This window comes from Heterodontus francisci, chromosome 4 (genome assembly GCF_036365525.1).
Source record: "Heterodontus francisci isolate sHetFra1 chromosome 4, sHetFra1.hap1, whole genome shotgun sequence".
Classification (NCBI taxonomy): Eukaryota; Metazoa; Chordata; class Chondrichthyes; order Heterodontiformes; family Heterodontidae; genus Heterodontus; species Heterodontus francisci.
The window spans coordinates 124628243-124772421 of NC_090374.1; the positions used below are offsets into that span (position 1 = coordinate 124628243).

Below are 144179 nucleotides of genomic sequence, written 5' to 3' on the forward strand. Positions count from 1 at the left end.
TTTCAGTGACTTTTTGACAAGGACACCCAGGTCCCTTTGTACATCTGCACTTTCTAATCTCTTACCATTTAAGAAATACTCTGCACATGCAGTCCTCCTACCAAAGTGGATAACCTCACATTTTTCCACATTATATTCCATCTGCCACATTTTTGCCCACTCACTAAGTCTTTCCAAATCCCCTTGAAGCCGCTTTGCATCTTCCTCACACCACACATTCCCACCTAGTTTTGTGTCATCTGTAAACTTGGAAATACTACATTTGGTCCCCACATCTAAATCATTGATATATATTGTGAATAGCTGGGGCCCAAGTACCAATCCCTGCAGTACCCCACTAGTCACAGCCTGCCAATGCGAGAATGACCCATTTATTCCTACTCTCTGCTTTCTGCCTGTTGACCAATCCTTAATCCATGCCAGAATATTACTTCCTATCCCATGTGCTTTAATTTTGCTAACCAACCTCCTGTGGGGGACTTTATTAAAAGTCTTCTGAAATCTAAGTATACCACGCCCACCGACTCCCCTTTATTAATTCTGTTAGTAACATCCTCAAAAAACTCCAACAGGTTTGTCAAATGTGATTTCCCATTCGTAAATCCATGTTGACTATACCCAATCAGATCATTATTATCCGAGTGTCCATTTATCACATCCTTTAGAATAGATTCTAGCATTTTCCCAATGACTGATGTAAACCTAACAGGTCTGTAATTCCCTGTTTTCTCTCTCACTCCCTTTTTAAATAGTGGGGTGATATATCTACACCATCATTAATATCACCTGTTTCCATCTCCATAACATCACCAGACTCAGTCCCTGCCTTAGCTCATCAGCTGCTGAAACCCTCATCCATGCTGTTGTTATCTCTAATCTTGACTATTCCAACACACTCCTTGCCGGCCTTCCATGTTCTATCTTCTGCAAACTTGAGCTCATCCAAAGCTCTGCTGCCTATGTCCTAACTCACACCAAGTCCTGTTCACCCATCACCCCTCTGCTCGCTGACCTACATTGGCTCCTAGTTAACAAAGATCTCAATTTTAAAATTCTCAACCTTGTTTTCAAAACCCTCCATGGCTTTGTTATCTCCACCAGCCCCAAAATCCTCTGAGATATCTGTGCTCTTTTTATTCTGGCCTCTTGAGCATCCCTGATTTTTATTGCTCCACTGTTGTTGACACCGCCTTCAGCTTCCAAGGCCCTTAGCTCTGGAATTCTCTTGCTAAACCTCTCCACTTCTCTTTCTTCCTTGAAACACCTTAGAACCTCCCTCTTTGATCAAACTTTTGGTCATCTGCCCCAACATTGTTTTATGTCCTCTGCCCTATCACACACCTTCCCTTTTGTTATTCTTCCCCCTTTTCACTTGTTCAAAGCCTATTACATTTCTAAGCTTTGCCAGTTCTGATGAAAGGTCACATACCTGAAACATTATCTTTATTTCTCTCCCCAAAGATGATGCCAGACCCACTGAGTATTTCCAGCACCTTATGTTTTTATTATCGTTTTATGTGGTTCGGTGTCAAAATTTTGCTTTATCATGCTATGAGGCGTTTTATGATGTTAAAGGCGCTATTGTTATAACCGAGGCTGGAGGAGTGCACTGTTTCTTCTCATTCCACTTCTCCACAGGTCACAACATATATTTAAAATCTTCCCACTTACCAATACAGTCAATCATATACTCTATTTTTCACAGAACAAACACACCAACTAGGTTACTTTAATAAACAACAAAATTATCAGTTTATTATAAAACAAGTCTTAAACAGTAATGAAGTAAAGTATAAACACACAGATTGAAATTTTAAAGTTCCCTTTTTACCTTAGCCCCTCACACCTACATACACTGGTTAACTGGAAAAATAAAAGGGGTTTTTGTTCAGAGTTCTGTTGCAGACAAAAAAAAACACTTGGGCTGAATACTTGCTCATTTTTGAAGAAAACAGCAGATGGGATATATGCTGTTCCAAAATGAGCATACAGTCTAGCCTCCGAGTACATGTAGACGGGTCACTGGGATCTTTTAGAACAGTTCTTTTCAGACAGCGTTGGGAATTAATTTACAGGCTTTTCTTCAAAGACGGGAGACGAGATGAGTTGAAACAGTGGATTTCTCAGGGTCTTTAAGAGAAGTGCTGGAAAGTTGAGCTAAGTTGTGGTCTTCTCTGCTTCCTTGGGAATTCTCTCCTTTTGCAGGCTTTTCCAAAGAAATGGAACAGGCTGGGCTGAGCTGGTGTTCCATCCTGTCAAGGTGCGCCGGACTGTCACTTCTCTGCACACATCTTCCCCCAGTTACTAGGGGTTCTATCCTATTTTTAACTTGAATCATGTGATAACCAGTAAACATTGTTGCCAAACCAGTTCTTTCAGTGTCCTCTTGATGACCCTCTTGGAAAAAAAACTGGTCCAACATTTATTCAGTTTGACTATGAATTCTTAAAAAAATATTTTAAAAACAGAATCACTTATATAACACTGTATAAATACAACTAAAACCTGCTGAGTATTACCAGCATTTGTTTTTATTTCAGAATTCCAGCATCCACAGTATTTTGCTTTTATATAAATACAATTGTACTACTTCAGCGTCGAGTATGATTTGCAAATTTAACCGTAACACGACACTTCAGTATAAACCTTCAAAACCTGGTCAGGTTTGCACTTTTGCAATGCATAGATTTGCATGAATGGATCAGTCTTTATTACTTTTACGAAATTCAATTTCCTTGTGTTCAATTAAGAAAGCTGTTTTGCAAGAGAATTTGACAGACGACATCGCCACTTTAATAATGAGGCTATCACACAATGATTAAAGTATCTTTAAAAAAATATTTAAAATGCAGTCGACTACGAACTTGCGCTGTAAACTTAACCACCAAAAGGTTCAAAGCATAACAAAAGAAATTGGGAGCGCTTCAAATTGTCGCGCTTGCGTACAACCCGAAGAAAAAAAGTTGGAGCCTTGTTACAGTGGAGCCTCTGGTACATGCGTAATGCCAGTGTCGAACATGCTCTCTGCTGCTGAACAGAGAGAATTACTGGGAGCAATTTATGGCAGGAAGTCGGTATTACGCGACATTGCCGACTTTGGCTTGATGCGGAATCCGAATGTTAGCTCACTATCTGGCAAGGGTGAAAGGAAGGGGAGGGAGTGAATGAGCTTTCGCGTCGTCGCTGCTGCAGTATGTGTTTGTGCGCGCGGGGGAACATACAGGCTTCAATTTTTTTGTATTTAAAAAAAGGTAAAGGAAATGATTTCTTTCCCCCCTTGCAATTGTACGCAGTCTGTCGTGTTTTTACAAATCGAGCGACACTGAGTGATGTAACGGGGAGCAGAATAAAAGAAGAATGAGGAAACACAAGTGGGTATAAAGTGAGTGAACAGACAGAGAGAGAGAGGCTCCGGATCCTTTGTTCGAGCGCGAGCGAGCGATGGTTGGAATCCGAGCCCCGACGCTCAAGATTCTATAATGCTGCTCGTGCAGACAGATTGTGCGGCATCGCTAACCTGCATTATGGCTGCTACATTGCGGCTGTGATTTTTATACGTTTCCTTTTTTTGATACATTAAGCGCCCAGTGATTTTAGTGGGTACAGAGCTGCGTTTTAAATATTAAAATGAGCAGACTCTGAAGGTTTTGTTTTGTTTCTGTCTTTTTTGCCTTTCCATCCACCACCCCCCCCCCCCCCCCCACCATGCATGCAGGTTCACTGTGTCATTGAAGGGAGAAGGTTCTTGTCGACGGAAAGCAAAATCTATATTTTGCAAAAACCGAGAGGAACAGTGAAATAAATATACTTGAAAGATTTTTTTAAAATAATTTTGCTTGGTGATAGAATGGAATGTTAGGCTAAGTCAGCTGGATTCGAGTTTGTTTATTGTGCAGTGCAGTTATGATGGGATGCAAATACTGCATTTAGCACGCAAATTCAGGTTTAAATATTTTGCATTTTTCACGTAATTGGTCGAAATATTTATAAGATTTTAGAAATAGCATTTCATAGCGCTTAACTGCAAATTACTAATACATTTAGAGTATGATGTCAGTGTGGAAGACGTGGTGCATCGAGGAGGTAGCATCTGCACTGTTTCTACCGTCACACAAACCGACCCAAAACTGAATAAACTCTCGCATAACATGTACACATATAGTCATTGTGGAATAATTTAAAGATTCAAATCAATAATAGTCATCTATACGTGGACTGTAGGTGACTAGAGCAGGCCTTTTTACCTTTCAGACTTTTTTAATGTTAGGTAATTTGTGATCTGATATCAGAATTTATTTCATGTGTACAGCATAGCAATAAATTATGTTTTAGGAATTATTTTTATTTAAACCTCTCCTCTTGTAAATTGTTGTACTGGGAAGAAATAGAATTGTTGACTGGACAATGAGGCGATCAGGGAGCCTCAAAAATGCTGTCATTGATGCAACATTGCCCACTTGCATAACCATATCAAACAGCCCTTAATAAGGTTTTACATGTTCCAATTTCATGCTTAATATGAATCCTTGTAAATGCATTTTGAAATGTCATTAATCCAACATATAGGTAACATTGAAATTCTATTTATTTTTCCAATTTCCTCCCTTCTGAAGGTACTAGCGCACTCAAGAATATGGTTTCATGGGCATCGGCCACTCTGCGTTCCTTCACTTAATCATTCTTCATTTTTGAGGCTAGGTAAGGAACATCACAGTTAAGCTTGACCCATTTCACACCTGACATATACTTGACTATTTTCCAATAATTGCGATTCGCAGTGGGAATTGATCAGTTAACTCACATAGAGAATCAAGTCTAGGATCATCTTAGTCATGACATTGGATGGGGCTTTTACCTATTAAAGAAAGAATGTTCACCTTATAACTGTTTACATCCTCAGGGTGTCCCAAAATGCTTCACAACCAATAAAGTACTTTTGAAATGTAGTCAGTATTGTAATGTGGGGAAACACAGCAATCAATTTGCATGCAGCAAGGCCCCACAGAAAACAATGTGATTAATGACCAGATAACTTTTATTTATGTTGGTCAAAGGATAAATGTTGTCCAGAACATCAGGAGAACTCACCTGCTCGTCTTTGAATAGTCCAATGGGATTATTTACATCCACCTGAGGGGGTTGACATGGCCTCAGTTTGACGTCTCATTTGAAAGAATCACCAATGACAATGCACTGGTGAATCAGCCTAGATTATTTGTTTAAATCTGTGGAGTGGAAGTGATAGTACTGTTACTGAGCCAAGGCTGACACTAGGCAATCAGTGGTGCATGTTCAAGAATTCTGTTCTATTTCTATATTTAAGAAAGGCTCTGATTTATTTGGCATTTATTTTTGGACTGTATAAGTTACTTACTTAAAAACTATTGATTCTAGTCTAACCAGCTTCTAGTATAGTCTGTTGATGTTTCCTTATAATTGTATTCTGGCTTGAGTTGGTGAAGGTTATTACTTCGTCTTATATTTATAATAGAGCACTATTCACGCCTGAAAGGCTAATTGGACTGATTTGCCATGTGGTGGTAACAAATGAATACTGAGGAGAAGGGAAGAACAAGTCAATGGAATTAGGGAAGGGGCGAAAATAACAAGCAATATTTTGAGAGTTTTTAAAGCAGGAATGGAGGCGATCAGGTGGAAAGCAAGTCTGAGGGCAGGAGAACAGCAGATGAATGAGCAGCCAACAATGGTAGAATGTAGAAGATGGCAAACAAGGAGTTGGACCAAAGTTGGAGAAGAATGTGAGCAGGCTGAAATAGATGTGGATGGGGTGAGATTATGGAGACAATTGAAGGCAAGGGCCAGGATTTTATAATTGACATGAATCGTCACAGGGAACATTTGGGTTGATAGAATTGTGAGGCTGTGAATGGGTAAAGATATGAGTAATGCTTTTCTTGATCAGTTGCAATTTATGGAGGGTGGAAGTGGGGAGACCAGCTTAGGAAACAAGAGAGAGAAACAAAGCATCAGGTGACAAAGACATTGAATCGCGTCTCAGCAGCAGTGGTAGGTTGACAGTAGAGGCTAGTTCTAACTTAAATCTTCCCATGTTTAGTTCAAGATAAAGAAATAAGCTCTATTTGACCAGCCCGCTAAGAATGGCTGAGTTTATTACCCTTTGTGATTCACATCCTTTACAAATTCCAGAATATTTGTTATATAATAATTATTTCTGGCCAGTGTGTGGATTTCAGTGTCATTCAGCTAACGCCCAAAAGCGTAATCCACTCATTTGAATGTTGCTACGGTCAGCTGCTTTCTACAGACCTGCAGACAGTGGAGAATCTAGAACTAGGGGTCACAGTTTAAAAATAAGGGGTCGTCCATTTAAGACAGAGATGAGGAGAATTTTTTTTCTCTCGGGGTTGTGAGTCTGGAATTCTGTTCCTCAGAAGGCGTTGGAAGCAGAGTCTTTGAATATTTTTAAGGCAGAGCTAGATAGATCCTTGATAAGCAAGGGGGTGGAAGGTTATCGGGGGTAGGTGGAAATGTGGAGTAATCAGTTCAGCCATGAACTTATTGAATGGTGGAGCAGGCTCGAAGGGCCCAGTGGCCGACTCCCGCTCCTAATTCGTATGTTGCAATATTTTGGAGTGGGTTCTGTCCATCTTCTATATCAGCAGTGACAACTTTGGATAGTTCCGGTCTCGAACAGGTACTATTAGAGTCTTCAATTGTTCGGAGTCCACAGATTTTGTCTAAATTGAGCATTTAAAGCACGCTGCCTTTATTTAATGGTTCTTCATTGTTTGTCTGTGCCTGCCTCTCTGCATCAGGCTTCATGATCAAACTCCAGAGTTGGGTGATAAAGCTTTATTCAGTCTGAGAAAAGCTCCACGGATGACTCCATTTCTTTCCACAGAGCAATTGCAGTTTGCTCAGCTTGGCTGACACCTTGGTGCTGCTGTCATTGTAATTTTGGGAGTACAAGCCCTGTCCTGGTGGCAACACCTTCGCCTCTGAGGCTGACAGTTCAGTGCAGTACTGAGGGAGTGCAGTACTGTTGGAGGTATCATCTTTCAGATGAGACGTTAACTAAATTAGGTTACATCCACCTAATAGGGCAGACGTTAAGGGTCCCATGGTACTGTTAGAGGAAGAGCCGGGGCATTCTCCCTGGTTTCCTGGCCAATACTTAGCCCTAAACCAACATCACTATAGCAGCTTATCTGGTCATTACCTCATTGCTATGTGCAAATTGGCTGCTACGTTTCCTACATTACAACAATAACGATACTTCAAAAGCAATTAATTGGCTGTAAAATGCTTTGGGACATGAGATTGTGAAAGGCCCTCTATAAGTGTAACTTTCTTTATTCCTGCCACTTTGGATTTGACAATGACTCACAATCATCCTGGTTGGACTTGGTAGTGCATGGTGGAAGATCAGACTTGATATACTCACTGTTTCATTTGTCATTGCACTTGGCTCAGGTTGACTCAGAATTGGTGTAACTTCCCAAAAACTTAAGCCAAATAAGGGAAAGCTTTTTAAAAATTTAAACGACAATATTTCAGAGACACTTCATTTTTTTCTCTTGTGGGTCGTATGGAAATTTCAAAGTATTTCTTTGTACTCTTAATGGACACAAACTAAGTTGTGTATTTCAGGTAGACAGTCTCATATTCCTCGCTAACGTTCTGAAGACCGTGGTGAAAAGGGACTTTGTGTTTGTTACTTTAAGAATCTAGCTTTGGGGTTGATGGGAAGATTATTATCTAGATGTGTTTGGTTCTTGGGAACTCCTGCCAAGTGTGGAAGAGCTACAACTTTCTGATTATATTTTCAAATTTCAACTGAAGAGCACTTGAATATTAAGCATGATCACCAACAAGTACACAATGTGTGGACACTTTTGTAAAACAACAGTGAAGTCTATCGAAGCAAGTATGACTATTCTGTTTGCATTAACTGCTGTTGTAGAATAGAATAGAATCATTCCAACATAGAAGAAGGCCATTCGATCCATTGTATCTGCACTGGCCCTCTGAAGGAACAATTCACGTACTTCCACACCCCTGCCCTCTACCCACATCCGTGCCCATTTCTCCTTTTCAGATATTTAGAATATTTAGAAAATGTTGTTATGGTCAGGCAAGGAAGGGTTGAAGGGCTTCCCTCTTTTCCCTCCTTGTTTGACCACAACAGGTTTAATTTTCTTTTTAAAGTGGATGTTCTGGCCAATTTAATAGGTGTTTGATTGGTTCTTGTTATGATCATAGCAAGTAAGTAATCGGACAGGTTTTCTTAAGTTTAACAAAGAACAGGGTTAGCTTTATTGTACTTGAACCGATATTGAAGTAAAGTAATAAACTATGCTCCAACTTACGCACGCACACAAAATATGTTAGAGTGGGGAAGGATAGATTGGTTGAATTAGAGTCCAGAGAAATAAAGGGTATAGTCTGTGGAGGTTGGTGATTCGTCTGGCTTTAACTGAATTTGGTGGTCCTGAGGCTTTTAGTTTGAAGAGACAGATGACTATCTATCTAGGGGCGGCACAGCGGCGCAGTGGTTAGCACCGCAGCCTCACAGCACCAGTGACCCGGGTTCAGTTCTGGATACTGCCTGTGCGGAGTTTGCAAGTTCTCCCTGTGACCGCGTGGGTTTCCTCCCACAGCCAAAGACTTGCAGGTTGATAGGTAAATTGGCCATTGTAAATTGCCCCCTAGTGTAGGTAGGTGGTAGGAGAATTGAGGGAAGGTGGGGATGTGGTAGGAAATATGGGATTAATATAGGATTAGTATAAATGGGTGGTTAATGGTCGGCACAGACTCGGTGGGCCGAAGGGCCTGTTTCAGTGCTGTATCTCTTTATGACTCTATGACTGATTTGGTGGGTCTCTTGCAGACAGCGATGCGGATGTTTTCCTCCAAAGGGGTTTCTGAATGTAGCTGGAGTATGCAGAGGTGGTCAGTCAACAGGCAGACTGATTCTCCTTTCCAGCTTGCAAGAATAGAGAGCGAGACCCCCACTTCGGTCTGCACATGTCAGAGTCCAGATGCTTTTCAACCTGCTGCAGAGAAACACTAGCTTAAAGGCTGTCACATGACAGTCACTCAGTGATTCAAGCATAGTAGTTAGTAGTGTATTTCTTGCTGAGCAGACATTTCATTTCCCTTACAGGCCTTACAATGTAGAATAATGTGTTGCAAATTAGGTGGCCATCTTAAGCTGCTAGCAAAATCATCTTTTATCTGTTCCTTCAAATACTTAAAAAAAAATATAAATTCAGATCTCCAGTCTGTGGATTAAAGAAAATTATCATTCAGCAAAGCATGTTGGCGTGACAATGTAGAAAAATTTACTGCATTGAAGGAGGCCACTCTGCCCATTGTGTCTGTGCCTACTGAAAAACGAACCACCCAATCTAATTTCATTTTCCAGCACTTGTTCCGTATCCCTGAAGGTTACGGGACTTCAGCTGCATATCCAGACACCTTTTAAATGAGTTGAGGGTTTCTTCCTCTACTACCCTTTTAGGCTGAGAGTTCTAGACCTCTACCACCCTCTGTGTGCAAAAGATTTTCCTCATCTCCCCTGTAATCCTTCTACCAATCACTTTAAATCTATGACTCTGAGTTACTGACCTCTCTGCCAAGGGAAATAGGTCCTTTCCATCCACTCTATCCAGGCCCCTCAAACTTGTACAGCTCAATCAAATCTCTCCTCAGCTTCCTCTGTTCCAAGGAAAACAACCCAAGCCTATCCAATCTTTCCTCAGAGCTCCAATTTTCCAGCCCTGGTAACATCCTTGTAAATCTCCTGTAGTGTAATTACATTCTTCCTGTAATGAGGAGACCAGAATTGCACACAGTACTCAAGTTGTTGCCTAACTAGTGTTTTATATAGTTCCAGTATAACCTCCCTGCTCTTATATTCTATGCCTCGGCTAATAAAGGAAAGTATTCCAAATGCCTTAACCACCCTATCAACCTGTCTCGCTACCTTCAAGGATCTGTGGACATGCACTCCAAGGTCCTTCACTTCCTCTACACCTCTCAGTATCCTTCCATTTGTTGTGTATTCCTTTGCCTTGACTGGCCTTGCCAAATGGATCACCTCACACCTCTCTGGCTTGAATTCTATTTGCCACTTTTCTGCCCACCTGGTTATCTTCCTGCTAGCTACAGCTTTCCTCCTCTCTATCAACCACACAGCCAATTTTTGTAACATACCTAATTTTATGGTTTTTTTTTTGTCTCTTTCTTTCTTTCCTTTCCACTTCCCTCTCCACCCAAAAGGGAGGATGGGCTGATCGCCTGATCTATTACTTGAGACATTCTAATTTTGGTCTCCGAGGTGGAAATCCCACAGGATTACCATACTATTGTGCTTCACTGTATCATCTGGTCACAAAATGTTGAAACTGAAGTTTACTCATTGTATCCCATTGCACAACATTCAGTGTATTGTCAAATAGTGGGTACATTGAGGAAAAAAAGTTTATGTCCAGGGATCTCAGTTGCTTTTTATATACACATTCCATGTTGACTATTACTGGAAAATTCTGTAATGACTAGTTGAAAAATTAACATTTTTCTTTGATATCTGAAGGTCATATAAATAATGTAATTTAATACTGCAAGCGTGCTTATAGAAATCATAGAAAGCCTACGGCACAGAAAGAGGCCACTTTTCCCATTGTGTCTGTGCTGGCTGAAAAACGAGCCACCCAGTTGAATCCCACCTTCCAGTATTTGGTCTGTAGCCCTGCAGGTTATGGCACTTGAGGTGCATGTCCAGACACCTTTTAAATGAGTTGAGGGCTTTTGCCTCTACTACCCTTTCAGGCAGTGAGTTCCAGACCCCTACCACCCTCTGGGTGAAAAAGTTTTCCTCATCTCCCCTCTAATCTTTCTACCAATCACTTTAAATGTATGCCTCCTAGTCACTGACCTCTCTGCTAAGGTAAATAGGCCCTTCCCATCCAGTCTATTCAGGCCCCTCACAATTTTGTACATTTCAATCAGATCTCCCCTCAGCCTTCTCTGTTCCAAGGAGAACAACCGCAGCCTATCCGATCTTTCCTCATAGCTGCATTTTTCCAGTTTTGGCAATATCCTCGTAAATATGTAACCCCTCTCGTGCAATTACATTCTTTCTATAATGAAGTGAGCAGAACTGCACACAGTACTCAAGTTGTGGCCTAACCAGTGATTTATACAGTTCCAGCATAACCTCCCTGCTCTTATATCCTATACCTCGGCTAATAAAGGCAAGGATTCTATAAGCCTTGTTAAAAACCTTATCGACTTGTCCTGCTACCTTCAGGGATCTGTGGACATTCATCTAAGGTCTTTCAATTCCTCTACACCTCTCTGTATTCTCCATTACTCGTATATTCCTTTGCCTTGTTTGACCTCCCCAAATGCATCACCTCTCAATTCTCCGGGTTGAATTCCATTTGCCACTTTTCTGCCCCCCTGACCAGTCCATCAAATCTTCTTGCAGTCTATAGCTATCCTCCTCGCTATCAACCACACAGCCAATCTTAGTGTCGTCTGCGAACTTCTTGATCATGTCCCCTACATTTACATCCAAATCGTTAATATACACCACAAAAGCAGGGGACCCAGTACTGAGCCCTGCGGAACGCCACTGGAAAGAGCCCTCCAGTCACAAAAACTCCTGTCAACAATTACCCTTTGTTTCCTGCCACTGAGCCAATTTTGTATCCACCTTGTTATATTTCCTTGAATCCCATGGGCTTTCATTTTTTGAACCATTCTGCCGTGAGGGACCTTGTCAAAAGCCTTGCTAAAATCCATGTAGACCGCATCAACTGCACTACCCTCATCAATCTTCCTTGTTACTTCAAAAAATTTGATCAAGTTGGTCAGACAGTCTGAACAAATCCATGCTGACTATTCTTGATTAATCCGTGCCCTTCTAAGTTTATCCTGTCTCTCAGAATTGATTCCAGTAATTTGCCCACTACTGAGGTTAGACTGACTGGCCTGTAATTATTTGGTCTATCCCTTGCTCCCTTTTTAGACAAAGGTACAACGTTAGCAGTCCTCCAATCCTCCAGCACCACACTTGTATCCAGTGAGGACTGGAACATAATGGTCAGACCTTCCGCTATTTCCTCCCTGGCTTCCTTTAACAGTCTGGGGTGTATTTCATCCGGCCCTGGTGATTTATCAACTTTCAATCCCATTAATACTTCCTCCCACCCTATGTTTATCACATCCAATACTTCACACCCCCTTCCTTAACGACAATATCTGCATCGTCCCCCTCTTCTGTGAAGACAGACGCAAAGTATTCATTAAGAAGAATACCAACATCTTCCGCCCCTACACATACGTTACCTTTTTGTTTTTTTTTCTGGGCCGTACTCTCTCCTTGGTTATCCTCTTACTCTTAATGTTCCGATAAAGCATCTTTGGGTTCACCTTGATTTTGCTTGCCAATATTCTTTCATATCCTCTCTTAGCTTTCTTAATTTCATTTTTGATTTCACCCCTCCACTTTCTGTACTCCTCTCGGCTTTCTGCATTGCCTTACATTCTCTGCATTAGTGCTCTAGGTGTGGAATCTCACTCGATGGAAGGGAAGATTGGTCACAGATGTTAACTTCCCAATTTCCCACTCATTAAATTAATAACTGGAAAATTGGGTGGGCTGAACCATGCACCACATTGTCCAATCTGCAATTCTGTCGAGCGAGGTTCTATGCTGCAAACACTGTCAGAATTTACTCCAGTATTTATGGTTTGCACCTGTGCATGCAGGTTACCTAATTTGTTGGCTGTCATTACCAGTTGAAGTGGGCCCTTGTGAAAGATTTAAAAATAAAAGTTTAATTTGTTGAGTGAAAATGCAATGAGGCAAAGTTTTTGTATCCTGTGCACGTGAACAAAACGAGCAGAAGCTATTTATTTGACCAGCGCTTTCGTAACCAGTTTTAGTGGGTTCCATCGCACATACATTTTGAAAATCTGACTTTAGATTAGCAAATAAAAGGATGCAAGAGTCTTTTTTAAAATTTTGGATCTACAGTTGGCCACTTTTAGTTAAAATGGAATCGGAGGTTAGGTGCTACAGTATCTTTTACATAATATTTTACTTTCCTCACTGGAGTTATAGTACGGGATTTGTTTCTCTCTGCTAACCACAATGGTTCCAAAGCAATTGATAGTTTTACAAATAATTACGTAGCATTTTACAGCATAGAGACAGGCCATTCAGACCAATGGGTCTTTGCCAGTGTTTACGCTCCATGCAAACCTTCTCCTACCTTACTTCACCTCAACCTATCAACATATACTTCTATTCCTTTCTTCCTGCTTTACTTACCAAGCTTCACAGAATCACAGAATAATACAGTGCAGAAGAGGCCCTTCGGCCCATCGAGTCTGCACCGATGCATTAAAGCCACCTGACCTGTCTATCTAGCACTTGGGCCAGCACTTGGCCCATAGCCTTGAGTGTTATGACGTGCCAAGTGCTCATCCAGGTACTTTTTAAAGGATGTGAGGCAACCCGTCTCTACCACCCTCACAGGCAGTGCATTCCAGACCGTCTCCACCCTCTGGGTAAAAAAGTTCTTCCTCAAATCCCCCTTAAACCTGCTGCCTCTCACCTTAAACTTGTGTTCCCTCGTAACTGACCCTTCAACTAAGGGGAACAGCTGCTCCCTATCCATCCTGTCCATGCCCCTCATAATCTTGTACACCTCGATCAGGTCACCCCTCAGTCTTCTCTGCTCCAGTGAGCCTTTAAATGTATCCAGTTCCTTATGTTGCAAGCCCACAACAAAACTGTCCACACGTTGACACAAAATGGCAGAGTGGCTGTAAAGATGGCTGCTGTAGGTAATGGAGAAGTCAAACTGGTGTGCTTGGAATAGTGTTCTGAGAATTGGGTTAAGTCATACAGCCAGAAGGATTTTGCATTCTATTAAATGATCTCATCTGGCTGAGATTTGTTTCATGGTATGAATTATATGATGAGATGTGCTACGACATTTTATGCAAGCTTGAGTAGGTTATTGAATGGCTGTTTCTTGAACAACATTATTTATAGATGCTTTAAAACACTGAGTAGAGGGATGCTCTGGCTATTTCATGGGTAAGTAAGGTCTTAATGTGCAGGTTACAAAAGTTGAGTGGATTACAGGGATCTTGTAAATGGAATAAATATATTTCATTGATCATTATTGCAAATTATTTTGTTGAAGCTGCTGTTGAGCTATTTCGGTTGTATGTTTTGTATTTAAGATAGATTAGTTCGTTCAGTACTTTGAAAGAATTTTTCCTTTTGGTTGTGGAAGAATGTGTTCAGGATTAGCTGCAGTGGGGTAAGTCTGGTATTGACTTTGCTCATGCACTGTAGTGTATAAATATGAGTGTGTGTTCAGAGCCAATGAGACTAGTGTAATGGGTATGCAGGCTGTGCCAGACATAAATACAAATTGAAGACCTCCAGGCATGGAAAATAAAACATTTCAGAAATAACTGGATTGTGTATTGTAATATGTGTTTTGTGTAATTTAGGTTAGATGGATGCAAAATTCCACCAGCAGGGTGAATTTACTTCTCAGTTAATACTTTACTTTTGACTTTTTTGGCCCCTTTTGGTTCTTCCACCCAATACCTGCCTCAGTTAGCAGATAGACAACGTGGAGCCAGCTGCCAAAAGCAGCGCAAGTTCATGCCTTTTCCTTTTGCTCTCTGTGGAGGAAATAACTTGATGCTCCCAGATTCAGATTAGACGTTCCCATGTGGATGATCCCAGGTGTAAACCTGCATCCTGCTTTTTTTAATATTACAGGTAGTGTAACAATGGTGCAGCTGGAAGCAACTGTCAGAAAAAGATATGTCTTGTTAAAATGGAGTCTGGTGGTTACTCAGAGCATAACAACTGGAAGAAATTATGTGACACTGTTAATGGCCAATAATTTTACAAGCCCAATGTTGATCCAGTAGTTCAGCAAGGTACAGCATATAATAGGCAGGAGAAATTTTTAAGGGGTATCTTTGCTGCTGATTTTCTGTGTGGATGTACAACCTTTGATTCCATAATATGTGGAGATCAAACAATATTTGACTCGTGATCTGTGATATATAGAATCATAGAATGGCTGCAGCCCAGAAGGAGGCTATTCGGCCCATTGTCTCCCTGCAAGAGTAACTGAGCTAGTCCCACTCCCCTGCCTTTTCCCTGTAGCCGTGCAGAATTTTTCCTTCAGATAATTATAAATTTCCCTTTTGAAATCCATGATTGAATCTGCTTCCACTAGACTCTCGGGAAGTGCATTCCAGATCCTCACCGCTCGCTGCATAAAAAAGTTTTTCCTCATGTCGCCTTTTGTTCTTTTGCCATTCACCTTAAGTCAGTATTCTCTGGTCTTGTCAATGGGAACAGTTTCTCCCTATCTGCTCTGTCCAGATCCCAAATGATTTTGAACAAAATCTCCTCTTTCCCTTCTCTTTAAGGAGAACAACCCCAGCTTCTCCAATCTATCCATGTAATGGAAGTCCCTTATCCCTGGAACCATTCTCATGAATCATTTCTGCACCCTTTCTAATTCCTATTTTACCCTTCCTATTCTTAAATCTTAACAAATTAGTTTATAATGTTCTGACCTCTGTGTTGCCTGTAACAAACTGGAAAGGCTATCGTGAAGTTTTCAGGAGCTGATGGTGCGTATCTGGTTTTAGCTAATTTCCCTAAATGTTGATTGCTCTGTCAACAAGACCCATCTCCTGCACCCTTGACCCGAATTCAACTAAACATCCCTTCCTGGCTCTCAGGTTAGCTGATATTGTTGACGGATCTCTCTTCAAACACAGTACCCGTCTCCTTGGAATCTGCCATTCTCCTCAATCACGACTCTCCTCAAAAAATCCAACCCTTGACCCTTCTATCCTTGTGAGCTGTCAGCCCCTCTCCAACCTCCCTGTTCTCTTATGTCCTCAAACATGTTACCTCCTAAATTTGTGCCCATCTTTCCCGGCACTCCATGTTTCAATCACTCCAATCATGTTTCTGCCACTGCCACAGTACCAAAACCGTTCTTATCAAAGTCACAGATGTTATCCTATGTGACTGTGACAAAGGTTAACTATCCCTCCTCGTTTTCTCAACCTATCTGCAGCCTTTGACGTAGTTGACCACACCATCCTCCACCAAAGTCTCTCCAATACTGTTCAGCTGGGTGGGACTGCTCTCAGCTGTTTCCATTCTTATCTAATAGGAACCAGAGAATTACTTGTAATGCTTCTCTTCCTGCCCTTGCACCGTTGCCTCTTGTGTCCCCAAGGATCTATCCTTGGACCCCTCCTATTTATCACCTACACGCTGTCGCTCGGCGACATCATCCAAAAAAGCAGCGTCCGTTTCCACATGTACGCTGATGACAATTAGCTCTACCTCATTCACACCTCTCGAACTGACCTCTTCATTGTCTTTAAGTTGTCAGACTGCTTGTCTAACATTATGGTTGAGCAGAAATTTCCTGCAACTAACTAACTATTGAGAAAACTGAAGCCTTTGTCTTTGGTGCCACCTCAATTTCTGTTCCCTGCCACTGACTGTATCTCATTCTCTGGTAACTGACTAAACCAGACTGTTCGCCACCTTTGTGTCATATTTAATCCCGAGATAAGTTTCCAATCACATATCTGCGCCATCATTAGAACAGTCTATTTCCGCCTTCGTAACATCAGCTGATTCTGCCCCTGCCTCAGCTCATCTGCTACTGCAACCCTCATACATGCCTTTGTTGCTTCTAGTTTTGATTATTCCAGTGTAGGCCTGGCTGGCCTTCCACATTCTACCCTCCATAAACTTGAGGCCATCCAAAACTCTACTGCCTATGCCCTTACTTGCACCAAATCCAATTCATCCCATACTCCTTTGCTTGCTGACCTATATTGGCTCTCTGTTAAGCAATGCTCAAATTTAAAATTCTCATCCTTGTTTCAAACCCCCCCCAAGGCTTTGCGTATCCCTATCTCTGTAATCTTCTTCGGGAGTCCAGTTCTGGCCTCTTAACCGTCCCCGATTTTAATTGCTTTACCATTAGCGGCCATGCTTTCAGCTGCTAAGACGCGAAGCTCTGTAATTACCTCTCCACCTCTCTTTTCCTCCTTTAAGTTGTCCTTAAAACCTACGTCCTTGACGGCTTTTGGTCATCTGCCCTAATATCTCCTTATGTAGCTCGGTGTCAAATTTTGTTTAATACCCCTGTGAGGTGCCTTGGGATATTTTACTATGTTAATGGCGCTATATAAATACAAGTTGTGGTTGATGACCCTTCAAATGTATCGTCATTACAGTTATCTGGATATTAAATTGTTCATAATTTTAAAAAAATTATTGTCAGATCATATCAGGGCATGTGAAGAAATAGGGCAATCAGAACTGCTTCCACTAGGGCAACAGGCTTTGATAAATTGGCCTAAGTGGTTTTTGAGCTTGTGTGGACCTTTGGTTAGAAGAATAAACCACAATTAATAGGCAATTTACTTTAAAAGTCACTGGTTTCAGAACATTATTTAGAAAGAATCCAGAGAAGCTATTGCAGTAGGGGAAATCCTTGTGGGGGTGTGAAGTAGTTATTGTGATGGGGGCAGCCTACAAATGAGTGATCTTAGAAATTCTGGAATGGCTAGAATTAATATATGGTAATGCCTACGGGTAACATGAAGGGATCAAAGAGGAATTGTGCAATTTTACCATTCCTTCCACAGTAATTGATCTCTTGGCACTAATTTTAAACATCTTAAACTAAATATTGCATATTCATTCTGAATCATTTTCATTCTGTCTCCAACGAACTTGGAACTTAGGAGCCATTTGGTCCTTCGAGCCTGCTTCACCATTCCATGGCTGATCTTGTTGTGGTCTCAACTCCACTTTCCTGTCTGCTCCCCATAACCCTTGATTCCCTTGTCTATCAAAAATCTATCTAACTCAGCCCTGAATAAATTCAATGACCCAGCCTCCCCTGTTTTCTGGGGAAGAGAGTTCCACAGACTAACAACCCTTTGAGAAAAAAAAATTCTCCTCAGCTCCATCTTAAAAGGGAGTCGTCTTATTCGTAAACCTGTCCATATTCCTGCTCAATTGAGTTTTTAAAAACTTTAGTATTTGGCTAATAAGCCTCAATTTACTTTTTTGCACTTAATGTAATTATCCTCTTTTCAATAAAATTAATTTATCTTCGTATTTAATGCATATTACATTATGTACTTTTGAGAGAAAATTGCTTTTAAATGTGCTTTTATAAGACAATTGATGTATCCATTGTACTGCTTTTTTAAAAAAGGAGATAGAAAAAAGCAAATGGAAGTCTGGGGCATGCATGAGATTAGAAGGGCCTGTGAGACAGGAAGGTTGGAGTTGAGACTAGAGAGCTTTTGGAAAGAAATGAGGCTGTGGAAGGTTTTGTATGGGAAATGGCGGGGAGATGAATGGATTCATAAAGTGTGAGAGTGGGATCCTGCCAGGTGAGGTTGAGGTTGGGGAAGAGATTCATCCTGAGTGTTGGGATTTGTGTGGGGTGGGAGGGAGAGAGGGAGCAAGGCAATCCAGGTCCTGGGCCCATGCAAATGTTGTACTGGGGTTGTTGGCTGAGAGTGCCAGACCTTAGTTGGGATGTGAAGCTCAGGGCAGGGAGCCTCTTAAGATCATGATCTGTGTGAGGCTTGTGGCATAATGTTCATTGCGTCATGTCCAACGGGGTGGTGTGGGGGAAGTTGGAGCAGTTTGAAGATGGGATGGCTAATCTTATGGGTAAGTTTGTAAGTGCAGTGATTTGGGTAAAGATAAGCAGAGTGTGGCAGGAAGGGACAGAGAGGGCATCCGTGAATAAGGTTCAAACAAGGAATAATGGTTCAAAAAATTGAGGGCTGTTTATCTGAATGCACAACGCATCTGTAACAAGATAGACAAACTAATGGCACAAGTAGAGGTAAATGGGTTTGCTGTAACAGCCATTACAGAAAGGTGATTGTAAGGTGACTAAGGTTGGGAACTAAATATTCCAGGGTACTTGACATTTTGAAAAGACAGGCAGAATGGCAAAGGAGGGGAGGTAGTTCTGATAATAAGGGATGACATAAGGACAGGAGTGAGGAAGGATTTGGCTCGGAAGATCAGGAAGTAGACTTAGTATTGGTGGAGATAAGAAATAACAAGGGGCAGAAGACACTTGTGCGAGTAGTTTACAGGCCCCCGAACAGCAGCTGTTCTGTTTGGACAATGTATTAATCAAGAAATAATAGGAGCTTGTAACAAAGATAATGCAGCAATCGTGGGGACTTTAATCTTCGTAGAGACTGAACAACTCAAATTAGCAAAGGTAGTGTGGAGGATGAGTTCATAGAGTGTACCCAAGACAATCTTTTAGAACAATATGTCTTGGAACCAACCAGGGATAAGCCTATTTAAGATTTTGTATTGTGTAATGTGATGGGATTGATTAGTAATCTCAGTAAAGGATCCTATAGGGTAGAATGATCATAATATGAATTTCACATTCAATTTGAGAGTTCTTCTTTGGCCTCCTTATCTCGAGAGACAATGGGTAAGCGCCTGGAGGTGGTCAGTGGTGTGTGGAGCAGCGCCTGGAGTGGCTATAAAGGCCAATTCTAGAGTGACAGGCTCTTCCACAGGTGCTGCAGAAAAATTTGTTTGTCAGGGCTGTTACACAGTTGGCTCTCTCCTTGCGCTTCTGTCTTTTTTCCTGCCAACTACTAAGTCTCTTCGACTCGCCACACTTTAGCCCTGCCTTTATGGCTGCCCGCCAGCTCTGGCGAACGCTGGCAACTGACTCCCACGACTTGTGATCAATGTCACAGGACTTCATGTCGCATTTGCAGACGTCTTTAAAGCGGAGACATGGACGGCCGGTGGGTCTGATACCAGTGGCGAGCTCGCTGTACAATGTGTCTTTGGGGATCCTGCCATCTTCCATGTGGCTCACATGGCCAAGCCATCTCAAGCGCTGCTGACTCAGTAGTGTGTATAAGCTGGGGATGTTGGCCGCCTCGAGGACTTCTGTGTTGGAGATACGGTCCTGCCACCTGATGCCAACTATTCTCCGGAGGCAGCGAAGGTGGAATGAATTGAGATGCCGCTCTTGGCTGACATACGTTGTCCAGGCCTCGCTGCCATAGTGCAAGGTACTGAGGACACCGGCCTGATACACTCGGACTTTTGTGTTCCGTGTCAGTGCGCCATTTTCCCACACTCTCTTGGCCAGTCTGGACATAGCAGTGGAAGCCTTTCCCATGCGCTTGTTGATTTCTGCATCTAGAGACAGGTTACTGGTGATAGTTGAGCCTAGGTAGGTGAACTCTTGAACCACTTCCAGAGCGTGGTCGCCAATGTTGATGGATGGAGCATTTCTGATGTCCTGTCCCATGATGTTTGTTTTCTTGAGGCTGATGGTTAGGCCAAATTCGTTGCAGGCAGCCGCACACCTTTCGATGAGACTCTGCAGGCACTCTTCAGTGTGAGATGTTAAAGCAGCATCGTCAGCAAAGAGGAGTTCCCTGATGAGGACTTTGCGTACTTTGGACTTCGCTCTTAGACGGGCAGGGTTGAACAAACTGCCCCCTGATCTTGTGTGGAGGAAACTTCCTTCTTCAGAAGACTTGAACGCATGTGAGAGCAGCAGGGAGAAGAAAATCCCAAAAAGTGTGGGTACGAGAACACAGCCCTGTTTCACGGCACTCAGGATAGGAAAGGGGTCTGATGAGGTGCCGCTATGTTGAATTGTGCCTTTCGTATTGTCATGGAATGAGGTGATGATACTTAGTAGCTTTGGTGGACATCCAATCTTATCTAGTAGTCTGAAGAGACTACGTCTGCTGACGAGGTCAAAGGCTTTGGTGAGATCAATGAAAGCAATGTAGAGGGGCATCTGTTGTTTGCGGCATTTCTCCTGTATCTGACGAAGGGACAACAGCATGTAAATGGGCGATCTCTCTGCACGAAAGCCACACTGTGCCTCAGGGGAGATGCGCTTGGCCAGCTTCTGGAGCCTGTTTTGAGAGTGAATTTAAATTTGAGAGTGATACATTTAAATCAGTCTTAAACCTAAAGCCAGTTGTATAGGTATGAGGGGTGAGTTGGGAAAGGTTGATTGAGGAAAATAGATTGAAAAGAGGTTAAAAGATATGGAGGTAGATGAGCAGTGGAAAACATTTAAAGAAATAATTCAAAATTTTCGATGAAAATACATATTGAGAAAGAGAAACTCCAGGAGAAAAGTGATCATCAGTGGCTGACTGAAGAAGTTCAGGATAGTATTAGTTTAAAAGAGGCTTATAATGTTGCAAAGAATAGCAGTAAGCTTGAGGATTGGGAGAGTTTTAGAAACCAGCAAAGGACAAACAAATAATTGACGAAAGAAAACAATGAGAGCAAACTAGTGAGAAATGTAAAAGCAGGTGGTAAGAGCTTCTACAAGTATGTAAAAAGGAAGAGAGTAGCAAAAATAAACATGGGGCCCTTTAGAGGCTGAGACGGGAGAAGTTATAAATGGGGAATGAGGAAATGACAGAGACATTAAACAAGTAAACAAACAAAAAACATACCAAAAATAGTGGGGAACCAAGGGGCTAAGGTGAATAAGGCATGTCAGAAGGGTAAAAAATACTAGAGAAACTAATCGGTCTAAAAGCTGACAAATTTCCAGGACCTGATGGCTCACATTTGGGTTTGAAAAGGGGTGGTTGCAGAGATGGTGGATGCATTGGTTGTGATCTTCTAAAATTCCCTAGATTCTGGAATAGTTCCTGTGGATTGGAAGATAGCAAATTTACACTGCTGTTCAAGAAAAGGAGAGAGAAAACATGGAACTAGAGACCAATTAGCCTGACATCTGTTGTTGGGAAAATGCTGGCATCTATTAAGGAAGTGTTAAAAAGACATTTAGAAAATATGATTAGGCAGAATTAATAAATTAATTTTTTTTAGGATGTAACTAACAGGTTAGATAATGAGGATACAGTGGTTGTATATATGGATTTTCAAAGGCATTTGACAAAGTGCCACATGAAAGGTTATTACAAAAGATAGGGGTTCATGAGTTTTGGGGTAATATATTAGCATGACAGAGGATTGGTTAACGGGCAGAAAGCAGAGAATCGGAATAAAGAGGAGATTGTAAATTTGGCAGGCTGTAACTACAGGGCTGCTGCAAGGAGCAGAGCAGTTGTAAATGAGTACATCATTAACACAATGCTGAAGTCAGAAATTTGGTGCAAGTGGGAATTCTAAGTATTTTCCAAGCTGAAATTTAAGTTTGACATTTAGAAAATGACTTAAAACTTTAAAATCTGTTAAAGAAACTGCAAGCTAATTTAGATATCTGGTTAACAGAAACTGCCTATTAGTGGCAGTTAACTGTCAATCACCTGAAAGTGGTTGCCGGAATAGGTGTTAATTACTGTAGCAGGGAGCTGATTTAGCAGTTGTAAAGATTGAAAGTTTTGGGCAAAAGATGGAGGGGATAATGAGGAAACACTTTTTTTATGCAGCACTCGCTGTACTCAAGGGTGGTGGTTTCGGAGACGATCAATGACTTCAAGGGGAGGTTGGATGGCCACCATAGAGAAACAGACTTGCAGGGCTACGGGGATCGAGCTGGGGAGTAGGACTAACTGCATAACTCTGTGGAGAGCCAGCATGGACTCGATGGACTGAATGGCCTCTTGCGCCGTAAATGACTCTATAACCTTTGGTGTGTGTCAAGTTCTAAATAAGTATCAACAGTATTGGCTACCGCACAGAGTGGTTGTGACAATGTGCTTTATTAACAGAATGTTAAATTCAGGAATTTGGTGCAAGTGGGTGTTCAGTACAGAGGGGGAAGGAGGTGCTGCTTTTTATTTTTTGTTACCTCTGGTAGCTGGAGTATTTTTCTTTGTCTCTTAAGTTAGCAATTTTAAGTTAGTAACTCGCTTTACTAAATTAGTAACTCAAACGACTTAATAAAACTAAAATTATTGATTCAATTATAATTAACTAATCAAATAAATAAGCTTAGATAGACTAGCAGAACAGGTGGTGTGCCATAACTGTAGCATGTGGGAGTTTGTGGAGAGCATCGTGATCCTGGATAACCACATCTGCATTAAGTTTCAGCTAGAGTCTGAGCTGCAGACATTGTGGGGCGTCAGGGCGGGGGAGAGAGTTACCTGGACACTTTATTCCAGGAGGCAGTCGCACCCCTTAGGCTAAGTAGAACTTTGAGTTGTCACTGGTCAGGGAGAGGAGAGTGTGACTGCGAGTCAGGCAAGTCTGGGGTTCCAGGATGTAGTGATGGAGGAGCCGTGCCCCTTGACTTTAACCAACAGGCACAAGGTACTTGCTACCTGTGTGGATGAGAGCGAAGGCTGTAGGGTGGGTGAGCAAACTGACTCGCATCATTGTGCAGGAAGATATTCAAGTGGGGGGAGTGAAAAGGAATGTGGTAGTGATAGGGGACAGTGTTGGGGGAATCACTGTTCCCTGCAGCTGCGACGGGGAGTTCCAAAGGTTCTGTAGCCTGCCCAGTGCCAGGGTTAAAGGCATTTCCTCCCAACTGGAGAAGAACTTGAAGTGGGAGGGGGAGGATCCAGTTGTCATGGCCCATGTAGGAGCCAATGACATAGTTAGAACTAAGAATGATGTTCTGCTGAGAGTTTGAGGAGTTGGGGTCCAAATTAAAAAGCAGAACCTCAAAAGTGATAATCTCTGGATTGTTACCTGACCATGTACCAATGGTTTAAATTTTTGGCTGAAAAAGAGTGGTGAGGGAGACACGGGTTTCTCTATGGGCACTTGGCACCAGTATTGGGAAAAGAGGATGGTGTTTTGTTGGGATGAACTCCACTTAAACTGGGCTGGGACCACTATTCTGGTGAATTGAAAACTAGGGCCGTGGATAGGGCTTTAAACTCAGAAAGGGGGCGGGGGTGGGACCATTCAGGAAAGGTTAAATTCAAAAGCAGGAAGGGAAATGTCAAGGCTCTAGAATAGAGCAGTGTTTTGGGATAGAAGTAAGCAGAGTGGGTAGGAAGGGTCAGTGAATATAACAAAGGTATATTTTTTAATAGGGAAATTTAGAAAAAAGTCAAAGCTACATGTGAATGCGCAAAACATTTGCAACAAATTAGATGAATTAATAGGATAGATAGAAATTAATAGGTTGAATCTAATAACCATTATGGAGATGTAATTGCAAAGTGACCAAGGTTGGGAACTAAATTTTCCAAGATCCTTAACATTTAAAAGAGATGGGCAAAATGTAAAGGAGGAGGATTTCCCCTGATAAAGGATGGTATAAAGACAGTAGAGAGAATGGACTTCAGCTCAGAAAATCAAGACGTAGCATCAGTTTAGGTGGAGCTAAGAAACAGCAAGCGGCAGAAAACATTGGTGGAAGTTGTTTCTTTGCCCTGTAATAGTTGGAGTACAGGGCAGAGTATAAATCAGGAAATTAGAGGCACATGTCGTAAAGTAATACAGTAATCATTCTTCTTCTTCTTTGGCCTCCTTATCTCGAGAGACAATGGATAAGCGCCTGGAGGTGGTCAGTGGTTTGTGAAGCAGCGCCTGGAGTGGCTATAAAGGCCAATTCTAGAGTGACTGACTCTTCCACAGGTGCTGCAGAGAAATTTGTTTGTTGGGGCTGTTACACAGTTGGCTCTCCCCTTGCGCCTCTGTCTTTTTTCCTGCCAACTACTAAGTCTCTTCGACTCGCCACACTTTAGCCCCGTCTTTATGGCTGCCCGCCAGCTCTGGCGAACGCTGGCAACTGACTCCCACGACTTGTGATCAATGTCACAGGATTTCATGTCGCGTTTGCAGACGTCTTAAAAGCGGAGACATGGACGGCCGGTGGGTCTGATACCAGTGACGAGCTCGCTGTACAATGTGTCTTTGGGGATCCTGCCATCTTCCATGCGGCTCACATGGCCAAGCCATCTCAAGCGCCGCTGACTCAATAGTGTGTATAAGCTGGGGATGTTGGCCGCCTCGAGGACTTCTGTGTTGGAGATACAGTCCTGCCACCTGATGCCAACTATTCTCCGGAGGCAGCGAAGATGGAATGAATTGAGATGTCGCTCTTGGCTGGCATACGTTGTCCAGGCCTTGCTGCCATAGAGCAAGGTACTGAGGACACAGGCCTGATACACTCGGACTTTTGTGTTCCGTGTCAGTGCGCCATTTTCCCACACTCTCTTGGCCAGTCTGGACATAGCAGTGGAAGCCTTTCCCATGCGCTTGTCGATTTCTGCATCTAGAGACAGGTTACTGGTGATAGTTGAGCCTAGGTAGGTGAACTCTTGAACTACTTCCAGAACGTGGTCGCCAATATTGATGGATGGAGCATTTCTGACGTCCAGCCCCATGATGTTCATTTTCTTGAGGCTGATGGTTAGGCCAAATTCATTGCAGGCAGCCGCAAACCTGTCGATGAGACTCTGCAGGCACTCTTCAGTGTGAGATGTTAAAGCAGCATAGTCAGCAAAGAGGAGTTCCCTGATGAGGACTTTGCGTACTTTGGACTTCGCTCTTAGACGGGCAAGGTTGAACAACCTGCCCCCGATCTTGTGTGGAGGAAAATTCCTTCTTCAGAGGAGTTGAACGCATGTGAAAGCAGCAGGGAGAAGAAAATCCCAAAAAGTGTGGGTGCGAGAACACAGCCCTGTTTCACGCCACTCAGGATAGGAAAGGGCTCTGATGAGGAGCCACCATGTTGAATTGTGCCTTTCATATTGTCATGGAATGAAGTGATGATACTTAGTAGCTTTGGTGGGCATCCAATCTTTTCTAGTAGTCTGAAGAGACCACGTATGCTGACGAGGTCAAAGGCTTTGGTGAGATCAATGAAAGCAATGTAGAGGGGCATCTGTTGTTCACGGCATTTCTCCTGTATCTGACGAAGGGAGAACAGTAATCATTGGGACACTTTAATCTGTGCATAAACCAAATTTGCGGTAATAGTGTGGAGGTCGAGTTCGTGGCAAGTATACAAGATAGTTTTCTAGATCAGTGTGTCGAGGAACCAACTAGGGAACAGGTTATTTTGGATCTAGTATTGTGCAATGAGGGAGGTTATTAATTAACCCTTGCAGTAATGAGGCCTCTAGGGAAGAGAGATCAGAATATGATAGACTGTTATTTTGATTTTGAAAGTGATTTAGTTAAGTTTGAACCTAAGGTCTTAAATCAAAACAAAGCAAACTACGCAGGTATGAGGGGCAAATTTGCTCAGGTAAATTGGGAAACTACATTTAAAAAATATATAAAGTGTTATGATCCCCTTGGAGACCACGAGTAAATAAAAAGAATCGAATCCACCGACTGACCCCAATTTAGGAAACCAAAAACCAAACTGACGGGATTTCAGTTTTATGAATTTTACTGTAACTCTCAAACCAAAATCAACATAATATGCACATTAACTAACAGTTAACTCACAGTACTTTTTCAAGTTCTGTCCTCCAGGATGCAGATACTGCTTTCATGGGATGTACACATCCCTGGCAAGGCCAGCATTTGTTGCCCATCCCGAATTGCCCTTGAGAAGGTGGTGGTGAGATGCCTTGAACTGCTATAGACCATCTGGTGTAGGTACATCCACAGTGCTGCTTGAAAGGGAGATCCAGTTTTTTGACCCAGTGCAAGAGTTAGGAAGTCTTGCTACAATTGTACAGGGCTTTGGTGAGACCACACCTTGAGTACTGTGCACAGTTTCGGTCTCTTATTTAGGAAAGAATATACTTTGCCTTGGAGGCAGTTTAGCTAAGATTTACGAGATTGATTCCTGAGATGACAGAGTTATTCTTTGATGAGAGGTTGAGTAGATTGGGCCTATACTCTCTGGAGTTTAGAATAATGAGAGGTGACCTATAGAAACTTGAAAGATTCTGAGGGTATATGCTGAGAGGTTGTTTCCCTGACTGGAAAGTCTAGAACTGTAGGGAATAGTCTCAGGATAAGGGCTGATCATATATGATTGCAATGAGGAGAAATTTCTTCACTTACAGGGTTGTGAATTTTTGGAATTCTCTCCTTCAGCAGGCAGTTGTCATGTCAACTTGCTTTGTTGAATGATAATTTTCTTTAATCCACTGACTGGACATCTGAATTTATATTTTGTTTTGAAGAAATTTAAAAGGAACAGATAAAAGTGATGACTTTGCAAGCAGTTTAAGATGGCTACCTAATTTGCAACACTATCCTACATTGCAAGGACTGAGGAGGGACACGAAGTGGCTGCATTTCCCAGCACGAACCAATACCTGGGAAGTTTAAGGGAACTGCTTGTTCTTTTTAGCAAGAGAGAAATACTGCTAATTGCTATGTTTTCAATCACCTGAGTGACTGTCGTGTGACAAGCTCCTCCCCATCTGTGGTTTTAAGCTTGTGTCTTCCTGCAGCAGAGAAAAGAGAAGCTTCTGGGTTCTGACGCGTACATACCCAAGTGAGGGCCTGTCTCTTCACTTCAGCTTGAAAGCTTCAAATCCTGCCTGTTGACTGACCACTCCGGCTACAATCAAAAACTCCTTTGGAGGAAATTATCCACATCACTGTCTCCTAGAGACTCACCGAACCAGTCATCTACCTCTTCAAACTAAAAACCTCAGGACCACTGAATTCAGCTAGAAGCCAGCAATACCACCAAAGGCTACACATTGTATACCCCTTTTTTCTTTGGACTCTAACTCAACACTACCCTTTCCTACTTGGTAACTTATTTGGGTGTGTGTAAACCTCTAGATTGTGTGTGTGAGTGAAAGTTGGCACGTAGTTTATTATTTTCATTAGTTCTGTTCAAGAAAACCTGTCTGATTGGTTCTTATGATCATAGCAAGTGAGTAATCAAACACCTACTGAATTGGCCAGTGCATCCACTTTAAGAAAGAATTAAACCTGTTGTGGTCAAACAAGGAGAAGGAAAACAGGGAAGCCCTTTGACCCCCTCCTCACTTGTTTGTAACACTGTGGATGCTCAGTTGCTCAGTATATTCAAGGCTGAGATAGATGGATTTTTGGACTCTGTGGGAATCAAGGGAAGTGGAGATAGGATAGGAAAGTGGAGTTGAGGTCAAGAATCAGCCGTGATTGTATTGAATGGCGCAACAGGCTCGAGCGGCCGTATGGTCTATTCCTGCTCCTATTTCTTATGCTTATGTTCTTGTGTTTTTTTTGTGTTCAATCTTGTGTTTAGGTGGTTGGGGAACTTTATGTTAAACTGTTTATGCTGTAATAAGATTGGAGGGAATTTATTGGTGAACAGTTTTGTGCATTCTCATTGTGAGATAACAAGTAGAAAATAAGGAATTAGAAAACAGACTGCATATACAATTACTTGCAATTGCACAAGTGGTACACTCAAGAATGAAAAAAATTCAAAATATGAACCATAAATAGGGAGAAAAATTAAAGTCAGAAATATCAAAAGTATGAAAAATGTCTACCTACGCTCTTCAGTAGCCTTGGGATCAGCATTGTGGAGACTGAAAGTTCCTCCTGATAGCCCAGCATGAAATGAGCAGCCATTTAATAAATGTGTAGCACCACAGCTTCAAAAAGGGCTGTTACTAAGTCCCCAGGTGTGGTTATTTGCTGCATACCTTACTATCCCACTTCTAAAATAATTGAGCTTACATCAAAGTCATGGCAGCTCGAAGGTAGGCAGCTGGATAATGAGCAAGGAGTTTCTTGCGGAGGGAGCAGCTTGTCCCCATTCTGTTCATAATGAGGCAGCATCTGCTGTGAAGTTGATTGATAGCATAATCCAGATTGGTCTTTTGTTCATGAATTGATGAGTTGGTGGCACTTTGAAAAGTGGTAGTTGTGACATCTCCTGGACTTGCCCAAGAGATTCTTTGCTGCAATATGATCATAAGATCATAAGAACGAGGAGCAGGAGTGGGCCATTCGGCCCCTCGAGCCTGCTCCGCCATTCAATAAGATCATGGCTGATCTTTTCGTGGACTCAGATCCACTTACCCGCGCTCTCACCGTATCCCTTAATTCCTTTATTGTTCAAAAAGATATCTACCTTAGCTTTAAAAACGTTTACTGAAGAAGCGACAACTACTTCACTGGGCAAGGAATTCCATAGATTAACAACCCTCTGGGTGAAGAAGTTCCTTCTTAATTCAGTCCTAAATCTGCTCTCTCTAATCTTGAGGCTATGTCCTCTTGTCCTAGCTTCACCTGCCAGGGGAAACATCCTCTCTACTTGTATCTTATCTATTCCCTTCATAATTTTATATGTTTCTATAAGATCCCCCCTCATTCTTCTGAATTCCAATGAATATAATCCCAATCTACTCAGTCTCTCCTCATAAGCCAACCCCCTCAACTCCGGAATCAACCTAGTGAACCTCCTCTGCACGCTCTCCAGTGCCAGTATATCCTTTCTCAAGTAAGGAGACCAAAACTGCGCACAGTACTCCAGGTGCAGCCTCACCAGTACCTTATACAGCTGCAACATAACCTCTCTGCTTTTAAACTCAATCCCTGTAGCAATGAAGGACAAAATTCCATTTGCCTTCCTAATTACTTGCTGTACCTGCAGACCAACCTTCTGCGATTCATGCACAAGGACACCCAGGTCCCTCTGCATAGCAGCATGCTGCAACTTTTTACCATTCAAGTAATAATCCTTTTTACTGTTACTCCTACCGAAATGAATGACTTCACATTTATTAACATTGTATTCCATCTGCCAGACCTTTGCCCACTCACTCAATGTATCTGTTCCTCTGCAAAGTTTCACAGTCATCTGCACACTTTACTCTGCCACTCATCTTAGTGTCATCTGCAAACTTTGACACCCTACACGTGGTCCCCAACTCCAAATCATCTATATAAATTGTAAATAATTGCGGTCCCAACACCGATCCCTGACGTACACCACTAGTGACTGCCAACCAGAATAGCACTCATTTATCCCCACTCTCTGCTTCCTGTTAGTCAACCAATCCTCTATCCATGCTAATACTTTACCCATAACGCCATGCATCCTTATCTTATGCAGCAGCCTCTTGTGCGGCACCTTGTCGAAGGCCTTTTGGAAATCTAGGTACACCACATCCACTGGGTCCTCATTGTCCACCTTGCTCGTAATGTCATCATAGAATTCTAAAAGATTTGTCAAGCATGACCTGCCCTTCATGAACCCATGCTGCGTCTGCCCAACGGGACAATTTCTATCGAGATGCCCTGCTATTTCTTCCTTGATAATAGACTCAAGCATCTTCCCCACTACAGAGGTTAAGCTAACCGGTCTATAATTCCCCATCTTTTATCTACCTCCCTTTTAAACAGTGGCGTCACATCTGCTGTTTTCCAATCTGCTGGGACTACCCCAGAGTCCAGCGAATTTTGGAAAATTACGCCAGTGCACCTGCTATTTCTCCCGCCATCTCTTTTAGGACCCTGGGATGCATTCTATCAGGGCCAGGAGACTTATCAATCCTCAGCTCCGTTAGCTTGCCCAACACTACCTCTTCCGTAATAATGATTGTTTCCAGGTCCTCACCTATGTTCGTCTCTTTGTCAATTACTGGCATATTAATAATGTCCTCCACTGTGAAGACCGATACAAAATACCTGTTCAATGCCTCGGCCATTTCATCATATCCCATAGCTAAATTCCCCTTCTCATCCTCTAAAGGGCCAACGTTTACTTAAGCCACTCTTTTTCATTTTATATATTTATAGAAACTTTTGCGATCAGTCTTTATATTCTGTGCTAGTTTTTTCTCATGTTCTATCTTACTTTTCTTTATAGCTCTTTTTGTGGCTTTCTGTTGACCTTTAAAGTTTTCCCAATCTTCTAGTTTCATGCTGTTTTTGGCCACTTTGTATGCCTTCTCTTTCAATTTGATAGCCTCCCTTATTTCCTTAGACACCCATGGCAGATTACCCCTTTTCTTCCAGTCCTTCCTTTTCACTGGAAAATACTTTTGCTGAGCACTTTGAAAAATTGCTTTGAAAGTCCTCCACTGCTTGTCAACTGTCCCACCATAAAATCTTTGTTTCCAGTCTACTTTAGCCAAGTCCTCCCTCATTCTATTGTAGTCCCCCTTGTTCAAGCGCAGGACCCTGGTATTGGATTTCATCTTCACACTCTCCATCTGTATTCTAAATTCAACCATACTGTGATCACTCCTTCCAAGAGGATACCTAACTATGAGGTCATTAATTATTCCTGTCTCATTACACAGGACTAGATCTAGGATAGCTTGCTCCCTCGTCGGTTCCATTACATACTGTTCAAGAAAACTATCATTGAAACACTCAACGAGCTCCTCCTCAAGGCTACCCTGACTGAGCTGGTTCGACCAATCTACATGTGGATTAAAATCCCCCATGATAATTGCCGTACCATTTTTACAGGCATTAGTTATTTCTTTGTTTATTGCCCGCCCCAATGTGATATTATTTGGTGGCCTATAGACTGTGCCTATCAATGACTTTTTCTTCTTCGAGTTTCTAATTTCCACCCAAATGGATTCAACCTCATTCTCCATAGAACCTATATCATCTCTCAGCACCGCCCTGATGTCGTCCTTTAATATCAGAGCTACACCACCTCCCTTACCTTCCTGTCTGTCCTTCCGAATAGTTTGGTACCCCTGGATATTTAACTCCCAGTCGTGACCAACCTGTAACCATGTCTCCGTAATGGCTACCAAATCATATTCATTCGTGATGATTTGTGCCGTTAACTCATCAACCTTGTTACGAATGCTACGAGCATTCAGGTAAAGTGCCTTTATGCTAGCTTTCTTACCCTCATGATTACCAACATCTCTAATAATAACTCCTGAGTTATCCTTCCTTTCTGCTTCTTTCATAGTCTGCCTTGAACTTAAACCCTCCTGCACACGTTAACCTGCTGCTTACCTTTTTATTTACCATCATACTCCCTGTCGTTTTCCCTTTCCCTTCCCCCCGAGTCACTAGTTTAAAGTCCTAGAGACCACCCTATTTATCCGTTTCGCTAGAACACTGGTTCCAGATCGGTTCAGGTGGAGACCATCCCATCGGTACAGATCCCCCCGGTTCCAAAACTGATGCCAATGCCCCATGAAATGGAACCCCTCTTTCCCACTCCACTCCCTTAGCCACGTGTTTACTTCCCTAATATTATTTGCACGTGGCTCAGGCAGTAATCCGGAGATTATGACCCTCGAGGACCTGTTCCTTAATTTCGTTCCTAGTGCTTTATAATCCCCAAACAGGTCCTCCATCCTAGCCTTGCCTATGTTGTTAGTCCCAACGTGGACCACAACAACTGGATCCTCCCCCTCCCGCTCCAATAACCACTACGGCACAGTGGCGCAGTGGTTAGCACTGCAGCCTCACAGCTCCAGCGACCCGGGTTCAATTCTGGGTACTGCCTGTGTGGAGTTTGCAAGTTCTCCCTGTGCCTGCGTGGGTTTCCTCTGGGTGCTCTGGTTTCCTCCCACATGCCAAAGACTTGCAGGTTGATAGGTAAATTGGCCATTATAAATTGCCCCTAGTATAGGTAGGTGGTAGGGGAATATAGGGACAGGTGGGGATGTGGTAGGAATATGGAATTAGTGTAGGATTAGTATAAATGGGTGGTTGATTGTCGGCACAGACTCGGTGGGCCGAAGGGCCTGTTTCAGTGCTGTATCTCTAAATAAATAAAAAAAAAATAATATCCTTTCAAGCCGGTCAGAGATGAAGAGAGACTGGATAGGCTAGGTTTGTTTTCCTTAGAGCAGAGAAGGCTGGGGGGAGACCTGATTGAGGTCTACAAAATTATGTGGGGTATACATAGGGTAGATAGGAAGAAACTTTTTCCCTTAGTGGAGGTGTCAAGACCAGGGGGCATAGATTTAAGGTAAGGGGCAGGAGGTTTAGAGGGGATTTGAGGAAAACGTTTTTCATCCAGAGGGTGGTTGGAATCTGGAACACACTGCCTGAAGAGCTGGTAGAGGCCGGAACCCTCAACATTTAAGAAGTATTTAGATGAGCACTTGAAAAGCCATAGCATATAAGGCTATGGGCCAAGTGCTGGAAATTCTTTGGCCTCCTTATCTCGAGAGATAAGCGCCTGGAGGTGGTCAGTGGTTTGTGAAGCAGCGCCTGGAGTGGCTCTCAAGGCCAATTCTAGAGTGACAGGCTCTTCCACAGGTGCTGCAGAGAAATTTGTTTGTCGAGGCTGTTACACAGTTGGCTCTCCCCTTGCGCCTCTATCTTTTTACCTGCCAACTACTAAGTCTCTTCGACTCGCCACACTTTAGCCCTGTCTTTATGGCTGCCCGCCAGCTCTGGCGAACGCTGGCAACTGACTCCCACGACTTGTGATCAATGCCACAGGATTTCATGTCACATTTGCAGACGTCTTTAAAGCGGAGATATGGACGGCCGGTGGGTCTGATACCAGTGACGAGCTTGCTGTACAATGTGTCTTTGGGGATCCTGCCATTTTCCATGCGGCTCACATGGCCAAGCCATCTCAAGCACCGCTGACTCAGTAGTGTGTATAAGCTGGGGATGTTGGCCGCCTCGAGGACTTCTGTGTTGGAGATACGGTCCTGCCACCTGATGCCAAGTATTCTCCGGAGGCAGCGAAGATGGAATGAATTGAGACGTCGCTCTTGGCTGACATACGTTGTCCAGGCCTCGCTGCCATAGAGCAAGTTACTGAGGATGCAGGCCTGATACACTCGGACTTCTGTGTTCTGTGTCAGTGCGCCATTTTCCCACACTCTCTTGGCCAGTCTGGACATAGCAGTGGAAGCCTTTCCCATGCGCTTGTTGATTTCTGCATCTAGAGACAGGTTACTGGTGATAGTTGAGCCTAGGTAGGTGAACTCTTGAACCACTTCCAGAGCGTGGTCGCCAATATTGACGGATGGAGCATTTCTGACGTCCTTCCCCATGAAGTTCATTTTCTTGAGGCTGATGGTTAGGCCAAATTCATTGCAGGCAGCCGCAAACCTGTCTGAGACTCTGCAGGCACTCTTCAGTGTGAGATGTTAAAGCAGCATCGTCAGCAAAGAGGAGTTCCCTGATGAAGGATTAGAAGAAATAGGTGCTTGATGGCTGGCACAGAGACGATGGGCTGGAGGGCTTGTTTCTGTGCTGTATAACTCTATGACTGTATGACCGTATGGCCCTGGACCCTCCTCTGCCATTCAATGCTTCATGGATCATTTGCCTCAACTCTAATTTCCTGCCAGCTCCCCAAATCTCTTGACTTTCTGGGTGACCAAAAATCTGCCTTTCTCAGCCTTTAATACATTCAACAGTGGAGCATCCGCAATCCTCTGGGGTAGAGAATTCCAAAGATTCACAACCCCCTGAATGAAGAAATTTCTCCTCATCTCAACCCTAAATGATCGACCCCTTATCCTGAGATTCTGCCCCCATGTTCTAGATTCCCCTGTCAGAGGAAACAACCTCTCATTGTCTACTTTGTCAAGCCCCTTGAGAATCTTGTATGTTTCAATGAGATCACTACTCATTCTTCTAAACTCCAGAGAGTATAGGCCCAGTTTACTCACCCTGTCATCCCAGAAACCAATCCAGTGACTCTTCACTGTACCACCTCCAATGCAAGTATATCCTCTTTTAGATATGGAGACCAAAACTGCACACAGTACGAGAGGTCAGGTCTCACCACTGCCCTATACAATTGTAGCAAGGCTCCCTTGTTCTTGGACTTTACTGCAAGGGGACTGGAGTACAACATACCATTTGCCTTCCTAATTGCTTGCTGTACCTGCAATACTAACCTTTTGTTTCTTATATGAGTACACCCAAGTTTCTCAGAACATCAAAATTCAGATTCTTACTACCAAAGTGAATAACCTCACACTTCCCCACATTATACTCCATCTGCCACCTTGTTGCCCGCTTACTTAACCTACCTTTATCTTGTTGCAGCCTATTTGTGTTCTCCTTGCAGCTTTGCATTCCCACATAGCTTTGTATCATCAGCAAACCTGGATACATTACTCTCTACTAATGATTTAGACAAAGAGACATAGATTGTAAATAGCTGAGGCTGCAGCACTGATCCTTGTAACGCATCACTAGTTACAGCCTGCCAACTTGAAAATGCCCAATTTACTCCACTCTCTGCTACCTCTTTGTTAACCAATTCTCGATCTATGCTAATAATATTACCCCCAAGTCCATGAGCCGTTAACTTGTGCATTAACCTTTTGTGAGGCACCTTATTGTATACCTTTTAGAAATCTAGGTACACTGCATCTTCTGGCTCCCCTTTATCGACCCTACTAGTTACATCCTCAAAAAACTTGAATACCTTTGCAAACCGTAAAACAATGTTGACTGATCAAAGATCAAAGTACATTGTTAAGAAAGACTTCCTTACTAATAGATGCCAGCATTTCCTTGATGACTAACCTCAGGCTAACTGGCCTGTAGTTCCCTGTTTTCTCTTTTTCCCCCCTTTCTTGAAAAGCATTGTTACATTTGCTAACTTTCAATCCTCTGGGATTGTTCTAGAATTGAGGGAGTTTTGGAAAATCATAACCAGTGCATCCATTATCTCTGCATCTATCTCTTTTAGAACCCTAGTATGTAGGCTATCAGGTCCTGGGGATTTGTTGGCTTTTAGTCCCTTAAATTTCTTCAATACATTTTCTCTGATGATAATTACCTTAAGTCCCTTGGTTACCCTCGATTTCTGGTGTGTAATTTGCATCTTCTACTGTGAAGACACAGACACAAAATACTTATTCAAAGTCTTTGCCATTTCCTCATTTCCCATAATTTCTCCTGTCTGTCTGTCTAAGGGACCAACATTTACTCTAGCTACTCTCCTTTTTATATACTTGTAGAACCGCTTCCTGTCTATTTTTATATTCCTGGCAGTTTACTCTCATTCTATTTTTTTCCCCCTTTTTACCAACTTTTAGATCACCCTTTCTGGTTTCTATAACTCTCCCAATCCTCAGGCTTACTACTATTCTTCGCAACATTATAAGCCTCTTCTAATCCAATACTACCTTTAACTTCCCTAGTAATCTACGGATGGATCTTGAGGTTTTGTCTTGATATGGAATTTTTCTGTTGAACATTTTGAATTGTTTCTTTAAATATTTCCGACTATTAATTTACTGCCATACCTTTTAGTTTACTTAGCCAATCAACTTTAGCCAGCTCTCCTCTCATTACTATGTAATTGGCTTTGTTTAAGTTCAGGATTCTTGTGTGGGACTGGAGTATGTTGCTCTCAATCTTAATATGAAATTCATTATATTATGATCACTTTTTCCCCCAGAGGATCTTTTACTATGAAATTACTAATCAAACCTGCCTCATTACACAATACTAGATCTAAAATAACTTTATCCCTAGTTGGTTCCACAACGTATTGTTCCAGGAAACTGTCGAGAAAGCGTTCTACAAACTCATCTTCCAGACTACCTTTGCGAATTTGATTTGTACAGTCTACATGAAGATTAAAATCTCCCATGATTATTACATTGCATTTGTTACAAGCTCCAATTATTTCTGCTTAATGCTCTGTCCAATGGTATTACTAATGTTAGGAGGCTTATAAACTAGTCCCTCTGGTGTTTTCTGACCCTTGTTTTTCCGAATCTCCAGCCATACTGATTCTATTTTCTGATCTTCTGAGTCAAGATCCTTTCTTGCTACAGTCCTGACGCCATCCTTTACTATCAGGGATACTTCTCCTTTTTCATTCTGCTTGTCTTCTTGAAATGTTGTATAGCACAGAATTGTAGAATTGTTACAGTGCAGAAGGAGGCCGTTTGGCTCATCGTGTCTGCACCAGTTCTCCAAAAGAGCAATTTACCTAGTGCCATTCCCCCGCCTTCTCCATGTAATCCTGCCCATTCCTCCTTTTGATATAACTGTCTAATTCCCTTTTGAATGTTTCAATTGAACCTGCTTCCACCATACTCAGCGCATTCCAGACCTTAACCACTCATTGCATGAAAAAGTTCTTCCTCATGTTGCTTTTGCTTCTCTTATCCATTACTTTAAGTCTGTGCCCTCTCATTCTCGATCCTTTCATGAGTGGGAACAGTTTCTCCCTATCTACTCTATCCAGACCCCTCTTGATTTTAAATATCAAATCACCTCTCAGCCTTTTCTCCAAGGAAAACAATCCTAACTTCTCCAATCTATCTTCAAAACTGAAGTTCCTCATCCCTGGAACCATTCACGTGAATCTTTTCTGCACTCTCTCCAGTGTCCTCACATCTTTCCTAAAGTGCGACGCCCAGAACTGGATGCAATAGTCCAGCTGAGGCCAAACTAGTATTTTCTATAAGTTCAACATAACCTCCTTGCTCTTGTACTCTATGCCCCTATTAATAAAGCCCAGGATACTGTATGCTTTACTAACTGCTCTCTGAACCTGTCCTATCAACTTCAGTGACTTATGCACATATATACTCAGGTCCCTCTGCTCCTGCACCCCCTTTGGAATTGTACCCTTTATTTTATATTGTCTCTCCATGTTCTTCCTACCAAAATTAATGACTTCACATTTCTCTGCATTGAACTTCATCTGTCACCTATCCGCCCATTCAACCAACTTGTCTGTGTCCTTCTCGCAGTTCTACACTATCCTTCTCGCAGTTCTACACTATCCTTCTCACAGTTCACAATATTTCCAAGTTTTGTATCATCCGCAAACTTTGAAATTGTGCCCTGTACACCAAGCTGTAGGTCATTAATATATATCTGGAAAAGCAAGGGTGCTAACACTGACCTCTGGGAAACTCCAGTACAAACCTTCTTCCAGCCCGAAAAATATCCATTACCACTACTCTTTGCTTCCTGTCATTCAGCCAGTTCCATATCCATGTTGCTACTGTCCCTCTTATTCCATGAGCTATAACTTTGCGCACAAGTCTGTTGTGTGGCACTGTATCAAATGCCTTTTGAAAGTCCATGTACACCACATCAACAGCATTGCCCTCATCAACCCACTCTGTTACCCCCTCAAAAAAACTCCTGCAAGTTAGTTAAACATGATTTTCCCATAAGAAATCCATGCTGGCTTTCTTTAATTAACCCGCATTTGTCCATGAGACTATTAATTTTGTCCCGAATGATTCTTTCTAAAAGTTTCCCCACCACCGAAGTTAAACTGACAGGCCTGTAGTTGCTGGGCATATCTTTACACCCTTTTTTGAACAAGGGTGTAGCATTTGCAATTTTCCAGTCCTTTGGCACTGCCCCCGAGTCTAATGAAGACTGAAAAATTATGGCCAGTACCTCTGTGACTTCCACCCTCACTTCCCTCAGTATCCGTGGATGCATCTCATCCAGTCCTAGTGCTTTATCCACTTTAAATACTGACAGCCTATCTAATATGTTCTCCTTATCAATATTAAACCCCCTTCTATTACCTACTGTTTCACCATTGCCTGGGTTGCTGCATCTTTCTTGGTAAAGACAGATGCAAAGTATTCATTTAATACCTCAGCTATGGTCACCTTGTAAACATGTCTCAGTAATGGCATTTCAATCAAAACCATTTATCTTTTTGGTTTGTCTATAGTTTTATGAATGCTTTGTGCAGATAATGAGCCTTTAATTTTATTTTCTTTCTACTATTCTTTGCATGGACCTTACTTGCTAACACATTACTACCTTCCTGTCCCACTCTGCATGTCTTTACCCAAATCGTTATATTGTTTTATTGCCTCAACTTTTCTCTTTAGATTTTTAAATCTCCCTTCACCCTACCCCTCCCTGCACTTCTAGTTTAAAGGCCTAGCTAAGTGCAATGCAGAGTTACTCGTGTATATACTTTTTGTGCCAGCTAATCTCCGTCCAAGATGATGTTGAGTTCTTGTGAAGCGTTAGCATGGTGGAGATGGAAGGATGAAATCCCTGTCTTTGAAGCACTGGATCGCCATTATCTACACCAATTACTGATGGCTGCTGTGTCTTGACTGAAGGTTTCCTCGCTCATTTTTTGAAGAGTGACCAGGCAGGCATCAGACCAAATAGAAGCACTTGTGACTAACTTCTTGCTCCTAACTACTGGTGTAGGAAGTGGTTTCCAACAGAAGGAGAAGGCAGGGACTGTGTTTCTTGACTTGACTTGACAGCACCAATTTTTTTCAACATATTTACAAATCATTTGCCTTCAACAATCTATAGATTTTTCAAGAAAAGCAGTTGACATCTGCCTAGCTTCAAGAGGTTGCGCATACTTAACAGTGAAGAAGAAAATAGACAAGTATTTTTGACAGACGCATAACTTGTACAAATGTTTTTTTTACCAATTTGAAATGTACAATATTCTAGAATAAAAATCAGTGTATCATAGAGTAGCAGTAGAATTTTGACTTTCTGAGCTTGTAACAGGTGCAGGAACAGAGGGACCTGAGTATATATGTGCTTGTAAACCAGTTTAAAAACTGTTGGTTTGCTTAATAGCATAAAATAGCTGTGTTTCTGCAGTGCTGTTAAGATTTTTCCTTTTGATTTGTGGTTGTTAGCTCCTTCTGAATCAACATTTCTGGCTGCAACGCAAATAGCCTGTTTAAGCCCCTTTGGCTTAACGATTTGTCTTGAGCCCTCTGCGAATTGAATATGTCCAACTACAACCTCCTCTGGGATGTGAGATATAAACAAGTTTTCACCATCATTCCATGTCAGTATATAGCTACCCAAAGCATAGCCAATATTTAACTTCCTGGGATTGAAATGCCCATGTATCCGCTTGCCTGTCAATTGTATATGATCTGTAAACTCATCAAAGTTGGCCTTTAAAGGCCTATCTTCAGAGATAATGCTTTTGTATCAAAGGAGTAAAAGGTTTAAAATAGACAAAACTTCCGTGTTCAGTTGCTTTTCGCAGTGGGGCAATGCATGTTTGGATGCAAAAGCTCTTATGCAAAGTGGCTTACAAATATCAAGAAACAGCCATTTGAAGTTTGCCAGAAGAAGCTGGAAGAACAATATGCTTGAAAAAAGAGACATGCTGTCGAAACTTTTCATCTTGCACTCATCAGGACGGATGCAAGATGCCAAATTTCAAAGGGAGCAACAATTTATACTGTATGAGGAAAGGGTGCTGATTGGTTGGCAAATTGACTCTGGTCAAGGCGTTGCCGTGGAGAATGCACCAAAGAACTACTGTCGCCAAGCTTTTGTTAAATTAAAAAAAGGAGCAACGCATGGACAAGTTACTTTTGCCTGCAGAGGACAGGTCCCTGCTTTGAGCAAGCCTAAGTGAGCCACATTCCAAGCCCAACTGATAATCTTAAATTGGTTGTCAGTGTAACTCTGAGCACACTAGGGATTGTTCAGTAAGTGTTATTCAATCACGGAATCATGCTCTTTAGTGAATTTCCACTTTGCCAGGTCATTTGTCAAGCTACAAATTTCAAAGATAACAAGTAGTTGTTGGGTAGGCTTGAGACAATTTCCACCAACAGCATTCAGAAAATTACCACACAGTCTTGTTTTTGTGATGTTGGTTGAAAGATAAATGATGGCTAGTAGCACTCCAAGGCCCAAACCAAGGCCCTGTTTGCCCTCTTGGGCTTCCTTCGTCCTATTTGAAGAACAGGGGAATTTTCTCGGTGTGCAAGCCATCATTTAGCTTTCAACCAACATCACAAAAACAAGACTGTGTGGTAATTTTCTCATTGCTGCTTATAGATATTTTCTCAAGCCTACCCAACAGCTACTTGTTATCTTTGAAATTTGTAGAATGCTGTCACCAGGTCCAACTTGACAAATGACCTGGCAAAATGGAAATTCACGAAAGAGCATAGAGGCATTAGAACTAGTTAAAACCACTCTCTGCCACTCATAGTGCAATTAAAAAGGCTTAGGCTAGTTTCCAAGAAACAAGTTTCCAACCATCGACTGCTGCCCTTTCAGGACAGAGCCAAACTGAGAGTCTTGCTTGCCGGGCCCTTGATGGGACAATCATAAGTAATCAGCCTGGTTTCTTTATTGAAGTCAGATAATCAATATTAAGTAAATGTTTTTTGCCACCTACATTAGCTTCCTGATTAGTCCATTTAAACCAATGAATCAGCAGTATTACTGAAGCAAGGGCGGCATAGTGGCGCAGTGGTTAGCACCGCAGCCTCACAGCTCCAGCGACCCGGGTTCAATTCTGGGTACTGCCTGTGTGGAGTTTGCAAGTTCTCCTTGTGTCTGCGTGGGTTTCCTCCGGGTGCTCCGGTTTCCTCCCACAGCCAAAGACTTGCAGGTTGATGGTAAATTGGCCATTAGCAATTGCCCCTACTATAGGTAGGTGATAGGAGAATATAGGGACAGGTGGGGATGTGGTAGGAATATGGAATTAGTGTAGGATTAGTATAAATGGGTGGTTGATGGTCGGCACAGACTCGGTGGGCCGAAGTGCCTGTTTCAGTGCTGTATCTCTAAACTAAACTAAACGAAACAATCAGGAAGTAATTGCCAGACCCAGAAAATTTAAAGAGGTTGACGCAAAACAACTAGAAGTTTGACACTGCAAATCAACCAGAGCTGCAGAGAAGTTGCTATTGTAGTCCATGTTTAAGAGGGCCTTGAGCTTATAGAAGTAATCTGAACCCTTCCTTATTCTATCCTTCCTTCATTTTACACTAATTAAATTCAATTCACTCCACATGATATCAAGAAATGACTGAAGGCGCTGGATACTGCAAAGGCTATGGGCCCTGGCAACATTCCGACAATAGTACTGAAGACCTGTGCTCCCGAACTGGCCGTGCCCTAAGCCAAGCTGATCCAGTACAGCTACAACACTGGCATCTACCTGGCAATGTGGAAAGTTGCACAAGTATATTCTGTACACAAAAAAGCAGGACAAGTCCAACCAGGCCAATTAGCACCCCATCATTCTACTCTCAATCATCATAAAGTGATGGAAGGTGTCGTCGACAGTGCTATCAAGCGGCACTTGCTCAGCAATAACCTGCTCACTGATGCTCAGTTTGGGTTCCGCCAGGACCACTCAGCTCCAGACCTCATTACAGCCTTGGTTCAAACGTGGACAAAAGAGCTGAACTCCAGAGGTGAGGTGAGAGTGAATGCCCTTGACATCCAGGCAGCATTTGACTGAGTATGGCATCAAGGAGCCCTAGCAAAACTGAGGTCAATGGGAATCAGTGGGAAAACCCTCCACTGGTTGGAGTCATATCCAGCGCAAAGGAAGATGGTTGTGGTTGTTGGAGGTCAATCATCTCAGCAGCAGGACATCACTGCAGGAGTTCCTCAGAGTAGTGTCCTCGGCCCAACCATCTTCAGCTGCTTCATCAATGACCTTCCTTCAATCATAAGGTCAGAAGTGGGATGCTCGCTGATGATTGCACAATGTTCAGCACCATTCACGACTCCTCAGATTCTGAAGCAGGCCATATTGAAATGCAGCATGACCTGGACAATATCCAGGCCTGGGCTGATAAGGGGCAAGTAACATTCGCGCCACACAAATGCCCGGCAATGACCATCTCCAACAAAAGAGAATCTAACCATCTGTCTTTGACATTCAATGGCATTACCATCGCTGATACCCCCACTATTAACATCCTGAGAGTTATCATTGACCAGAAACTGAACTGGTGTAGCAATATAAATACTGAGGCTCCAAGAGTAGGTCAGAGGCTAGGAATCCTGAGATGAGTAACTCACCTCCTGACTCCCCAAAGCCTGTTCACCATCTACAAGGCACAAGTCAGGAGTGTGATGGAATACTCTCCACTTGCCTGGATAGCTGCAGCTCCAACAACACTCAAGAAGCTCAACACCATCCAGGACAAAGCAGCCCACTTTATTGGTACCCCATCCATAAACATTCACTCTCTCCACCAGCAACGCACAGTGGTAGCAGGGTGTACCATCTACAAGATGAAAGGCACCAAGGCTCCTTAGACAGCACCTTCCAAACCCGCAACCTCTACCGCCTGCAAGGACAAGGACAGCAGATGCATGGGAACACCACCACCTGCAAGTTCCCCTCCAAGTTACACACCGTCCTGACTTGGAACTATATCACCGTTCTTCCACTGTCACTGGGTCAAAATCTTGGAACTCTCATCTCAACAGCACTGTGGGTGTACCTATCCCACGTGGACTGCAGCAGTTCAAGAATGCAGCTCACCACCACCTTCTCAAGGGCAATTAGGGATGGGCAATAAATGCTGGCCTAGCCAGCGATGCCCACGTCCCCCAAACGAATAAAAAAAAATCAGTGGACGCAAACTTAATTTGTGTAGTGGGTGCTGTGGAGGCCTACTGGACTATTCCATGTGCATGGTGCGCAGTTCGCTACTTCCTGCGCAGCCCGTGCGTTGTTAATGAAGTAGAGTGCTGTACACAGGTGCATCCCATTTGTGTGCCAGAAGACATCGAATGAATGCCATCATGACTTCAGTGAGCCGAATGGTCGAATGCACCACCAGGATACCAAATTTAGTTAACGCTTGGGCCATAGTGTTCTGGGCCCTTTGAGGATGGGGTCAGAGGTGGGAAGGCTGGCAAAATGATGTGGAAAAGCATCAGGTGGCGTGCCTGATGCCTTCCTGCCGCCGTGCCATTTTGCCAGTACTGGAGCAGATGGCCCATCCGTCCAGAGCCCAATTGACCCACTTAAGTGGTCAATTAAAGGCCTCTTCCCACCTCCACTGGCATTTTACCAGCGATGGGGGAGGCTCTCTGCCAGGTGTGTAGACTGCCAGGTAAATCCTGGCAGCCTCCCGGCGCGTTCTGGGGTGTGGGCACTCTTTGGCCCACAGAGGAGCTCCCAAGCAGGCAATGGCTGCCCCATGCATCAACGCCACCTGCCCTCAATGCCCCCACCCCCCACTGCTGCGACCTGCCTGAGTGGCCCTGGTACCCCGAGAACCCACTTACCTGGTTGTTAAGGCGCACGTCCATCAATGTACCCTCATCCTCCGGGTACAGCCCTGGCAGTGGCCACCAATCCAGGTGGTGCTGCTGAGCTGCCGGTCCTCTGATTGGGTGGCAGTTCTTGGGGGCTGACAGCTGTTCTTGATTGGATGGCAGGCCTGGCAACAGACACTTAATTGGCTGTGCCCATAAAATGCAGCCCCGAGTACTCCTCTGGCCCCGGTATTGGGATCTATTCGAAACAATACCAGCCCTGCAGGCAGCATCTTTGTTAATCATTTATGAAACAACAAGCATCATGAAGACAGAGGCGCCTGTTCTGGAGCTATGTAAAAGTGTCACTCATCAAGTTGCAACTGAGGTGCTTTTGACTTTCTTTTGCCGTGATAGTTTGTGGAGTGAGTTGCCGGAGCAATTTGGAAGTTCTTGCTGACCACAGGAAGAGAGGAAAGACCAGTGTGTTGCCTAGGGCCACTGGCAGTTGTTTCAGCACCACTTGTTCTGCAACTCGAGCAGGACATGGAGAGGAGGCAAAGAGGGGAAGTTCTGCTATGAGGAAGAAGGACTGTTCTCCATAGAAGGCTCTACCCACAGAGTGTGTTCTGGGAGCACTGCTTCCACTTAGCAATGAGCCAGGAGCAGTGCCTGAGGAGACTAAGATTCACAAAGGAGATAGTGGTCGGGCTGTGCCACCTCCTTCACACCAATCTGGAGCTCAAAGCAGGGTGAGGATGCACTTCCCAGTGGCTCTGAAGGTTACTGTCACTCTTGCAATCTACGCCACTCGATCATTCCAGGCGGGAGCGGATAACACCAGTAACATCATTCATTGCATCAGGGAGGCCACAGAGGCACTGTACACTGGGAGAGGGAACTACTACTTCTTCTCCCTGAGGAGGGAATACCAGGATGAGAGGACATGTGGATTCTCCAGGACAGTGTGCATCCCAATGGTACTTGACTGCACAGACGCGTCTCTGGGAGGCCCCGCACATTAGTGGGGAATGAAATCACAACTGCAAGGTCTATCACTCAGTGAATGTGCAGTTCGTGTATGACTGTACCAAGAAGTTCATCTGGGTCAATGCCCACTATCCTGGCAACACCCACAATGTTTTTATCCTGCGATAGTCTGCAATACGGACAGTCTTTGGGCCTTCAAGACAGAACAGCAACAAAGGCTACCCCCTCCACACATGGCTCATGACCCCCTTCCGCCTCCATCCCGTCACGCGAGGTCAAAAGGCCTTCACTGAAAGCAGTAGAGCTACCCGCAACACCGTGGAGCAAGCCATTGGCCTTCTCAAACAACAAATTTGCTGCATAGATCGCGCAGGGGAATCTCTACAGTACATGCCCGAGAAGGTATCCATATTTGTGATGGTGTGCTGTATCCTCCACAATCTTGCAATTCTGACTGCCCAACCACTAACTCCTGGGATCCAGAAATAACTACAGGAGAAGGAGGAGGAAGAAGCAGAGGTAGGGAGGAGACCACATCCAGCAAGTGAGAGGGGCTGCATTGTGAAACTTTGCTTCAGTTAAGAGGAACTTCCCCACCCCAACATTGACCCACCATTCCCTAACAGTACAAACAATATCAGACTTGCCGTCGCAAAGTTCCATTGGCTGACATCATTCAACAAAGACCAATAGCAAAATCCTTCACTCAACAATTTTATTTCGCAACGCATCAATAATACAAAAAAAAACGAATCACTCTTGTGCATCCCCTGAATGCTTGCTTTGCTGGTGCCTTTGCCTGGCCTAATGCTCCTACACAGTGCTACCCCAATGGCTGCAGTATGGCTGGTGGAAGGCTGCTGACTTTCACTGGGGGAGACGGCAGATGGCCTTGTGGGACGCCCTCGAGCATCTCTGGGCCATGAGGGCCCGGCTTTGCATTGCAGCTACTTGACATGGGTGGCAGAGTCTGGGCTGACTGGCCGAGGGGTAATAGCAAGGGCACTGGCAGAGTGTCAGGGATGGGAGCAAAAATGCTGTCATCCTCAAAGAACAGCAAGTTCGTGCTCCACGGTGCCATTGCAACTCCCATGGGGTGGCACCTCAGCAGCCACGGATCTCGTGACTTCTGCCTGAGCTTGAACTACAGCACTGATACATCAGGAGGCCTCTGCCTGTGCTCTAGTGGAAGTTGAGACTGCAGCCAGCTGATGTTCCACCATGGGTTGGTCTGACATTGCTGCCATGAAGTTTCTACGTTGGACAGGATGGGTTACCAATCTCAGCGTGATGCCCTGTGCCACATTGGAGCCAGACTCCTCCATGCTCTGAGCTAGTGATTGGAGGCTGGCCTGCCAACACACCAGGAAACTTGGTGTGGATCGTCATCGGCGTTTTCTGTAGTCCACTCCAATGAGGTCATCATCTGAGTCCCCTGCAGCAGAACTTGTTTCCGACCTCATCCATTGACGGGTTTGCGCACGAGCTGCCCTATCCCCCTGGCCTGGCTGCAGCATGCTTGTGTCTGGTGTTTCACTCAGTGCTGATCCCAATTCTTTATGAAATCCTAAAGTTCGCACAGTACCGGTTTATGAGCTGGTGGCTACGAGTGTTAAGGTTAAGTGATGGTTCCTCCTCCTCATTGTCGTCGGGTTGCTCTTCCTCTCTTGCCTCTTCGGAGACTGAGCAGCCACCAGTTCTTGACTATCTGAAAGCAAAACGCATAAGGGGAGGGTAGAGGTGAAGGAACGTTGGGAGGAAGGCAGGAATTACATGGTCACTCCATCTGTAGGTTCCATGTCTTGTTACCTTTCAGGGTGAGGGTGATGATGGCGTGAGGAAGGTGCATAAGATAGCAACTTATCATCCTCAGTAGCTACAGAAACGTCAGGTGCCACTGGCCTCGTGGCATTTGTCACACCATCTCCTTGAGAGCACTGAGGGGATGCAGGCTTCCTTTCCCTCCACTGGTCCTGTGCCTTTCCTGCCTGCTTTTTTATCACCACCTCTTGCCAGAGAGAGAGAGCGAGCAGAATATCGGTGACTGTGTCAGTGTACTTGGGTGAATTGCCTGCCATAGCTGAATAGCAGGAGGTTTACGGGAGGAGTCATAGATTTATACAGTACCGAAACAGGCCATTCGGCCCATCGTGTCTATGCTGGCCATCAAGCAACTATCTATTCTAATCCCATTTTCCAGCACCTGGCCTGTAGCCTTGAATGCTATGGCATTTCAAGTGCTCATCTAAATACTTCTTAAATGTTGTGAGGGTTCCTGCCTCTACCACCCCTTCAGATAGTGTGTTCCAGATTCCAACCACCTTCTGGGTGAAAAAACATTTCCTTAAATCCCCTCTAAGCCTCCTGCCCCTTACCTTAAATCTATGCCCCCTGGTTATTGACCCCTCTGCTAAGGGAAAAAGTTTCTTCCTATCTATCCTATCAATGCCCCTCATAATTTTGTGTACTTCAACCAGGCCCCCCCCCTCAGCCTCCTCTGCTCTAAGGAAAACACCCCTAGCCTAGGGGTGTAGAGGTGCGTACAGTTAGCTTGATTGGAATGTGTGTGTGAGTGAGGTGTAGCATTGTTAGAGGTGAGTCCTGAGTGTCGGCATGTGCTACTGGTTGCGTGATGGGGGTGTGATGCATTGCGCAGTGTGAGAAGTGGGTATGAGATGTGATGTGCAGATGCATTCACTAACCTTGACCACCTGAGGTCATTAATGAGGTCATTAAACTTCTTTTGATGCTGCTGCCATGTCCTAGGTGTGATGCTCTGGGCATTAACTGCTTTTGCCATGTGCTTCCATTCCCTCCTGAGACTCATTGATAAAGGTTTCTTGTCCCCCGGTGAAAACATTGCCTCCTTTCTGGACTCCACATGTCTGACCAGTGCTTCCAGGGTGGCGTCATTGATACAGGGAGCCCTTTCCCTGGTGTGGTGATTATCCAGCAGGAAAGTCTACCTGGAGCAAGTGTTTTATTCAGAAACTGGCCCCCAGCAGCGCTACAGATGGCAGTTCGGCGCAGGAGCTGCTCAGGGCAACTCTACAATCATGGAGATGAGGTGGATGCATCAATTTTACATGATGCCCATCTCATTTAGAACTGGCTGCGACTCATAACCCCTGTGGCCAAAACACGGGGCGACCCAATTTCTAGCCCAATATAGTTTATGTCTGATAAGTAGGGATGAGGAAGTAATTACTGGTTACTATAATGGAAGTGTGTGCATATAAAAGACTTTTAGCATTGTACACAGAAAGCCAAGACTGGGTGTAGTCGTATGGTGAAACAGGGTTAGAGCACTTGAGATAATTGGACCAATGTATGCAGGCATAATCCAGGTCTCATTTTAAAGTGATATCTGTATTTTTATATTTCCATTATAAATTCTTGTGTCAACATTTATAATGGAAACTGCTTATGTCACATAGTAATTACATCCTTCTGCTAGCGTTGGTGCTGTGGCAACCTCCACTGGGGCAGGGGGGCCTTTAACTATAGGCTAACTTGTTTACCTAGGTGGTTTCTATTAAAATGTTAACATAGGAATTTATAATCGAAAAAATAGCAGTGCACACATGCACAAGAACTTTAAATTATTATAATTGATTGCAAATAGATACCCTCAAAATGAAGCCCAAATGTCTCCTTGCAAACTAAGAGTGGCTCTTGCTGAAGTTAACTCTGATTCAAAGCTCCAGCAAGTCTTTGATCCCAAATTAATCAAATTATAGATTTGTCTAAGAACAAAGAATATTTTATGTGTTCATTTAATGCCACTGAGATGGAGTTGTATTTATAATTGTTGTCTGGTGCTGGTATCAAAAACAGATTGCTTTGATGGCTAGGAAATGTCAACTCCCACCCCATTTTTACCTGAGTGTTAAAAATGCTTAATATATTTAATTTCTGAGCCGAGAAGATACTGTGTGATCATGAAAGGGGAAGTTATCTTTCAACCCATTTTCCTGCGGTCTAATATTTCCTATCTTGCATACTACGATGTGTAATAGAACTAGAATGGAACCAAAAACTGATAGGAAGAGCTGTATTGGAATAATGGGTTATCTTTAAGGAAGAGATTCTTCAGATACAGGCTAGGTACATTCCAACAAGGGTGAAAGGTAAGGGAACTAAAAACAGGGGGCCCCTTGGATGATGGGGGCGATAGAAATTATGATGCATGTCAGGTGAATTCTTAAATGAGAACCAGGCCATATATAGTAAGTTGGGAGGGGAGGTGAAGAGGAAAGTAAGACTGGCAAAGAGAGAACATGAGGCTAGAATGGCAGTCAACATAAAAGAGAACCCAAAAATCTTCTACCAGCATGTAAATAGTAAGCGGGTAGTAAGAGGTGGAGTGGGGCCTATTCAGGACAAAGAGGGTAATATTTGCTTAGAGGCGCAGGGCAAGGCTAATATACATAATGAGTACTTTTTATCAGTGTTCACTAAGGAAGAGGAACCTGACAAAATATTGGTAGAAGTGGAGAGAGGAGAGACAGTGGGTGGGGCAAAAATTGATGGGGGAGGTACTGAAAAGGCTAGCTATGCTTAGGGTAGATAAGTCACCTGGTCCGATGGATGCATCCCTGGTTGCTAAAGGAAGTAGGGATGGAGATAGCGGAAGGGCTTACCATAATCTTCCAATCTTCCCTGGGTATGGGGAAGTTGTCAGAGGATTGAAGAGTGGCAAATGTGACCCTTATTCAAAAAAGGGTGTAAGGACAGTCCTAGCAACTACAGGCCAGTTAGTTTAACATCAGTGGTGGGTAAGGTTTTAGAAACGATAATCAGAGAAAAATTCAACAGGCACTTGGGGAGGTTTGAGTTAATTAAGGATAGCTAGCACTGATTTGTGAAAGGAAGACCTTGCTTGACTAATCTAATTGAATTTTTTGATGAAGTAACAGAGAAGGTTGATGAAGGGAATGTGGTGGATGTTTATATGGATTTTAAGAAAGCTTTTGATAAGGTACCACATGAAAGGCTGGTTAACAAAATTGAGGCTCGTGGAATAGGAGGATCAGTGTTTAATTGGATTTTTAAAAATGGCTTAAGGAGAAAAAACAGCAAGTCTTAGTAAATGGTTGTTTTTCAGACTGAAGGATGTTAGACAGTGGTGTTCCCCAAGGTTCAGTGCTGGGACCACTGCCTTATTTGCTATATAAATGACTTGGACCTTGAAATACAGAGTAGAATCTCAAAATTTGCTGATGACACCAAACTTGGAGATTTGAAGAACAGTGTGCAACAGCTCATAGATAGGCTAGCAGAATGGGCAGACAGGGGACAGATGGAATTTAATACTGACAAGTGTGAGGTGATGCATTTTGGCAGAAGGAATAGTGAGAGGCAATATATACTTAACGGCACAGTTCTAAAGCGTGTGCAAGAACAGAGGGACCTGGGGGTGCATATGCATCAATCTTTGAAGGTGGCAGGACATGTCGAGAGAGTGGTTAGTAAAGCATATGGGATCTTGGGCTTCATTAATAGAAGCATTGAGTCCTAAAGCAGGAAAGTTTGCTGCACCTTTATAAAGTTCTGGTTGGGCCCCAATTAGAGTATTGCGCCCAGTTCTGGTCACAACACTTCAGGAAGGATGTGAGGGTCCTTGAGAGGGTGCAGAGGAGAGTTACCAGAATGGTTCTAGGGATGAGGAATTTTAGTTCCAAGTTGAGGTTAGAAAAGCTGGGGTTGTTCTCTTTAGCGCAAAGGAGATTAAGGGGGGAGGGTGGGGATTTCTTAAAAGATGTATGAGATTATGACAGGCTTAGAAATTAGACAAGGAGAAACTGTTCCCATTAACTAATGGTACAAGATCTAGGGGAAACAGATTGAAGGTTTTGGGCAAGTGACGCAGGGGGGATGTGAGGAAGAACTTTTTTATGTAGTGTGTGATAATGGCCTGAAACTTACTTTCCACAAGGGTAGTGGAAGTGGAGACAGCCAATGACTTCAAAATGAATTTGGATAGCCACTTGAAGGACATAGACTTGCAGGGCTACGGTGATCGAGCAAGGGAGTGAGGCTGACTGGATAGCTCCATGGAGAGCTGGCATGGACTTGATGGGCTGAATGGCCGCCTTCTGTGCCGTAAATGACACTGACTGTATAATAGGGGCTCACTGCTGAATCATTTGCTATTTAACTGAGCCATCAGGGACTCTTAAGTTCGTACTGAAAAGAACTATACTTAAAGGTGAAGGTTGAAGGTGCTAGAAGAATACGTGGATGTCCACCACATTCAGCCATGAGTGGTTTACCTTGATTACTGGATAATTGTTAAACCTGGAATCACTGTTGGCAGTGAATAAGGACTCAAGTTTAGATTCAGGTTGACCAGTCTGCTAAAGGAAATTAGTCTATCTGTGAGCAAGAGAGTATGTGCTAGAAGGGGAAATCAAATGTTTAACATCAATGTCGTAAAATACTTGCTAGAAACCAGCTTTTAATTGCCTCAATAAAGGACTTAGCTTCAAACCTTCTCTCCTGCCGATCATCCAGTCAAGCCATTTTTCATTTCTCTCCTCTTGCATTCTTTGCCTCCCCTGTCCCTACGCCAATCCATCACTGTTCCTCCACCTTCCTACTCTCCTGCTGCTACGCCAGGCTTTAATCCTTCTTGGATAAGCCCACAGCTAACCTCTGTGCTTGTTTGGACATTCTCCAAAGGGCCCATCAAAGCACTCTTTGCTGCCTATAAGTACTACTTATATATAAGTATATATTACTTATAAGTAATAGCACCAGTTGTTTCATCCTCTCTCTCTGACCTTCCTGCCCAGAACATCTGCTGGGGGCTGATTTCACCTACTTCCTCACCGTCCCACGTTTCCCTCCAGAATGTCCGTTTACTTGTGAAAGAGGCCTTTGCCATTCATATCAATTGTTAGTGATAGCATTGAAATCATGGCTTTGATGGAAACTTGGCTTATGGGTGGCTGTACCTTCCATCATTTGTCCCACCCAAACCACTGCAGTGATGGTCCTCATCACAAAATCATAGCTTGGTACCTTTTCTTTCAAGCACCTTACCTTGTTGCATCCCTTTTGCTTCCTTTAAAATACTCATTCCCTGCGCTCTCAAGCCCAACCCCAAGTTTCTCATCCAGATATCATCTTTTCTTGCTCAGCTTCTACACCAAGGGGCTCTTCATCCTCAGTGACTTCAATCTCCATCTCAAATAGCCTTGCCCTCTCTCCTCAGAGTTCCCAGTCTTCTGCTTTCCCTTAACTCTTCTACCCATATGCAGGGCCACCCTTCTGATCTTGTTATCTCATGTCACTTCTCTACATGCATGTTCTTCACACAGGAACAACTATATCCGCCCACTTCCTTGTATCCTTCACCACCACCCATTCACCTTCCTCCTTCCAGCCCAATTTTCTTTTGCATCTGCCCTGAGAATAAATTCTCCATCTAGTTATTGACAACTGCACTTTCAAATTCCCAATTGTAAAGCCTATGGCCCTCCGTTTGCCGTAACAGTTCTGCATTTGCTAAACCACACCCTCACCTCCACCACTGATTATCCCCAGTAAAATTCTTATTCTGTGTCCCTGATGTGGGCTCCATTTTTGCTGCCTCATGTACAAGGGGGCAGTCTCGAGAGTATATCTGGCACAGGATTTGTTTAGCCATCCATTGCCAGATCAGGCTGGACCACATCAAGTACTATTGGACTTGCTATCCTCTGCAAAACCACATTGCTCAGGAACATCCTGAAGAGCAAAAATCCTGCCGTGCTGTCTCTTTCCCCCCCACCTTCCCCAAAGCCCTGGCTTCCTTTATCCACTACCAATCATCCCTTTTTAAATTCAATTCCTTTCCCCTGCCCTTTCTGCCTGAACATTGAATAAGTGTGAGGAGCTCAAGGACTTCTTTGTCACTAAGGTTGTGACTCTCCATTGAGCTGTTTGTGCAGCTTCTCCTCTACCTCCTCTTATCCAGCAAGCCAAACCTCCTATTGAGCTGTAGCCCCAAACTTGTATTTTTCTCCAGTTTCTCTACTATCTGTCCTCATCTTGTATTGCTCTCTCAATCCCATTCCCACTAAACTGCTGACCATCCAGATTCCTTTCCTGGCAGCTGTGTTGGTTGAGATTGTACTGTTTCCTGAAGTATTGTCCCCTTTCCTTTCAAACCCCATCATTACCTCCCCCTCAAAAAAAGACAATCAGCCCCTTTGTCACTGCAAACTACTGTCTCATCTTCAACCTCTTTTTCCTCTCCAAAGTACATGAATGTGTTGCTTCCCAAATCCATGTTCATGTTTCTTGCAGCTCCATGTTTGAATTTTCATCAGATTTCTACCCTGCCACATCCTGAATCAAAGTCACAAATTACATTCTCTGTGACCATGGTGCATTATACCTCCTTGTCCTTCTCGATCTCTCTCTAGACTTTGATATGATTGTCCTCACCTTCCTCCTTCAATGTCTCTCTCCTGTCGTACAGTGCAGGGGGACTGCCATTGCTTGGTTTCACTCATAACTATCCAATCATAGAGCATCTCCTGTAATAGCTTCTCTTCCTGCTCCCATACCATTATCTTCGGGGGCCCAAGGATCTATCCTTGATCTACTTCTCTTCCTTATTTATATGCTAACCCTCAGCGACATCATTGCTTAGGTTACATCAGGTGTATGCTGATGAACACCCAGCTCTGCCTCTCCACTACTTACCTCTCTCGACACCTTCACTACCTCTTGTCAGAATGCTTGATTGACACACATTCCGGGGTGAGCTATCTTCTTTGGCTCAGCCTCTCTCCCACGGACTCTTTTACCTCACTATCCAATATCTCAGAATTATTTCCCCTGTAAATTTAGAAAGGTGTTATTTTTCTCTTCCTCCTAGAGGGAAATGTAAACTTTCCAGGCATTTGGCACACCATTAATTTAATGACCTACTCTGGTGGATATTGACTAAAGTAATTTTGCTTTCAAATTTTCAGTAGTTATACTTAAATTGAAGTTGTCCTATGATGTGTGAGTTACAAGATCTAATTAAACCTGCATCATTTTAGTTAATTTTCCAGTTACTGCGCACATGTTGACTGTCTTGCTTGCTATCATTGTGTACAATGGACTTAGACCATGGCAAGTGATGTCCAGGTAGTGGAGTAGATTGAGTGCAATACACAGTTTCACAGATTTACTCAAAATGACCCCCTAAAACACAAGTATTTTACCTGTATAAAAAAAAAGTTGTACAACTAAACATATATATTAATTATTTTTGTCTTCATGTGAAACTTGTTGCTGGTGCTGAGCAATAGTTTTCAATTCTCAGTGCCAACATTCAAAACAAATGTTACGTGGCATTCCTCCCCAATTAAAGTGCATTTAAAAAAACAAAGTGATCCTTGACGACGCAGCCGGTGGGGACGTCATCTGACTGTGCCAACCTGCGCACATGCGCAAGTGGACTCCTGCTCTCTGCGCATGCGCTGCGTTCCGCACTGCCAGGACCACTTGGCGCATGTGCAGATGACGTCATCACGTAAAATGCTAGGACTGGTACATGCATGCCCAGATGACATCATCGCATAATGCGGGAGAGCAGGATGTGGGGGGGGGGAAGCGGGGAGAGTGGGGGGGGTGGGGGGGGAAGCGGCCGAAGACTTTGGTGGCAGCGGGTGTGCTCTCCTCCTGCCCCCGCCTGCTCTCTCCGGCAATTGCCGCCCTCCCGCGATCTCTCCAGCCCTTCCCCCCGCTCGGTCTCTCTGGCCTTTCCCCCCCACCCGTGCTCTCGGGCCATTCCCCACCCCTGCCCGCTTTCTCCGGCCATTCCCCAGCCAGCCGATCTCTCTGGCCATTGTGTGCTGCCATGTGTGTACGTTGCCTTTGTGTGATTATTTGAGCAGCGTCATATTTAGTCCTGGCAGCTGCCTGAACGTTGCTGACTGTGACGTTTTAGTTGAACAGGCTGCATTTGCGCATGTGCCAGTGCAGTGCCACCTAGTGGCTGCGTTGTCAGCAAACACAGCCTTAAAAAAAAAGAGCCTTCAATTGTGCAAATACTAACATTGAAATAATGTTTTATGTCACCATGAGGCAGAAGTGGTTCTAGGGAGCTACGTCAAATGATTGACAACCTCATAGCTGGAAATTTTGCCTCCCTCCGCTGTGGCTGATTGCTCGCGTTCCAGTCCAAGACGGTTGCCCACCTCTTTCTGGAATGTGTCTTTGCAAAGCAGGTGTGGAAAGACATGCAGTGGTTTTTGTCGAGGTTCATCCCAAGCAGCTCTGTAACACAGGAGTCTGCTCTAAGGGCTGTTCCCAGGGGCGCACACCGAGATAAACATCAACTGCTGCTGGAGGCCTAGCGATTTGGTGAAAGACGTCCTTTGGTCTGCCTGAAACTTGCTGGTCTTACAGCGCAAACTGTTGTCCACGACCGAATATTGCAGACTGGCACATTCCAAGGTCCAGGACTACATGCTGAGGGATGCACTAAAGCTTGGGGCAGCCGCAGCAAAGGCTCAATGGGGAAAGACCACCGTGTAAGGTTCCTCGAACTGTAGCCAGAAAATATTTGTTTGCTGTAAAATGTACATGGCATGTAAAATGAAATGGAAGGGTTGTGAGGCAACTCACTCCTGTATTGACTGATCTTCTTTGCACTCTTTGTATTGTTTGACTTGGTGCTTTTTGGAACTGTTTTGTAATGTATTTTTTGCAGATTTTTATGAATGAAGTATATTTTGGAAATTTAAAAAAAAGCTTGCGTTCCAGTCTCCGTCTGGTTAAAATCGTGTTGAAATATAAACGTCTTTAATAGCATTAAACTTTTCATGTAGTCTAGACGTTTCAAAACACTTTACAGAATGAATTACCTTCAGAATGTAATGACCCTATTTAGGTAGGCAAACTCACACAGACAAGTGTATGTATTTCTTCTGGGTAATAAGCAGCTAATTTATGGGTATAAGTTGTATTTGTTTCTACACATTCTCTGGTTATCTTTGGTGTACCCCTGGTCTGGAACCCCTGCCATAGTTGCACCTGTTTTAAGAGGTATCTGTGTTAGCTTCACCATAGTGATTGAAAGTATCTACTTTCTAATCCCTAAAGCTACTTCTGTCAGCCTATTGAGCAAAAAAGTGGATCAGTTTTACAGTTTATATAAATGACTTAGATGAAAGGCAGAAGGTATGTTTGCTAAATTTGCTGATGACACAAAGATAGGTAGGAAAGTAACTTGTGAAGAGGACATAAGGGGGCTACAAAAGGATATAGATAGGTTAAGTGAGTGGGTAAAGACCTGGCAAATGGAGTATAATGTGGGAAAGTGGGAAATTGTCCACTTTGACAGGAAGAATAAAAAAGGATATTATCTAAATGGTGAAAGATTACAGAGCTCTGAGATGCAGAGGGATCTAGGTGTCCTAGTGCATGTCCTAGTATGCAGGGACGGCACGTAATTAGGAAAGCTAATAGAATGTTATCGTTTATCGCGAGAGGAATTGAATACAGAAGTAGGGAGATTATGCTTTAGCTATACAGAGCATTGGTGAGACCACATCTGGAGTACTGTGTACAGTACTGGTCTCCTTATTTAAGGAAGGATGTAAATGCGCTGGAGGCAGTACAGAGAAGGTTTACTATACTAATATCTGAAATGGGCGGGCTGTCTTACGAGGAGAGATTGGACAGGCTAGGCTTGTATCTGCTGGAATTTAGAAGAGTAAGATTTAAACATACAAGATCCTAAGGGGTCTTGACAGGGTGGATGTGGAAATGATGTTTCCCCTTGTGGGAGAATCTAGAACTAGGGGTCACTGTTCAAAAATAAAGGGTCGCCCATTTAAGACAGATGAGGAGAAATGTTTTCTCTGAGGTTCATGAGTCTTTGGAATTCTCTTCCTCAAAAGGCAGTGGAAGCAGAGTGTTTGAATATTTTTAAGGCAGAGGTAGATAGATTCTTGATAAGCAAGGGGGTGAAAGGTTATTGGGGGTACGTGGAAATGTAGAGTAATCAGTTCAGCCATGAACTTATTGAATGGCGGAGCAGGCTCGAGGGGCCGAATGGCCTATTCCTGCTCCTAATTCATATGCTCGTATGTATGTAATTGTTTGAGGATAGCAGAAGGGTCAGGACCTTACCTAAATAGATTAATAAGGCTGGGTGCTCTTGAATGGTATTCCAGCAACCTTAAGTTTGGATCTAGTGCTTATATGACTGTCATAGTGATAATTGTTGATGTTTCTTTGCTGCTAATGATAGTGGAGTCTAGAAATGCATTGCAGCATCCATATATAATGTCATATTGGCTACATTTTTAGTTACGTTTTCTACAGCAGGTGTTGAGTACGTGATGTCTGAATTAAGCTGTAATCAGCCAGTAACACTATAATTCAAAAGCGAATTACTGCAGAGGCTAGAAATCAGAAATAAAAACAGAAAATGCTGGAAATAATCAACAGGTCTGGCAGCAACTATGCAGAGAGAAACCGAGTTAAAGAGCTGGATTTTCATTATGGAGGTGGTAAATAGGAATCGGGTCTGGTTTTGGGTCAGAAATCCACCTCCTGTGGGAAGCTGATTCAGTTTGCAATTTTCCAATGGGTAAGCCCTAAATTGGTGTAGAGACAGGTTTTCTGTCCACTTGGAGCCGGTGGGATTGAAAATGGCAGTAGTTCAGATCGAGTCTAGGCCTCATGTAGACTCCTACGGCAGTCATCACTGAGGCTACTTGGTATCCTGAGGGAGAGATCTGCTTGTCCAGCAGAGGAAAGTGAGATGTCACAGGGGAGCTGGAGGCCTGGCACTAGAGGCAGGGCAGACCCTTGCATCATCGATGCTGGTCTGAATCTAATGCTGCAGGCCATGAGGGAGAGGAGGGAGATCCTCTTCCTAGAGGGTGGCAGGAGGAGGGTTAACATATCATACAGCAGGTGCACCTCTCTGTTCAGGGTTAACCCCCACTGCCCCCTCTTCCTCCTCCTCCCCACCACAATGAGCTGTCTCCTTCCAGGGCCTCACTGTCCTCGAAGTCCACACCTCTCTGGAGGGCCATGTTATGGAGAGTGCAGCAGACCATCACAGGGTAATGGAGGATGCCAGCTGACCGATCCAGGCACTGGAATCACATCTTCAGAAATCTGATGGCCTACTCAGTGGTTGACCTGCTGAGCTGGTGGCATTGATTTTATTGCTTCTGTGCCCGTGTCTGGGGCTCCCATAGAGGTGTCAGTAGCCATCTCTTCAAGGGATTTCCCTTGAATTCAACCACACACTTTGGGGGATGGAGTGAAGTATCGAGGCAGCCTGGACTGGTGGAGGATGAAGGAGTCATGGCAGCTGCCAGGAAAGAGTTGGACATTGATGGAGTGGAAGCCTTTCCTGTTGATGGATCTCACTGGCCGGTCGCTGGATACCTTGATGGCCACATGGGCGCAATCGATGATGCCCTGCACCTGGGAGAATCCAGTGATGGAGACTGCACCCTATGCTCTCTGTGCCTGCACAGGCCCATCTGTGTCACAGTGGGTGTAATTGTTGTCCTCCTGAAAATGGCACTCATGACCTGCCTGATGAGGTGCTGACTGCGAGATGCCACCTAGGTCCACAGCTGATCTCTGGACTGATCCGGTTGCATAGATGTTTAGGGTGACGGAGACCTTGATGGCTGCAGGTAAGGGACTGCCAGGGAGGCCGTGAAGCCTCAGTTCATTGTTGATCAGAGCACACAGGACCGAGTCCATCTGCCTGGATAGGCGCAGCCTCCTATGACACTGGAGCGCTGTCATTTGCAGGTAGTTGACTCTTGAATTGTACACCCGATGTCGTGGGTAGCGCCTTCCTCCCCTTGCAGCCCCCCGTCGAGCCCCTCTGGCCTCCTGCTGTCCAGGAGGTTGCAACTGCTGAAGATCATCCTGGCTGCTGTGTTCAATGTCAGAGTAGCCTCTTCCCATCTCAACTCCCTCAGCTGGGCTTTGTGTGTTCGCCAGGCCTGCCTCTGCCAACCCCAGATGTCCAAGTGATGCCAGCAGGCTCACGTTACTCGCCTGATTCCTGCCACTGAGAAAAGAAAGTCTTACAGCTGCAGTAATGGCCACTCTGTGGCACTATTGAAGAAGCTGTACTTTATTTTGTGCCTCTGCAGTATTTTAATCAGCCCTTCCCATAGCCCTCATGACCCCCTGCTGTGTTCATGACTTGAACACCCTGCCGTGTTCCCACATGGCATCCTCCACGTTCTCAGCCTTTGAAAATTTAACAACTGCCGCTGCCAACCCTGTTAATGAGCTCAACAGGCACTTAATTAGAGCCCTGCGCCCAACCTGTTTCCCTCCCCACCCCTCCTGGCATCCCTTTAAAAATGGCTTTGCATTCCTGAGAGGGCGGGACCCAGTTCTGACACAGAGAACCTGATCTTCAAATCGAGTCACTGACGCACCCGCATTCAGCAGGCTTGGAAAATCCAGCCCAACGTGTCAGTTCGATGGTCTTCCATCAGTAACTCTATCATTGTTGCATTATATTTGTATTACTGGTAATGTGATTTTTTTTTTTGAGTCACTTTAAAGTAGGGGGGTGTGTGGTGAGAGTATCAAAATTATAATTCAAGTGTGAACAAAATCTCGATACATTCAGAGTTGGTCAGTTTTCCATTTTGTGGGTTCACCTTAGATATTGTCCCATTAATGGAAAGTCACAAACTTACCAATGCTGTTAAATTGTAATTACTTTGCTGCCTAGTCAGAGCAGTTAAAGTTTATTTTTTCTTCCTGGTTTCATCTGCTAAAAATGCTCACTGTTCCAGCATCATCCTGGAATGCAAAGATAATCCCGACTTTTTTCTCAACTGCAAACTGTCTACTTAAACCCCTCTCTCATATCTCCTCCACTCTCACCTCCAAGGAGCTCATGGAATTCTTTGTCACTAAAATCAAGACCATCTGTTCAGCTGCCCCTGCTGCTTCCCTTCCTTCCACTGCCCCACCTGGCCAAACTTGCTTTAAAGTACCTCCCTGCCCTAGCCCTGAACTTGCATCTTTCTTTAGTTTCTCTCCTGTCAGCTCACATGCCCTCTCCAAGCTCATCTTGTCCATGAGGCCCACCTCCTGTTCCCTTGACCCTATTCCCACTAAACCGCTGACCATCTAATGTCCCCTCCTGGTCCCATGTTAGCTGAAATAAAAGCAAAAGACTGCGGGTCCTGGAAATCTGCAATAAACAGAAAGTGCTGGAAATATTCAGCAGGTCTGGCAGCATCAATGGAGAAAGAAGCAGAGTTAAGGTTTCAGGTCAGTGACCTTTCATCAGAACTGTTCTGAAGTTATACCTGGCAATCATCCCAATCAGTAAATGTCATGGGTGGCCTTTGTGTCACTGAAGCATGGCTACGTAGTCCGTCTACTTTCCACCCCCACCTGCTTACCTTCCAGCCTCATCTTAAACAAAAGTCCCACAAAAGACCAGATAATGTGTGAAATGTTTATGTCACCCTGGGCTATCTCTGGATCTGAGTTTCCCAAATTTTTTTTAACACGAGTAAAGAAGGTTGTGTTTGTATACACGGTCTTCATTGTGTAATTAAATTTAAAACTCTATATAACCTGATCAGATTAAAAGCCTTAATGACCTATGTTTTGACTAGCTGAGACCTTTTCTTTCTGGCCACCTTCTAGAATTCAGCTCCATCTTGTACGGATAACTTTCAAATTTAAATTCCATTCTGAGCACACTTTAGGTAGCTTACAGGACATTTCCCCAACAAATCTCAAAGGCATTTGTTGAGCAAATTACTTTTCCTACGAAAGGAGAGAAAATAGTTAAAACTGGGTAAAAAGGAGGCTAGTCCAAATAAATTCGAAGGAAAAATTGGCATATAAGTTAACATATTAGATGTATTTCTGCAAGTGGTAAAGGGGGTGCAGCTATAGTTAGAATTGCTTGGATAAATTGAGGAACTAAAATAAAATTTTAAACAAAAGATCATATGACAAATCTAGGGTGAATACGAAAATCAAGCAGTCTGTAGAAAATATAAAGGAGAAGCATAAGAGGAGATTAAAAGGGCTGTGAAGGGTTACAGGAAAGATCAGTAGATAAACATCATGGGTAAGAATTAAAAAGTAAGAGAGTAGTTAAAGGGTAGGGCCAACTAGAGACCAGTTAAGAAGTGAAACCTTCTCATGGAATATGATGGGAATGATTGAGAGGACTGTGGCAGTAAGAATGAAAGTGGTGTAATTAGGTAGGGTAAACATAGAAAAGGAATCAGTACCCAAAAAGTTGGTGGAATTTAAAGTGAAAAAGGCTCTGTGTTCTGATGGCATTCACTCGTGAATGCTAACCAGAAGAGGAAATAGTAGAGGCTGTAATTACGATTTTTAAAACATCTTTGGGTATCAAAGTTGTTGGAGGGTTGCCAATGTAACACTTCTATTGAAGAGAGACAGAGTTAACTGGGTTTCTATAGACCTATCAGCCCAACATCAGCAGTGGATAAATATCTAGAGGCCATAATACAGGATAGAATTAATACTTAGGAAGTCATGTATTTGGTAAGGACATCCAGCATGGATTTGTGAAATGTCTGACAACTTTAATAGTGTTCTTTCAGGAAGTAATGTAGTATATTCATAAAGGAGATGCAATGGATAGGCAGTATAAAAAGTACTCGATAAGATGTTGCATAGGAGACTTGATTAAAATGGTATTAAATGAAATGTGGCATCACGGAAGGAAATTAGCTAAAGGACAGAAAACAGAATAGTGAATAATGGATTTTTTTTTAGACTGGCAGGTTTTAAAAAATGGTATCTCCCAGGGGTTGGTGTTACGACTGTCGTTCTTGATATGTAAATGATCTGGACTCAGAGGGGGCGCAATATCAAAATTTGCAGATGATATGAAAAGTGAGTCATTAATTATACAGCGGGGGAGAAGTGACTTCAGGTTTAGTGGATTCGACAGATGAGTGTCAGATCAAATTTAAGAAGGGTAGCAAGGATAATCCAGGAAATTATAGGCCGGTGAGCCTTACGTCAGTGGTAGGGAAATTATTAGAGAGGATTCTTCGGGACAGGATTTACTCCCATTTGGAAACAAACGAACCTGTTAGCGAGAGGCAGCATGGTTTTGTGAAGGGGAGGTCGTGTCTTACTAATTTGATTGAGTTTTTTGAGGAAGTGACGAAGATGATTGATGAAGGAAGGGCAGTGGATGTTATCTATATGGACTTTAGTAAAGCCTTTGACAAGGTCCCTCATGGCAGACTGGTACAAAAGGTGAAGTCACACGAATTAGAGGTGAGCTGGCAAGATGGATACAGAACTGGCTCGGTCATAGAAGACAGAGGGTAGCAGTGGAAGGGTGCTTTTCTGAATGGAGGGATGTTCCGCAGGGATCAGTGCTGGGACCTTTGCTGTTTGTAGTATATATAAATGATTTGGAGGAAAATGTAGCTGGTCTGATTAGTAAGTTTGCAGACGACACAATGGTTGGTGGAGTTGCGGATAGTGATGAGGATTGTCGGAGGATACAGCAGGATATAGGTCGGTTGGAGACTTGGGTGGAGAAATGGCAGATGGAGTTTAATCCGGACAAATGTGAGGTAATGCATTTTGGAAGGTCTAATGCAGGTGGGAAGAATACAGTAAATGGCTGAACCCTTAGGAGTATTGACAGGCAGAGAGATCTGGGCGTATAGGTCCACAGGTCACTGAAAGTGGCAACGCAGGTGGATAAGGTGGTCAAGAAGGCATACGGCATGCTTGCCTCCATCGGTCGGGGCATAAAGTATAAAAATTGGCGAGTCATGCTGCAGCTGTACAGAACTTTAGTTAGGCCACACTTAGAATATTGCGTGCAATTCTGGTCGCCGCACTACCAGAAGGACGTGGAGGCTTTGGAGAGGGTATAGAAGAGGTTTACCAGGATGTTGCCTGGTCTGGAGGGTATTAGCTAGGAGGAGAGGTTGGATAAACTCGGATTGTTTTCACTGGAATGACGGAGGTGGATGGGTGACATGATAGAGGTTTACAAAGTTATGAGCGGCATGGACAGAGTGGATAGTCAGAAGCTTTTTCCCAAGGTGGAAGAGTCAGTTACAAGGGGACATAGGTTTAAGGTGAGAGGGGCAAAGTTTAGAGGGGATGTGCGAGGCAAGTTTTTTACACAGAGGGTGGTGAGTGCCTGGAACTTGCTGCCGGGGGAGGTGGTGGAAGCAGGTACGATAGCGACGTTTAAGAGGCATCTTGACAAATACATGAATAGGATGGGAATAGAGGGATACGGTCCCCGGATGTGTAGAAGGTTTTAGTTTAGGTAGGCATCAAGATCGGTGCAGGCTTGGAGGGCCGAATGGCCTGTTCCTGTGCTGTACTGTTCTTTGTTCTTCTTTGTTGAAATGTGAAATAATACATTTTGGAAGAAAGAATGAGAGGAAATAGCAACAAGTACTTGCATTTCAATAGTACCTCTAAAATAGAAAAACATCCCATGGTGCTTCAGAGGTGTAGTCAGTCAGAGGAAAGATCTTGGGTGATCAAAAGCATGGTCAGGTTTTAAAGTTGGGTTTTAAGAAGGAGAGGGAGATTGAGAGGCAGAGAGATATAGCGAGTGAATTCCAGTATCTAGAGACTGTTGGCACAGCTATCAATGGTGGGTCTGGGAGGGTTGGGGTTGAAAAAGAGGCCACAGTTGGAAGAATGGAAAGTTCAGGTTTTGGGTGGGGGCTTTACAGGGCTGGAAGAGATTACAGAGAAGGAAAGGTCTGAGGCCATGAATGGATTTAACTTGAGGATGAGAACTTTAAATCTGAGTTGTTGGCATATGGCGAGTCATTATAGATCACACTACCTAAGTTTGATGGGTGAGTGGGACCTGGGGCAGATAGAATACATACAGTGGAATTCTGAATGAACTGAAGTTTATGGAAGATGGGAATCCAGCCCAAAGAGCATTGGTGTACTTGAATCTGGAAGTGACAAATGCACTAAAGATGGTTTCAGCAACAGATGAGCTAAAGCAGGGTTGGAAGTGGGCAATGCTACAGAAGTGGAAGAGGTGGTCTTTCTGATGGGGATAATATGTGATTGGAAGTTAAGGTTGGAGTGAAGTAGGATGCCAAGATTGAAAATCATCTAATTCAGTCTGAGACTGGCTGACTGGAATGGGGGATGGGAGACCCCCACCCTGGCCTTTTACAGCCCACAACATCTCCTCCTCCCCTCTCCCCACTCCACCCCCTGGAATAATTATACATTGTTCCGCTGGGATCTCTGTCCCTTTAAAGACGGGGATCTCGTCTCTAAAAGCTGCAGAAGCTTTGGACCTAGACTCTGTGCTGGAACCCTGGAACTCAGAAATTGTGATATATGGATGTCGGGGCCAGTCCGGTGGGCCCCAGTCAGGGGGTGTGGGAGGATGGTCGTGAAGTCCGGTGGGGGGGCGGGAGGGGGATCCACAGAGGTGCAGTTTTTATGGCAGGGGTCCGCTGTGGGCCACAGATTGCCCACGGACGAGGGACCACCCCTCAAGCCCGCAGAGAGGGTGCCTCGTATTTAGAGGTGATGTCCCCGTGAGCAGGCCCCAGGGTAGGGTGGGGTGTTGTGGTTGGTGAAGGCAGGCAACGTCATTGCTGCAGGGGCAGCCATTGCCGTCCATGGGGCCCTCTATGGGCCAAAAAGTGCCCGAAAAGAAGATGCACCCCACCGCCTCCTCCCCCGCCCACCACCATTCAGGACTGAAATCAGGAAGCAATTTTTCAGAATAGTGGAAATTTGGACAGATCTTCCCCCAAAGGCTGTGGATGCTGGGTCAATTGAAATTTTCAAGACTTGAGATCAGTCGATTTTTTGTTGGGTAAGAGTTATGAAGCAGTGGAGTTGAGGTACTGATCAGCTTTGATCTAATTGAATGCTGAACAGGCACAAGAGGCTGAATGCCCTACTCCTGTTCATATGTATCTATTAATTGCTTGTACACTTAATGTTTGACTTTGCTATAAGTTTGTAGTCAATAAACAAATGGTTGTTAGTGCATGACTTATTATCTGGCTTCTTTGATGAGTTGGTTAGAAAGGGTTAATCCATTCACTTAGTAGCTTGTAACTATCCCAATGGAGGAATTGGGAAGATAAACTCAAGTTCAGGCCAAACTAGATAATGTAACGTGGTTCAATGAGCTGACTCAGGTATCTTTTCTTAGATCTATAACTGAATTGTAAACCCCAGATAACCCTTAGTGAGGAGTTAAGCATAACTGTTAAGGATCTATCTGGTTCCTTGGCATGTGTTTGTTGTGACAGTGAAACTCGAGAGTTCTTACAATGCTCTCAGGGCAATTGGGGATGGGCAATAAATGCTACCACACAGGTGTCATCTACTGGTACATACCCAATAATAAATATTTATAACATTGTAGCAGAAAGCTAATATTCCATTGTTTGTCAGATTAAAATAAAAGACATGTTAAACGTCCTTGCAGCATGAACTGCTGCACCCTTTAGGGAGTTGTTAAATTTATTTCTGCATGCACCTGGATGATTGAGCAGTGAATTGCAGGGAACCAATTTTAATAGACTTCAGAATTAGTGACAGATACTTTTTTCCCACAATTAAATAATTCTAAAGAAAAAATAATTTAGGATAGTATGGAATGTTGCACCTTTCTCCTGTCATTATAAAGGAAACTTTTTTCAGTTATAGCGGCACTGTTTTTCAGGTTGTTAAAGCAGTAAGCAGTTTTGGTTAGTTTGGCGGCTGCCGCAGTGAGTCCCAGTGCACTCTTACAAATGAGATTTGTGCATTGTAGGGATGCGGTGCACCCCTCACATCTGTTTAGGAAAATATGTTGAGGTTTCAAGGCTAAAAGTAAAAAGGGAACACATACTTGTTACTTGAACAGGTAAGAGAAGTCAATTGTTTCATGCAGTTAAACTGTCTCAGAGGTACAGAATAACTTTGCAAGATGTACAGTGAGCACATCCCGTTTTCAGTTGCAGACTTGTCGTGCTCTGTGTTTTGTGCATCCATGGTATTAAATCAAATACTGCAAAATTTTAATGTTGGATAGTCCTTGTTTAAAGAATCGTCAACAAACAATTGAGTCTGTATTGGGGAAAAGTATGTTTGGGTAAGTAGACAAAGTGAACATAATGCTATTTAATTCCTTTAGAGAATGACTACAACTTAAACTTCAGAAATATGCACATTAATCCCAGTATATTCAAGTATTGTCAGGAACTGGAGTACAGTTCACACACTAATCAAGTACACAATCAAAACCTAGCAGGTTTTGGGCTATTATATTTCTATACAATGAGCGTAAAGCTGAATTCATACTGATATTTGTTTACATTTGTGATATTTATATGCATGTATGTCATAGAGTCATTTACGGCCCATTGAGTCCATGCCAGCCCTCCATAGAGCCATGCACTCAGTCCTACTCCCCAGCTTGATCCCCATAGCCCTGCAAGTGTATTTATCTCAGGTGGTCATCCAACTTCCTCTTGAAGTCATTGATCGTCTCCACTTCCACCACCCTTGTGGGCAGAGGGTTCCAGGTTGTTACCACCCACTGTGTAAAAAAAAAAAGTGTTTCCTCATATTCCCTCTGCAACTTTTGCCCAAAACTTTCAATCTGTGTCCCCCAGTCCTTGTACCATTTGTTAATGAGGACAGTTTTTCCTTGTATGTTTATATGCGCACATATAATAGTGATATAATATTGTAAGTGAAAATTTACGTGCCTCATTGCTGCTGTGCATTTCCACGACTGATCACAGCTTTGTACTGTGTTGACTCCAATGCACATTAAAGAGCATCATAACACTGTAGAAATGGTTGCATCTTAGGCTGTGACAGTAAACGTAGAAAACCGTCAACTTACCAGTGCAACTTGTTGCCTGCCCCTGCCCCATTCTTGGGATTTATGATGGTGAATAGAGTGGAGTTGCTTTGAGACAGGAAAACAGAATGCTTGTGTTAGATGCCTCAGTTTTGCAGTGTACCTATGCAGCTATAGGTTGCATTCAATCATCTACTCTTAAATTTGTGGGGTTGTATTGCTTTGGCAGGTATAATGGTGTTAATGTGAAGAGGCATTTTAATGAATCCTCATCATGCTGGAGTCTGTAATGTAATGATAGCATATGTTTTCTTTTCAAGTGATTTTAACTTTTTCTGACTTCAATGGGTTTCAAAAATGGGGGATGAAATACTCTTACGAATAGCATTATATGTGAACTGTTGGTGTGTTGTATTTGTCATCAAAACCAGAACTTATACCGTGTGCCTGTTTTTTTGAGTTTTTAAAAGTTGAGGTTTTTCTATCTAAATCTACAAACCCTCAGTAGTACTTTAAGTGAAATGATTCAATTCAGTAAAATTGCCAGCCAAAATTTCAGGGCATTATATTTCATTATACCTCTAGCATTCGCATAATCTCCAGGAAGAGCTGCTATATTTAAATGTGAGCTGTAGATAATGTGCATTGTAATTTTTATTAATCCCCTTGTAATTGAGGGACCCCTTCCCTGGTGATGGTGGAAATTGCCAGATAATTGAGTTTTATTATAATTAATGCACACAGCATTGATCCAAACTTCTATCTAGCTGGAAGTCAGTCACCAGAAGAAATATGAGCATTCTGTTAAAACTTCCATGGGATAACTTTAATGAGTGGTTGGAATTAATTTTTGCAAATGAGAATAAATCACTTGAATTCAACAGCCTCTCCTCTCTCTCCCCCACCCCCCCCAAATAAGTCAGCTCTTCCTACGTGTACTGTTTCTGAAAACACAACTGCAGAATGCAGATGCCACAAACCAAGACAAGCAAAATGCATCCTGTACCTGCTGCTACCCCAGCCCTGACTGCATTGAAATTTTCATATTGTTATGAATGCTAGATTTTGTAGTATAGTTATGTCCACATTGCTTTCATTGATCTCACCAAAGCCTTTGACCTCGTCAGCAGACGTGGTCTCTTCAGACTACTAGAAAAGTTTGGATGCCCACCAAAGCTACTAAGTATCATCACCTCATTCCATGACAATATGAAAGGCACAATTCAACATGGTGGCTCCTCATCAGAGCCCTTTCCTATCCTGAGTTGCGTGAAACAGGGCTGTGTTCTCGCACCCACACTTTTTGGGATTTTCTTCTCCCTGCTGCTTTCACGTGCGTTCAAGTCCTCTGAAGAAGGAATTTTCCTCCACACAAGATCGGGGGCAGGTTGTTCAACCTTGCCCGTCTAAGAGCGAAGTCCAAAGTACGAAAGGTCCTCATCAGGGAACTCCTCTTTGCTGACGATGCTGCTTTAACATCTCACACTGAAGAGTGTCTGCAGAGTCTCATCGACAGGTTTGCGGCTGCCTGCAATGAATTTGGCCTAACCATCAGCCTCAAGAATACGAACATCATGGGGCAGGACGTCAGAAATGCTTCATCCATCAATATTGGCGACCACGCTCTAGAAGTAGTTCAAGGGTTCACCTACCTAGGCTCAAATATCACCAGTAACCTGTCTCTAGATGCAGAAATCAACAAGCGCATGGGAAAGGCTTCCACTGCTATGTCCAGACTGCCAAGAGAGTGTGGGAAAATGGCGCACTGACACGGAACACAAAAGTCCGAGTGTATCAAGCCTGTGTCCTCAGTACCTTGCTCTATGGCAGTGAGGCCTGGACAACGTATGTCAGCCAAGAGCGGCGTCTCAATTCATTCCATCTTCGCTGCCTCCGGAGAATACTTGGCATCAAGTGGCAGGACCGTATCTCCAACACAGAAGTCCTCGAGGCGGCCAACATCCCCAGCTTATACACACTATTGAGTCAGCGGCACTTGAGATGGCTTGGCCATGTGAGCCGCATGGAAGATGGCAGGATCCCCAAAGACACATTGTACAGCGAGCTCTCCACTGGTATCAGACCCACCGGCCGTCCATGTCTCCGCTTTAAAGACGTCTGCAAACGCGGCATGAAATCCTGTGACATTGATCACAAGTCGTGGGAGTCAGTTGCCAGCGTTCGCCAGAGCTGGCGGGCAGCCATAAAGACGGGGCTAAAGTGTGGCGAGTCGAAGAGACTTAGTAGTTGGCAGGAAAAAAGACAGAGGCGCAAGGGGAGAGCCAACTGTGTAACAGCCCCGACAAACAAATTTTTCTGCAGCACCTGTGGAAGAGCCTGTCACTCTAGAATTGGCCTTTATAGCCACTCCAGGCGCTGCTCCACACACCACTGACCACCTCCAGGCGCTTACCCATTGTCTCTCGAGATAAGGAGGCCAAAAGATAAGGAAGAAGATATGTTTTAAAAACTGTGATCTTGAATGCAGTGTAAAATGGACATTCCGAGGAAACGTGACCTCATACAAATCTGTCCAGAGACAAGCCAGGGGTCTTGGTTGCCATGACAATAAGGAACCTAGATCAAAGACCTTTTGAAAGCAGGATGCAAGATTGTAACACATAAAGGATAATAGGTTTTGCTCCCTCAGACACAGAGACTGTAAACAGGGAGCCAGGGCTCTAAAATGCAGATTTGAGTTGCAATTTTTAATGCCTGGAAACAAAGGAAGGCCCAGATGGTTTTGCTAAAGTCAGACTAATGGTCTCTGAGAATTGCCATAGACAAACGACTATGGACTTTTGATCTGGATAAATGCAAGAGGCTTTCCAGGGTCTGGGGGCTGAAAGCAAGAAACAAAGTCCAGCAATCAGCTGAGCAGCCTAGAGAGAGGAAGAGGCCAGTGGGCTGTTTTTGGGGAGACAGCTGCTCTCAGATGACTGATAGAACAAAAGGCTGCTACGATTTGAAACTGGTTCGAAGGCTTGAGGTTTGCGGAGGAGAAAAGACCAATGGGGTCACCAGAGGTTGCCTTATTAACAGAAGTCCACTTGAATGTGCTCAGAAGAAGTGAGCGTAGAGGACGTTGGCTTTGAGAAGGACACCGGGTGATTCAACCCATTGCAACTAGGAGGTGTTTGGGACTTTTAACTGCAAGGATATCTTTTTTCTGCTGAGAACACTATTGTATAAATGTGGTATGGGGTTTTCGAGTGTTTTATTAAGTTAATGGGAAGTCCCTTTCTCTGTAATTTAGTGTATTAGCTACATACTAAGTACTGTTTAGTTAATGTTGATTTTTTTAAGTTTAGTTGTTATAGTAAAAGTCTTAAATGTGAAATCTTGTCATGTGATTCTTTAATCGGGTCATTGGGAAGTTCGTATCTCTTGTTTTAAAGCTAGCGGTCTCTACTGAGGTTGTAACAAAGTAATCAGGTGGAGAACATGAAGGTGGACAATTTGACAATATGCAGAACACACCAAATGCTCCTTCATATCTGTCTTCTATCAGAAATATGTTTTTTGTCGTGTAGGTTAAATTTTCATCCAGACAGCATGAGAGGAGCTTCTGCAAAAGATAACAGTTTTTAAAATGAATGTTTTCTACTTTGCCAATTTAATGCAACTTATTTAGTTGCTTTGGAGGCATTAACACTCTTGCTACTAATTGAGGTTGCACGGACGCGGTGGGCCAAAGGGTCTGTTTCTATGCTGTACGACTCTATTGCTAGCTAAAATGTACAGAAGATAAAATGTCAACTTGAATTATTTTTTCTGATACTAGTAATTTAATCAATGATTTTTCTGTGTTTGGCCTTGATATGTGATCTTTATTTTTTCAATCAAGTTTGCTGTAGTAGCAATTTGTTAGTCTTCACAACGGTCAAATAACTGTTGTCAGAAAGTGGCAAACTTTAAGGAAGACCTCAGAACGTCCTTAAATGGTTTACAGCAAATGAAGAACTTTTGAAGAGTAATCAATGCTGTAATGTAGGAAACGCAACTAATTTGTGCATGACCACCTCCCACAAACAGCAATGTGATATTAACCAGATAATATAGATTATTTAGTGAAGGTGATAGGGAATAAATATTAGCTAGGACACTTGCTCTTCTTCAGAATAGTGCCAAAGGATCTTTTATGTCCAACTGAGAGAATAGACGGGGCCTTGGTTTAACATCTGATCTGAAAGGCAGCACGTCTGACAGTGCAGCACTCTGTTAGTACTACCTGGAATGTCAGCTTAGATCTTTGTGCTCAAGTCTTTGGCATGGGACTTGAATCCAGAACCACCTGACTCAGGCAAGTCAGGTAACAGAGTGGTACAGAATAAGAAATAAATTGATGCTTGTGACTAGTTGTTGAAGTGTTCTGTGCCTAAATAGAACCTGTTTGCCGTCTGCAGTTTCCCTTTTAAGTACAACAATATAACAAGACTATTGAACGATGGCTTTAAGAACTTTAACAATCTGATGCACTATGGAATGGAATGGTTCATGTGCTGGTGGCAGCAGATGAAGTGCTTATTAACATGGTTAGTCCAGCCTGCTAATTGTAGCTTGTGAGATTGGATTAGTATTCTGTAGCTTTGCTGATCAGCTTTAGGAGTTGAATAGAAATTTCAGAAATGTTTACTTTTAAATCTTTTACTTATGGCTGGGCTGGTGGTCTTCCTGAGGAGTTGTAGAAAGTTTGGTGGTGTTTAAGAGCAATAGTCATTCAATGTTTTTTCCATCCCACCAGGAAAAAGACTCTATCTTCAGTTACCACTTTGCCTAACATTGGTAATTTCCTGATCTTAAATACAAAGAATTATGGATGTGAGCTTATTTCCTTACTTGATGTCCATCTTTTTCTTCTTCCTCTTTCCTCCCCAAACCTCGAAGCATTAATGTTTGTCAGTGTGTATTCTCTGCACTTCTCATTCTAATTATTTTCTCATCAAAAATCTGATTGAGATTTTGTATTAATTTTAAAGTACCAGATTAATAAAAGGAATAGCTGAGCCAGTAGATCAAGTCAGTCCCTGGTTTCATCTCTGATTTTTGCCAGGTTAACTGGTCAAAGTTAGTTACACAACCAAAAATTGGCCTCAGCACTCACGTGTTACAGTGGGTGAAAAACAATCAAGGTTGCCATTAGTGCTGGCTGAAATTAGAAACATTGAAAAACAGAGAAAGATTTACAGCCCAGGAGGAGGCCATTCAGCCCATCATCTCTATGCTGGCCTAAAAGGAGCTATTCAGCTAATCCCATCTTCCAGTTCTTGGATTGTTGCCATGTAGGTTACAACATTTCAAGTGCACATTCAGTTGTTTTTTTTTTAAATGCAGTAAGGTTTTACCTCATTACCACCCTTTCAGGCAATGAGTTCCACACCCCCACCACCCTCTTGGTGAAAAATTTATTCCTCAACTCCCCTCTATTCCTTCTACCAATTACTTTAAATCTGTGCCCCCAGTTGTTGGCCTCTCTGCTAATGAAAATAGATCCTTCGTATCCATTCTATCTAGACCCTTCATTATTTTATGCACCTCAATTAAATCTCCCCTCAGCCTCCTCTGTTCGAAAGAAAACAACCCCAACCTATCCAATCTTACCTCAGAGCTAAAATTCTCCATTCCTCGTAAACCTCCTCTATACCCCTCTAGTGCGGTCACATCCTTTCTGTAATACGGTGACCAGAACTGTATGCAGTACTCTAGCTGCAGTCTAGCTAGTGTTTTATACAGTTCTAGCATAACCTCCCTGCTCTTATACTCTCGGCCTCGGCCAGTAAAGGCAAGTATCCCATATGCTTTTTTTTTCATTCAGTCGTGGGTTGTGGGTGTCACTGGCTTGGCCAGCATTTATTGCCTATCCCTAATTGTCCTTTAGAAGATGGTGAGCTGCCTTCTTGAACCACTGCAGTCCTTGGGATGTAAGTACACCCACAGTGCTCTGAGGAAGGGAGTTCCAGGTTTTTAAGCCAGTGACAGTGAAGGAATGGCGATATAGTTCCAAGTCAGCATGGTGTGTGGCTTGGAGGGGAACTTGCAGGTAGTGGTGTTCCCATGCATCTGCTGCCCTTGTCCTTGTAGGTGGTAGGGGTCGCGAATTTGGAAGGTACTGTCAAAGGAACCTTGGTGAGTTACTGCAGTGCATCTTGTAGATGGTACACACTGCTGCCACTGGTTGGTTGTGAAGGGAGTGAATGTTGAAGGTGGTGGATGGGGTGCCAATCAAGCGGGCTGCTTTGTCCTGGATGGTGTTGAGCTTCTTGGGTGTTGGAGCTGCACCTGTCCAGGCAAGTAGAGAGTATTCCATCACATTGCTGACTTGTGCCTTGCAGATTGTGGACAGGCATTGGGGAGACAGGAGGCGAGTTACTTGCCGCTGGATTTCTGGCCTCTGACCTGCTGTTGTAGCCACATAATTTATGCGGCTGGTCCAGTTTAGTTGCTGGTCAATGGTAGCCCCCAGGATGTTGATAGTGGGGGATTCAGCGATGATAATGCTGTTGAACGTCAAGGGGAGATGGTTAGATTCACTCTTGTTTGAGATAGTCATTGCCTGGCACTTGTATGGTTCGAATGGTACTTGCCACTTATCAGCCCAAGTCTGGATATTGTCCAGGTCTTGCTTCATCTGGACACGGGCTACTTCAGTATCTGAGGAGTCGCAAATGGTGTTGAACATTGTGCAATCATCAGCGAACATCCCCACTTTTGACGTTATGGTGGAGGGAAGGTCATTGATGAAGCAGCTGAAGATGGTTGGGCCTAGGACACTCCCCTGAAGAACTCCTGCAGTGATGTCCTGGGGCTGAGATGATTGACCACCAACAACCATAACCATCTTCCTTTGTGCTAGCTATGATTCCAACCAGCGGAGAGTTTTCCCCCTGATTTCCATTGACTCCAGTTTTGCCAGGACTCCTTGAAGCCGCACTCGGTCAAATGTTGCCTTGATGCCCAGGGCAGGTACTCTCACCACACCTTCTTGACCACCATACCTGTCTAGCCTGCCACCTTCAGGGATCTGTGGACATGCACTCCAAGGCCCCTCTATTGCTCCACTGTTTGTCTTCCCCAAATGCATTATGTCACACTTCTCTGGATTGAATTCCATTTGCCATTTTTTTTTCTGCCCACCCAACCAGTCCATTGATATCTTCCTGCATCTACAGCTTACTTCTTCAGTATCAACCATATGGCCAATTTTTGTATCATCTGCAAACTTCTTAATCATACCCGCAACATTTAAGTCTAATCATTGATGTGTTCCACATCAAGGGCCTCAGTAACGAGCCCTGCGGAATAACACTGGATACAGCCTTTCAGTCACAAAAAAACCTGTTGGCCATAACCCTTTGCTTCCTGCCATTGAGCCAATTTTGGATCCAACTTGCCACTTTCCCTTGGATCCCATGAACTTTAAATTTTCTTACCAGTCTGCCATGTTGCATGTTGGACATTAAATGGGATCAAGCCCAAACTTAGCTGTGATTTTTTTTTTCAGCTACTTACTACATATTTCATTAAAGCCAAAATAAGGTGGGTACTGAATCTACTGTTGAGCAGCAAAATGAATCATGAGCTTTGTTGTTTACACGATTTATCCTTAGCTGGGCAAGAAGGAAAAATGTACCATAATAAAAATGCCTAGTTACGGGGAGCAGATGTTAGGAGAAAGAGGCTACACCCACTTTATATTCTGCTGGGATTCCTGGGGTGGCTTCTGAGGGTTGGAGTAGGATGTACACCTGTAATAGGCACAGATCTAACATACTCATGTAAATAAAGTAGACAGGGATTCTCCTGGCCTGCTGCCACAATTTTCTGGAACGATGGCTCAGGGACACCCCCAAGAATGGTCTGAGGGGGTTCTGGCACAATGCCAAAGAAGAACCGAGAATTGATTGGAAATATTTTTTTTAAATTCCCTCCAGATTTTCAGGCTGTGGGGCTTTCTGGTTTTAAGATTAAAAGTGCTTGAAAAATATTGATTAAATATGTAATAAAAAAAAAATGAGTTAGGCATACTGGTTATTAATCATGGTTAACAATTTTATTTCAGTAGTATTTCCTACCATTGAACCAAACTGACATTTTAAAGCAAGGTGATTATAATTGCGTTTTGTCTACAAAGGAAATAAGTTGAGATTTGGAAAATATTTACTTACATGTGGAATTTGTTTAGTTAAGTCTTGACAAGCAGATGTGCTTTCCAGAAATAGTTACATTGTGTTTTTTTTTTAACAGGGCTGTTGGATCCTTGTGCACGAAGCTAGGTTCCATGTAACTTTTAATACTAGTCCTGAGTGCTACGACAGCAGCTGTCAACATTGCTTGGGGCACCTTTCATCACGCTGTCGGCATCACTTTAGCTTTACCTTATCAAAAGCTGTGCTACCTATCCAGATGAATGAAGACCCCATTTGGGAAGCGATCCAGTCAGAGGTTGTCGATTGATGCAGCAGGTAAGGGCTGTTATAGCTGAAGTATGTGTTTGCTTGATTTGGTCTGCACTTCCAACAGTTTCTGAAATTGCAAAAAAGCATTGGTGCTGTAGATGAAAAACTTACACTGCCTCCTTTGATCTGGATTCCTCTATTAGAGGAACTAGTTTCTATATATCTGCTTTATCGAATCCCTTTATAACTTTAAGCACCTTAATTAGAATACCTCTCAACCTTCTAAACTCAAGGGAATACACACCATGTTAATACAGCGATGCTCACAATTTAACCCTTTAAGCCCTCAAATAACCTGGTTAATCAGTGCTGTATTCTCTCCAAGGCCAGTATATCTTCCCTGAGATGAGAACAGAAAGTGCTGGAAATACTCAGAGAAACAGAGTTAACATTTCAGGTCTGTGACCCTTCATCTTTTCTGAGGTTTGGTCCCCAACTGAATGCAGCCCTCCAGATGGGCTCTGACCAAGGCTCTGTACAAATGAAACATCACTTCTTCACATTCCAACCAACTTAAGATAAAAGATTTTAGACTTTAGACTCTTGATTTACTTGTTGAACCTGTGCACCAGCTTTTAGTGAATTATGAAGATGGGTATCTAAATCTTTGTTTCTCAAGAGTTCCCAGTCTCTCTCAAATATTCCAATTTGTCTTTCTTGGATTTAAAATTGATGACCTCACACATTTTCACATTGAGCTCCATTTGCCAGAGTTTTGTTAACTCATTTACAAAGAACAAAGAAAATTACAGCACAGGAACAGGCCCTTCGGCCCTCCAAGCCTGCGCCAATCCAGATCCTCTATCTAAACATGTCACCTATTTTCCAAGGGTCTGTATCTCTTTGCTTCCTGCCCATTCATGTATCTGTCCAGATACATCTTAAAAGATGCTATCGTGCCCGCGTCTACCACTTCCGCTGGCAACGCGTTCCAGGCACCCACCACCCTCTGCGTAAAGAACTTTCCATGCATATCCCCCCTAAACTTTTCCCCTTTCACTTTGAACTCGTGACCCCTAGTAATTGAATCACCCACTCTGGGGAAAAAGCTTCTTGCTATCAACCCTGTCTATACCTCTCATGATTTTGTACACCTCAATCAGGTCCCCCCCTCAACCTCCGTCTTTCTAATGAAAATAATCCTAATCTACTCAACCTCTCTTCATAGCTAGCGCCCTCCATACCAGGCAACATCCTGGTGAACCTCCTCTGCACCCTCTCCAAAGCATCTACATCCTTTTGGTAATGTGGCGACCAGAACTGCTGCACGCAGTATTCCAAATGTGGCCGAACCAAAGTCTTATACAACTGTAACATGACCTGCCAACTCTTGTACTCCATACCCCGTCCGATGAAGGAAAGCATGCCGTATGCCTTCTTGACCACTCTATTGACCTGCGTTGCCACCTTCAGGGAACAATGGACCTGAACACCCAAATCTCTCTGTACATCAATTTTCCCCAGGACTTTTCCATTTACTGTATAGTTCACTCTTGAATTGGATCTTCCAAAATGCATCACCTCGCATTTGCCCTGATTGAACTCCATCTGCCATTTCTCTGCCCAACTCTCCAATCTGTCTATATTCTGCTGTATTCTCTGACAGTCCCCTTCACTATCTGCTACTCCACCAATCTTAGTGTCGTCTGCAAACTTGCTAATCAGACCACCTATACTTCCCTCCAAATCATTTATGTATATCACAAACAACAGTGGTCCCAGCACGGATCCCTGTGGAACACCACTGGTCACACTTCTCCATTTTGAGAAACTCCCTTCCACTACTACTCTCTGTCTCCTGTTGCCCAGCCAGTTCTTTATCCATCTGGCTAGTACACCCTGGACCCCATGCGCCTTCACTTTCTCCATCAGCCTGCCATGGGGAACCTTATCAAACGCCTTACTGAGGTCCATGTATATGACATCGACAGCCCTTCCCTCATCAATCAACTTTGTCACTTCCTCAAAGAATTCTATTAAGTTGGTAAGACATGACCTTCCCTGCACAAAACCATGTTGCCTATCACTGATAAGCCCATTTTCTTCCAAATGGGAATAGATCCTGTCCCTCAGTATCTTCTCCAGCAGCTTCCCTACCACTGACGTCAGGCTCACAGGTCTATAATTACCTGGATTTCCCCTGCTACCCTTAAACAAGGGAACAACATTCGCAATTCTCCAGTCCTCCGGGACCTCACCCGTGTTTAAGGATGCTGCAAAGATATCTGTTAAGGCCCCAGCTATTTCCTCTCGCGCTTCCCACAGTAACCTGGGATAGATCCCATCCGGACCTGGGGACTTGTCCACCTTAATGCCTTTTAGAATACCCAACACTTCCTCCCTCCTTATGCTGACTTGACCTAGAGTAATTAAACATCTGTCCCTAACCTCAACATCCGTCATGTCCCTCTCCTCGGTGAATACCGATGCAAAGTACTCGTTTAAAATCTCACCCATTTTCTCTGACTCCATGCATAACTTTCCTCCTTTGTCCTTGAGTGGGCCAATCCTTTCTCTAGTTACCCTCTTGCTCCTTATATATGAATAAAAGGCTTTGGGATTTTCCTTAACCCTGTTTGCTAAAGATATTTCATGACCCCTTTTAGCCCTCTTAATTCCTCGTTTCAGATTGGTCCTACATTTCCGATATTCTTTCAAAGCTTCGTCTTTTCTTCAGCCTCCTAGACCTTATGTATGCTTCCTTTTTCCTCTTAGCTAGTCTCACAATTTCACCTGTCATCCATGGTTCCCTAATCTTGCCATTTCTATCCCTCATTTTCACAGGAACATGTCTCTCCTGCATGCTAATCAACCTCGCTTTAAAAGACTCCCACATATCAAATGTGGATTTACCTTCAAACAGCTGCTCCCAATCTACATTCCCCAGCTCCTGCCGAATTTTGGTATAGTTGGCCTTCCCCCAATTTAGCACTCTTCCTTTAGGACCACTCTCGTCTTTGTCCATGAGTATTCTAAAACTTACGGAATTGTGATCACTATTCCCAAAGTAGTCCCCTACTAGAACTTCAACCACCTGGCCGGGCTCATTCCCCAACACCAGGTCCAGTATGGCCCCTTCCCGAGTTGAACTATTTACATACTGCTCTAGAAAACCCTCCTGGATGCTCCTTACAAATTCTGCTCCATCTAGACCTCTAACACTAAGTGAATCCCAGTCAATGTTGGGAAAATTAAAATCTCCTATCACCACCACCCTGTTGCTCTTACATCTTTCCATAATTTGTTTACATATTTGTACCTCTATCTCACGCTCGCTGTTGGGAGGCCTGTAGTACAGCCCCAACATTGTTACCGCACCCTTCCTATTTCTGAGTTCTGCCCATATTGCCTCACTGCTCGAGTCCTCAATAGTGCCCTCCTTCAGCACAGCTGTGATATCCTCTTTGACCAGTAATGCAACTCCTCCACCCCTTTTACCTCCCTCTCTATCCCGCCTGAAGCATCGATATCCTGGGATATTTAGTTGCCAATCATCCCCTTCCCTCAACCAAGTCTCAGTAATAGCAATAACATCATACTCCCAGGTACTAATCTAAGCCCTAAGTTCATCTGCCTTACCTACTACACTTCTTGCATTAAAACAAATGCACCTCAGACCACCAGTCCCTTTGCGTACATCATCTGCTCCCTGCCTACTCTTTCCCTTTGTCACGCTGACTTCATTATTTAGTTCCTTACAGGCTTTAGTTACTACCTCCTTACTGTCCACTGACCTCCTCATTTGGTTCCCATCCCCCTGCCACCTTAGTTTAAACCCTCCCCAACAGCGTTAGCAAAAGCACCCCCAAGGACATTGGTTCCAGTCCGGCCCAGGTGTAGACCGTCCAATTTGTAATAGTCCCACCTCCCCCAGAACCGGTCCCAATGTCCCAAAAATCTGAACGCCTCCCTCCTGCACCATCTCTCAAGCCACGCATTCATCCTGACTATTCTTTCATTTCTTCTCTGACTATCACGTGGCACTGGTAGCAATCCTGAGATTACTACCTCCTGAGGTCCTACTTTTTAACTTGGCTCCTAGCTCCCTAAATTCTGCTTGCAGGGACCTCGTCCCGTTTTTTACCTATATCATTGGTGCCTATGTGCCCATGTTCACCCTCCCCCTTCAGAATGTTCTGCAGCCGATCTGAGACATCCCTGACCCGTGCACCTGGGAGGCAACATACCAATCGGGAGTCTCGTTTTCGACCACAGAACCGCCTATCTACTCCCCTTACAATCGAATCCCCTATGACTATAGCCCTTCCACACTTTTTTCCGCCCTTCCGAACAGCAGAGCCAGCCACGGTGCCATGAACCTGGCTACTGCTGCCTTCCCCTGGTGAGCCATCTCCCTCAACAGTATCCAAAACGGTATACCTGTTTTCGAGGGAGATGACCGCAGGGGACACCTGCACCGCCTTCCTGCTCTTTCTCTGCCTTTTGCTCACTCATTCCCTTTCTCCCTCAGCAATCCTAATCTGCGGTGTGACCAATTCGCTAAACGTGCTATCCACGACCTCCTCAGCATCGCGGATGCTCCAAAGTGAGTCCATCCGCAGCTCCAGAGCCGTCATGCGGTCTAACAAGAGCTGCAGCTGGACACACTTCCTGCACGTGAAGGAGTCAGGGACATCAACCGTGTCCCTGAGCTCCCACATTGAGCAAGATGAGCATAACACGGGTCTGAGATCTCCTGCCATTTTTAATCTTAAGCTTAACCTAGATAAATGAAAAAGGAACGACAAGTTTTTCCAATCTCACGATAAAAAAAAGAGAAATAGAAAAAGCCTTACCTTATCTACACACCACCAAGTCTTTTTTTTTTTGGTTAGAGGAGGAGGGCGGGTGGGAGACACTACACGTGTAGTGTCACGGGTTCAGAAACGGCCCAAATATACAGGTTTTTACTTACCCAGCAACCCCCTGGTCCGCCGAAAACAAAAGGAAAATTAAGTTTGAGTTGAAATTGACCTTCCCAGCTGATCACTCGCTCAGCACTGTCTGCTTCCGAATAAGCTGCTGCAACGGAAAGAAAACTATGTCTCTCTTTAACTTCTTGCACCCATCTATACAATTTAGTGTGCCTTCCAGCTTAATGTCATCTCCAAACTATATATAACTCCATGTCCTTTCATCCAAGTCATGAATATATATGGTGAAAAGCATGGTCCTGAGTCCTTAAATCATCTTTGATGTTTGACCACTCTCCATGACCTCTTGATAGAAGGGTACCTTACGTAGCAAATAGAATTACAAATATGGCTTCATCAATGACTCTATGAGCTTAGAATTTGAAGTCTGGGATTTCAAATCAAGATTTTTATATGTAATTTAACATTGGTGTATGATGTATTTATGATAAAATTTATGTTATAGCTTAATCTATCACACAGACACATAATACAGGGACTGCGCTTTTCATCCCAGTCAAAATTATTCCATATCAATTGAGATTAGTGAATGATCTGTCAGAAAATTAGGCCATAGTCATACTTAGGGATTGGATGTCCCTGTCTTCCTAAAGGTATGACCTTTCCCGCAGAGAGTGCATTGAATGCCAAAGTATTACTAAACAGTATCCGGGGGAGGTATATGCCCATTTCTTTGTCGGGTGCACCTAAAATGCAACCTTATTTCAGGACCAATAACCGTGGGGATTGTCCCTTGTTACCTGTGGATGTGGTCAACCTGCTCCTGGGTAATGATCTGGCGGGGGTGAACGTGGTAACTTCCCCAATGGTCTTAGAGAGACCGAATGAGGTCAGGGAAGATAGAGCAGTTACAGGAGAAGGTCCCTGGCATTTTCCCTGACTGTGTGGTGACCAAACAAGCTCCATCACAGAAGGCTGAACTAGCACTGCAGACTGATGACCCTGCTGTCTGGTTAACCGAAACCTTCTTTGGGAAGTTAGACGAACCAAAGGAAGTGTTCAGCAGGTCTTCCTTGGTCAAGGCTCAGCCAGCCTAACCAGTGTTAACAAAGTTAATGCAGACTGCCCAAACTGAAGCTGAAGCAGGGGGAGTCCCTGAGTGCTACTATTTAAAGAATAAGGTGCCGATGAGGAAGTGGAGACCTCTTCACAGAACTGCAGACAAAGAGTGAACAGTAGTGGTGCCGCCGAGGTACCGTAGGGAAATATTGAGAATAGCCCACTAACTTCCAATGGCTGGACATGTCAGTATTCGAAAAACCTAAGCCCGCATAAGACAGCATTTTTACTGGCCACAACTCACAAGGATGTGGTGGAGTTGTGTAAAACTTGTCACACATGCAAGGTTGTGGGGAAGCTCCAACCTGCAATAAAACCTTCACCCCTAATTCCCATACCGGCTTTTCTGGAACCGTTCAGCAGAGTGCTGGTGGATTGTGTGGGGCCCCTGCCAAAAACAAAGGAACTTAAAGTAATTAATATTAGTAGTCCAGTTCTAGGCACTACACTTTCGGAAGGATGTGAAGGCATTAGGGACGGTGCAGAAAAGATCCACGAGAATGGTTCCAGGGATGAGAAACTTCAGTTACGTGGATAGGTTGGAGATTCTGGGTCTGTTCTCCTTGGAGAAGAGAAGATTAAGAGGAGATTTTATAGAGGTGTTCAGAATCATGAGGGGTCTGGACAGAGTAGGTAGGAAGAAACATTGGCTAAAGGATCCAGAACCAGAGGACACCGTTTTCAGGTGATTGGTAAAAGAAACAATGGCAACATGAGGAAAAATGTTTTTACGCAGCAAGTGGTTAGGATCTGGAATGTTCTGCCTGAGAGTGTGGTGGAAGCAGATTCAATTGAAGCCATCGAAAGAGAACTGGATAATTATCTGAAAAGAAAAAATTTACAGGGCTACGGGGAAAAGGCGGGGGAGTGGGACTAGGTGAGTTGCTGTTGCAGAGAGCCGGCACAAACATGATGGGCTGAATGGCCTCCTTCTGTGCTGGAACCATTTTATGATTGTATAACAAAAGGGGTCTACCAGTATCTTGTCACCGTTATGGCTGTGGCTACTCGATTTCCAGAGACCATTCCCCTCAGAACTATCTCTGCCAAGGTAATGGTCGAGGCACTAACCCAGTTCTTCACCTGAAATGGGCTGCTTGCTGAGATCCAGTCGGATCAGAGCACGAATTTCATGTCTGATATCTTTCAAAAAGCCATGGGTAATCTGAGCATAACCCAGCTAAAGTCTTCAGCCTACCACCCACAGTCACAAGATGCTTTGGAACTGTGCCACCAGACCCTAAAGACAATGATCAGAACATACTGCTATGAGTACCCCAATGACTGGGACAAAGGGCTGGGATTTCTTCTGTTTGCTACAAGGGACTTACCCAATGAGTCCACTGGCTTTAGTCCCTTTGAATTAGTTAATGGACACGAGGTGAGAGGTCCTGTTAAGCTGATCAAGGAGAGATTTTTCGGACACAGGGATGAACCTTGCATGTTAGACTACATCTCCATTTTCCGTGAGTGGCTCACGAGAGCCTGTGCAGTGGCTCAGGAACACTTAAAAGCCTCCCAGACTGCTATGAAAAGGTAGGCAGATAAACATACCAAGCCCAGAACATTTCAGCCTCGAGACCCTGTGTTAGTGCTACTACCAATACAGGGTGAACCCCCGAAAGCCCGGTTCAGTGGGCCGTACAGAGTAGTAAAGAGGATGAGAGAGATGAATTATTTAATTGACAGCTAAGGCTGTGCTACATCAATATGTTAAAGCAGTATCACAGCAGGAAGGGGACAAACAAGCACAGGTCTTTCAGGCAGTCAGAAAAGAGGAGGGTGAAAGTAACAGTGAGGATGAGTTAGAGGGAGGCCTAGAGGATTCCCAAATTGAACCCCCTACCGTCTCGTTAGCTAACACCGAAATGTTAAGGAAATTAGATGCTGTACTCTCCTATTTAAACGCAGAACAGAGAGGAGACCTAACAAGGCTGCTCACAGCATTTAAAGGGATCTACAGGGACAAACCAGGGTGCACAACCCTAACCCTACACGATGTGGATGTAGGAGAGACCCCTCTCGTAAAGCAAAATCCCTATCGCCTAGGTTCAGGAGGAAATTCAGTATGCTGGAGCATAAGCTGATTGAGCCCAGCCAGAGCAGCTGGAGCTCCCCAGTTGTGCTCATGCCCAAGCCTGATGGCTCAACAAGGCTCTACATCAATTACAGGAAGGTAAATGCGATGACTACCCAATTCCCCACCTGTAAGACTGTATCAATAGAGTAGGAAACACCACCTACGTAAAAGGATACTGGCAGGTTCCCTTAACCACCCGAGTTAAAGAAATCTCAGCTTTTGTCACCCAGGATGGCTTATTCCAGTGTCGGATGATGCCATTTGGATTAAGAAATGTCCCAGCCACCTTCCAAAGACTGATGAACCAGCTGGCCTACCCAACTGTGTAGTGTACCTGGATGATTTATTATACAGTGACACCTGGGTGGGGGGGCACCTAGAGCAGTTAGAAGCCCTCACTGAAGGTTACAGTCGGCTGACCTAATGGTAAATCTTGCAAAGAGCGAGTTCACTTCTTCTTCTTCTTTGGCCTCCTTGTCTCGAGAGACAATGGGTAAGCGCCTGGAGGTGGTCAGTGGTTTGTGAAGCAGCGCCTGGAGTGGCCAATTCTAGAGTGGCAGACTCTTGGCCTTTATAGCCACTCCAGGTGTTGCACTAAAGCTCAGGTAACCTACCTAGGGCATGTTGCGGGTCAAGGGTGAGTGCTGCCCAGAGCAGCTAAGGTACAGGCGTTGATGGATTTTCCCGTTCCCATGACCAAACGGGAAGTAATGTGATTTTTGTGGATGTGGTGTTTTACCGCAAGTTTGTCCCAACCTTCAGCATTATAGTTGCACCATTGATAGACTTGTTACAGAAAGGAACAAAGGTAATGTGGTCAGGGAGGTGCCAAACAGCTTTCGAGAGGCTGAAAGCTATCTTAACCAATAAACCGGTGCAGGCAGCTCCAAACTTTAACATAACATTTAAAGTGGCTGTTGATGCGAGTGACCTAGGGGTAGGAATCATCGGAAATTTATGGCACTGAAAAAGGCCACTTGGCTCATTGTGTCTGTGCCAGCCAAGAAATGAGCCACCCAGCCTAATCCTACTTTCCAGCCTTTGATCTGTAAGGGGCTGCAGGTTAATAGAATCATAGAAGGTGCCGTCCTGCTCCAAGATGATGATGAGACCAGTTGGGTATTTCCCCCAAAAATTAAGCAGAGATCAAAGGAGAAGGAAATTCTGTGACTGTTGCTAGCTCTCAAGCACTTTGAGGTATATGTCCAAAATGGATATAGAGAGACCGTAGTTTATAATGGCCACAATCCTTCGACATTTGTGGAGAAATTCAAAACCCAGAGTACAAGAGTATTTCTATGGAGCCTACCTTTGCTGCTTTACCACCTAAAGATTACCCACATTGCAGGGTGATGACTGATGCTTTATCCAGATTCTAACTCAGCACAGAAACATCCCGAGTGAAAACTAAACCAGAATATAGGTATGACAGTGTGAGATTGAGAAGTGAGGGTTTGTGGATGAATGTGTGCGCACAGTTGCTCCTTTTTTATTTAAGACGTTATAATGAAATGCTCCTGTCATCACATTTCATTGCGTGTGGTATGGAGGTGTCACAAAAGTGTGCTATGTCGAATGATGTTTTTTTTAATCCACCAGCTGGAAACCTGAATTAAATTTAAAAGGAAAAGAAACAGTTAAAAGGTGACTCTACTGACAGCGAAGATGGCCACCCCAATTTTTTTTTTTAGAATTAGAATTAGAATTAGAATATTACAGCGCAGTACAGGCCCTTCGGCCCTCGATGTTGCGCCGATCATCTGACCTACACTATTCCATTTACATCCATATGTCTATCCAATGACCACTTAAATGCCCTTAAAGTTGGCGAGTCTACTACTGTTGCAGGCAGGGCGTTCCACGCCCCTACTACTCTCTGCGTAAAGAAACTACCTCTGACATCTGTCCTATATCTTTCACCCCTCAACTTAAAGCTATGTCCCCTCGTGTTTGCCATCCTCATCCGAGGAAAAAGACTCTCACTATCCACCCTATCTAACCCTCTGATTATCTTGTATGTCTCTATTAAGTCACCTCTCCTCCTCCTTCTCTCCAACGAAAACAACCCCAAGTCCCTCAGCCTTTCCTCGTAAGACCTTCCTTCCATACCAGGCAACATCCTAGTAAATCTCCTCTGCACCCTTTCCAAAGCTTCGACATCCTTCCTATAATGCGGTGACCAGAACTGCATGCAATACTCCAGGTGCGGCCTCACCAGAGTTTTGTACAGCTGCATCATGACCCCGTGGCTCTGAAACTCGATCCCCCTACTAATAAAGGCTAACACACCATATGCCTTCTTAACAGCCCTATTAACCTGGGTAGCAACTTTCAGGGATTTATGTACCTGGATACCAAGATCTCTCTGCTCATCTACACTACCAAGAATCTTCCCATTAGCCCAGTACTCTGCATTGCTGTTACTCCTTCCAAAGTGAATCACCTCACACTTCTCCGCATTAAACTCCATTTGCCATCTCTCAGCCCAGCTCTGCAGCCTATCTATGTCCCTCTGTACCCTACAACACCCTTCGACACTATCCACAACTCCACCGACCTTCGTGTCATCCGCAAATTTACTAACCCACCCTTCTACACCCTCATCCAGGTCGTTTATAAAAATGACAAACAGCAGTGGCCCCAAAACAGAACCTTGCGGTACACCACTAGTAACTAAACTCCAGGATGAACATTTGCCATCAACCACCACCCTCTGTCTTCTTTCAGCTAGCCAATTTCTGATCCAAAGCTCTAAATCACCTTCAACCCCATACTTGCGTATTTTCTGCAATAGCCTACCGTGGGGAACCTTATCAAACGCCTTACTGAAATCCATATACACCACATCCACGGCTTTACCCTCATCCACCTGTTTGGTCACCTTCTCGAAAAACTCAATAAGGTTTGTGAGGCACGACCTACCTTTCACAAAACCGTGCTGACTATCGCAAATGAACTTATTCTTTTCAAGATGATTATAAATCCTGTCTCTTATAACCTTTTCCAACATTTTACCCACAACCGAAGTAATTTGCATCACTATATTGCACATTTCAATAAATAGAGGTGGAGACGAATTGTTTGCACAGTGTTTCGGCCGAGGTGGGAGAAACGCACTGTCAATTCAGTCCCATCACTCCACAGGTCGCAGCATATTAATAAATTTTCCCACCCAACTGGAAAACAGCCAAATTAAACACTCGAGTAGCCCCCAGAATAAAACAGACCAAACCAGGGTATCTTTAGACATCAGCAAATTATTTATTAAAACTAAATCTTAAATGCTAGTAAGATAAACCTATGTCTAAAGACCTTATAACTTCTTATTTGAACCTCACTCCCCCATCCACACACAAACACTCAAAAATCATGGTTAGCCGGTTTCTTTTTAAAAAATTATGTTTTAAAAGTTAGCTGTTTCTTAAGAATAAATCAATAATTGACACATAAGTCTTTGTGGGTTACGTTCCTGATGGGTGAGGTATTCTAATGTAAAAATAATCAAATGCCACTGGAAGTCTCCACGCGGATTTGATGCAATAGTCTCTTAGTAGGTAGGCATTCAAAACACTTCGGCTGCAGCAGGCATCAAACAGTTCTTTCAACGATGAGCGCTGCAATAGGTTGACTTGAATTTTAAACCGACAGTCTCTCAGTTGAAACTTTACTTCAGCAATACAAACGGTCTCTTCAAAGGGTTATTTCCTTCTAAGGCAATTAACTTGGCCTGTAGCTCCTTGTAGAATAGACAGCTCTTTTCTTTAGCACGCTTCACTGGTGGGTCTCTCAAAACTGGTTTCAGCTAGTTTTTACACACCGTTAAACTGTTACAGTACACCATGTGACCTTTCTCTCCTGCTGTGGCCTAGGAGCAGGTGCAGCTGGCACACTGTACCTCAGAAATCCAAAACTTCTACTCCCTGTTTTAAACAGAGGAGAAAATAAATACAATTCCGTGACACCTCTGCCCTTGATGAAATGGAACGCCATTCTTAAAAATGCATTTCATTACAATGAGAAAAAAATATAGCAACAGGGAAAAAAGCACTCTAACGGTTTCCACATTCACGCACCCATTCACTCTACTGATAATTTACAGCATTTTCTTTGTGCTGTTATGATCCTGTAGTTTTTTCTTTTCCGGGAAGTATGCAGTGTGCCTTTATGTAACAAGATCAGTACTGCTTTAAGGCAGCAAGCTCCAGGGACTGAGTCAAAGGATGCATTCTCATTACCATAGGATACAGCCAGCTTTAAATATGCATTCTCGTTGCCGTAGGATGCAGCCACTCAGGACCAAGGACACGAATATAATGTTGCCAATTGACGTTTGAAACTAGTTGAAAAACTAGACACAGTTAACAGAGACACATACAGACTGTCTGCCAGCATATACTGAAGGGCAAGAGAGCTTTCTCTCTTGGTTTATTTAAACCCTATTTATTATATTGTCAGATTTCTGATGTCAAGCCAGATTAATTTCTGAAAAGAAAATAACTAAATTTCTTTAACTACTGAACAGTAATTGCTGAAATTCATCGCTGGAAAAGAGCATCAATTCAACTGCTGAACTAGATTATGGACTGTTCTACTGTTGAAGAACCTTTTTTTTCCTCCATTGGATGCTGTGAGGACTTCAAACAACCTTAGGCTGTTTCACGTTGGAAGAGTCCACTTCGGCAGGAGTGTAAATCTGCAAGGACACTAATTTTTTTTTGTTTTGAATGTTGTTTATATCTTGGTGTTTAAGAATTTAGTTTTTCTAATTAAACAGTTAATTTGTTGATCTAAAAACACCTGGTTTGGTTGGCCTTATTTGGGGATTAATAGCTGGTACAATTTGGCTGGGTCTTTAACTTGGAAAGTTTAAAAATGGTATGTTAGGTGATCTGTGGAGGGGCAGGACTGAATCAACAGTGTGTTTCTCCCACCACAATCAGAATCATCTATTTTGATTAGGGGCTTTGTCTTGAGCGGTCGGTCATAACAACAGTACCATCGCCATCCATGTAACTTAACATGGTTAAATTCGTGATAAAGCATCAACAACAGCATTGTTTATCCCCGAAATACGTACAATTTTCAAATAATAAGGCTGTAACAACAAACTCCATCTAAATATTCTAGCATTTCGATTTTTAAATTTTTCCACAAACATTAATGAGTTATGGTCATTGTCATGCAGATCCCCACCTGCCAAGAATGAGACATATTAATTTTGTCATATGAGCATAGATTTTAAACTGTTGCTGGAGAGAAGAAATGATTTGTTAAAGAGACCACCGGACCTTTGACTGGAGGATATTTGCATACTAAGAGATGGTGGTTGTGGAGACAAAGAACTACTCCCTGATCCAATTAACTGAAATAGATTTTGATCACCAGACATTGAAGGTGTAAGGAATTGCATTCCAGGGACTGCTGAGATGATACAATCCACAAAGCCAGAACTGGTTAAACCAGCTGGTCACATGACTAACTGGCTGGTCCAGGTTTTTTGAACTAGCCGCATTACACTTTGAATTCAAAAAGCAGTTCGCAACTGAAGCTGGAACAAGGAATCTGCTCTCCTGACTGTCCCTCTCACGCTTTCTCTCAAGCCACCGGACCTACGGAAGACATGTCAACCTCAAGAGAGAAAAGACTCTGACATCGAAACAAGTTGAAGCGTGAACTGGGCCCCAACGACCAGCAGAACTTACCTGCAGCCAAAGACTCCACATTGAACTCAAAAAGGATTGTAAATATAATCCCGATATTGCCTCAAACTTTTCCCCTTTATTCTTTTCTACTTTTTCTGTCTTTATCTGTGTGTGTTTATCACGTATGCATGTTAGCGTGGTTGCGTCGCATAATCGTAGTCGTTAACTGGATTAGAGTTTAAGATTAATAAACTTCCACCTTTCTTATTTAAATCTAAGGAAACCTGTCTGATTTCTTTGCCTTACAATTGGAACAGTGAACAAGGATTCACTGAGGGGGGAGCTAAAAACACAGTGTTTCTACAGTTAACCCCTGTTACGGTTAAACCAGGCAAAGAACAACAAAGAACAGTACATCCCCTCTAAACTTTGCCCCTCTCACCTTAAATTTATGTCCCCTAATAACTGACTCTTCCACCCTGGGAAAAAGCTTCTGACTATCCACTCTGTCCATGCCGCTCATAACTTTGTAAACCTCTATCATGTCGCCCCTTCACCTCCGTCGTTCCAGTGAAAACAATCCGAGTTTTTCCAACCTCTCCTCATAGCTAATGCCCTCCAGACCAGGCAACATCCTGGTAAACCTCCTCTGTACAAAGGCTGAAAGGGAACCCCTAGACCCCTTCTCAACTGGCCGTAACATCATAGTGTATTAGTATTTCTTTATAGTCTTGGTGGACATATGCTTCGAAATGTTTGAGAGCCAGCAAAAATCCTAATGTTTCTTTTTCCACAGCGGAATAACTTTTTTGGATGGCAGTTTAGCTTTCTTGAAAAGTACCCTACTGGCTTCTCTATGCCCAATTCGTCATCCTGCAATAGGACTGCACCAACCCCAAGGTCGCTAGCATTGATCGCTATTTTAAAGGGATTAGCAACATTTGGAGCAGTTAACACTGGTTCATTAGTTATGATTGCCTTTAGCTTTTCAAAAGCTGCCTGGCATTCATCTGACCATACTACTTTGTTTTTCTATTTTTGTAGCAAATCGGTTAAAGGAGCAGCCACAATACTAAAATTCCATACAAATTTCCTGTAAAAATCACACATCCCTAAAAACCTCATTATTTCCCGTTTAGATTTAGGGATAGGGAACTCTTATTAAGGCTTGTACCTTTGCTGTTTTTGGCAATACCTGTCCTTGCCCCACTATGTGCCTGAGGTAAGTTACTCATGCTTTTCCAAATTCACTTTTTTCCAGATTTATCACTAAGCTTGTAACTATTTAAACAGAATTTTTAGCTGGTTTAAGTGTTCTTGCCAAGTTTTACTGTGTATCAGTACATCATTGAGATATATTACATAGTTGGAAACATTGGCTACCACTTGATTCATTAATCTTTGACAAGTAGCTGGGGCATTTTTTAGCCCAAATGGCATCACCCGGCACTGATAAAGACTGTCGAGTGTTACAAAAGCTGTTATCTCTTTGGCTCAAGGAGTCAAAGGAACGTGCCAGTATCCCTTTAACAAGTTGATCTTGGTAAGAAATCGAGCACAGCCCACTCTGTCAATACAGACTTCTAAACGCAGAATTGGGTAGGATTCGTTACTGCATTGACTTTTCTGTAGTCTATACAAAATCGGGTTGACCCATCCAGTTTAGGTACTCGAACTACTGGTGAACTCCAGCTGCTTTGACTAGGTTCGATTAAATTGTTTTCCAGCATGTATTGGATCTCTGCTTTTACTTGGGGCTGTTTGTCCGGACTTTAGCAGTAAGCTTGTTGTTTTAAAGGAACCGCTCCCCCTATATCCACATCTTGCGTGGCTAAGGTTGTACATCCCGGTTTATCCCTACAGACTGTTTTAAATGTTGTGAAAAGCCTGGTTAGGTCTTCACGTTGTTTTGCCTCTAAGTGCAAAAGCATGTTATCTAATTTTCCTAGCCATTCTGTATTTGCTAATCTGATAGTTGGAGGTTCAATCTGAGAATTGTCTGGGCCTCCTTCTGCCTCATCGTCACTATCCTTTTCCTTCTCAACAGTCCCGATTACCTGACATACCTGTACTGGCTTATCCTCCTTGCGATAATATTGCTTTAACATACTGATGTGACACAACTGGTTGTTCTTCCAGCGATCAGGGATGTCAATCAAGTAATCTACCTTACCCACTCTTTTGATCACTCTATATGGGCCACTGAACGGTGCTTTTAATGGTTCTCCCTGTAACGGTAACAACACCAATACTTCATCCCCTGGTTGAAAATTACAGGTTTTTGTGTTCTTGTCTGCCCATTTTTTTCATATTGACTTGGGATGCTTTAAGATGTTCCTGAGCCACACCGCAAGCTTTCGTGAGCCTTTCCCAGAATACAGATACATAGTCAATATCGAAGATTCATTCTTTTGTTAATCTTTCTTTTATGAATTTTATAGGCCTCTTCATGTCCGTAAACCAGTTCAAAAGGATTGAAGCCTGTGGACTCATTTGGCGAGTCTCTGGTGGCAAATAAAAGAAAGTCTTTTCCTTTATCCCAGCCATGCGGATATTCATGACAGTATGTTTTAATTATTATTTTGAGAGTTAGGTGGTATCTCTCTAAAGCTCCCCGTGACTGTGGGTGATATGCTGAAGATTTCAACTGTCTAATGCCCAAATTGCCCATGACTTCTTGAAGTACCTTAGACATGAAATTAGAGCCTTTATCCGATTGAACTTCAAGTGGTAACCCATATCGCGCAAAAAATTAGATTAACTTTTCTACTACTATTCTAGCAGTAATTGTTCTCAAAGGAATGGCCTCTGGAAGTTGAGTAGCCATATCCATGATAGTAAGTATGTATTGATGTCCTGCTTTTGTTTTTGGCAAGTGTCCTACCCAGTCTACCAATACCTTGCTAAAAGGTTCCTCAATCACTGATATGGGAGCTGGTGATGCCGGTTTTATGGTAGGTTGTGGTTTTCCCCCCATTTGGCATGTATGGAATGTCCTCCAAATTTTCTCACATTCTTTGTAAGACCTGGCCAGTAATAATGTTGGCTTATACGTGATTTGGTCTTCTGAATTCCCCTATGTCCTGCAAAAGGAATGTCATGTGCTAACCTTAATAATCCCAGGCAATATTTAGGTGGGACCACTATCTGTTGAACTACTGTCCAGTCTTCATCCGCAGGTCTATGAAGCGGTCTCCATTTCCTCCTCAAAACCCCGTTTGTCATATAATAGACTTCTGGAACTCCTTCTGCCTCAGCTTCTGTAAGAGCTGTCTGTGCTATTTGGTATAACTCTGGATCAGCTTGCTGTGCTGCAATTATAGAAGATCTGTTAAAGATCTCATTTTGATTATCTAAATCCCCAAATAAGGTTTCAGATACTTGGCCATCTGTTTGTGGTGCCACTTTTATCTCCGACAATAGATCCTGTTTAGCCATTGTTTGGGTGACGACACGTGCAGGAAATAATTCCGGAACTTGTTCCTGTAATTGTTCCGTTTCCCTAACTTCACTTGGTTCCTCTGTAATTATTGGAGAAACTGATACTTTTGATCCAGCCAAATCATTTCCTATGAGTAGATCAATTCCCTCTACTGGCAACTGTGGACAACTCCTACAGTTACCATCCCAGCTATTAAGTCACTCTCTCGGCATACCTTAAATAAAGGTACAGGTATATACTCCCCATCAACTCCATTATGTAAAACTTTAGCATTCAAGGCGCTCTCTGGTGGAAATGTTATATCTTTCCCCAGCAAGAGTGTTTGGGTTGCTCCTGTGTCCCTGAATATCATAGGTTTTCCTGCCTGACTTAAAAGGATATGGAGTTACTCTCCCCTTTGACAAAAATGGTTTCTAACTTTCGGGTATCTTATTCTTAACCTTTACACTCGCTTTAGTTTTTGTATCTGGTTTTACAGCTGCCATTAAAGCCTGGTTTGCTATTCTCTCAGTCAGAGTCTTTTCCTCTGCATTAGCTTTGCATACGCCAATAAGTCCTATGGATTTACCTCCCAATTTCCAGCGTTCTGAACAAGATGACCCGTTTTGTGGCAATGATAACATTTTGGTTTGCGAACCTCACTTCTACCCTCAGCAACTTCCTTTCTGGCCTGAGGAGGTGATCCTGGGGCATTCCCAGCTGTTCCTTCTTGTCCCCGGCTACTTATCTTCCTTTCACTGTCCACTTTCTATCCTTCTCAGGTTTAAGGGGGTGATGGACAAAAAGTTTTGGCTTATTTACAAGCTCAAAATCATCAGCAATTTTCGCTGCTTGCCTAGCTTTCAAAACTTTCAGATTATCTACATGAGTTCTCACTACTGAAGGAATGGAATTTTTAAACTCTTCCAAAAGAATCAATTCTCAAAGGTTCTCACATGTGGGTTCCATCTTTAATGCCTGTATCTAACGGTCAAAATTAATTTGCTTCACCCATTCAAATTCTGCATACGTCTGCCCAGCGAATCTCTAAGTTCCAAAACTTCTGATGGTAAGCTTCAGGGACTAACTCATATGCAGCAAGAACAGCCTTTTTTGCCATCTCATAATCTGCAGAAGCCTCTTTAGGAAGCATGGCATAAACTTCATGAGCTCTGCCCATCAACCTGCTTTGCGTAAGCAGTGTCCAGTTTCCCTGGGCCATTTCATCTGTTTGGCTATTTTTTCAAAAGATATGAAAAATGCCTCTATGTTCCTTTCGTCAAACTTAGGAAGTATAAATTTAAACAGCTTTTCAGTGGGTCCTGGGCTGAATTCAGATTCTTCCTGACCAGAATTTCCCCTGGAGTCAAGACCACCCTTTGTCTTAGTTCCATTTCTTTTAACTTAAATTCCATCTTCTCTTTCACTTTCTCTCTGAAGTTCAAGTTTTCTTATTGCTGTTTCTTTTTCTGTTTCCTGTTGAAGCCTAAGGTTTTTTTATTTCCTGTTCCTGCTCAAGTTTTTTTGTTTCCAACTGAATTCTAGCCAATTCCACTTCATCACTCACAGACTTCTAATTTTAGATGTTAAGTTATTATGTCAATTATCACTGCTTTTTTGGCACCTGATTTCAATTTTAACCCCAATTTTGCCGCCAATTCTTTTAGTTTATTCTTAAAGTTATCAAGTCACTGAGGGACGCATTCTCCTTTCCTAGAAACTCTGCTGCAACCGCTAATGCCATTCCAATGATATGGACTGTACCTTATACAAGAAACCTGGTTTCTTTTATTTTTTTCATCATTAGTATTAGACTTGGACCCCAACAATTGAGTTTCCAATTAATATGATCCCAGATGCGAGAGCAATTAATATGCTGCCAGATGCAAGACCCCAATTTATATGTTATCCCAAAGACAAGCAATTAGTATGATTCAAAATGCGAGCCCCCCAATTAATCTGATCCTGGACAAGCCCCCAAGTTAATATGTTACGACCGAGGTGGGAGCAACGCACCATCAATTCAGTCCCATCACTCCACAGGTCACAGTATATTAATAAGGTTTTCCCACCCAACTGAAAAACAGCCAAATTAAACACTACTATTCTAGTAGCCCCCAGAATAAAACAGACTAAACCAGGTATCTTTAGACAGCAACTAATTAACTTTATTAAAACTAAATCTTAAACACTATTAAGATAAACCTATGCCTACAGACCTTATAACTTCATATTTTAACCTAACTCCCCCATTCACGCACATACACTTAAAAATCACGGTTAATCAGTTTCTTTTTAAAAATGATGTTTTAAACATTAGCTATTTCTTAAGAATAAATAAATAACTGGCATATAAGTCTTTGTGGGTTATGTTCCTGATGTGTGAGGTATTCTAATGTAAAAATAATCAAATACCATTTGGTGTCGCCACACGGATTTGATTAAATAGTCTCTTAGTAGATAGGCATTCAAAACACTTTGGCTCCAGCAGGCATCAAACAGATTTTTCAGTGATGAGCACAGCAATAGGTTGACTTGAATTTTAAAACTGCCTGACTCTCAGTCGAAAGTTTACTTCAGCAATACAATTGGTCTCTTCAAAGGGTTATTTCCTCCTTTGGCAATTAACTTGGCCTGTAGCTCCTTGTAGAATGTTTGCTGAGAGAAATAGACAGCTCTTTCTTCAGTAGCATGCTTTACTGGTGAGTCTCTCAAAACTGGTTTCAGGTGGTTTTTACACGCAGTTGAATTGTTACAGTACACCATGTGACCTCTCCTACTGTGCCCTAGGAGTAGGTGCAGTTGGCACACTGTGCGTCAGAAATCCAAAACATCTCTCCCTGTCTTAAAGGTACACTTTCAAATAGAGGAGAAAATAAATGCAATTGCGTGCAACAGTCCCATCAAGAACAGTGAGCTGGGGTATCTGAGTGAACTACCTATCCTACTCCTATTAGCTAGACATCATGGCCATTACTTTTACATTAAACTGGTGGAGACGCACCACCCAAACCTCATCACTTGAACAATGGGACCCTGGTTGAGAGAAGGGAATTCCTAGACATGGACTTATTCGGTTGCAAGAGGGAACACACACACATAACCATCGTTTTGAATCACTGGGTGATGGTCATTTGACAGGCCCACCATCTGTGCGTTTAAGGTGGTGCATTACTCTGCAGCAACCAGACATGCAGCTAGAGACTAACCAGAGAAGGCCCAAGTGAAGTCCCTCCTCCCTCTCTCTTTCTCTCCAATCAACCTTGCAAGCTTTGAACCTTACCTGCTGGCTGTAACCACCTAGGCATATCACTGTCGCAGACAGCGACCTCTTGAAGGAAATCATCATCATCGCTGTCTCCAGGAGAACCACCAAATCAGCCGTCCACAACTTCCAACCGAAAGCCTCAGGACCACTGAATTCAGCCTGAAGCCAGCCAAGTCACCAGTCTCCACAGACTGTATACCCCCTTTTATTTTGACCAGTCTGTCCTTCCCACTCTGTAACCTATTTGTATGTGTGTGCGCACGTGTGTGAGAGAGAGATAGTTGAAGGGTAGTTTATTATATTACTTAGATCAGTTTAAGTGCCATAAAGCTAACCTCTTCCTTTGTTAAACTCAAAAAATGTTCTGAATGTTTTTTTTTAATGCTCATAGCACATAAACAGTTAAACACTCACTGAATTGGCAAGTATATCCATTTAAAAAAAGAAATAAACCTGTTGTGCTCAAACAAGGAGAGGGAAAAGAGGGGAGACTTTCGACCCCTTCTCACCTGATCATAACAACTGTCTGTACATCTTCCCTCTTCTAAACCTAAGCTTGTGATCCCTGGTTCTGGGGTTCATGGCAATCTCAAACCTATTATTTGGGTTCACTCTATCCATTCCCTTAAGAATCTTGAATACGTGAATAATATCTCCCATGAGGCTTCTCTTCAGGTTAAACTATATCAAGCTCTTCAACTTTTCTTCATTGCTCAGAATCCTTAAACTGGGTGGTACTGCCTCCAGTATCCAAATATCTTTGTTGACAGCGGTCAGTATTGTACACAGTATTGCAATTGTGGTCATGCCAGTGGCTTGTATGTTCTTCTGGGATTTCTGCCGTATCCAAGATATGCTTAGGTTTTCTTACTGCCACTAGTTTCAGAGATCTATCCATTAATATCCCTACTTTCTCTTGTATGGTGTCCTGTAGCTTAGAGTCATTTAGTTAATATTCCCACTCCATTTCTGTTCACTAGCTTCATTACATTGCATTTGTCCATTTTAAATGTTGTTTCCCACTCATCAGCTCACCTTCCTAGATGTGGTCCTTCCCCTCTGTTACCCTTCTTCCCTCATGATTTGTACCTGTTTTACAGATATTTGTAAAGATACTATTTGTAACGTGATTCACTTTTTTCCCATGCTTCTCTGCTCTGACAGTGCTGTATAATCCAGTTTCTTCAGCCCACACCACAAAACCTGCCATTTTCAGTGTCATCATCTTTCCCATCTTAACCCTAACGTTAACATTGGGATCCTTGTTGCCAAGATATTCTGTAACTCTGACCTGCTGTACCATCTAGTCGTTGCTTAATGCCGGATCCAGTAATGGCTTGTATGCCTGAGTTCCTTGATTAATTATTCCATACAAGAATCCCCAGTATCAAACTTTTACTTCTGCTGCACCCTTTCTAGATTTTCTGATCTCTCCTTGATAAATTTAAGCCATTCAAAACAAATGTCTGTGTTCCTGTACGCATGCTTGACTACAAACTTATTGATCCAATCCCTTCTCCTGATTTGGTGATCTATAGCAAGCACTTATTAACACTGGTTAATTTTGCAGATGCCTGATATGGACTACCATGTTATGAGAGATTAGACAAGAGCTCACACCATACATAGTAAGACATGATGCAGATAAATGGGGAAAGGGAGACAAAAAGGAGACTACTGTTTGATCTAGCTTATATAATTGCTATCTGTTGTAATCAGATACTCGAAGAATCAGATGAAATTTAATTCAGCTTCAGTGATCCACTTAATGTTTATTAAAAAGTGGTGGAGAAAGTAGGTTCCAGTGAAAAGAGTATGGACTTTTTGATCTGTGCACTCTATCTCTACAAAAGATCAGAGATTTCATGAAATTTGCAATTCTTGTGAAAATATTCTTTTTGGCCCTGTGTTTTACGTTGACAGACCAACCTGAATTTGTTTATTTTCACATTTTAATATAAAATCAGTAAAATGATGTTTAAAATTGAGAAATGGTGGACAGAATTTAATGGGCCCCCAGGAGATCGGATAGAAAGCGTGGGAGGGGGTGGTTGCAGAGTGCCATCGCCTTTCCGGCACCCTGCAATTAAGTGTGGCATGGGAAAGGCCAAAGATGGCAATTAATGGCCACTTAAGGGCCTCTTCTCACCGCCACTGGAATTAAACAAGGTGACGTCCCTCCAATCTTGGGGTGGGTGGGGGATTCCTCCATGGGGCCCCAGTGGCAAAGGCCGCCCTTCCGCTAACCTCCTCACCTCCTTGCCCTGCCCTCGGCAACATTTCTCTCCCCCCCCCCCCCCCCCACCCTCGCTGGGGCCTACCGGACTGCTCCCGGCGACCCTGCCTTTACTCACCTGGGGTCCGGGGCTCCAGCGATGGGCCTGGTCCGAGGCCCGTACCAGCAGTGGCCACCTGGTGGTGCTGCCGGCCCTCTGATTGGCCGGCAGATCTTGGCGGTGGTGTTGGGGATTCCAGTGCCGGGCAGTTAATATGTGCCTGGGGGTCTTTGAAGGGTAGAGATGGGGTTTCCTTCGCCTTTTTGGCCCTTCGTCAGGACACTTGCTGGCTTCACTAAATGAAGCCTGGTAACTGCAAAAGTTAAGTACATTTGCTGGCAACAAATATATACACACATAAGAAATCAAGTCCTTCTTTTGAATTCTGTAGTACTTTGTGGTGTGAAAGGGAAAGCAAGCTTACTTCTGATGTGTGCCAAAGTAATTTTCTGGGAGTCTTACAAATTCTGATACTTGATGTTACTGTTTGGCCATTTTTAGTTCTAGCCTTCTGTTTTTTTCCAATTCTGTCGTCTCTGAGATGTTGTTAGCTTCTTCTCGTAACACTTCATCTTTTGTTGCATTTCGGTTAAGCATAATCGTCTGTCTGTTGAAACCCACAAAATGAAGAACAACTTTGCTTAATAAATTTACTCATTAAAGGGCAGCTAAACATGATGTAAGACTATTTTTCCCTTAATGCTTGTTGAAAATTTCACCAGGTTTACTTTTGATCACATTGCATGCAGTAAAATGGGTAATTTATACAAAGCTAAATTATTATAAAATGGAGTCGACCAGACAAATTACATGCGTTTTATTTTTGAGCGTGAGCATCCCCACATATTACCATCTACAGAATGCACATGAGCACTTAAAAGTGACAACATTTTCGAAACTGTAACAAAAGCTGCTACTTCCAGCCACTGAATAGTGTGCCTGCTGTGTGAATACCCGTTGTAGCAATAGCTAGCCAGCATGTGGATTCTGCCCTTCTAAAACTGGAGCCAGTACACAATTCGCATGGTCAGTCCAAGCATTGACAAATGAGCATTGATAGCAAATACACCCCAGAGCATGGAACTGACAGCAGTGAGACTCTAAACAGTCTGAAAATCATATTAACTAAAGCACAGTCACGGGATTTAGATCCATGTTGATTCCAAACTGATACCTGATTAGCTGTATAAACTGATACTTGATTACATGTCAATGTGCTTCAACCATATGCGTTTGTTAAATGATGTGATCACTCTTTGTTTCTTTTAGGTCTTCCTGGTGTGTCTGGTAATATGATGAAGAAGAAAAGTAATCACAGGTGTGTCTGCCAAATCAATTGTGATTGTAAGATTTAATGAGCTCAGTAGGATTGCCAACTCTCGCAGATTGTCCTGGAGTCTCCAGGAATTAGAAGATTAATCTCCAGGACACTGCTGGGACCAAACCCAGCAGAAAAGTTATAGGGGCATTAAAAGAAATTCTGTTAACACTTTTGCCTATTAGTTATAAAATTGTTGGGAGTAGGTAAGGTAAAGGTGGTTTGACGGACAATCAAGATTCATTAATTTTGTAATAAAGAGTCTATTTGCTTTCCTATTGGCGCAGGAAGGCATTGTGTCATGAGAATGGACACACGGGCGACTAATGGGGCGGAGGGAACTGTAGGTGCAGGGCAATTGGAGGGAGGGGTCATGTGATGAAACCTCCAAGAATATATCTGACTAGAGTTGGCAACCCTAGAGCTGGGCAAGTGCTAATTCTGCCGTGAAGCATGCTTGACATTATGTGACCTCTTCCCTAGGCTCAGTGGTAGCACTTTCACCTCTGAGTCAGAGCTTCATGAGTTCAAGATTGAGCACTTCTTCTAGCTTGGGACTTCAGTGCAGTACTGAGGGAGTTATGTCCAAGGTGCTGTCTGTCAGGTAAAATCTTAAACCTTGGGCCCATCTCTCCTCTTGGATGTAAAAGATCTCACAACACTAATGGAAGAAAAGCAGGGGGGGAGTGGTCTGCATGTTCTGGCCAACATTTATCCCTCAATCAGCACCTAAAAACAAATTACCTGATCATTTACTTCATTGCTGTTTATGGGAGCTTGCTGTGCACATTTTCTACATTACATTGGTAACTGCACTTCAAAAGTACTTCCTTGGCTGTAAACTGCTTTGGGATGCCCTGAGGTTATGTAAACACTATCTTTCTTTACACCTGGGACAGAGGTTAAGCGTGCCAGCATACTGTCACTGTAACTACAGTGGCAAACAGTAATTTCAGCTTGCACCCTTGCATCTATGCAGGTGAACTGTTGGCTCTGTTAATATCTGTCTATATTTTTAAAAGTAGAGCTAGTTATGTAGTGGAAGAAAGAATTCGAATAAGCCATGTTTTATATGAACATACAGAAAAAGACATGAAAAGACCATCTGGTCCATCCAGTCTCTTCTGTCCTGGCCTGGTGTAACCAGTGTATACCATCACTGCCATTTCCATCTCCCCAACAAAGCCTGGGAGAGGCAAAGCAAAACCTTGGACAGTTTTACGAAAACCTCTGGGGAATTACTCTCTCAGCCCCAAATGCAATCAAGCTAGCTCCAGGAAACCACGGTGACTGGATGACAACCCTTAATGACCCACCTAATTTCTATTTGTAGATATGTTTGCCAGTTGTAGAAAACCATAATTTGCCTCCATTTAATACTACTTTTCTTCCTCCCCTCCATCTTCTCTCTGAGGGGATTAAAATAAGATCTGACCACGAATACAGAAGGGTTTCCTAACTGGGGAAACTGTTACTTCTTGATTGACAATGAAGTTGGTCCCTAATACATTTGAATGAGTTACGATTGTGATATTGTCTGGGTTGTACTATACCTAAACTGAATTGCTAATAATCTAACCTCTAACCTGAAGGATTTGGTTGTGTTCTCCCGCACTCTCAGCGGTACATTTAGAGGGACTTAGGGCTGCAGTTAGAGCCACAGCCTGGTCAACTGTGCTTTCCGTCAGGGTCCTTTTTTCTGTACTGGTCTGGTGTACCCCAACATATCCTATGCGTTTTCCCCGTAACTGCCAGCAGTCAGCTCGTAGGTGACCTGCCTTGTTGCAATGGAAACATGCAGGCTTTTGGGCATCACTCCTATTCTCAGCACCTTCCTTTTTAGCCCGAGGAGTGCCCTGTGTGTTTCCTGCTTTCCCTTTTCGTTCATGGCTGTTCACCCTCCCACCTTCTCTCCTTTTCAGGTTTTTGGAGATGACTAGGGAAGGGTTTCCCTCGGGCAAGGGCTTGTGAACAAGTTCAAAATCATCAGCCAGAGTTGCTGCCTGCCTGAAACTTTTTGTTCTTCCAGATGGAGGATCACGTCTCTGAGGTTTTCAGAGGTGGGCTGTATATTAAGCACCTGTATTCATTGGTCAAAAGTGAGTTGCTTAACTCTTTTGAACTCAATGTAAGTTTGTCCTGGCCATTTTCGGAGAGTTGGAAATTTTTGGTGGTACGCTCGTATGCGCTCAGGATAGCATTTTTAGTCATCTCATAGTTTGATGAGCTCTCATTAGGCAATAGGGAATAAGCCTCATGGGCTTTTCCTGTTAATTTGCTTTGCAGTAGCAGAGTCCAGCCCTCGGCTGGCAAATTCAATTGTTTTTCAAGCTTTTCAAATGAGATGAAAAATGCTTCCACGTCCCCCTCATCGTACTTTGAGGTCAATTGGGAAAACTTTAAGAGCTCAGCACTCGGTCCTGAGCTAGGGGTAGTTCCCTCGCTAGCGGTGCCTTTACTGGGTCTTCCCTCATTCAGTTTGAGCTGCCTTAATTCTCTTTCCTGCCTCTCCTGGAAAGCTCTTTTCTTTCTCCTTTTCCTGGAATTCTCTCTCTCTTTCTTCCTTCTGTTCCTGTCACTCCCTTTTTCTCGGAATTCTAGCTCTAGTCTCCACTGTTCCAACTGTATCTTGGCTAATGCTAGCATGTCTATTTCAGATTCTATGCCTGTTTCCGGTTCTTCCAAGTTCAACTTCAAAATGGTTGGCCACAGGTTTTAGGATTTTGGATTTCCTAGCTTTTGAACAGATATTTATCTCTAAGTGCCGAGTTGTACTCCTTAACTCTTCAACGGATAGGGCTTTTAAACTGTCCCAGGTTACTTCACTCTGTTCTAGGAAGGTACTGGTCTCAAATATGTGCATTTTTAGTACTCTTGCACTGAAAACCTCAAGAAAACCTGTATTGAAGTTTTAAAACTTTTGCTAGGGATCAATTTGGATTCCTGCTTCCAATTTCTCGTTTGTCTGTGTTCAATCCCAAACTTAGAGCCCCAAATTTCTGTTATGGTCTGGTGAGGAGTCGAATGGTTCCCCTCTTTTTCCTCTCTTTTGACCGCAACAGGTTTACTTCTTTTTTGAAAAGGATATACTTGCCAACTCAGTGAGTGTTTAACTATTTAGATGTTGTGATCATAAAAGAATCAGTTGGACAAATTTTCTTGAGTAAAACAAAGAAAGAGGTTAGCTTTATTATACTTAAACCGATCTAAGTAAAATCATAAAATACGCTCCGACTTTCTTTCTCTCTCTCATACACACACACACAAATAAGTTAGAGTGAGGAAGGATAAATTGGTCAAATTAGAATCCAGAGAAATAAAAGGGGTATACAGTCTGTGGAGGTTGGTGACTCGGCTGGCTTCAGGCTGAACTTAGTGGTCATGCGACTTCCCTTTGGTGGTCCTGATGCTTCTGATTTGAAGATGTAGACGGCTGATTTGGCTGTTCTCCTGGGCACAGTAGTGTGAGGTCGATTTCCTTCCAGGAGTCTTTGTCTGCAGCTGGGGCGTTCCTGGGTGGTCACAGTCAGCAAACAGCAAGGTGGGGTGAAGAGAGAGAGGGCCAAAAGAGGGACCCCACTTAGGTCTTCTCTTGTCAGCGTCCAGTTGCTTGTCTCCTTACTGCAGAGAAAACAGAAGCTTAAGCATCCGAAGAGTGGGCCTGTCACATGACCGTCACCCAGTGATTCAATCATGGCCGTTACTAATGTATTCCCCCTTGCAACTTAATTAACCCCTGTCTGGGAATTTCCTTCTCACAGTTGGGTCCCATTGTTCAAGTGATTACATTCAGTGGTTCATCTCCACCAGTTGAATATTTTTGATTTATTGATTTAGAGATACAGCACTGAAACAGGCCCTTCGGCCCACCGAGTCTGTGCCGACCATTAACCACCCATTTATACTAATCCTACACTAATCCCATATTCCTACTACATTCTCACCTGTCCCTATATTCCCCTACCACCTACCTATACTAGGGGCAATTTATACTGGCCAATTTTACCTATCAACCTGCAAGTCTTTTGGCTGTGGGAAGAAACTGGAGCACCCGGAGGAAACCCACGCAGACACAGGGAGAACTTGCAAACTCCACACAGGCAGTACCCAGAATTGAACCCGGGTCGCTGGAGCTGTGAGGCTGCGGTGCTAACCACTGCGCCACTGTGCCGCCCCTTAGGTAGTTGTGTTGATGCCTTGCTAATGGGAACAGGATATGTGGTTCAGTCAGATTCCCAGGTCATTGTCCTTGTTGGGTCTTTGCAGACATGGTGTCTCTATCTTAATGGATTGGAATGTGGAAGGTACGGTGATGAAAATTGGGGTAGCCATCTTAGCTGCAAGCATCAAGTCCTCTTTAGCCTCTGTTTTTTAAAATTCAATTCGGGTTTCCAGTTGGTGGATTAAAAATAATCAGTCAACATAAAACATGTTTTCGTAACATGATGGAGGAGCCTGGGACATTGACTGTGTAAAGTATGATTCGGTGAGGTTTTTAAAAATTCATTCATGGGATGTGGGCATCATTGGCCAGGCCAGCATTTACTGCCCATCCCTAATTGCCCTTGAGAAGTGATGGTGAGCTGCCTTCTTGAACCGCTGCAGTCCATGTGAGGTAGGTACACCCACAGTGCTGTTAGGAAGGGAGTTCCAGGATTTTGATCCAGCAACAGTGAAGGAACGGTGATATAGTTTCAAGTCAGGATGGTGTGTGACCTTGGAGGGGGACTTAAAGGTGGTGGTGTTCCCATGCATTTGCTGCCCTTGTCTATCTAATTGGTAGAGACCGCGGGTTTGGAAGGTGCTGTCTAAGGAGCCTTGGTGCATTGCTGTAGTGCATCTTGTAGATGGTGCACACTTCTGCCACTGTGCGTCATTGGTGGAGGGAGTGAATGTTTGTGGATGGGGTGCCAATAAAGCGGGCTGCTTTCTCCTGGATGGTGTTGAGCTTCTTGAGTGTTGTTGGAGCTGCATCCATCCACGCAAGTGGAGAGTATTCTATCACACTCCTGACTTGTGCCTTGTAGCTGGTGGACAGGCATTGGGGAGTCAGGAGGTGAATTACTCGCCACAGGATTCCTAGCCTCTGACCTGCTCTTGTAGCCACGGTGTTTATATGGCTATTGCAGTTTAGTTTCTGGTCAATGGTAACCCCCAGGATGTTGATAGTGGGGGATTCAGCAATGGTAATGCCATTGAATGTCAAGGGGAGATGGTTAGATTCTCTCTTGTTGGAGATGATCATTACCTGACACTTGTGTGGCGTGAATGTTATTTGCCACTTATCAGCTCAAGCCTGGATATTGTCCAGGTTTTGCTGCATTTCTACACGGACTGCTTCAGTATCTGAGGAGTCGCGAATGGTGCTTAACATTGTGCAATCATCAGCAAACGTTCCCACTTCTGACCTTATGATTGAAGGAAGGTCTTTGATGAAGCAGGTGAAGACGGTTGGACCTAGGACACTCCCCTGAAGAACTCCTGCAGTGATGTCCTAGAGCTGAGATGACTGACCTCCAACAACCACAATCATCTTCCTTTGAGCTAGGTATGACTCCAATCAGCGGAGAGTTTTCCCCCGATTCCCATTGATTTCAATTTTGCTAGGGCTCCTTGATGCCATACTCAGTCAAATGCTGCCTTGATGTCAAGGGCAGTCACTCTCACCTCACTTCTGGAGTTCAGCTCTTTTGTCTATGTTTGAACCAAGGCTGTAATGAGGTTAGGAGCTGAGTGGCCCTGGCGGAACCCAAATTGAGCGTCACTGAGCAGGTTATTGCTAAGCAAGTGCCGCTTGATAGCACTGGTCGATGACACCTTCCATCACTTTACTGATGATTGAGAGTAGACTGATGGGGCTGCAATTGTTTGGGTTGGACTTGTCCTGCTTTTTGTGTGCAGGACATACCTGGCCAACTTTCTATATTGCTGGGTAGATGCCAGTGTTGTAGCTGTACTTGAACAGCTTGGCTAGGGGCGCGTTAAGTTCTGGAGCATTGGTCTTCAGTACTATTGCCGGAATGTTGTCAGGGCCCATAGCCTTTGCAGTATCCAGTGCCTTCAGTCGTTTCTTGATATCATGCTGAGGAAATTGAATTGGCTGAAGTCTGGCATCTGTGATGCTGGGGACTTCAGGAGGAGGCTGAGATGGATCATCAACTTGGCACTTCTGGCTGAAGATTGTTGCAAATGCCTCAGCTATATCTTTTGCACTGATGTGCTGGGCTCCCCCATCATTGAGGATGGGGATATTTGTGGAGCCACCTCCTCCAGTTAGTTGTTTAATTGTCCACCACCATTCATGGCTGGATGTGGCAGGACTGCAGAGCTTAGATCTGATCTATTGCTTATGGGATCACTTAGCTCTGTCTATCGCATGCTGCTTATCAGCCTTGTCAGGCTGTAGCTTGGCTTGTCTTTGGGACAGCTCTCCCAATTTTTGCAGAAGTCCCCAGATGTTAGCGAGGAGGATTTTGCAGTGTCGACTGGGGTGCCTTTGTCATTTCCGATGCATCAGTCGATGCTGGATGGTCTGTCCAGTTTATTCGTCTTTGACTTTGCTGGAGCGGTACAACTGAGTGGCTTTCTAGGCCATTTCAGAGGGCAGTTAAGAGTCATCCACATTGGAGTCAACTGCATAGGAATGAAGGTTGAATTAAACATTCAGATTTCAATGTTACATATGTCATATAAGTCATATGGTATTTTATTGCAAGAAGAGAGCACAATATCAATAGAATGCAGATGGTTTTCTTTATGGCTGAGTGGGTAAATGTACTGCATCTTGCAGCACAGATTCATGCTGGCCAGAAAGGTCCAAGGCTTAGTCACTCCCACTGGCTATGAACCCAACCAAAACAGCCACTAGTAACTAGGAATAAAACAGAAAATCCTGGATGGTAGAGTCAACACTGCAGATCTTAGTCGTAAGACCTGAAACATTCACCCCAGCTTCCTCTGTTCATAATTGCTGCCTGTCCTATGATAACTACTCTCAGTTGGGTGGCAAGGATGCTACAATTGCCCTGCAGCATTCCCTGGTACAGCATTCCCAGGTAGAGTTGGCCAGGGTTGTCACTGCTGGAGAATTGTGTTGAAGACAGGGTCAGGCACTCCAGTGGTTGAACCTGCTGTCATGACTCACTGTTTGAATGGCCACTTTTGAGGCCCCAGAGGGTGCTAGAACCCTTTCAACCTTTACCCGAAGACAAGGCGGTATGTTAAGAGAAGGGAGAATAGGGAAGGCAAAGAATTTTTAAAATAAAAATATTTCTCCATTTATTAAAATTTCTATAATGGTTTATCTGTGTGCTCCCTTGATATTTTGATGGCAGAAGGGGAGCTTATTGGTGCTTAATCTGTCTCTTGCATGTGCTGTATATTTGTATGATTTGATTGCCAGGTTACAGTTTCCTTTGTAGCAACTCGCTGTTTGGGAGGGAGTAGTTAAGTTGTCTGCATAATGTGTTTATGTACTGTTGATTTTTTTTCTTCTGTTTGTACTTCAAGTTAACCAGCTATTCTGTACTGATATTCTGTAGCCATGTGTGGAAGGCATATTTTGTTTTGCACTCTTAACATTTCTAAGGTATGCGTTCCTCTTTTATGCAGGAAACACCGTAGTAATGTGGGGCCAAGCAAGACAGTATCTCATTCACGACGGAACATTGTGGGTTGCAGAATTGAGCATGGATGGAAAGAACAAGGTGGAATAACACAGTGGAAAGGCACAGTTCTGGATCAAGTCCCAGTAAATCCTGCACTTTACCTTATCAAATATGATGGATTTGACTGTGTATATGGACTTGAACTTCACAAAGACGAAAGAGTCTTAGGATTTCGGATCCTTCCAGATCGAGTTTGTGAGTGAAAATTGGTTTTAAGATCACGAATAACTCAAATTTATATTATGCTAATTAAAGGGATATTTTATATTATATATCTCTAATTACATAACAAAATTACTAAGCACTGTGTGCATTTTGTTTTGCTTTTAGCTGCCTCTCGAATCAGTGATGCGGATCTGGCAGAAATGATGATAGGCAAAGCTGTTGAGCACATGTTTGAAAAAGATGATGATGGGGCTAAAGATGAGTGGCGGGGAATGGTGCTTGCACGTGCTCCGATTATGAACACATGGTTTTATATCACCTATGAAAAGGATCCTGTCTTGTACATGTACCAGCTTCTAGAAGACTACAGAGAAGGAGATTTACGTATTATGCCTGACTCAAGTAAGTGCAAAGGGAGCTTTCATTATTTATGAAAATAATTGTTTTTTCTGCCCGTGTGTGTTTATATACAATGATTCTAAAAATTACTTTAGTTCGTTGCTGGAGAGGTAATATTTCATTTGTATAGAGACTTTGTAATGTAATATAGGTTCTGTGCAAATTTGAATGTGTGGAGTGGGGGCATTGCCCAAGTGTATAAATATATACTCCAACATTTTTTCTTTGTTTAAATTTATTGATGAAATGGTGTGGAAATGCAGGACAGGCAAAGATTTCACAGGGGTTTGATATGTTTTCATCTGAGGTGAGTTTTAATTAAATTTAACTTTGATTTGGTATGCTTCATATAATGGAGCCATGTATTCAGCTGCAGTCTGATCTCCACTTAACTGGCAAAGCATCCTTGATATCTGACCTTTTTGAAACTTGGTTTTCTTTACTGTAGCAAACATTGCCAAATCTGATGTTTGATTGCTGAATGTGATTATGTCATATGAATATAGAGATACAATTTATAGACTGGTGGAAAAATATAGCCTCGATTTCGACCATAACTTTATAATGTTGGTACTAAAGCTGACAGTGATATAATCAAATGTTATAATGTATTGAATTGAAAAAGAGACAGAAATCAGTTAAGGAAAGTTTTGAATGTATTGTATATTACTGGAAGGTCTAATTTATTAGCATCATTGATTGTGCTTATTCAATAACTAAGATATTGGGTTGTAGCTTCACCAGGTTGACACCTCATTGCTAAATGGGATAGATTTTGAACAGATCTAGCAATGCAGAACTGGGTATCCATGAGGCACTGTGGGCCATCAGCAGCAGCAGACCTGTGCTCAACCACAATCTGTAACCTCATGGCACGGCATATCCCCCACTCTACCATTACCATCAAGCTGGGAGACCAACCCTGGTTCAATGAAGAGTGCAGGAGGGCAAGTCAGGAGCAGCACCAGGGATACCTCAAAATGAGGTGTCAACCTGGTGAAGCTACAACACAGGACTATCTGCGTGCCAAACTGCATAAGTAGCATGCGATAGACAGAGCTAAGCGATCCCATAAGCAATGGATCAGATCTAAGCTCTGCAGTCCTGCCACATCCAGCCATGAATGGTGGTGGACAATTAAACAACTAACTGGAGGAGGTGGTTTCACAAATATCCCCATCCTCAATGATGGGGGAGCCCAGCACATCAGTGCAGAAGATAAGACTGAAGCATTTGCAACAATCTCCAGCCAGAAGTGCCGGGTTTATGATCCATCTCTGCCTCCTCCTGAAGTCCCTAGCCTCACAGATGCCAGACTTCAGCCAATTCGATTCACTCCGCGTGATATCAAGAAATGACTGAAGGCACTGGATACTGCAAAGGCTATGGGCCCTGACAATATTCCGGCAATAGTACTGAAGACCTGTGCTCCAAAACCTGCTGCACCCCTAGCCATGCTGGCAATGTGGAAAATTGGCCAGGTATGTCCTCTACACAAAAAGCAGGACAGGTTCAACCCAGCTAATTACCACCCCATCAGTCTACTCTCAATCATCAGTAAAGTGATGGAATGTGTCATCGACAGTGCTATCAAGCAGCACTTGCTTAGCAATAACGTGCTCAGTTTGGGTTCTGCCAGGGCCATCTCAGCTCCTGACCTCATTACAGCCTTGGACAAAAGAGCTGAACTCAAGAGGTGAGATGAGAGTGACTGCCCTTGACATCAAGGCAGCATTTGACCGAGTATGGCATCAAGGAGCCGTAGCAAAACTGAAGTCAGTGGGACTCGGGGAAACTCTCCACTGTTGGAATCATACCTGGCACAAAGGATGATGATTGTGGTTGCTGGAGGTCAATCATCTCAGCTCCAGGACATCACTGCAGGAGTTCCTCAGGCTGGTAACCAAGGCCCAACCATCTTTAGCTGCTTCACCAATGACCTTCCTGCAATCATAAGGTCAGAAGTGGGGATGTTCGCTGATGATTGCACAAAGTTCAGCACCATTCGCGACTCCTCAGATACTGAAGCAGTCCGTTTAGAAATGCAGCAAACCCTGTACAATATCCAGGCTTGAGCTGATTCGTGCCATACAAGTGCCAGGCAATGACCATCTCCAACAAAAGAGAATCTGACCATCTCCCCTTGACATTCAATGGCATTACCATTACTGAATCCCCCACTATCAACATTCTGGGGGTTACCATTGACCAGAAACTGAACTTGAGTAGCCATATAAATACCATGGCTACAAGAGCAGGTCAGAGGCTAGGAATCCTGTGGAAAATAACTTATCTCCTGACTCCCCAAATCCTGTCCACCATCTACAAGGCACATGTCAGGAGTGTGATGTAATACTGTCCATTTGCCTGGATGGGTGCAGCTCCAAAACACTCAAGAAGCTCGTCAAAGCAGCCCGCTTTATTGGCACCCCATCAACAAAAATTCACTCTCCACCACCGACGCACAATGGCAGCTATGTGTACCATCTACAAGATGCACTGCAGCAACGCCCCATGGCTCCTTAGACAGCACTTTTCAAACCCGCGACCTCTACCAACTAGAAGGACAAGGGCAGCAAATGCATGGGAACACCACCACCTGCAAGTTCCCCTCCAAACCACACATCATCCCGACTTGGAACTATATTGCCGCTCCTTCACTGTTGCTGGGTCAAAATCCTGGAACTTGATTCCTGACAGCACTGTAAGTGTACCTACTCCACATGGACTGCAGTGATTCAAGAAGGCAGCTCACCACCACCTTCTCAAGGGCAGTTAGGGATGGGCAATAAATGCTGGCCTAGCCAGTGATGCCCACATCCCATGAATGAATAAAAAGAATAAATATACGTTAAGCATATTTTATGGTTCTTTGAGCACTTTACTCACAAAACAGCATGAAGCTCACTCTTGCAGGCATAATTTGCTCAAATCTGTTTGTAATGGTTTTGCAGATCTTTGTTCAAGGAAAAACAAAAAATCACTTAACTTACAACATTTGACTTCAAAGCAGTTCATGATTGGTCCTGGAGGCTGATTCGGCTGTGCTCCGAATAAAAGAGTAATTCTTTTAAAATTAATTCTCCAGGTATGGGTGTCGCGGGCAAGGCCAGCATTTACTACCCATCCCTAGTTGCCCTGAGGAGGTGTGCTGCTGTCTTGAACTCCTGTCATGCATGTGGTGAAAGTGAGCAGTTCGATACCAATGAGTGGCTTCCTAAGCCACTTCATAAGGCAGCTAAGTTAACCATGTTGTTGAGTCACATATCAACCAGATGGGCAAGGATGATAGGTTTCCTTCCCGAAAGGATATTAGTGAATCCAATGGGATTTTACAACAATCCGACAGCTTCATTTTCACTTTTACTCATTCCAGCTTAAATTCTAATTTCATATGAACTTGCTGTATGGAATATTATGAGAAGCTGTCAAAAATGATTTAGTTGCTACTTTGTACATTATAACGGCCAAATTATTATTCTTCTACCTTGGTAATTTTTTTTTTAGTCATACTTTTTTCATAGTGGATGAAATGTATTATAGTTTTTGAAACCAGTTATCTGCTAGACTGTACAAGGTCAGTTAAGGATTTCAGACAAACTACATAATCGAATATTGATCTTGTAGAGGTGTAAATATTTTCCACTGAAAGTATGATCGCATTATCCTTTTAAGGTTGGAGACATAGCGTTCTGTAGACTCCTAGTTTTGCTGATGGTTAAATTTCTGATTCCACAGATAATGATTCTCCACCAGCTGAGAGAGAGCCAGGAGAAGTAGTAGACAGCTTGGTGGGTAAACAAGTGGAATACGCCAAAGAAGATGGCTCAAAGAGGACTGGCATGGTCATCCACCAAGTAGAAGCAAAACCATCAGTGTATTTTATCAAGTTTGATGACGATTTCCACATTTATGTCTATGATTTGGTAAAAACCTCTTAGACACACTTCATGGTGCGGTGGGAAGGCCATATTGGCCTCCACATGGACTATTTCCACATACGGACCTTGATATACTAGGCTTCTAAAAGCCCAGTAAGCTCTTGTGATCTTGCAATCTTTGCCATTGACAACAAATACAACACAAGTTTGAATCAGCCAAATGGTTCTGCTAATGTTACCATTTATGATGGTTTGAATGCAAGAGGGTTACTTGCAAAAGAAACAGTCTAAAACCAGTATTTAAGAATAAGGGAACTAGGTTTTTGGAGTACTTTGTCACTCGTAGGAAACAATAAGACTTCAAGATAATAAACCTAAATTAGGGCTCAAAAATAAAATGAGAAAATGTAGCAGCATAAAACAAATTGGACATGAGCAAAAAGGATTTTTTGAATTGAAAAATAAAATGGAGAGGGAAGGGAAGAATGGATCAGACACTATTCATCTTACAACATGTTCCATGTTACATCCCTTTTTGACAACTACGTCCCTTTTTGAAATCAAGTACATCTTCTTTGACATTAGAGAAAGCTGCAAATTTATTAAGATTTTAATAACATACCTGTAGATCTTAATAGAACTGCAGTGAGCCATAAATATTAAAGGAACTGCACTTGAACATTTTTCTTAAACTTTTTATTAGGGAGCTTAGATAAACTTCATCTTAAACTTGCCATATTTTAGTTATGTAGTGAAAGTACATATACACAAGGCGAATTTTAATATGTGAAGTTCGCCAATGAAGGAGAGGAGTAAGGAAGCATAGTAAGTAGTGAAAGTCTCTGGAAACTATAACCACTATAACATTGTAATGGCTATCATGGTGCTCAGAATGCAAAAGTGATTCTTTTAAAATTCTTTCTTTGGTATGGGCATCGTTGGCAAGGCCAGCATATGTTACCCATCCCTGGTTGTTCTGAGGAGGTAGAAATGTGCTGTACTCTTGAACTGCTGCCGTACGTGTGGTGAAAGGAAGCGTTTCAATACAAATGAACGGCTTCCTCGGTCACTTCACTAGGCAACTGAGTTAACCACATTGCTGAGTCCCATGTAGGCCTGACTGGACAGGGATGGAAGATTTCTTTCCCTGAAGGACGTTAATGAACCAGTTGGGTTTTTCCGACACTTCGACTTCATTTTCATTTTTACTGATACCAGCATAAATTCCCATATCATATGACCATGTTCTGTGGAATAATATGAGAAAGTGTCTAAAATGAACTTGTTGCTACTTAGTAAATTATACCTGCCAGATTATTATTATTTTACCTTGGCTGGCCTTTTTGTAGTGATTCATTTCATCCACTATGAGAAAAGTATTTTATTTGTGTTAAAAGGGTACACGGTTAATTGGCTAAGATATTATAATTATGTTTAAATGTTTCCTCTGAGTAAACTTAGTAACTCTAACTGTACAGCGTAGCTAAAGTAATTCTTAAAAAGTATCAGAAGCTGATTCAGCTCTGGCCTGCTGAATATTGATCAAGCCAATTATAATAATTCAATTTAAGATGTGCTGAGCAAAATAATATATAAACTGTCAAAGATTAGACTCTGTTTAAAAAAAATCCTTTAACCTCCCAAGACGATTTATCTAATAAACCTTTAAAGTTACAAGTTCAAGATGTCTATAACACTCTTAGTCCTATGTCTAAATGCCTCGAATTCTGTCATTGTTCAGTGCGAGCCTACACTTAATAACATCAGTAAAATTAATGTTCACTAAAAATGATGTATTCCAAATATGATTGGGAGTGAGTGAGTAAAACAGCAATTCAAATGATGGCACAATAATCTGTATTTCCAAATGCTGCTGCTTAGACCTTTAGGACAAGTTCATGCCTATGGCCCTTCAAATATTGAGTATTTTAAGTCAGGTGAAGGTCCTAAGAGAAGATCAGGCATTTTATAACTGGTGGGAGGAACCATCAGAGAAGTACTCACATTTGTTTAACCCCCTGGTCATATAATAGCATTTCTGATTTTATGACACGAAGAAAGAAAAAACTTTAATTTACAGTAGAGATTTTATATAAACTGCTTTCCTTATAAGTGTTAATGGATCATAATTTATTTCATTCCTCCACCACCCCCGATGCCTGATTTTTCTTTAACCTCTCTTGACAGCACTGATTTACACTGGGATATGATTCTACAAGCGTTGGTAGAAATCCAACACCTCACCCAAGTGATGATTTTACGTGTGAACCCTAAACATTGGGGTATTAAACTGCAAAAAGGCACAATCATAATATTCAGATGGAGCCACTGTGTAGTGAACGGAATTAGGATTTTCTGGATTTTTATTTATTCCTTCTTAGTGATTGAAACCACCTGCCACCTGCTGGTGGTAACATTATAATTGGCCTGAGCTAACTGCACAAACCTAAGGCTTTCCTGGTATGTATAACTTGGTATCACACCACATAGTACATATATTCACTGAACCGTTGGAAAATATAAAATTATATCTTGCAAATAAAATTGATACCAGTTTTTGTGCAACTATTTCACATGTATTGTAAACACAGTATATAGTGGTGGACCTATTATGCAATTTTAACTTCCGGTTTTGAGAGACCTTCTCATGAAGATTCTATCTTTGTTGCTCCTGGTATATGGAACCATATATGTGATTTGCAGTGTTAATTGTGCAGCCTTCATTAATCTGAACCATTGAACTTAATTGACTGCACATTGTCTTATGGGCGCAATACCCATTTGGTTAATTCATAGCACACAATGTATTTCTAAGGATTCCGCTGTAAATGATTCTGTTTGAAATATTTCTTTTCAAAGTTCTTTAATGCACTGGTCCAATAATTGTAATTCAAAAGTAATTTACTTATGCTCCTCTTCTAGAATTCAGTTTTATAACTAAGAACAATAGTCCAATGTTAGAAACTTCAAAGACCATTTTACACTTTATTATACCACTAGGTTTTAAACTTCAATGGATATTTTTGTTAGACGTTATGGTACTTTTCCAGATCCCTTTATGACCATGTTTATTCCTAAAAACAAGCAAACTTGGCTACCACTTTACTACATCTACCTTGATCTTTACTTGCAGCTTGACCAACAGTTATTTTCAAGAATTTGTGGTAGTCTATTGGCTGCTTGTAAAAACCCCACTTCCATGGGAAGCAATTTTTGGCAACGTTTTCTGAACCTGGATGATCGTTATTTCAAGGATTAAGATACAAAGGATTCTTTAAAAGAAAGTGTTAACCACGTATTCATGTTTTTGCTTTATTTATTCAAGTTTTTATTCTTTAGCCTTATGGCTTGTGCCTAAATGTGATGTGCTAGACAATAATATGAATGCATCACTGATGTTTAATCTTCAAATGACTACATGCAGGAACTGTCATTCCTCCAGTATTCCAAAGTGGGCAACCAAAGGCAGGTTACTGTGTTTTTAAATTATTTCTGCTAGCAAATAGCCCCTTGATACTGTATTATAAAGTACCTCTACCCCAGCTCAATCTGTTGTGTTGTTGATGGTGTGTTTAAACAGATTCATCAGCCTTGCAACTCAGTATTGGCAGAGTTTCTGCAAAATTTGTCAAATTGTAAATGTTTCTAGAGTAAGGTCTGCAAGATTTTCAATCTAATCCTTATTGGTAGTTGAGCCAAATGTGACTTTTTATTTCTGATCCTTCCTCAGAAACATAAATTGGGCAGGGAACACCAAAACAGTACTTGATGGATTGAGCTTCAAATTGAATTTGTTACGGATGTAAATGCAGTGCTCTCATGACCTTGGTTAACGGTATAATAAATTCTTGTTCTGGGAGCCAACATTGCTTTCTAAAATTAGCTTTGGGCTTGTGGTTGTAAATGACTCAATCTTGGATATGTATTATTAAACAGAGTTGATCATTTAACTTGGGTTATATAACTAGCGTGTGTGAAGTATGGCTTCTATAGTGTGATCTTTTAAATGCAAATGTTGTGTTTTTCTGCATGTTCTAAAGTTAGACCCATTTCACATAACCAGTTTTGCATGTAGCACCTTATTTTAGGTTGCCTGTTTGCTTATTGTATTGTCTGATTGTTAGCTAGGATGAAATGCACTGATTTTAGAACAGTGCCAATTGTGGTGGCTTATGTCTTAAAAGGGACCATACTTTTTCCTTTTCTGAGTGGAGCGAGGATGGTGGGGAGATAGAAAATCTGGCAACGGTTCTTAATGAATTATCAAATGTGAAAAAAGCTAGGTTTACCTTTTTAAACATGTAACCCCTCTCTTGGAATCTGTATCCTGAACATTTTAAAGTGTCAGTGCCAAGTTTGGCAAAGATATAGATTTGAAATAGTACTCATTGGCGCTTACAAGCGGAAAGGGGCCTTTTGTTACTAAAATGAAACGCACAAAATGAGCATTTATTGACACTTGTGCCTTGAGCCATTGCTTTATCTCTTGCAGATCTGGCAAATGTAATATAATGCAGTTAATTTAGTTCAGATGGTGGCATAATAGAAGTGTGTATAGGGGGGAGCTTGATAATGGACCTCATAATTTGGCTTGCTTTTGGAAAACAAAGCCCACTATTTCCACGCTACTACGTTTTTGAAATATTCTTGAATAAGGGGGAAACTACCACCATTAGAACACAGTTACAAAATGTATGGTCCTTCATTAGTTACAATGCTTTTTAAAAAAAACACTCAGCTTAACAGTCTATGGTATACGTATAGTTAAAATGCAATGTTGATGTTTGCTTCTGGAGTTAGGCAAATTTTCAAATGTATAGACATTGTAGATCATGTTGCTGTATGCTGTTAGATCTATAAACATTTCACATCTTAAAAATCTGTTTACTTCTGTAAGGTTTTTTATAATTATGTTGTATAACTATAAAAAATAAAATAAATTTCTGTGCAATTTAATGTGTATAAAGCTATCTTTAACTTCTATTTTTAAAATTCTTATTGGCATTGAGCAAGAACTTTTTCCGCACCTCTGTGATAAATAATAAGGTCCCAGCAATGACACACCTAGTGCTGCTGCACTTACAAGTACAATACTTTGCTAGGAATTGTTTCCATTGTGATGCACTAGATCGTGCGTTACTCCACCATATAAAGGAACCATGCTTATTCTTGTAGATGCAGGCTGATGCTTTGAGCAATCAAGGTTTACATTTTCTTTTAAATTCATTCATGGGATGTGAGCATCACTGGCAATGCCAACATTTGTTGCCCATCCCTAATTGGCCTTGAGGAGGAGGTGGTGAGCCACCTTCTTGAAATTCTGCAGTCCATGTGGTGTAGGTACACCCACAGTGCTATTAGGGAGGGAGTTCCAGGAGTTTGACCCAGCAACAGTGAAGGAACCACAATATAATTCCAAGTCAGAATGGTGTGCGACTTGGAGAGGAACTTGCATCTGCTGCCCTTGACCTTCTAGGTGGTAGCGGTCACAGGTTTGGAAGGTGCTGTCTAAGACGCCTTGGTGAGTTGCTGCAGTGCATCTTGTAGATGGAAAACACAGCTGCCACTGTGTGCGGTGATGGAGGGAGTGAATGTTGAAAGTGGTGGATGGGGTGGTAATCAGGTGGGCCTGGATAGTTGAGCTTCTTGAATGTTGTTGGAGGTGCACTCATTTAGTTAAGTGGAGAGTATTCCATCACACTCCTGATATGTGCCTTGTAGGTCGTGGACAGGCTTTGGGGAGTCAGGAGGTGAGTTACTCGCTGCAGAATTCCCATCCTCTGGCCTGCTCTTGTAGCCCCAGTATTTATATGGCTGGTCTGATTCCAGTCAACGGTAACCTCCAGGATGTTGATAGTGGGGGTTCAGCAAAGGTAATACTATTGAACATCAAGGGAGATGGTTAGATTCTCTCTTGTTTGAGATGGTCATTACCTGGCACTTGTGTAGCGTGAATGTTACTTTCCACTTGTCAGTCCAAGCCTGTATGTTGTCCAGGTCTTGCTGCATGTGGGCATGCACTGCTTCAGTATCTGAGGAGTTACAAATGGTACTGAACATTGTGCAGTCATCAGCAAACATCCCCACTTCTGACCTTATGATGGAGGGAAGATCATTGATGAAGCAGCTGAAGATGGTTGGGTCGAGGACACTATCCTGAGGAACTCCTGCAGTGATGTTCTGTTGCTGAGATGATTGGCATCCAACAACCACAACCATCATCCTTTGTGTTAGGTATGACTCCAACCAGTAGAAAGTTTTCCCCTGATTCCCATTGATTCAATTTTACTAGGTCTCATTGATACCACACTCAGTTAAATTCTGCCTTGATGGCAAGGGCAGTCACTCTCATCCCACCTCTTGAATTCAACTCTTTGTCAATGTTTGGACCAAGGTTTAATGAGAGCTAGAGCCTAGTGGCTCTGGCGGAAACAAAAGAGAGCATCAGTGAGCAGATTATTATTGAGTTAATGCCACTTGATATCGCTATTGATGACACCTTCCATCACATTACTGATAATTGAGAGTCGGCTGATAGGGCAGTAATTGGACGGATTGAATTTGTCCTGCTTTTTGTGTAGAGGACATACCTGGGCAATTTTCCACTTTGCTGGGTAGATGCTTCTGTTATAGCTGTACTGGAACGGCTTGGAGAGTATTCCATCACACTCCTGATATGTGCCTTGTAGGTCATGGACAGGCTTTAGGGAGTCAGGAGGTGAGTTACTTGCTGCAGAATTCCCATCCTCTGGCCTGCTCTTGTAGCCCCCGTATTTATATGGCTGGTCTGATTCCAGTCCACGGTAACCTCCAGGATGTTGATTGTGGGGGTTCAGCAAAGGTAATACTATTGAACTTCAAGGGGAGATGGTTAGATTCTGCTAGTTCTGGAGTAAAGTCTTCAGTCCTACAGCCGGGATGTTATCAGGGACCATAGCTTTTGCTTTATTCAGGGCATTCAGCAGTTTGTTGGTATCAAGTAGAGTGAATCAAATTGTCTGAAGACTGGCATCTATGACAGTGGGGACCTCAGGAGTAGGTCAAGATGGGTTAATGACTTGTCAGTTCTGGCTGAAGATGTTTGCAAGTACTTCAGCCTTGTTTTTTGCACTCATTTGCTAGGCTCCCCCCATCATTGAGGTAGGGATATTCGTGGAGCCTCCTCCTCCGGTTAGTTGTTTAATTGTCCACCACCATTCATGACCAAATGTGGCAGGACTGCAGAGCTTTTATCTGATCCGTTAGTTTTGGGATTGCTTAGCTCTGTCTACAGCATGATGCTTCTGTTGTTTAGCATACGTGTTATCCTGTGCTTCACCAGGTTGGCACCTCATTTTTAAGTATGCCTGCTGCTGCTTCTGCATGCTCTTCTACACGCCTCGTGGAACCAGGGTTGCACCCTGGCTTGATGGTAATGGTAGAGTGAGGGGTACACCAAGCCATAAGATTACAGATTGAGATTGAATCCAGTTCTGTTTCTGATGATGGCCCACAGCGTCTCATGGAGCCCAGTTTTGAGCTGCTAGGTCTATTTTGAATCTATCCCTTTTAACATGGTGGTAGTGCACACAACATAAAGTATTAGGGATTTACAGCACAGAAACAGACCCTTCGGCCCAACATACCTGAGCTGGCCATCAAGCACCCATCCTAACTAATCCCATTTCCCCGCACTTGGCCCGGAGCCTTGTATGTTATGGCGTTTCAAGTGCTTATCTAAATACTTCTTGAATGTCGTGAGTGTTCCTGCCTCTACCACCCCTTCAGTCAGTGTGTTCCAGATTCCAGCCACCTTCTGGGTGAAACAATTCTTCCTCAACTCCCCTCTAAATCTCCTGCCCCTTACTTTAAATCTATGCCCCCTAGTTATTGACCTCTCCGCTAAGGAAGACAGTTTCTTCCTATCTATCATATCAATGCCCCTCATAATTTTGTATACCTCAATGAGGTCCCCCTTCAGCCTCCTTCGCTCCAGTCTGTCTTCATAACTGAAATGCTCCAGCCCAGGCAACATCTTGGTGAATCTCCTCTGCACCCTCACCATTGCAATCACATCCTTCCTATAGTGTGGCGACCAGAACTGTACACAGTACTCCAGCTGTGGCCTAACCAGCGTTTTATACAGCTCCATCATAACCTCCCTGCTCTTATATTCTATGCCTCGGCTAATAAAGGCAAGTATCCCATGTGCCTTCCTAACCACCTTATCTACCTGTGCTGCTGCCTTCAGTGATCTATGGACAAGCACCCCAAGGTCCCTCTGTACTCCCTAGGGTCCATTGTATATTCCATTGCCTTGTTAGTCCTCCAAAAGTGCATCACCTCACACTTCTCAGGATTAAACTCCATTTGTCACTACTCCGCCCATCTTACCAGCCCATCTATATCGTCCTGTAGTCTAAGGCTTTCCTCTTCACTATTTACGACACCACCAATTTTCGTGTCGTCTCCGAACTTACTGATCATACCTCCTATATTCACGTCTAATTCATTAATGTACACTACAAACAGTAAGGGTCCCAGCACCGATCCCTGCGGTACACCACTGGTCACAGGCTTCCAATCGCAAAAGCAACCCTCGACCATCACCCTCTGCCTGCTTCCAATAAGCCAATTTTGAATCCAATTTGCCAAATTACCCTGGATCCCATGGGCTTTTACTTTCTTAACCAATCTCCCATGCGGGACCTTATCAAAAGCCTTACTGAAGTCCATGTAGATGACATCAACTGCTTTACCCTCATCTACACCTCCAGTCACCTCCTCGAAAAATTTAATAAAATTTGTTAGACACGATCTCCCCCTGACAAAGCTATGCCTCTCCAAGTGGAGATTAATCATGTCCCTCAGAATTTTTTCCAATAATTACCCTACCACTGACATTAGACTCGCCAGCCTGTAATTGCCTGGTTTATCCCTGCTACCCTTCTTGAATAATGGTACCACATTCGCTGTCCTCCAATCCTCTGGTACCTCTCCTGTGGCCAGAGAGGATCTGAAAATTTGTGTCAGAGCCCCTGCTATCTCCTCCCTTGCCTCACATAGCAGCCTGGATACATCTTATCTGGGCCTGTGAATTTATCCACCTTTAAGCCCACTAATACAGCTAATACTTCCTCCTTTTCAATGCTAATTTGATCAAGTATATCACAATCCCCTTCCCTGATCACTACACCTACGTCGTCCCTCTCCATAGTGAACACAGATGAAAAGTAATCGTTCAAAACCTTACCTATGTCCTCCGGCTCCACACACAGATTGTCTCTTTGATCCCTAATGGGCCCCACTTTTTCCCTGGTTATCCTCTTGCCCCTAACATACTTATAAAATGCCTTGGGATTTTCCTTTATCTTGTCTGCCAGTGATTTTTCATGCCCCCTCTTCGCTCTCCTAATTACTTCCCCTACATTTTCTATATTCCTCTAGGGCCTCCGCTGTTTTCAGCACTCTGAATCTGTCATATGCCTCCTTTTTTTTCCTTATCCAATCCTCTATATCCCTTAACATCCAGGGTTCCCTTGACCTGTTGGTCCTACTCTTCACCTTTACAGGAACATGCTGCACCAGAACCCTCACAATTTCCCTTTTAAATGACTCCCACTGGACTCTCACTATGATGTGAAGATGGGATTTCGTCTCCACAAGGACTATGCAGTGGGCACTCCTGCCAGTAATGTCGTAGACAGGTAGATTAGTGAGGGTGAGGCCAAATAGGTTTTACCCTCTTGTTGGTTCTCTCACCACCTGCTACAGGCCCAGTCTGGCAGATATATTCTTCAGGGCTCAGCCAGCTCGGACAGTAGTTGTACTACTGAGCCACTGTTGGTAATGGACATTGAAGTCCCCCTCCAGAGTACATTCTGTGCTCTTGCTACCTTAAGTGCTTCTTCCAATTTGTATTCAACATGGAGGGCAGTAAGTGGTATTCAGCTATCATCAGTTATTTCTTTGCCCATGTCAGACCTGATGCCGTGAGACTTCATGGGGTCCGGAGACAATGTTGAGGACTCCCAAGGCCTCTTCCTCCCAATTGCATACCACTCTGCCGCCGCCACCTCAAGTGCATCTGTCCTGTCGGTGGGATTGGATATAACCAGGGATGCTGATGGGGGAATTTGGGCCTCCTTACAACCTGGGTATTCTCTTGGTTCTTGTATAAAAATTGGAAAGAGTAATGGATCCAAAACTGACCCTTGGGGAACACCATTGCAAACCACCTCCCAGCTTAAAAAACATCATCCGCCACCACACTTTGTTCCTGTCACTGAACCAATTTTGTATACATACTGCCACTTTCCTCTTAATTCCACGGGCTCTCATCCTGTTATTAAGTCTCCTATGTGGCACATTGTTGAATGCCTTCCAAAATTCCATATGTACAACATTTACCTCATTACCTTGTTCAACCTTCTTTTATCTCATCAAAAAATTCAGTCAAGTTCATCGGACACAATGTGACTTTAATAAATCCATGTTGGCTCTCCTTTCATTTGCCTTTCCAAATAAAACTTATGAAACTTTATTTTGCTTTTGATAATGATTTCCAATAACTTCCCCGCCACTGATGTTAGGCTGACAGGTCTGAAGTTTCCTGGTTTAGCCCTCTCCCCTTTCTTGAATAGTGTTATAACATTAGCAACCCTCCAGTCCTCCGGCACTACTTCTGTATCCAATGAGGATTCTTTAGTTCGTTTGTCCAGTAGAGTGATGTACTGGATAAAGATGAAGTGGCCATGTGTTCAATTGATGATCTCATTTAATAAGAATTTAGTGCTGTATCTCTAAATAAAAATAAATAAATGGGAGGGAACTGGTGGAGAAACCCTGGAGACCTAAACTGGGCCTGTACATTGGGAGTAAAAGACAAATTAGTATAGTATTCCTGAAGGAGAATATCAATGTGGAACTGGATGCTGGATTGCAGCGCTGCAGTTTTACAAACCCCACCACTTTCTCAGAGTAACCAGGGATTGGAAATAAAAATGCCTTGCAAGTGTTATCCTCACCTCAAGAACAAATTTTAATAGATGAACACATGACTGGTTTAATAGATCTAAACAGCATAGGTTCTAGTTCTGATGAAAGATTACACGAACATTAACCTACCTTTTCACTTTACAGATGTTCACTTAACTAATGTACATCTTAAGCATTTCCTGTTCTATTGTGCTCCCACACAACAGTCACATTCCAATGCACCAATCCCCATCCCAGTTCGACTGTACCTTAGCCCATTTCACCAGTCCTATGACCAGCCATCTATAGTGCCCTAAGAGCACAGCATGCCCCTCGATCTCCTAGACCTCCTAGGGCGGCGCAGTGGTTAGCACCGAAGCCTCACAGCTCCAGCGACCCGGGTTCAATTCTGGGTACTGCCTGTGTGGAGTTTGCAAGTTCTCCCTGTGTCTGCGTGGGTTTCCTCCGGGTGCTCCGGTTTCCTCCCACATGCCAAAGACTTGCAGGTTGATAGGTTAATTGGCCATTATAAATTGCCCCTAGTATAGGTAGGTGGTAGGGAAATATAGGGACAGGGTGGGGATGTGGTAGGAATATAGAATTAGTGTAGGATTAGTATAAATGGGTGGTTGATGGTCAGCACAGACTCGGTGGGCCGAAGGGCCTGTTTCAGTGCTGTATCTCTAAACTAAACTAAACTAAACTTCAATCTCTTTCCTCCTGCCAGATTCCCCCTTGGGTATTGCCAGACCACTGACTGGAATCTCCGTATTTCCAGACCCAGTGTTCAAGACCGGAAGGAGCAGGAGCTAAGCTAGAGTGGAGTGGGATGTAAAGCGTGGGGCAAGAGCAGGCCTGAACCAGAAGGAGCAGGAGCTGAGGCCAACTCAACTACAGGCAGAAATTGAAAGAATTATTTCAGAGTGACATCAGATTCAATGCAGAGAGGAAGGCGCGTCAGACCCCAAGGAAACTAAGATTGTGATCGAGGAGAAGTATTGAGGTAAGAGGAATTAGAATAAATTAAATCAGGTTTAAAAAGTGTGAGGTTTTAAGTTTTAAATGTTAAGGTTTTTTAAAGTCTTATGTTTTTATTTCTGATAAGTTTAATTAGTAGTCTAATAATAGAGACGTGACAGGGCACCTCAGGCCCTCAAATGCACATACCTTTTCATTTTGGGAACATACAGGACACGATAACAACATATACAGGGAAGTGTTGTCAGCTGGAGGAGTTTGAGCTCCCGGTTTCAAAGCTTGAGCAGTGTCACTGTTGTACATCCACGAGGCTGAAAGCTACTTGGATTTCTGGAGCTGGTTACCCCGCAGCTTAAGAGTGTGCAAGCAGACAGGGAATAGGTGATCGCCAGACAGTCAAGGAGGACCAGGCAGGTCGTGCAGGAGCCCCCGCGTGCATCTCACTCTCTAACCGGTATTCAGTTCTGAGGACGATGGTTCCTCTGGGGTGTGCAGCCAGAGCCAAGTCCACAGCACCATAGGTGGCTCAGCTGTAAAGAGGGGGAGGTGGAAGATTGTGAAAGCAATAGTGATAGAGGATCAATAGTTAGGAGAACAGACAGGTGTTTCTGTGGCTGCAGGTGTGACTCCAGGGTGGTATGTTGCCTCTCAGGTGCCAAAGTCCAGGATGTCACTGAGTGGCTGTAGAACATTCTGAGGAGGAGGGTGAACAGCCAGAGGTCATGGTCCATATTAGTGCCAACAACATAGACAAAGAGGGATGAGGTTCTGCGGCAGGATTTAGGGAGCTAGGAAAGAGATTAATAAGCAGGACCTCAAAGGTAGTAATCTCCAGATTGCTCCTAGTGCCACGCGCTAGTGAATACAGAAATAAGAAATAGGAGCATAGAGCGGATGAATGCATAACTGGAAAGATGGTGCAGAACGGAGGGCTTTAGATTCCTGGGACATTGGGACCGGTTCTGGGGGAGGTGGGACATTACATCCTGGATGGGTTGCACCTTAACAGAGCAGACACTAATGTCTTCGCGGGGTGGTTTGCTAGTGCTATTGGAGAGGGTTTAAATTAATTTGGCGGGAGTATGGGAACCAGGATATAGCATTAGAAAGGAGAAACAATGTGCGCAAAGAATTGAGAGAGACAGACAGCACTACGACAAAAAATAATAAAATATTAGTTGGGGTCAGATTCAGAGAAAACACAGTAAGGTCTACATTAGGTCTTTATAAACATACAAAGCATGGTAAATAAGGTTAGTGAGCTGCAGGTGCAAATAGCCATATGGGAATATGATATTGTGATAACAGAGACATGGCTCAAAAAGAGCAGGACTGGGTACTAAATATTCCTGGTTACAGGTGGAAGGAAAAAAAGGAGGAGGGGTGCCAGTATTAATTGAGAATATTACAGTGCTGGAGAGAAAGGAGGTTTGGAGGTCTCAAGGACAGAAACTATATGGCTAGAGTTAAGAAACAATAGAGGTACCATTACACTACTGCGTGTATTCTATAGGCCACCAACTGGTGGGAATGATATAGAGGAGCAAATTTGCAGGGAAATTACTGAGAGGTTCAAGAACTGTAGAGTAATAATAATGGGGAACTTCAATTATCTTTATATAAACTGTGATAGCTATAGTGTAAACAGCAGAGAGGGGAAAAAGTTTCGGAAGTGTGTTCAGGAGAATGTTCTTGATCAGTACATTTCTGAGCCAATGAGGAAGGAGGCATTGCTGGATCTGGTTCCAGGAAATGAGGTGAGTCAAATGGATCAAGTGTCAGCAGGGGAACATTTAGGGAACAGTGATCATAGTACCATAAAGTTTAGATTAGCTATTGAAAATGACCAGGAGTAATCTACAGTAAAAATAATTAATTGGAGGAGGACCAATTTCAGTGGGTTGAGAATGGATCTGTCCAGGGTAAATTAGAATCAAAGATTGGCAGGCAAAACTGTAATGGAACAATTGGCTGCCTTTACAGAGGAGATGACTCGGGTACAGTTGAGATACATTCCTATGAGAGGTAAAAGTAGGGCAACAAAAGCCAGAGCTCCCTGGATGACAAAAGAGATAGAGAATAAGATGAAGCTGATAAAGGGACAGATATCAGATTGAGCAGCAGGCTGAATGTAGAAAGTTCAGAAGAGAAATTAAAAAGGAAATGAGCGGCAAAGATTGAGTATGAGAAGAGATTGGCAGCTAACATAAAAGGGAATCCATTGGCCTTCTATCAACATAAAAATAGTAAAACGGTAGTAAGAGGAGGGGTGGGCCAATTAGGGACCAAAAAATGAGACCCTTGCATGGAGGCAGAGGGCATAGCTGAGATACTAAATGAGTACTTTGCATCTGTCTTTACCAAGTAAGAAGATGCTGCAAAAGTAATCGTGAAAGAGAAGGTAGTTGAGATATTGGATGGATTAAAAATTGATAAAGAGGAGGTACTAAAAGGGTTGGCTGTCCTTAAAGTTGATAAGTCACCAGAACTAGATGGGAAGCATCCGAGGATGCTGAGGAAGTAAGGGTGGGAATTGTGCAGGCACTGACCATAATCTTCCAGTCCTCCTTAGATACAGCGGTGGTGCCAGAAGACTGGAGACTTGCAAATGTTACACCCTTGTTCAAAAAAGGTTATAAGGATACGCCCAGCAACTACAGGCCAGTCAGTTTAACCTTAGTGGTGGGAAAGCTTTCACAGACAATAATCTGGGGAAAAATTAAGTCATTTGGATAAGTATGGATTAATTAAGGAAAGCCAGCACAAATTTGTTAAAGGCAAATCGTGTTTAACTAACTTGAATGAGTTTTTTACTGAGGTAACAGAGAGGGTTGATGAGGCTAATGCAGTTGATGTGGTGTATATGACCTTCAAAAAGGTGTTTGATAAAATGCCACATAGTAGGCTTGCCAGCAAAGTTGAAGCCCATGAATAAAAGGGCAATGGCAGCATGGATATAAAGTTGGCTGAGTTGAAGGAAACAGAGAATAGTGGTTGTTCTTCAGACTAGGGGTGGGGTTAGGTATACAGGGTTGGTATTAGGACCATTGCTTTTCCTGATATATATTAATGACCTAGACTTGGGAGTATTGTGAACTGTGAGGAGGTTAGTGATAGACTTCAAGACATAGACAAGCTAATGTATAGGTGAACACATAGCAGATGAAATTTAACGCAGAGAAGTGCAGTGATACATTTTGGTAGGAAGAACAAGGAGAGGCAATATAAACTAAAGGGTACAATTCTAAAAGAGCGCAGGGGAAAAAGAGACTGGGGGGTATATATGCACAAATCGTTGAAGGTGGGAGGGTAGCTTGAAAAAGTGGTTAAAAAGCATACAGGATCCTGGGATTTATAAATAGAGGCACAGAGTACAAAAGCAAGGAAGTTATAAAGAACCTTTATAAAACATTGGTTTAGTCTCAACGGAGTATTGCGTCCAATTATGAGCATTGCACTTTTGGAAGGATGTGAATGCTTTAGCGAGGGCGCGGAAAAGATTTATGAGAATGGTGCCGGGATGAGGGACTTCAGTTTTGTGAATAGGTTGGAGAAGCGAGAGTTGTTCTTAGGGATGAGAAGGCAGGGAGGAGATTTGATAGAGGTGTTCAAAATTGTGAAGGGTCTAGACAAAGGAGATAGAGAGAAACTATTGACAAGAGAACCAAAGGCAACATGAGGAAAAACATTTTTACACAGTAGAGAGGCATAGATAGAGAGGATAGCCAGAGACCTCTTCCCAGGGTGGAAAGGGCTATCACCAGGGGGCATAATTTTAAGGTAATTTGAGGAAAGTTTCGGGGAGATGTCAGAGGTAGGTTCTCTACACAGAGAGTGGTGGGTGCGTGGAATGCGCTGCCAGCGGTGGTAGTAGAAGCAGATACATTAGGGGCATTTAAGTGACTCTTGGATAGGTACATGGATGACAGTAGAATGAAGGTTAGGTAGTTAGTTTGATCTTAGAGTAGGTTAAAGGTTCGGCACAACATCGTGGGCCGAAGGGCCTGTACTGTGCAGTACTGTTCTATGTTCTATGAGTGGTTAAAATCTGGATTGCATTAACTGAAAGGGTGGTGGAGGCTGACTCAATTATGGCTTTCAAAAGGAATTAGATAAGCACCTGAAGGGGAAACATTTGCAGGGCTATGAGGAAAGGGAAGGGAATAGGACTAGCTAAATTGTTCTTGCAGCAAGCCTCATGGGCCTCCTTTTGTGCTGTAACCATTCTATAATTCTAGAGGAGGGGTCAGCAAACCTTTTACTTGAAGAGCCTTTTTTTTTTAGAAAATTGCCAAAAACAAAAGTTATTGGGAGCCACAAGACAAAATTTCAGCATTTCTAAACCAAATACTTGGCAAATTGAAAAGTGTCTTTGGTAGAATGCATTATTTGCATATACAATAAATTAAATGCATTTATTACATTTATTTATCAATAGAAAAATACAAAATTAAAATAGACCTCTGAATTATCACATTTGTTGACTTTTTTAACTATAATTTGTCAGTAAAGTCATCTTTAAAACAAACTATAACCTAAGATGTATAGAAAAAAGGCAACTTTTTCAGCTATTGATTCTCGTGGTAAAAATAATAGCTTCTAATAGCACATTTAGAATAACATACTGTCTCAGCTATATTAGAAACAATAATGATCTCAACCATAGGCATTATCTATAACCATGGTGTAGCTATACGACTTGAACAGGATTATTTAGAGCATGATGATGTTTGTTGTCAAAATAATCATTTGAAACCATAAAGTGCAGCATAATGATTAGCTTTTTATCCCCACAATAAACACACGGCTCATACTTTTCTTGATTTAATTTTTTTAGACTTTTTCATGTGAATGCGATCCAACTGGAAAAGGTTGGGAGCCACAAATGAGATGGTAATGAGCCCCATGCAGCTCTGAAGTTGCGGGTTGCAGATCCATGTCCTAGAGCCAGTTTGGGATAGAAGTGCAATACTGTACCAATGTGCCTCCTGGCTTGCCATAGTCATGTGACCTCCACCATGAGGGACTCTGACTGCAGGCAGGCATTACAAGTAGTTTCATTAAAGACAGTGTACACACCAGACTGGTGTTCTGGTGTCAGAGTGGAGCTGAGATTGACTGGTGAAGAAGCAGAGCTACGCAACAAAGGTCACAGGAATGGTCACAACTGCTAAAAACTGCTAAAAGTCATAGGAAGCCACAGAAAGGAACAAAGAAACAGCTGAAAGCACAGGGTAAGACAATGGTTGCAAATTTTCCTCTGCCTGCGTTGGTGAAATGAAAGGTGATATGAAGTACAACTGGCAGTTTTTCCACTCGCAATGGCAAAATTATGAAATTGCGACAGATTTAATTAACAAACCAGAGCAACTACAAGTAGCTACACTTTTATCACCGTTGGGGAAAGACTGTTACAATGTGTATACCACCCTAACTCTCTCTGAAGAACAAAAAAAGCAGACAGCAGAAATTTTAAAAGCCTTGAAGGCATGCTTTGTACCCCAAATGAAGGTAACCTATGAATGGTATGTGTTCAATATTAGGGCCCAAGGTGAAAAAGAGCCCATTGATCAATATGTGACTGCATTAACACAGCTTGCAGAATCCTGTGAATTTACACAACTAAAAGATGATCTAATTAAAGACAGGATTGTATTAGGCATAAGAGATCCCGCAGTGAGCGCACGTCTACTGAGAAAGGAAAAAAACTACTCTCAGGAAAGCAATCAACGTGTGCAGAAGTGCTGAGGTTGTAAATCAGCAGCTAGAGCATATTCAGACCAGGTCTTGCATTATGCTGATAGACATTCCAGACCAAAAGGGCAGAAAGATCACGGACAAAGGGCAGGATGCAAATACTGCGGAGGATATCACGAACAGGAAAACAAGGCGTGTCCAGCGTGGGGAAAGCAGTGTTTTCACTGCAAGAAGCTGAATCATTTTGCATGCAAGTGTTTGGTTAGAAGGAAGCACATCAAGCAGGTACAAATGGCCACTGGAGAGATATCAGCCGAAGATTCTGACGAATCACTATACACCATACAACAGGTTGGTTCAGACAGGTTGATAGGTATTAAATGGTTTGTGACTGTTGGAATGATGACTGCAGAAGGTGAACATCAAGTCAACATAAAGTGCCAGATAGACACCAGTGCGTCATGCAACATAATGATCCTCACAGACCTGTGCAAAGTGGCTCAACATGGCGATCCAAAAATGAGGCCTTCAAAAGTAAGATTGAGGCTATATGATGACACCACACTAGTGCCAAGAGGACAAGTTACTCTGAGAGCCCATTGCAATGACAAGAAAGAAGATCTGGAGTTCCAAATCATAGACAGCAAGCAAAAGCCACACATCTCAGCTGAAGCAAGTCTAAAGCTTGGACTGGTAACCCTCCACATGCAAAAGGAAAAAGTCCAGGAGATGGCCTACGGAGCGGGCGCCGGCACTGGAATGAGAACGCATTTGCCAGTCGCAAGGTGACGTGAGTCATACAGGCGGTGGGAAAGAGGAAGATCTGGCAGTCGTCTGCTCAGGCGCCCAGGAAGATCTGGCAGTCATGTGCTCAGTCACTCGAGGTGGAGGCTGTGGGGAGGGAGCACTCAGATTCCGCAGAGCGGGCAGATAAAATCAAGGTGAAATGGCAGAAAGCCAAATTTCATTTTGACAAAACTGCCAAAATATTGCCAGAATTGAGCATTGGAGAGCCAGTCAGGGAACAAACCTTCAACGGGCTCAACAAGAGTCAGCCCAAGTGGCAACTTGGGACCTGCATGGAGGAGTTGTCACCTCAATCGTATGTGGTGGCAGTAAAGGACCAGAGATGCCGTCACAACCACAGGCATACACGTACAACAGGAGAAGCTGTTCTTTCATGGCAGGAAGATGAGAACTCACCAACTGCACAGACCACAGAACAACCATCAGCCTCAGAGGTCCACAGCACCCAAACGACAGAAATGGAACAGCAACAGTTACCGCGGCAACAAGTGACAAGTGAACAACACTCACCGGAGAAGGAAAATCAACCAGATGAACAATCAACGACAACGCGCACGCACACCATTAAGAGACCGACACGATTTAATGACTATCTGTGCAATGCATGTGCAGAGACTGAAAAGAATGACAAACTACTAATACATGAGAACAGTTGTGTGCATAGTGGGTAACCTGGGCAACTCACTGTGTAAATGATAATGCATGCAATTTCTTTTTTGTTTTTTGTATAAAAAGGGGGATGTTTGTGTTAGAAATGCAATGTTGTATCAATGTGCCTCCTGGCTTGCTGTAGTTATGCAACCTCTACCATAAGGAACTCTGACTGCAGGCAGCCATTACAATCAATTTCATTAAAGACAGAGTACACACCAGACTGGTGTCCTCCTGTGAGCTCGTAACAGAGCCATCTGTTCCCACATCATCCTCCACAACTACTCTAATGTCTAGTGTCTGCTCACTTCCTCCACCTGATTTTGTCTATACTCCAGCAGCAGTGTCTATTTGCAACACAAGTGGGTAGGACCAGATTTTTAATAGCTCCCTTTGGAGGGCAAGGCACACCAAATAGTGTGTCTGGAATGTGTAATATAATCCTGACTACAGCGGGGTAATTCAATGTTCAGTGCACTGTGTAATTTGATTAGACTGTCAGACAGGCTGGCTACAGAGTTCAAAGTGCTGCTGTGATTGTACAGTATGGCTGAGGAAGGTGCAAATCAAGTGAGAACGGTAATATGGTAGAATGCACAAAGTGGAGCTGTAATTAGCTTTGTAAAGCTCATCTGTTATCTCGTGTCCTGCAATTTTAATTTTACTTGTCCTTGGCTGGTAAAATAAAGACTTTGGGCTGGATTTTCCAGTGGGTGTCAGGACCCCGGCGCCAGACACATCAGGATCCCTAGCCTACCCATGTCATCAGCCTGCTTGCCGGTGCAACCAGGCCGCCTCCCCGCTCACCATCCTATAAAGGACGGTGGGTAGGCTCTCGAGGCTGGAGGCCCAATCAAAGGGCCCGCAGCACAGGACAGCTGGCAGCCCAACTGAGAGAGAGAGCGCCTTAACATGGTTACCTGCATATAAGTCATGAAATAAAGGGGCCTAAAGCCAGTAGGGGTATCAGGGTGGAGGGGAAACCCCTCCGACGGATTAGCAATGGACTCAATTGGAGCCTTTCATCCCCACGGCCCTGTCATTAGGACATGATGACTCCAGCTCCAATGGCCACCTGCCCTGCCACTGGGAGGCCGCCTCAATTGAGCTGGTAGCCTTGGCACATGGCAGGGTCTGCTTTGATGGTGGGAAAATATCATCGCCATCGCAAAATGGCCCATGAGTGGAGGCTTCATTGGCTGCACTCCTCCATGGAGTGGATAGCCAACCTATTTCCCAGTCTGCCCAAGGGAAAGTCCCCTGGAGGCAGGAATGCAATGGCATATCATGCTGTCGCAGCTTCCTCCTATTTTCCAAGCCTTCAACACAGTCTACAGAGGGCTGGGAAAATGAGCGCTTTTTTCTCTAATTAGTGGGTTAGTTACCTCTTTGGAGTGTTATGCTTTTTATTTTCCTTCTGGAAATGATTAAAAGTATTTAATTAAGAATGAAGGGACCAAGTTCAAGGCTACAACTTTAAGACAGAAATGTTCATTAAAGTAGGAAATGGAAACAAGAAGTGCAATGCAAATGGCCCCTGGATCTCAGGTGGTGCTACTTTAGCAGGAAGTTAGTAAGGATTTGCAAGTCAAAAAACCAGTGGCTGGAGTGATTATTTGCAAGATATGTCAGTTCTTCTGCATATATACACCCGAACGCGAGAGCCTGAAGACCTTCTGGAGAGCCTGAAAGCCATTTTGAGACTGTACATGCAATCCGTTGTGCCCATGCATACAATCCATCATCTAACAAAGAGCCCAAAGCCAGTAAGGACATCCGGTTGGAAGAGAAATCTCCCCAGATTCTGGAGAGGATTTTGGAAGTGGGGCCTGCTGAAGAACTGTGCCTTGCCAAGCCTGGAACTGCTTGCTGCCTGGAACCTGAAGTTGTTGCAGTTGTGCTAGTCTCTGAAGCTGCTTGGATCTTGGGGCCTTTGGCTGTGCTTTGCTTTGTAGTTTTTTAAAATTGATTCACAAGACGTGGGTGTCGCTCGCATCCCTAATTGCATTGAGAAGTTGGTAGTGAGCTGCCTTCTTGAGTACAACTGAGTGACCTTTCAGATGACATTTAAGAGTCAACCACATTGCTGTGGGTCTGGAGTCACATATAGGTCAGACCTGGAGAATTGCCTTCCCTAAAGGACATTAGTGAATCAGATAGGTTTTTCCAACAATCTAATATAAAAGCAAAATACTGCAGATGCTGGAAATCTGAAATAAAAACAGAAAGTGCAGCATCTGTGGAGAGAGAAGCAGAGATAACGTTTCAGGTCTGTGACCTTTCAGCAGAACAACAAACAGTCTGGTAGTTTCATGGTCACCATTACAGATACTAGCTTTTTAAAAAAAAATCCAGATTTTATTTAACTGAATTTCAATTCCCCAGTTCTCATGGTGAAATTTGAACTCCTGTCTGGTGGATTACTAGTCCAATAACATCAGCACTATGCTACTATTAACCTCAAAAGACACTCTGTAAGAGTAATTTAGTTATTCCACTGCCCAGTCCTTTCGCTGTAAGCCCTGAAATATTTTTTTCCTTTCAGGTGCTTATCCAATTCCCTTTTGAAATCTATGATTGTATCTGCCTCCACCACCCTTTCAAGTAGTGCATTTCAGATTGTAACCATTTGCTGCATAAAAATCTTTTCCTTTACATTGCTTTTGATTCCCTTGGTGAGTACAGGGACAACAGATTGAATGCGCTTGCGCAGTCTCAAAACAGGTATGCATGCGCAGAAGTGTTGATACCTCTTCCAAGTAATCACTCTGAACTCGCTGCCCCTTTTTCCTCCTAGCCACAGCCCCCAGGCCTCCTTCAGCCTCACCTCTCTCAATCATCTACTGTCAAAGACCAATTTCACTTCCAGTTAAAACTAAGTGTAGTCCTTAAAAATCTATAAATTATGAAGTATCAAGGTGCTCAAAATTATGTATTATTTTTGCAAAATGCATAATTATCAACATCTAAATTCAACATTTGCTGGGGCAGCAAGCTGGAGATCTCTGCCCTCAACAATGCAAGTCTTTTTTTTTCAGTCTTTCTTAGAAATGCATCAAAACGAGTGAAAGAATTTTGTGTATACTAGCCATAATAAGTTGCAGGCCTCACTTGTTTTCACATGTCTGGGTCATTCTTGAGTTGTCGACTTTTTTTGAAGCTGTTGGCCAGCTTTTGGTACTTTTCGAGGGTGACTTACATGCTGAACTGCTTGCAAGCAAAAAATATAAATATAAACAATATGACTTATAGGGCTGAATGTTTGCCACGGACACAGGAAACAGGAGTCAGGTTTGTTTTCGGGTCAGAAACCTGCCTCCAGTGGGAAACTGATTAAAGTTAAGATTTTAGCATGGGGAAACCTTTAATTGGTATGGAGATGGGTTTCCTGCCCACGTAGGGCCAGTGAGGATGGGAACGGAAGTGTGTCAGATGAAGTGTGGGACTCATTTAGACTCCCCGCAGCAGCCATTGCTGAGGCTGCTGGTTGTCCTAACGGAGAAATCTCCTGATTGTGCCAAAGCCTTCCACAGCACCAGAGAAGCAAGATGTCACAGGAGAGCTGGAGGCCAGGCACCTGGGCCAGGATCGACACCAACCTGAATCTAATGTTGGAGGCCGTGAAGGAGAGGAGAAAGGTCCTTTTCCCGCAGGGTCCCAAAAGGAGGCCACCTCATTGTGCAGCAGGGGCACCTCTCTGTTCAGCATCTCCCTCCCGTCTGCTTCCTCATCCTCTCTCACCTCCTGCTCCTACTCCTTCCCCAATGAGCTGTCTTCTTCCAAGGCTTCATTGTCCTCAAGATCCACATCTCTCTGGAGGACCATGTAATGGAGGGTGCAGCAGGCCACCATAATGACTGAGACTCTTGCAGGAGTCTATTGGAGGGTGCCACCCGACCGGTTCAGGCACTGGAATTGCATCTTCAGAAGCCTAATGGCCTGCTAAATGGTTGTCCTAATGAGTAGGTGGCATTGGTTGTATTGCCTCTGTCCCTCTGTCTGGTGCTCCTGTACAGGGATATCCCTTCTCTCCCAGGATCCATCCATGCACTTTAGGGGTTTGAGTGAAGATCTGAGGCAGCCTGGACTGGTGGAAGATGAAAGAGTTATGCAGTGCCAGGAAATCGAGCACGCACATGGAGGAAGCTCTTGTTGTGGTTGCAGACCAGTTGGATGTTGAGGGAGCTTGAGCCCTTCCTGTTAATGCGTCTGAGTGGCTGGTCGCTGGGTGCTTTGATAGCCACATGTGTGAAATTGACGATGCCCTCCACCTGAGGGAATCCAGCAATGGCGGAAAAACCCAATGCCCTCTGTCCCTGCAAGGCTATGTCTGTTGTCACTGAACTGTATTTATTTTCTCCTTGGATTAAAACAGTGTCTTTGAAAACTAAGAGGCACAGTGTGCCAGCTGCACTTGTTACCTAGGCAACAGCAGGCGCATGAGGAGGTCACATGGTGTAATGTTTCAAGCTGACTGTGTAAAAAATAGCTAAAACCAGTTTTGAGAGACAACAGTGAAGCGTGCTTACGGGATGAAGGAGCTGTCTATTTCTCTTAGCAGAAATTCTACAATGAGCTTCAGGCCATGTTAATTGCCAAAGGAGGAAAAAAACCTTTGAAGAGACCATTTGTATTGTGGGAGATAGTAAAATTCCTTTTCTTCCAATTCAAGAAGTCTGTGCTTCAAGATTGAATCTCTCTTGACTGATTGTGTTTTCTGGAATTCACAGTAAAGGTTCGACTTGAGAGAATGTCTATTTTAAAATCTGAGTGGACCCATTGCTATACTCCTTGTTCAAAGAACTGTTTGACGCCTGCTGCAGCCGAAATGCTTTGAATGCCTATCTATTGAAGGACTGTTTCCTCAAATCCACACAAAGACTTCGAGTGGCATTTGATTATTTTTACACGAGGATACCTCACCCATCAGGAACATAACCCACAAAGGCTTATAACCCAGATATTTATTTATTATTAAGAAACAGCTAATATTTTAAAACATAATTCTTTTTAAAAACCGGTTAACTGTTGATTTTTGAGTGTATGTGTGTGAATGGGCGAGTTAGGTTAAAATAAGAAGTCATAAGGTCTTTAGACATAGGTTTATCTTAATAGTGTTTAAGATTTAGTTATAATAAATAGTTAATCTGTTGTTATCTAAAGATACCTGGTTTGGTCTGTTTTATTTTGCGGGTTACTAGAATGTTTAGTTTGGCTGTTTTCCAGTTGGGTGGGAAAACTTTAATAAGATACTGTGACTTGTGGAGTGATGGGACTGAATTGACAGTGCATTGCTCCCACCTCAGTCATAACACTGTCTTGAAATGAATGTGATGTCCAGCTATGGCAAAGAGGGCATTAGTGACCTGCAAGATGGAGTGGTGTGCAACCATTTGCAAGATGCCACCAAGATCCACAGCTGATCCTTGGAAGAGTTTCAAGGCCACAGTGACATGGACAGCCACTGGCAGGGCATGGCCACCAGTGCTGTGAGGTGCAAGGCGTTCGGCGATGAGGGCACAGATGTCTGTGACCAGCTGCCTGGAGAGTCGCAGTCTCCTGCAGCACTGGGATTTAACCATCTCCAGGTAGCTCTGTTTTCAGTGGAATATCCTGTGTTGCCTCCGTTGCCTCCCTCTCACTCTTTCCTCCCCTGGGGCCTTGTGCGGCTCAGGGTTCTGCCCTTCCTTAACAGGGTGTTGCCCCTCATCGCCACTGGGCCCAAAATCTGACAAGCGTGTCCCCAATGCCAGCTGCAGCCTTCCTTTTGGATAGATGGCTGTCCTATTGCGATTGGCAGCCTTGCCCCCTACTCTTCTGTCCCCGCAATATCGGGGGCAGGATGTTGACCCCATTCAATGCCCGAGTCCATTCGCCCTGCCATCTGCACAGCACCAAGGGCACCTACTTATTAAGTGCTGAGCCTCCTTAGCTCTGCTGACCCTCTTACAGGGCTGGGGTGATGCCCTCATAGAGTCATAGAGTTATACAGCACAGAAACAGGCCCTTCGGCCCATCGTGTCTGTGCCAGCCATCAAGCATCTAACTATTTTAATCCCATTTCCAGTACTTGGCCTGTAGCCTTGTATGCTATGGCGTTTCAAGTGCTCATCTAAATACTTCTTAAATGTTGTGAGCGTTCCTGCCCCTACCACCTCTTCTGGCAGTGTGTTCCAGATTCCAACCACCCTCTGAGTGAAATTTTTTTCCCTCAAATCCCCTCTAAACCTCCTGCCCCTTACCTTAAATCTATGCCCCCTGGTTATTGACCCCTCCGCTAAGGAAAAAGTTTCTTCCTATCTAACCTATCAATGCCCCTCATAATTTTGTATACCTCAATCATGTTCCCCCTCAGCCTTCTCTGCTGTAAGGAAAACAACCCTAGCCTTTTCAGTCTCTGCCCTGAGGCAGCTTTGACTGGATCCCCACTTTGCACCAGCCTCCCTTCAACTGATCAGAAATTGACAGCTCCTGAAACCCATGTGCCCCTTTAAATATTCCACTCTTCTCCTCCAACAGGCTCTTAATAAGCTTTTTAACAATTTAATTGGCCCCAATTGTGAGAAGAGCAGGATTCCTGTCCCGCACTGGTTAACATTGCTGGCACTGGGAACAGCATTCTATAACTGACACGCTGGCCAGCACTGGTATTTTTGGAGCACCTTCCACCTCCATTCCCGACTTGGGGACCTTGGAAAATGCAACCCATTATCCTTGTAAAATGAAATGTACATTCATTCATAATCACATTTAATAAATTTTAAGAAGCCTATTTTTATATCACTTCCTGGTCTGATTGGAAACATTAGGAATGCAGGACTTTATAATACTACTTGTGCCTTTGGTGTGTCTTCTTTTTTCTTTTGGGCCTCCTTATCTCGAGAGACAATGGATACGCGCCTGGAGGTGGTCAGTGGTTTGTGAAGCAGCGCCTGGAGTGGCTATAAAGGCCAATTCTGGAGTGACAGGCTCTTCCACAGGTGCTGCAGAGAAATTTGTTTGTTGGGGCTGTTGCACAGTTGGCTCTCCCCTTGCGCCTCTGTCTTTTTTCCTGCCAACTACTAAGTCTCTTCGACTCGCCACAATTTAGCCCTGTCTTTATGGCTGCCCGCCAGCTCTGGCGAATGCTGGCAACTGACTCCCACGACTTGTGATCAATGTCACACGATTTCATGTCGCGTTTGCAGACGTCTTTATAACGGAGACATGGACGGCCGGTGGGTCTGATACCAGTGGCGAGCTCGCTGTACAATGTGTCTTTGGGGATCCTGCCATCTTCCATGCGGCTCACACGGCCAAGCCATCTCAAGCGCCGCTGACTCAGTAGTGTGTATAAGCTGGGGATGTTGGCCGCTTCAAGGACTTCTGTGTTGGAGATATAGTCCTGCCACCTGATGCCAAGTATTCTCCGAAGGCAGCGAAGATGGAATGAATTGAGACGTCGCTCTTGGCTGGCATACGTTGTCCAGGCCTCGCTGCCGTAGAGCAAGGTACTGAGGACACAGGCCTGATACACTCGGACTTTTGTGTTCCGTGTCAGTGCGCCATTTTCCCACACTCTCTTGGCCAGTCTGAACATAGCAGTGGAAGCCTTACCCATGCGCTTGTTGATTTCTGCATCTAGAGACAGGTTACTGGTGATAGTTGAGCCTAGGTAGGTGAACTCTTGAACCACTTCCAGAGCGTGGTCGCCAATATTGATGGATGGAGCATTTCTGACATCCTGCCCCATGATGTTCGTTTTCTTGAGGCTGATGGTTAGGCCAAATTCATTGCAGGCAGATGCAAACCTGTCGATGAGACTCTGCAGGCATTCTTCAGTGTGAGATGTTAAAGCAGCATCGTCAGCAAAGAGGAGTTCTCTGATGAGGACTTTCCGTACTTTGGACTTCGCTCTTAGACGGGCAAGGTTGAACAACCTGCCCCCTGATCTTGTGTGGAGGAAAATTCCTTCTTCAGAGGATTTGAACGCATGTGAAAGCAGCAGGGAGAAGAAAATCCCAAAAAGTGTGGGTGCGAGAACACAGCCCTGTTTCACACCACTCAGGATAGGAAAGGGCGTGTGATCAGGTGTGTGATCTGTTGTAAAACTCACAGGACTACAAGTAATATCCCAATAAAATGTGGGTTTTATTATAACTGAACTGGGACCTATATATACAAATAGTTACTGCATGAGTTACATTTGAACACCTCTCACTCTGCCGGACTCCACAACTGCCTGGCCATGTGTGACACAACATCACTTCCACTGATGATCTTCACTTGCAGCTCTTAAGGTGTTCCATTCTTAAAGTAGTCACTTCTTAAGGTCGTTATATAATATCCCCATTTTTTCCAAAGATAAGAACATATGTACAATTTACAGTGATGTTGTGGTTCAGACTTTCTATTCATTATTAGACAAAACATTATTTACAGGTAAGCAAATATAACACTCTCTAAAATGCAGAGAAGGTTTACTTATTCATCCCGATCTGGTTATCATGAATCTCTTCCCTCTTTTGGAAAACTCAGAAAGATGATGACCTGGCAATGTAGCCGATCTCCAGCAATCCATCTGGCTTCCGGATACTTGCTGCAATGCACTGAAGTCGGAGGAGAGACTACTGATCATATCGTCTCTTCAAGTCACAAATCCCAGCCCTTATGTCATCCTTTACATGGACCGATCCGATACGCTCGACTTGAATATTTTCTGCCTTCTTTGGTGCATTACACCAAAATCATCACACTATACAGAAACAAAGGCAGCAGAGAAGACTGCAACAACTACAGGGGCCTCTCACTCCTTAGTGTCCCAGGGATGGCCTTTGCTAGGGTCATACTTAAAAGACTCTATTTACTTGCAGACTGAGTGTACCTGGAAGCACGGTACTGTTTCCGTGCCAGCAGATCTACTGTGGATATGACCTTCTCCATATTTCAGCTACAAGAGAAGTGTAGCGAACAGAGTATACCCCTTTACCTTACTTTCGTAGATCTCACTAAGGCATTTGATACTGTCAGCAGAGCAGAGCTCTACAAGATTCTGGGAAAAAATTGGCTGTCCACCAAAGCTCCTCAGTCTCATTCGTTCCTTCCATGACAACATGCATTGCACTGTACAGTTTGATGGCTCCACTTCCGACAGTTTTGGAATGAAGAATGGAGTGAAACAGGGTTGTGTCCTGGCCCCCATTCTGTTTGGCATCTTCTTCTCCATGGTCCTGACCCTCATCTTCCCTGCAGATACTACTTTCACACTAAATCAGACGGCAAGCTGTACAATCTATCAAGGCTGAAATTGAAGACAAAAACACATTGCGTCCTGATCAGAGAACTCCTCTTTGCTGATGATGCTGTGCGAGTTGCTCACATGGAAACTCAGGTATGAAGACTCATGGACTGGCTCTCACATGCCAGTTACTTGTTTGCCTTGATTATAAGCATCAAGAAAACTGTGGTCATGGGACAATGTGTTGCATCTCCACCCCGATCACCCTAAATAACACCCCACTGGAAGTGGTTAGCAAATTCTGCTACCTTGGATCACAGTTTGATACATGCATAGGGAAAGCAGCTATCACATTTGGCTGACTCGCAAAATGTGCATGGGATAACACCAAGATTACCCTTAGGACCAAGATGATGGTTTATAAGGCTTGTGTTCTCGGCGCCTTGCTGTATGGCTGTGAAACATGGGCAACTTACAGCTACCAGGAAAAGAAGTTCAATAATTTTCATCTTTGTTATTTGTGGCGCATTATGAGTATATTCTGGTAGGACAAAATCACAAATACGGCAGTCCTCTCAAAGGAAGAGCTTCCAAGTGTGTTGGCAGTAATTAAACAGGCGGCTTCGGTGGATCAGATACGTTTGCAGAAAGGAAGATGGCTGCATATCCAAGGACCGTCCACCGTCCATATGGTAAGGTAGCTGGGGCTAGACGACCAGTGGGGTGCCCAAAGCTCCACTTCAAGGCTGATGGATTGCAGCATAGGTGGTCATTTCTTTAAATACATGCTCCTCAGCATATGGATGGAGAGAATGTTTGCACTTGCTCCAGTATCGATTTTTACCCACAGCAAATGCTTGCCACTCTTCTGTGGACATATAATCCCAATTATGGCGAATGCCTCAGATTATGTAATAGTATTGACACGTTGATCCAATTTAACAATGTGAAATGTTTGCTCGCTGTTCACACGAGTGCACTCTTGGTCCATGTCCGCCTGACAATCTGTGTCTCTGCTAACTTAATGTACCTGTTTGGGGTTTTGTTGTGTGCTGGCATACCTTTTGTTGTGTTTGCCATCCTTTCTTGCAACCGTTCTCTGAGCATGTGATCTGCCACCATTCCTGTGTGCAATATCTGAGCTTGGTCTTCTGCACTGCCTTGCCCAATATCCTTGCATGCCACAAGCTTTACACAGGTCCTGGTATGCTGGACATCTGTGAATTGGGTGAGTCAGGCCACATCTGCCACAAGGCATAGCAGACCTCTGAGCCTTGGTTACCATCCCAATTGTTGTAGCTGCCCCCAATGCTTGTAACTGCTGGCACCCAGCCATGATGGCTTCAAATTTCCTTCCATCATTGAGTAGTGAATCTATGGTGTGCCCTTTCTTCTTTTCTAGCAGGTCTTTTTGAAAGGCTTCTAGTGGGGTAGACATGATTACTAGATCTATAACCCGTTCTGACAATTCGATATCTGCAAAGTCACAATATTGAGCTTTGTCTCGGCACCTTGCAACAAACTGGACTCATTATGCCTTTGCTGATAGGACAGAAGCTCAAGCTATATACTCAGAAATTTAGCTTTATCTTCAGTTGCTGCTCCAGGAATGTCCAGATCTTGCTAGAGTCCTTCAGATCCTCTGCTGACAATCCTGAGGTATGGAACCAGTTTCTCTGGTTCACTCACTTTTTGATCCAGGAAACACAGCTCCATTTGATGTTGGAAGCGTTTAAATGCAGATGTTATATCCGACACCTTCCAGTCCATAACTGGATATCTGAAAGCCATTGGCTTAATGATCCTGCTTTTTCATAAATACAGGACTTTTACAGGTTGTATTTATCAGAGGCACACTTCTGTTCATTCCCCTTTTAAGACAGATCTGTTTTTTTAGACCTGCTCCTTTTAAGAGTGAGATTGCAGCCTTTGTTGTTTGCACAACTTTTGTTTTTAAACCGACAGGCTCTTTGTTGACACAGCTGTTCAATTTTTTCACACAGTAAACTGCCTTGTTTAAAACGGAGTGGAAGACTTTTTACTAAGCATCCAGTTGCTGCACTAGCAGCTGCCACAGCCAGCCTTTTCCTTTGGTGCTGTTGGTGCTGTTGGCCCCTTCCCACGGGGAAGCTAAAACAGTAATAGCGTCAGCTACTTCTTTTCAAATTTTCTGACTCACTGCCAGATAGGTGAATGCTCTGATCACCTGGCAAATTGCTTGTATTCAGAGTTTCAATACCTCCCGGGGTCCTGTCTGTATCCTGGCTCGCTGCAATGATGTGGGGTCTTTTGTTAGCTGCTGTTCTGTTGGATAGGTAGCCCGCTGTTCTTTATTGTCTCACTTGATGTGCTCTTCAGGAAAAATCAAATGTTGCCACTATGTGATATTTGATGGTCTTCATAAAAATAAATCCCAGATGCTGCCACCATTAAACTATTACTTGTCCCTTCGATGTGTGATCTGATGTAAGACTCAGAGGACTACAAGCAATATCCCAATAAAACATGGGTTTTATAACTGAATTGGAACGTATATTTTGTTGTCAACATTGTTACGACCAGGTGAGCAAGGGGTGTAGGGCTCCCCTCAGCCTTTTTCTGGTTTGGCCGTTACAGGGTTTAATTTTTTAAAACATAATGTTTTTAGGTTCCCCTCAGTGAGTCCTTGCTCACTGCTCTCTAATTGTAGTTGCAAAGAAATCAACCAGGCAGGTTTTCTCAGATTTAAACAAGAAAGGTGTAAGTTTATTAACCTTAAAACTTTAACCCAGTTAAAACTACTAAGAATATGCGACGTGACCATGCTAGCATGCATATGCGATAAACCCACACAGAAATAGAGACAGATGAAGAGAAAGAATTAAGGGGGAAAGGTTTTAAGTAATAGATGAAATTCAGTTACTGGTTCACGATTGGAGGTAAAGTCTTCAATTGAAGTTAAGTCTTGCAGTTCTCGTTGGGGCCCAGTGCACACTTTCAAACTGGTTTAGCTGGTACCAGAAGGCTGCAGGAGCCTTCTGTCTTGAGGCTTGAACTTTGCGTGAGAGACAGAGAGAGGGAGTGCTCTCTTCTTGAGGTTCAGCTGCAGTCTCTGCCAAAAACTGTTCTGTGAGCACAATTCAGTTAACTCCAGGCTGGCCAGCAGGTTAGTCATGTGACTAGCTTTTTTTCTTCAGCCTCACCTGCAAGGTTTGTGGATTCCTCATAGCTTGCCAGACACTCTCAGTGGGGCTGGGGGGGTGGAGGGGGAGTAGAATGACCCTCAATGTATCTTGATCCTCACTATTGACAAAACCCATCTGGCTAATTGAATCAGGGAGTACTCCCATTGTCTGTCTTTGCAACTGTCTTTTCAAATGCAAATACGCAGCCATGTTTTCAGCCACTGTTCTGTGGTCTTTTTAAACAAGTTATTTCAGTGTCCAGTAAACGTGCAAATAATAATGTTCCATATGACGAAATGACTATATCTAATTTTGCTAAGTGTGGTTTCTGTCACAACGTGCTATGATGATTTTTTATTCATTGGTTGGATACCTATATTAAACTTTTAAAAAGAAAGCTGGAAACCTAAATTCAACTTTTAAAAATAAAGCAGCTAAGATGGCGACTGTAATTTGCATTGAAATATCACACATTCCAAGGTATCGAGGTGGCGATGCATGTCTGAATAGCCCTCATCCAGAACAATGGCTTGAGCAGTTTGAATGAGCTACCTGGTATTGCCTTCATTAGCAAGACATTCAAAGCCATCTTCGAACATTAACACTAGTAGAGAGGAACTTCAAAGAGTAAACACTGAAACACTGAGACAGATTGGCATTCTTAGACTTGGATCTCATTAAAGTGCAAAAGAGAATACACTGGGACAATCATGTGACAGTCTCTCCATCTGTGTGAGAGTTTCTTTTGGATACATGAGACAAGATTCTGAGTTTTAACCAGTGCAGGACCCAAGTGGGTCTGTCTCTCTCTTTTCAGACAACGCTGTAAGTTCGAACCCCGTCTGCGGGCTGCAAACCATCCAAGCCTTTCATTGCTGCAGGCAGAAACTCTGGGGACAAAATCATCTACATCATTGTCTCCAAGAAAACCCTGAACCAGGTGGCCACCTCTAACGGCCAGGAAATTCAGGACCATGAATTCAGCTGGAAGACGACTGAATTACCAGACTCCACAGACTGTATATTCTTTTCTTTGTTATAGACTCTAATCTAACCAATCTACTCTTCTTCACAGTGTAACTCATTTGTTTGTGTGCGATTCTTGTGTGTCCGTGCTCGAAAGTTGGAGCATAATTTATTATTTTACATAGATCGGGGTTTGGGTTTAAGTACAATAAACTAATCTCATTCTTGTTTAAACTCAAGAAAGCCTGTCCGATTGGTTCTTCTATGATCATAACACCTAAAAAAAAAAGTTAAACACTCACTGAATTGGTAAGCATATCCACTGTTTAAAAGAAATAAACCCTGTTGCAGTCAAACAAGGGACAAGAGGGAGGCCTTTTGACCCCACCTGACATGATTATAACAATCTACAAATAGTTACGGCATAAGCTAGATTTGAACACCTCTCACTCTGCTGGGCTCCACCCACAACTCCCTGGTCATGTGTGACATGACATCACTTCCACTGATGATCT

At 43.3% G+C, this 144179-nt stretch overlaps 1 protein-coding gene across 5 annotated transcripts; it reads left to right on the plus strand.

Moving 5' to 3' along the window:
- Positions 1 to 3150: 3150 nt before the first annotated feature.
- LOC137369234 (spindlin-Z-like) lies at positions 3151 to 116171 on the plus strand. Of its 5 annotated transcripts, none has more exons than XR_010974906.1 (8): positions 3151 to 3251; positions 4614 to 4698; positions 74907 to 75124; positions 99068 to 99116; positions 106728 to 106978; positions 107114 to 107350; positions 111086 to 113688; positions 114362 to 116171. XR_010974906.1 is itself a non-coding variant. In XM_068030115.1 (8 exons), exons 3-8 carry the CDS (start codon positions 75070 to 75072, stop codon positions 113419 to 113421), a joined length of 786 nt encoding a protein of 261 aa, XP_067886216.1. In that variant the 5' UTR covers positions 3151 to 3251; positions 4614 to 4698; positions 74907 to 75069; the 3' UTR covers positions 113422 to 116171. The 5 variants fall into 5 exon arrangements, 4 of the variants coding, with proteins under 4 accessions (XP_067886216.1, XP_067886212.1, XP_067886214.1 ...); XM_068030115.1 differs by having other exon boundaries at positions 111086 to 111273; positions 113416 to 116171; XM_068030111.1 differs by having other exon boundaries at positions 111086 to 116171.
- Positions 116172 to 144179: the final 28008 nt, after the last annotated feature.

What these genes read in the sequence shown, in the direction of transcription:
- LOC137369234 (XM_068030111.1), top strand. Translation starts at nt 75,070, where the DNA reads ATGAAGACCCCATTTGGGAAGCGATCCAGTCAGAGGTTGTCGATTGAT. An exon ending in GTTGTCGATTGATGCAGCAG is followed by an intron (nt 75,125 to 99,067) that starts GTAAGGGCTGTT and finishes TGTTTCTTTTAG; the next exon opens with GTCTTCCTGGTGTGTCTGGT. An exon ending in ACGTATTATGCCTGACTCAA is followed by an intron (nt 107,351 to 111,085) that starts GTAAGTGCAAAG and finishes CTGATTCCACAG; the next exon opens with ATAATGATTCTCCACCAGCT.